At 39.2% G+C, this 112,297-nt stretch overlaps 3 protein-coding genes and 1 long non-coding RNA gene across 8 annotated transcripts; 2 read left to right on the top strand and 2 right to left on the bottom strand.

Moving 5' to 3' along the window:
• Positions 1-8,395: 8,395 nt before the first annotated feature.
• Positions 8,396-14,656, bottom strand: LOC131223060 (uncharacterized). The gene is made up of 4 exons (XM_058218348.1): positions 14,537-14,656; positions 11,620-14,081; positions 10,380-10,524; positions 8,396-9,490 (listed from the first exon to the last, which is right to left on the bottom strand). Exons 2-4 carry the CDS (start codon positions 14,077-14,079, stop codon positions 8,859-8,861), a joined length of 3,237 nt encoding a protein of 1,078 aa, XP_058074331.1. The 5' UTR covers positions 14,080-14,081; positions 14,537-14,656; the 3' UTR covers positions 8,396-8,858.
• Positions 14,657-42,193: 27,537 nt separating this feature from the next.
• Positions 42,194-65,493, top strand: LOC131223059 (transcription factor MYB3R-1-like). 4 transcript variants are annotated; one of them, XM_058218346.1, is made up of 13 exons: positions 42,194-42,322; positions 42,402-42,464; positions 43,851-43,997; positions 46,202-46,256; positions 48,557-48,614; positions 49,319-49,413; positions 49,564-49,667; positions 52,075-52,203; positions 52,942-54,961; positions 57,520-57,851; positions 59,454-59,571; positions 61,467-61,712; positions 64,750-65,493. In XM_058218346.1, exons 3-13 carry the CDS (start codon positions 43,894-43,896, stop codon positions 64,882-64,884), a joined length of 3,396 nt encoding a protein of 1,131 aa, XP_058074329.1. In that variant the 5' UTR covers positions 42,194-42,322; positions 42,402-42,464; positions 43,851-43,893; the 3' UTR covers positions 64,885-65,493. The 4 variants fall into 4 exon arrangements, with proteins under 4 accessions (XP_058074329.1, XP_058074328.1, XP_058074327.1 ...); XM_058218345.1 differs by having other exon boundaries at positions 42,195-42,322; positions 42,402-42,512; XM_058218344.1 differs by lacking the exon at positions 42,194-42,322 and having other exon boundaries at positions 42,344-42,512.
• Positions 65,494-70,557: 5,064 nt separating this feature from the next.
• LOC131224054 (rho guanine nucleotide exchange factor 8) lies at positions 70,558-76,314 on the top strand. The gene is made up of 6 exons (XM_058219629.1): positions 70,558-70,753; positions 71,333-71,487; positions 71,862-71,936; positions 72,069-72,329; positions 73,154-73,474; positions 75,115-76,314. Exons 1-6 carry the CDS (start codon positions 70,639-70,641, stop codon positions 75,550-75,552), a joined length of 1,365 nt encoding a protein of 454 aa, XP_058075612.1. The 5' UTR covers positions 70,558-70,638; the 3' UTR covers positions 75,553-76,314.
• Positions 76,315-88,134: 11,820 nt separating this feature from the next.
• On the bottom strand, positions 88,135-92,505 carry LOC131224053 (uncharacterized). 2 transcript variants are annotated; one of them, XR_009160810.1, is made up of 4 exons: positions 92,154-92,505; positions 90,935-91,017; positions 88,844-88,884; positions 88,135-88,520 (listed from the first exon to the last, which is right to left on the bottom strand). It is a non-coding gene; the product is annotated as an uncharacterized LOC131224053 (long non-coding RNA). The 2 variants fall into 2 exon arrangements; XR_009160811.1 differs by lacking the exons at positions 90,935-91,017; positions 92,154-92,505 and having other exon boundaries at positions 88,844-88,894.
• Positions 92,506-112,297: the final 19,792 nt, after the last annotated feature.

Below are 112,297 nucleotides of genomic sequence, written 5' to 3'. Positions count from 1 at the left end.
TTTTATATCCTAGGTAGTACTTCATTTCGGTGGAATTTTTTGGTTTTTGAATCATCTAAGCTTTGCCCACTATTTGAGTGGTTTAAATTGAGTTATCTAAATTCATATGTACAATTCTCGGTGCATGTCTATGAACCATCACACTCTGCCCGAGTGCCAAAAATTTCTCTTTAAAAGTTCAAATGCTGGCGGGTTTAATTAACATTGAACGTCAGTTTGTCCCGAGACACTTAAAAAGGAAGCAGATTCCGTGGGAAAGCCTTTAGCCGGAAGTTCCTGCGCAGGAATGCTGGGTGGGGCTTACCGGGATGTTTGTGATAAATCCACCTCGTTCATCCGTTTTTAGAAATCATTTGAGGACATATGACCAAAAATGATTTCTATCCAAGCTTAAATAGGTCACACGAGAGAAAACAGTGGGGATTTAGTGTGAATCATTGAAACATTCTTAAGGTCATTAATTTTTTTTTTTCAGGCAATTTTTTTGCGATTTTCATTTCATCTCAGTGGTAGTGACTTTATAAACGGTTTGGATGGCATATAAACATCAAGGTGGATCCCAAAAAGGTTTCAACGGTAGAAATTTCTTTCCCCAATTTTCCTTCTTGTGTGATCCACTTAAGTTTTATATCCACCTCATTTTTGGTATCATGTCTTTAAATGAACTCTCAAAACGTATGGATGGAGTGGATTTCTCACAACTTCATCTAGACCATCCGAATTCGGGAGGGGAACACGCTTACCATTAGAAATCATTCGTTGAATATGTGCAAGCTTTTTCCCACCGTACTCCTCACTTTTGAGCCACGTGCCTTACGAAGCCCCTCGAAGCTTATCTTCCAAGAATAATCCCTGCTGCAGGGACTCACTCTCAAAATACCCCTGCTTTATTACGTTGCATTCCCTTCACTCCCTCTCACTAAAAAAACGTCCTTAACTCAGCTCTATCAAAATATTCCCTTTTTTCACTCCTTTTCTTCATCAAATCTCCACTGAATATCCACCTTACACCTGCCATCTTCCATCCTAAATGTGGAATCTTGAAGACTTATCTCCTATTAAATCGTGTTTCACTTGAACGCACTCTTCTTCTTCTTCTTCCACACGGATTTCATTCATACGGTGGCTGTAGGAGGTAAGGTTGTTTAAAATATTCATTCTTTCCACCTAAAAATCTATTCAAGCCGACTGAGAAGTCGGCTAAATTTCATGCATTTATCCGTCAACTTCAAGAAGTTTCGCGGTCAATCTAACGAAGTTCCTGAAATTTCTAAGTGAATTTCATGCACTTTGTGGTCAATTTCATGCTATTGGTCATTTTCACTTAAAAATGATCAACTCATTGGTTAAGTTCACATTCTTATTGGCGAATTTCAATCACTTCCCAGTGAATTTCATTCACTTCGCGGTGAAATGCACTCACTTCGCAGTGAATTTCACTCACTTCGCAGTCAATTCCATTCACTTCATGGTGAATTTTCTTCACTTCGTGGTGAATTTCCTTCACTTCGCAGTCAAGTTCAATCACTTCGCAGTCAAGTTCATTCATTCCGTGGTTTATTCCAATCACTTCGCGGTGAATTCCAATCACTTCGCGGCGAATTTCAATCACCTCGCGGTCAAGTGCACTCACTTCGCGGTCAGTTGCACTCACTTCACGGTGAATTCGAATAACTTCGCGGTCAATTCTAATCACTTCGTGGTCAAGTTCACTCAGTTGGCAGTGAATTTCTCTCACTTCGAGATCAATTTCAATCACTTCGCTGTCAAGTTCACTCACCTCGCGGTCAAGTTCACTCAGTTGGAGGTGAATTTCTCTCACTTCGCGGTGATAAGTGATTGATCGCCAAGTGAGTGAACTTGACGGAGAAGCGAGAGAAATTGACTACGAACTAAGTGAAATTTATTGCTAACGTCGTGAAATTGACCACGGTGTGAGTGAATTTGACCGCAAAGTGAGTGAGCTTCATTGCGAAGTGAAGGGAATTCATCCCTTAGAAAATAAATCCCTGCAATTGATTGATTGAGAACTTAAGAAATTAGACCGATAAGTCGATCATATTTGACCTTGTACACAGGTGAATTTCCTACTATTTGAGCAATTCCACCTTATACATGTGAATAGTAAACAAGCGATATCTTATATGTCATTGTGTTTTTTTTCAGAAAATGGCTTTGAGAATCATCTTATACTCATATGGTGGGGAGTTAGTAAGCGCAAACAGTCGATACATGTACAAGGGTGGAAAGTCGAAAAGTACTGTTGTGGGCGTTGAGACTACATACGAGGAGCTTCTATCTAAAATGTATAAGCTTGTGAATTGTACACCGAAGGATTATGATATTAGGTTGAAGGCATTATACCCTTGCACAAACCAATCAATCCCTTCGATTGAAATTGAAGATGATGAAGATATGAAAATGTTCTTGGCAGCACAGTTGGAGAATCCATATAATTACATCCCTTTAATCATTGAGACAATGCAGCGCGTTAGTGAGGCAATACCTGAAGACCCTATGGCCTATAGTGGTGTCGAATATGACGCCCCAACAATTGGTAGTTTAGGTGAGGAACATGGTTTGAAATATGAATATATGGCCTCACCTTCATAGGTTCCTCCAAACAACACTCCACACATCAATCTGACCCAGACATCAAACTTCATGATTACTCAAGTGAGCTGTGCAGGTGATCTTAATCTTAAAAGTGAATATACAGCATCATCTTCATGTCCAAGAGTAGACCTGCCTTCATCATCCAATGCTAATTTTGTACGGGGAAGCGACATTCTACTATCTGAGTAGGCTCGAACATTAGACTTCATCATTGCATTCATATCCACTGGATGACCTGATTGATATAGCCTTTGGCCAAACGTTTAAGGACAAGAGCCGGTGTAAGTATGTTTTGAGTCAATTTGCAATTTGCAACAACTTTCAATAAAGGGTTTTGTATTCCACATCCAAGAAATTCATTGTGGCGTGTATGGAAGATAAGTGTGAATGGAAGTACATGCATCTAGGGTGAATGATGCACGGATATTCAAGATTAAGACTTACACGTCCATACATATATGTGGCATGTCATAGATGAAGAGTGATTATTGGCAAGCAAGCGGTAAGTTATAGGGGTGTACACAAGTCGGTTCGGTCCGGTTCTGGGGTGAAACTTGAACCGAACCGTTCCTAACGGTACTAGGATATTTGGAACCGGAACTGGACCGTTAGCACCCTAGAACCGAACCGGAACTGAACCGTTGAAACCGGTTCAGTTCCGGATCGGTTCCACTATTCTGGGCTTTTTATAATTTAGCCTAATTGCATGTTTTATTTTATTATCCAACCCATGTCCATTCATGTTGTGATCCATTTGATGATTGGTTTAGATATTATATAAGGTGTGCAAAAATATATTTATAGAAACAATCAAATGGTGCATTATAAATCATAAATCACTAGTCAAATATGGAAATAATCAAAGGGTTCCTATTTCGGTTCCAGGTTCAGTTCCATGGTTTAGTTCTACAGATCGGATCCACGGTTCGATTCTATGGATCGGTTCGGTTCTACACACCCCCAAACCGAGAACTGAACCGATGTAATCAGTTCCATGATTTTTGGAACCGGTGTACTCTAAAACTGGACCAAACCGGACCGTTTGGTCGGTTCTGGTCCGATTCCATGGTTCTACCGATTCGATGTGCACCCCTAGTTAGCTAGCCAGTAAACTAGTTGTCAATCGCATTGAGCAATGCCTGAGATTAAGGCTGAGGGATATTATATTCACAATGCAAGAGAAGTATAATATTCTTATTAGATATAAGAAGTCATGGCACACTAAAGAGATCGCAATCAATCGCGTAATGGGGTCTTACGAAGACTCTTACAACAAACTCCCATTATACTTGCATGAGCTGAGGAGGGTGAACCCGGGGATGGTAACTATTGTGCTTGCAGATCCACAGATGATGAGGTTCGAGAGATGTTTTGTCATGCTCAGACAGTGCGTTAAAGTTTTCAAATATCTCTGCGAAGGGTCTTGGCCTTGACGAGATGCATGTAAAAGGCAAGTACAAGGGTGTTCTGTTCGTTACTACAGCCTTAGATGATGACAATCATATCTTTCCTATTACTTTTGATAGTGGAGAATCAGAGAACAATAGCAGTTGGAACTGGTTCGTTACTCACCTCAACTGTACATTAGGGGATCTACCTGGTCTTGTGATCATATCAGACCGGCATAAAGGTCTAATGAAAGAAGTTCCCCAGGTCTTCCAAACAGTAATCAATGGCTACTGCAACTACCATATATACCGAAACTTAGTGGACACGTTTAAAGACAAGTCGTTAGAAATCTACTACTGGCAAGCTGTAAAGACTTGTAGGAGAGCTGAGTTTAAAAAGTTAATGCACAATATTGAACTTGCAAATCCCCCGGTACATGCATGGCTAAGAGAAATAGCATATGAAAAGTGGGCATCTTTGCACTTTCCAGGAAAAAGATTCAATTTGATCATTACAAACATAGCTAAGTACATTAATGTTCTATTCAGAGAAACACGAGAATATCCCGTAAGTATGCTGATAGAGATGGTAAGAATTAAAATTTAAGAGATGTAAGAGAAGAGAATCAGCACGATCATTTGTTGGACCGTCGACACCATGGGCTGAGAAACAATTAAAGGATCTAATACCGAAGGCGCGAGATGTTCGTTGCCATGCAATTTCTCGGGATGAATATTATGTTGTGGGAGACTACAATGATACTGTCAAGCTCAGTGAGCTTTCCTGTACATGCGAGTTCGAAGTAAAGAGGTTCCCTTGTTTTCATGTTCTTTTAGCCTGTATGAACTATAATATTCTTCACTATTCGTACTGCTCACCGTTGTACATTATAAGAAATTACCAAATCACGTATGAAGATTTCGTGTGCCCAGTACCTGACAAGAGCCAATGGGAACTTTCACATGAATTCAGGGAGTATTATACGAGTATCAAGCCCCTGTGACAGAGGAGGTCAGTTGTAAGACCGAAGAAGGCATGGATCCTTTCTCATATAGAGGAATGAAGAACAGTAAAATGTGGACATTGCAAACAAACAGAACATAATCATCGGAGATGCAAATTTTCAATACCTCCGGAATAATGTAATTTGTAATGCAGTTTTTAAAATACGACTGTAAATGTTATAAACCGAATACATTTGTTTCTTTCTTTGAAATTGCGAATTAGTTACTACTACGATTCGGACTTTGAATAAATAGTATATATTGTGAAATGAATATGTTCACTTCGCGGTGAATTTCAATCACTTCGCAGTGAATTTCATTCACTCCACGGTGAATTTCACTCACTTCGCGGCGAATTCCATTAACTTTATTCACTTCGCTATGAATTTCAGTCACTTCGTGGTTAATTTCTATCAGTCTGCGGTCAATTTCTATCAAATCACGGTGAATTTGATTCACTTCGCGATAAATTTTGCTAGCTTCGTTCACTTTGCATGTTCTTTATCAATTTGTTGCAATCAATTAATAACCATTTTATCATTTTTATCATTATGTGAATTGTGGGTGGCTTAATAAACCTCCAACTGGGGGAAGTTATGGCTGGCTTAGCAGTGTAAGTTAGATTTTGGTGAAATCCAAATCCTACAAGGATTTCAAGAACCTGCTTTTAGGCTTAAAATCTGAGTTTTGAAATTTAGATATGGGTAATCTGAACAGGATTACATTGAAATCAGGTCTAATAAATTTTGAATTCTTCAGAATCCTATAGAAAACAGATCGTCACAAACACAGCCAAGCATGTGTTTTCACATTCAACTGTAAAAACCCATCAACTATTCGGATAAGGTTTTCCAGCTAGAGAAAGTCCTGAATGTAAGCCGAGAGTACACAACTAGTGTTCAAGTAAACACAAGACTCATGTATTTTAGGTAACCCAAAAACTTCTTCACTAAGGCCAATTTCATTAAAAAATATATTCAATACATAAGTTGCACAAAAAAATGGAAAATGCAAGTTGCCTACGAAAGAAAATACTACATCCTAACTAATACATACAAACACAATAGAGGTTGTGAGTCAAATGGTAGGCCTAGAGTCCATGTCCATCACAACTCCCTTCCATTCGAAGTGAAGCCGGTGAGTGAGGGAGTCCATCTCCATCACAACTCCCTACTGTGAGACAATGTCCGGTGAGGGAGGGGGCTCTCCCTCCTTTTGTACACAACACAACACCGCCTTTATTGTGCACTATATACTCCGCATCTTGTGCTTCAGGTAGTGTTGATCCTTCCTAATCTCGGCCATACTAGCCTCGAGCGCCCCAAAACGCTCCTCCAGATCAAAACGTGCACCGGGCACCTCACCTGCGTCATCACCCTCTTCTTCTTCTTCAGCTTGATCCTCTTTGTCACCGTCTTCTTCTTCTTCATCTATCTCGTCCCTAATTTCTTCCAACTATTGTGCCTCTTGTTTAAGGCTACATTGCATGTGATTTAATGTGCCTTCGATTTTCACTCTTTCTGGTTGTGAGGGGCCGTTAGATGCCATGAACCCATTATCTCGGGCTATCATGCAAATCAGGCGACTAAATGGGAGAGAGGATTGTTTTCTTTTTTACCTCGCGGCCTTCACTATATGGTAAAGGATAATGGAGGGCAGACACACATCCTCCCCACACCCTATCTAATACATTATCTCTGCATGGTAGATAGAAATCTCCGTGCTGTTTCCCACTCTCGGATATACATTATGTGTGAAAATGTAATACAACAATCTGTAAATTGGAATCATTTATGTGCTTTTGAAACTACTATTTCTCCTCCACTCAATGAGTCGGCCGCACAAGCTCATGCTAAGCTCACTCCTATGCTGCGATGTGTTTAAGTCCTTAGTGTCAGCGGAGATATAGACTGTTCCTAGTGACACGCCAAGTATGTTCGCGATGTGAAGTATGCGGATGGGTCGTATCACGTCTTCGTATGAAATGTCAAATCCGAGTGGGGCTGAGACTTGTGTTAATGATTCGAGAGAAGAAAAACCTTATATCATGCTCATTGGCCCGAGATTTATCTTCAAAAGTAGGTCCCCAACCGCCGTGCAAGAGTCGATCTAGCACGTCGTTCTCAGCAAATAGTCGGTCCCCCACCATGACTTCGAAGACCACTTCTCGATTGCGATATCGGCCCACATCTAAAGGCCTAACATTTTGATCATGAGCCCTTTTCGTCCTCCTCTCACGATGCGGTGGTGAACAACTCACTGCATCAACATTGGCCCTCTTGACTAGTAATGATGGGCTCGCCTCATTCTCAACGGCCCACCTCGCCCTTCCTTCGGTGTACATGATTCCAAATTTCCAATTACATCGAGTGTATAGAAAACTAGATAGTGGTGGAGTGCTGTTAATTGTCTTGTAATCCTAATTCCTCATTACAAACAAAACCTTATTCCTGAAAGTAGAGAACTCTAGAGAGAGAGAGAGAGCTTGAACACCCCCTCCACTTCGGGCGTGAATTCGGAGAGAGAAGAAGGGAGATTTCATCCCCCAACTCTATCATCTATCTCCACCACAGGTGCAGTCGTGTGGAGTCTAGTTAGTGTGGCCGTGTGCTCCTTTGGCCTTACGCCAGCATTGACAGAAGAAGCTCTCCGATCTCCTTCCATATCGTATAGATCAGGGAAAGACTTCCTACCTTAGAAGATTGGCACCGACAAAAGGTTCTATTTTCTACATCGTGCATGCCTATTTGGTAAGATCTAAACATTAATCTCTCAAGCTTTAGATTTCTAGAAATATAAGATTATCAAAGACAAGGATTATGTAGTTAATTAAATCTTCTTATTTTTTTAGAACTTTAAATTCCAATGCGTTTTATAAAAATCCAACAGCGGACAAATGCATTCCATAGCTTAGCCCAACTTCCATCTAGACACTCAACGGTCTAGGCCTGAGATGGTTTGGTTCCAGAAAACTGATTGCCTGGGTTTGCGGGTCCTGCTCTGTTGAAATTTTTGCTTTTCCTCAGTCAGCCCTGGTCCATGGACAGCACTGGTTCTTGTAAATACTGATCAACAGGGCCATGTTTGAACGTGCAGTTGAATTGAATTGCAAAAATTCAGTTCAAACTTCAAACCAACAGAAGTCTGTGGCTTTTCTTTGTATTCATATTTCATTACAAGGAAGTAGCCTCAGATTGCAGCGATGTTTCTTTCAACTCCAACTTGAAAGACCCATCATTGCAATCTGGAACCCATGCCAATGACGCGAATGCTAAGGAAATTGCAATTTGGTCATTCACACTTCAGCAGACCAATTACTGCAATTCAAGTTGATAGCGCATCCAAACGTGCTCTAAGATAACATGATTCGACATCTATATCAAACCTACCATGTGACGTGCAGTTGCTGACTTCATTTTCTTATTCATGAAAATACCCTTTGCACAATATTCTTTACAACAGATCTCAGCTTGAGATACGTTGTTTGAAACAACCCAAATGCACCTAATATTCAGATTTACTAAAATACATACTTACAGCCAGTGTTCTATAGCTAATCAATATCAGTCATGCTTCCAAAGAGCATGTAGAAAGTAGCTATCCAATAGTGTCCTGATGTACCCAGTCAGTACGAGTGGGTCCCATGGTGTGGTGATCCAGAATGTTTATCTGATGAGGCCCACCTTGAATGGGGGTGCCCCAAAACAGAAGTCCCCTTAGAATGGATTTGGATCTCACATCTCAAAGATTTTCTAGGCACCCCAACCATCCAAGGCAGGGCCCACTTGCATGGACTGGACACATCAGGGTGCTATTCATCTCCCAATGAATCATAACTGTTTGATTTCTCTATGCTAAATTTATAACAATCTCCTCAATCAGCACATCCAAAACATGCTTCTCCACTTCACCTACGACCTGATCAGCATCTTCTACAGCAAACCCCTTCAGCCAACCCAAATCCCAAACCCCATTCCCCACCAGCCCCTTGCATCTAAGATCTCTCCCCAACATTGAATAAAGACCGTTTGTACCAACAGCCCTATCACCAACCTTACCACAACGCCTCAAGTTCTCAATCCCATCAACCAGTTCATCCACCAACGGATCCAAAGTGACATCAACTTTCGGGCCACACATGTGGACCCATGCCATTGGATGGCTCCAATGGGCCACTCGACGGCTCTTGTGTGTCATAAACTCATTCGCACAGTCCAACAGGGGCCTATCACTCTTCATTCCAACTCCTTCCACACCATTTGTTTGAAAGAACATGTTTGGGTTTATATGCAGATCAAAGAGCTCTTCTGCACTGTTGAGGAATGACCGGCTACTCAAAAGCAGCTGTTTTAGATCAGCTCTGCCAGTTTTGCTGATTGCATTTTTGTTATCGGCGATTTGGTCAGCTACCTTTGAAGAATCAATTCTTCCTCCACGTTGTATGGACCCATGTATGATCTTGCATTCGCTTCCAGTGTTATCTGCAAGCAATCAAGCATTCCCCCGTCATATGCAGATACAATTACATGCATATATAATACCAAAGGGTGCATGGATAATACAATAATGGATCCGTGAACATAGATATATGGATACATAGGTCCAGTTCCGATGAACAAATGGTCATACCCGTATAAGAGATGCATGCAAAAGTACATACATACATACAATGTAAACATGGGTCTAGATCTACGAATGCAAAGAAGATCAACCTATCCTAGGCAATTTGCTTCACCTACATTTACATGCCGTTAAGAGTACACAGCTCCATGTGTTCTTGATGAAATTTTAGAAGATTACCGGGCATGTCAGCCAAGGCTATAGAATCTTTGAATACATCAGTATAACTTCCATGTGGCCCAAAACATCTGAGGGCATCATAGACCTGTTATTGTCTCAAACTTCCATGGCCTAGGCAGCCATTGTCCCTCTAAGAAGCTGGTTGTGGAAGGTCACCTCTACATAACTAGTTAGCAGGCTGACGTGTTCTTCATGATTTGAACTTTCTCAAGAAATAAGAGGTACTTGGGGCTTAGATGATTCACTTTCTAGCCTTTTCCCGCACAATCTATATAGACATCCACATGCTTACGGATACAGTCATGGATGCGTTCATACGTGAAGACGCATGCATGCATACATGCCCAAGTCCGGAAAATTGAAAACATCAGTTTTTTATCACTATAATTTGAGTAGAGACACAAGTCGTCATTGTCAAGGCTGCATTTGGATGCACAGGTGAGTAGAATTGCAAACATTCAGTTTTAATCAAGAAGAGATGAAAAACCAAACTGATGGGCTGGCTCTCAAAGGGCCAACTTGCAGTTTGAATGAATAATGCATCCAAACGAGGCCTCTACAATGCATTACCTTTTATATGAATTTCAGAGTCCTCTTTCCCTGTCTGTATAGGAAGTTGATCAGCAGGCAAAGTTCTTGTCGTTGTGGAATCAAAATCAATTTCATGTGTCGGATCAGTTTCCTTGTCATCTTCTTTGCACCGCTTATTCTCAGTCTGCATGAAAGATAATGCAATTATATTTCTGATCTATCTATTGAAGGATTGCTTACCATGCTTAAAAATAAATAAATAAATAAGAAAAAAGAAGAAGAAGACTTATACAGACTTGTGTTGGAAGCACAGCCCATGGCTGCTGATATGAGGTGAAAATATGCCCAATCATTGGATATGGCACTACGATCCACACGAATGTTCACAGTCGCCGTACACAAGGTATGCACATACCTCAATTCAAACCATCCAGATCGTGGGCCCCGTTGTGGTTGAGGTATAAGCCAAATATTACACTAAACAGGTGATCCTGACTGCATGATTTCTGCCTACTGATGGAAATCACAAGGAGAAGTATTTGCAAATGTAAATTCAAAAGGCAAGTGTCTGCTAATCGGAGGTGATGATTATCCAATCGATCTCATGGGTATATGCCCCATCTTTATTGGGTCCCACAATTTGGATGGTGGCCATATCAATGTGCATGGATAGTCACATTCTGCCAGAGCGTTCAGGTACAAGGTGCTGTTTTTGTACTAACAACATTGATATATGAGGACATTTGAGCAATACTCTACTCCATCGAAATGATTAAAATGGATCACTTGGACATGCCATCTTGATCTTTCATGATGTCTAAGAATGAGAAATGTACACTTGAATGAAATCAAATGCATGTCGGACTCATGCTAAGATGTTCTGGCCCATTGATCTGATTGGCCCTCCATGGTTAGCCCCCTAGGTTCAATCACTTGACAATCCGAACCCTTTGACTGGTGGCCCACTAAGTTCAAGGAATGGTCCACATTCAACAGGAAAGGCCACAGATTGATTAGCTAGCATCTTCTGATCTAAGAGAATTTTTAGGGCATCCCCATCCTCTTTGTAGCCCATCAGTTGACAATATGGATCACAAAACCATGGGCCCGACATGCACGGAACTGAAAAAGTCCTCTTTTTCTTTTCTTTTTTTGTGAATCCTAGATCCAAAATAGCTACGATGCAGAAAGGTATACAGTTTCAAGAAATTGAAGTTTCATGTAATTTGCTATTAGGCCTGAATCAATAGAAGATAATAATAAATCAAGGAAAACTCACAGCTGAATTTGTGGATGTGGATTCTCTTACTGGTTTTGCTATCTTTGTCCTGCTTTTCGTCGTCTGATTGGAATTCTGCGATTTGGGTTTCGCCGAGCTTGTCGTTTTACAATTTTGAGATGCAGCCTTTTGGGCAGAAGTGTGATTCTTCACTGGAATCAATCTGTTTTCAGGCTGTCTTGGCTTTGTAGAGATTGTCTTCACCTGAGTTTTTGACTCTATCACAGATTTCGTGTTCTCCTTCACTGGTTTTCTTTGTTCTGACAATGCATTTCGCACCTCCTTAGCTTTCTTTGGTATCTTGATCACCTCCTTTTTCTTTTGGTTTGGAGAAACAGAAGCTTTGATCATTTTGGAAGGTTCATCTGTAGTTTTTATGTTCTTCTGATTTTCTTTACTGATCAATCTATCGGATTCCTTCGATAATTTTCTTCTATCCGACAATGGCTTCCGCATCTCAGTCTTGCCTGCTTTGATTTCATCTGTTTTCAGCTGCTTGTAATTCAGAGAAACGGATTCAATTTTCTTGGAATTTTGATCGGCGGACTCCTTAATCTTTGATTCCTTGGCTACCAATGTGTTTAGTGTCTGTTTGGGTTCTGAATTTTCCTCTTCCAAACATGAAAAACGGAGTGGTTTTATGATTACAATAGGCGGCAATTCATTGTCCAATGTTTCCATGTGGAAGTCTTTACTGTCATGTTTTTTCAGTTGAGAGGAAGTGCCTGTGAGTCGTGATGGAAGTTTAAGGTCTTCAATATGGTTACTCTTTAGCAGTCCTTTGAATTGCATGGCTTCAATGACTTCCTTCAGTGTTTTATGCTCTGGATCTAACATCTGATCTTTGAATTGTGGCTTTCTCGCCTTCGGCATATCGATATTGAAGATGGGCTGGCGCCCATACAAGGCCATTTTAGTATCCGGTTTTTTATTTGGAGGAGCTGTTTGTGATGAGAAGTCCTCAAGACCCATAAGCTTCGCAATTAAATTCGGTGTTTTCACTTCCTTCCGTGGTGATGATAAGGAAATTGAACCATTTGACCTTACCTTTTGATCGCTACATGAACTCTTGAATCCACTATTCGGAGAAACTGTCAGCAATCGGCTCGAACTTGCAGGCGGGCCATCTGAAAGCGAATCAAATTGCCACCGGCTCGAAGAAACCATCTGTTCATCGGAAGGGATTGACAGCAGGTTTTGCCTGTAGAGGCTGTCTCTAATCACTTTCCTGAGTTCCTCAATGCAAGACCCATCAACAGAATTACGCGGCTCGACGAAATTCCCTGAAGACCCAACAACAGAATTCCGCTGCTCGATGCAATTCCTTGAAGACCCATCAACAGAATGTCGTGGCTTGATGAAATTCCCTGAAGACCCAACAACAGAATTCCGCTGCTCGATGCAATTCCTTGAAGACCCATCAACAGAATGTCGTGGCTTGATGAAATTCCCTGAAGACCCAACAACAGAATTCCGCTGCTCAATGCAATTCCTTGAAGACCCATCAATGGAGTTCCGTGGATCAACATTATTCCTTGAAGAACCATCAAAAGAATTCCGCGGCTTGATGCAATTCCTTGAAGACCCATCAACGGAGTTCCATGGATCGACATAATTCCTTGAAGACTCATCAACAGAATTCCACAGATAGACATCATTCCTTGAAGACCCATCAACAGAATTCCGTGGCTTGATGCAATTCCTTGAAGACCCATCAACGGAATTCCACGGATACACATCATTCCTTGAAGATCCATCAACAGAATTACGAGGCTTGATGCAATTCCTTGAAGACCCATCAACAGAATTCCACGGATAGACATCATTCCTTGCAGACCCATCAACAGAATTCCATGGCTTGATGCAATTCCTTGAAGACTCATCAACGGAGTTCCATGGATTGACATAATTCGTTGAAGACCCATCAACAGAACTCCGTGGCTTCTCTAATAGCTTCTTGTGATTTTCATTTCGGAAACTATTCGAACCCATTTCTCTGACACCAGCCTCTTCTTCTTCTATGTTCACCTCCTGCTTTCTCTTCGCCTGGGCCACCATCTTTGAAGCTTCTTGCAGCTTTCCGAGCATGATCAGAGACTCTTGGAGATCCAAAGCACCCCTCAAAAGATCCCTTGCAATATGTCCAGACTGCCCGTCCAAATCGATCCCCCTTGACCACGAATCAATCATCATATTCAGCTTATCAGCTCCTTGTGAAACCTGCTTCAGCTGAAATGAAGGCATGGCCGTGGCCTTCTTCTCTTCCTTTGCTCTAAGAGACGGATGTGGCTCCTTCCTAATAATTCCCCTTTCAATGACCACGGGCCCCACCATCGTAGAAGTAGTCTTGGATTTTCTGTCTGTCCTGCATTGATCAGTCTCATTTGAATCTTCATTTACGACATGAACGCTCCTTTTCAATGAACTGTGGACAGCTGATCTTAGATTGTCTTGAGGCATTTCTACAACAGAAAAATCCATTGAAATGGTCAGATGCTACACGGAATATAAATCTCTACTGACGACGGAATTTTCCGAACACTTGTATATTTCTAACTTGCGTAAGATTGATTGCAAAAGTGCATAAAAGATTATAAAATACTCACATTCATTCAATCAAAGAAGAACAAAAGGAAGATGAAAAATCATTTGGCGCCAAAAAAAAAAAAAAACTAACTGTAGTAGATGTAGACAACAAACAGAAGATTGGTTTTTTTAATTGATTTTTCGAATTTGAGTTGATGGGTGTGTTTGGATTCTCTTCCTTAAGCAAAAATAATTTAGAAATTTCATTGTCAGATTGATTTCTGGCATTTCTAATCACAGGTCATCTGTAGCTGATCCTTTGCAATAGTTCCAACAAATAATAATAATAATAAACAAAAAAAAAAGGAAAAAAGAAAAGAAAATGGCCCACCTGAAAAATGAAGGATATCAGTTATGAAATTGGAAATTGAGTGGAGGAAATTGTAATCTGAGAAAAACCCACAAAGGGCCTTCCACGATGGGAGGTTTCTATGGAAAATAACTGATACATGATCCGTTGCATCCTATCTGGTGAGTGCTTGCACTGTGTTAAATTGTGGTGACTTGTCCCCCATTAATCTGAGATGCATGGACGTCGATCCTGACCGTCTGAATCATGGGACCGTTGAAAATGACTTGAAATTGAACTGATCATATAATTTTAGTCATCTGGTTGGTGTCTGTCAATGGGATTGTAGACTAGTATTTTTTCAGTGGTTCAGATTTTAGTAAGCATAATCGGATGGTGTAGGTTGATTGGTCGGTGAGGTTTTTGGGCCATGCTCTATCCACAATAGGGACCAGGTTCGCACGCTTGGGATCGATACAAATACGTGCCATGTGCATGTGGATCAGTCACCACCGTTTACCACGATCAAGCGAACGCACACAGAGCATGCGAGACTTAACCCGCGTATACTGAGCATATCATCTGCCCATTGTAATCCGAGAAGCACTTTGCTACTCTGGCAGACTGTGATGGATGATACGCATGCACTTAAAAATTACAAACTTGGAATACAATTAATTTAAAATAATCTGTCTAAGTTATGGGTCGTAGTCTACATGTGTCATGAGATTATTAGATTATCTGAATATCAGATTGGCGGACAACTATTGGACGGCTAAAATGAAAGTTTTTAACGAGAAACAGGTGTCCATCTATCAGAGGTTAGAATTTTTCAACGAAATTATTATAAGAGACTCAGTTACATTGATTTTGACAACTTGATAGGTTAGTTTTAGTTAGTTTACGTCACGTGTATAATTTCTGAGTGGCTGTGCATCAAGTGTCATACGCAGCCGGAGTATCAACTCCCCGAATTGAACTGTGTGTCTGTTTGAGAGAGATGTACACGCATGAACTACGAGTGTGTATACTCGTGGATGTATGTGTAACAATCCAGACCGCTTAAATTAGAGGCCCCATTGTAGGTGTAGCTCTAGAATCACACTGATCAGTTGATCTCAACCATCTAATCTTGAAAAATGAATTTAACTGTTCATTTGTGGCTGCCAGATGGATGGTTAGGACCATCCAGCGATTTTCAGCCCATGCTCCACTAAAAATCGGGCTAACGATTTTGGACGGTCTTGGTTGACGATGTCAATGGGTTGCACGAAGAATATCCTAGATCTCTGTACAACTCTACCATATGCACGATAAAAGAGTCACCACCACTTTAAAATGGTAGTGAACTATCATAGCCCTTTTTTTAAGTACCGTTGATATTTTCAATATAAGGGGCGGGTTCCTGTGAAAATGTAGTAGAGTAAGGTTATTCTAGAAGTGGTGTGTATGTGGAATCTAAACCGTCCACAAGGGTTGGCCTATGATGAAATTAGGATGCCTTGTATATCAGGCCGATCCAACCATTAGGTGAGCCACCAGGTGAATTTAGTGGTTTTTGGGGTTGTTGTTGTCCAATTTTTTCACATGGTGTGGCCCATAAGATGATTGGATGGGCCTGATTTTCGGCATTCCATCATCGTTACAGTGGGGCTCACTTGATGCGAGGATTGGATGGCATACACACAGCATGGTGGAATCAATACAGGCAGTTGAACGGTGTTTCGTTGGCACACTTATAGAGCCCAGGATCTTATACGCGTGTGAGATTTCACAGTAATGTATGGGCTTTATCCACACCATCCATTCATTTTCCATATCATTTTAGAATATAAGCCCAAAAATAGACAGTTATAGGACTCAAGTGGACCACACGGTGGGGATTAAACACTTACCGTTCATTATCTTTTTTGCTCAGTAGAGAAGTTTTGGATCAAGCTGATATTTGTGGTACGTGACCTTATGAAGAGGTTGGATGCCAATTAACCATCAGCAAAGGCCTTAGAAAGGTTTCAATGGTAGGTGTCATTATCTACCTTTCAATGGTAGGGGTCCTTTTGAACCTTGGATCTGCTTAATTTTGAGCATGTACCTTAAAGTGATAGGACAAAATGACAAAGGGTGTGAATAAATCCCATACATTACTGTAGACCTTATAGTTATTTTCATAATATTATAGCGTACTAAACAAATTTGATAGGACATGATGTATGTGTTTTATCCATGCTTTTTATTTTTTCCAATTATTCTGGCAAATCGAATCATGTCCAAAGCTCAAGTGTACCGTAACCTATGAAACAGTGGTATAATGTCTTTTGCGGATGAAACCTTCGTAGGTTTCAAGTCATGTTTATCTGTTATCCAACTTGTTTATAAGGTTAGGAATATATGGATTAATGAGTGTATATATATATATATATATATATATATATATATATATATATATATATATATATATATAAATTAATTAATTAATTTTTTAAATTTTTTTAAGGCCTTAAAAAAATTTCAACAGTATCCCATGATTTAAAATGGACTGATAAAACGGATGGACGGTGTGGATAAGACATATACATAACAGTGGCCCCCATCAAGTTTAGTAAGTATGCAGTTTATATGTACGGTGGGGTAGTACCCAATCCGTGTCCTCTTCAATGCTCCACCCCCTCTGTTTTTCAGTGAGGACGTGGATTGCGTCCTACCCCGCCCGTCTCTAGCCCCGAACAGGCGGTTCTGTGGGTGGGCCCACCGTGATGTATCTGTTTATCGACGCCGTTCATCTCTTTCTCAGGTTATTTTAAGTTATGCAGTAACAAAAGGTAGATATAAATTATAATGCTAAGTGAAACAAAGATGACTCTTGCATTTAATGCTTTGTGCATTAATTACAACCAAGTTTATTATTTGGTGTGGTCCACTTAAGCGTTGGATATCTCTTTTTTTTTTTAAATGCTTAAAATTATCTGGAAAAATATATGGACGGCATGGATAAACAGTTACATCACGGTGTGCCCTCCCACAGAACTGCCCGTTCGGGGCTAGATACGGGCAGGGGTGGTACGCAATCCGCGTCCATGCGTTGTCGCGTTTTTATAATTGAAGGGTACTTTGGTCATTTGACACCTAAAAGCGTAACCATATCCACACGTATGATATTCCTAAACTCATTCACAAGTCTCTTCGGTAAAAGCTGTCCGGAATTAACCTTTTAGGTGGCCGACGTCATCAATGAAACAGATGCCCGCTAGCCTCACCTTTACCTTTACACGTGGCACACGTGCAAGCTAGTATGTCCGTAGGCCATCTTAGCCGTGGATAAGGTGAGACCTGCCAGGAAGATGAAGTGGCATAAAAATGAGGCTTGTCCATTGATTAGTCAGGTCACGCCTGTGTGAAAACCGTGAACGGTGTGGCCCACCTGATCATTGGACAGACGTTATCAGACACTAAGTCGGGGCTAGTGGTTTGCATTTACAAGATCTGGACCGTCTATCTGCTGGGCCCTACTTTAGGTGAGCAAAATGGCAAAAATCACATTTATCTAACGAGCATAACTGCCCATTGGACGACTTTGGCCCATTGAACAATAGCCGTTGAGCTCTCTGACCACCCAACTGACATCCTCAAAACTCATCCATCAAATTGATATATATTTCGTTTGGGCCTTATTTAGATTAGGCCCACTAAATGAATGGTTCAGATGTCTGCATGTATGCTGCATGTAAGTTTTCTCTCCTTTTGACAGTTTTCTTCGACTCGTGAGGGATTTTATTTTTTTCACTTGTCAACAACACAGCCGGACGGTAGAATTAAATAAGGTGTAAATGGGCTAAAAGCCCAATGGGCCGGATAGGCCCGCCCGCTTTTGACCGGGTTTGAACAAATTAGCCCGGACCATTGCTGGGCTTGGGCTTTGAATGCTTCGCCCAGTAAATTATTCGGGTTTTGACGGGTTGAAGTCATCTTAGCCCGAATCACCCAACTCGGGTCCAGACCAACCCGACTATCACATGCCCACCGCACATCAGCCAACCCTACATACATATGCCATTCTAATGCTCCATCAGGCAACCATGCATCTTGAATGTAGACCGTTGGTTTATTTTTATTTCCATGTGCAGTTTGTAGACCTCTTGATTAACGGATGGATTACGAGCATTCAGATAAAAAATAGGGATTTTATAATTTTGACTGGGTCGAACCTATCTTTTCTAGGGTTGGGCTTGGACTTACTACACAAATCCAGACCAAGTTCAGAACCGGCTTGGGGGTTAGATATTAAATATTGGGCCGGAGCCAAGAGTAGCCCGGTGCAGCCCAAGCTGGGCCTGAGCCAGCGCTCGGCGCAACCCAAGAAGTAGACTGGGCTGTCATGCATGGATGATTTTGTTATTGAATTTGTGGACCAAAGAAAAAAAAAAAGAAAAAATAGAGTACAGACCCATACTATACACCACATGTGCACTCAATCCCATGATCTAGTGCTGAAATAAGGTACACATACCGTTGAGCGGTGGAGTAGGACCTTCACTTCTAGAGTGCTTGAATGTGGTCAATGGCGAATGTTGCAGAGTATTTGGAGATGGATGGTGGCACATGTGGTGATGGCCTTGCATAATGGACGTGGATTGTGTCCTACCCCCGTGTATCTCTTGCCAGGCAGTTCTATGTAGGGGTGTACACAAACCGGGCTAGCCCAGTTAACTCGCTCGACTCGGCCTGAAAAAACTCGACTCGGCCCGACCCGGAACTGAGTTCAGGTCAGGACGGGCTAGTTCTACAGCCTGAAACTGAGTTCGAGCTGAGTTCGGATACGTCCAAGTTCGGCCCAACTCGGTCCGAAATCCGACTCGACCCGTCCCGACTCGCCATATTATATATACCCCTTTTAAAAAAACCCTAGGTCGCTTTCCCCTTTCCCTTTTGAGAAAATGCCCGACCCCAGCTATCCCCACCAAACCCTCTCCCCTGCTCGCTCTCTCCCTGCCCGACCCCACCAAATCTCTCTCTCTCTCTCTCTCTCTCTCTCTCTCTCTCTCTCTCTCTCTCTCTCTTTCTCGGCTCTCCACCTCTCTAAGCTCTCTCTCTCTCTCTCTCTCTCTCTCTCTCTCTCTCTCTCTCGCCCGACCGGTAGAAGCCGTCCGCCTTTCTCTGATCGTCCGACCAGCAGGGTCGTCCGCCTCTCTGCTCGTCTGACCACCAGAAGCCGTCCGCCTCTTTTTGCGAGGCCGTCCGCCTCTCTCTGCTCATCCGACCACCAGAGGTCGTCCGCCTCTCTTAGTCTCTGCTTGTCCGACCACCAGAGGTCGTCCACCTCTCTCTGCTCGTCCGTCCGTCCAACCACCAGAGGACCTCCGCCTCTCTCTGCTCGTCCGTCCGTCCAACCGCCAGAGGACCTCCACCTCTCTACTCTTTTGCCGTCCGTCCAGCAGAGCTCGCTCGTCTTTCCGTTCAACCGCAACGAGTATGATTTCTCTCTCTCTCTCTCTCTCTGAATTCCAAATCTCTCTCTTTTTGGTGTTTATTTCATAATAATAGGAGATTCTGAATCCAAGACGCCAAACACAATTAAATAATTTAGAAACCATATATTCGAAATCAGACATTGCCCAACGAGTTGAAGTTACGGCTCACCAGATCATTGAGCTACTGAGTTGCCCAGATTGGATGGTGGGCCTCAGTGAGATTGAACGAACGTCATGCCAAACAGACGGCCGCAGCAAATGCGTTCTTAGTCGGCGGAAATTTCAACGAGAAATGACAAGATACAACAGTTGTATCTGAAGCTCTGATATAGCCATTTTTCTCCTGCCAACATGTCATATGTTTAGAGCATCCAATCCGTGAAAAAAGGTGGACCTCACACTATAGTTGTATTTTATGAAAATCAGACCGATCCAATTATAAAATCAGGAAATAACATCATCAAAAATCAACGGACAGCCAATTGTAGAACTCAGTGTAGTGGTGTAGTGCTGTCCACAGAATGAGTGAATCATATTGATTTTGAATATTATTAGATTTTCACAAGCATCATTCATTTTACAAGGATTGAATTTTACATACACGTGACATGCTAGCACAAAAACAATGGTTGTATCATAAACTCTACTGTAGCAACTGTTTTTTATTTGTAGCAGTCCCTCAACTGCCTTATCTGTCGCGAATCCTGTCACCGAAAGTCCCAGAACTGAAAAGGACGGAGCATGCCCCAACGCTGATCTATGTTGAAAGACTCAAACCACCAATACGGGATCTTGTTGAGTTGAATGTGAACCGTTATTGTATTTCTCTTCTTAACCATTTAAATGGTGGCCATAAATCAAAAGGTTAAGATTTTCCTATAGCACAGTCCATTCGCGGTGAGAAAACCATGTGCCCCACTTGTGATTGTCGAGAAACTAGCCTGAACTCATGTTCGAAACTCATGTTCGAGAAGTTGGTGATGTTGACCCGGTGACCAGGCCGGGTCGGGTTCGAGCATGGTGCGGCTGTTGAACGGGCTGAGGCTAGTTCAACTCGACCCGACCCGTGTACACCCCTAGTTCTATGGGTGGGATGTATCTGTTTATCCACAATGTCCATCCCTTCATTTAGCTTATTTTAAGGTATAAGTACAAAACTGAGGCATATCCAATGCTCAAGTGGACTACACTACAAATGACTTTTGCATTTAATGCTCTGTAAATTTAATGCAAACTAAGTTTATTATTTTGAGATATGTGGATAGAAATGAGGTAGATCCAACTCTCAAGTAATCCACACCAAATAATAAATTTAGTTTGCATTAAATTTACAAAACATTAAATGCCAGAGTAACATGTGGTATGGTTCACTCGAGCATTGGATCTACCTTAATTTTGTGCTCATGCCTTAAAATGATCTAATAAAAAGAATGGACAACATGGATAAACATATACTAGGACACAATTCACATCCTTGCATAATATCACACTAGCCTACGTGAGGCACTTGAACTCTCCAAGATGGTGGGTCAACAATGCATGCTCCCCTTGTTGACATTGACATGTGGGGCACTTGAAGGTAGACAATTTAAGAACTCTATTAGGTGGCTCCACATGATTATTGGACTGGCTCATACTATTGGATTATCATGATGAGCATAGTAGTAGGCTCCATTATGATTGTGATCTTTAAAAATGTGTGGTGTTTAAAAAAAGCATGTGGCATATGTAACACACTTAAGGTGCTTGAAGATGAGTGACATTACATGTAGAGCACTTGGAAAGATTGGTCGTTTCCTTTCCTCTCCTTTGAGAGATTGGCGATGATATCGACGTTTGGTTGTCTCATAAAGGTTGGAGCATTTAACATGATGAACTTCCGAAGATTATATTATAGATTGTGTGATAGAAATTAAAAGTGATTTTGATGTAGCCGCATGTGTGAAATTTGTAGTTATTTGATGTTCAAGTGCAAAGACAATGACTTTAGATAATTTATTATTAATACTTTATCGATTGGATAAATATGAAAAGATCATGTCCACACATGGCTCACATGGATATATTGAACGGTTATAATCAAGTGGAGCACACATGTGCATTGGCCCACTATTGATTGAGTGGACCACATATGATCGCATGAAATCTTAGTTATGATCAGGTGACCCGTGTGTACCACACATAGAATACAAATGTCTAAATTATGGGTCTCAATTTTAGATCTATCATGGCTAAAAAAAAATATGCTTATTCTATTATCTCATTATTAGATTAGTGGATTTTTATTGGATTATTAAAATTGAGAAATATCCAATGGTCCCATTTCAAGAACGTGTTAGAATCAAAGGTTAGGATAATTCAATTAATCTGATTTTTTATTTTTTATTTTACTTTGATTTAGAGATGGCGGGTTCCACAGTTTAGTAGGATTAATTTGAGTTATATGTGTCACATGTACAATTTCTAAGTGCCTGTGTATCAAGCTTCACACTCGAGTATCAAATAACTCTTTTCCAGTTGCATATGTGCAGATGGGGGAGATAAGATGGGCGGCTTTGGCCTGTCACAAGCTCCTATGTTGGACAGAACTGGGCCTAGCCCTGACCTGGCTTGTTGACGGCCCCACTTGCCATTGAAATGTTATCGGGCCCACCAAAGCTTTAGATCATGCTAATGTTTGGTTTTTTAAGTATTTAAGTGAGACTAGCATTAATGAAGGAGTTGGATGGTATGTAAACATCAAGGTCTTCTCTGGGGAAGCAGATTGCCAGCCACCCCCTAAGCCCTGGACCACACGAGGACTGCAGGAATGTCCTGCCCTCAGAAGTTAGGTGGGACCCACTGCTCTCAAAGTTTGGATGGGAAACGGATTGGCTACTACCCCAGCCACCAGCCAATGGCTGATGGTCGGTGATCTGTGGGCCCCACCATGATGTATGTGTTTCATCCATGCCGTCCATCTATTTTTATAGATCATTTTATGTTATGAGAGAAAAAAATAAGATATATATAAATTTAAAGTGGACCACATTACAGGAAACAGTGTTGAATGAACTTTGACCATTAAAAGCGTTTTGGGGCAATAAAAGATTTGGATCAAGCTGATATTTATTTTTTCCCTTCATCTGGGTCTTTTTAACCCAATCAACAGATTGGATGTCAAATTAACAGTACAGTGGGCCTTAGGAGGATTTTAATGATGGATATCCAATCATTATTGTTTTCCTGTGGTGTGGTCCATCTGAGATTTATATCCCTATCTTTTTTTTGTATAAATCCTAAAATGATCCGTAAAAATGGATGAAACAAATACATTATGGTGGGGTCCGCAGAGCACCGACCACCAGCCACGGGGCTGGTGTCAGGGAGAGTAACCCATCCGTCTCCGTTTGGATGGGGCATATATTTATGTTTTCCCATCATCCATGTCTGTGTGACATAATCCACCGGTTGGATGGAAAATAACCATTTCAATGGTCCCTAGGAAGTTTTTAATGGTGAGCATTAAATCGCCACTGTTTTCTTCTAATATGGTCCACATGAGATTTGGATTTGACACATCTTTAGTCTCATGCTGTAGAATAATATGAAAAATAAAATAAAATAGAGGACCAGCAAGTAGCCACCACAATAGGCAACCTGTGCATATGCATCAACTCATGTTAACCACAAATATAAATAATCAGCCCAATCCCAAACTTAAGTGGACCACACCGTAAAATCACTGCTAGAACCATAATTTCACATGGTTTGGGCTATTGACTTTTTGGATCCGGGAGCCATCACATGACGAACCGGTTGGTGGGACTCAGGAATGATTCTACCCTGGTCGCACCTCCGATGTTCCACGTGGCGTGCCCCCCACAGGAGTTTTCAATCTACCTGATTACTATGCTCAGGTTATTTCATGAAGTTTCAAATCTGACAGACGGAGTAGATTTCACGGGCTTTGTGTGGCCCACCCTGATGTCTGTATTTTATTTAGGCTGTCCATCCATTTGGACAGATCATTTTAAGGCATGATTAAAAAAGGAGGCAAATCTAGGCCCTGTTTGGATGATGGATTATTAAAATAATGTAGGGTAAAATTCACATTATAATTTTTTACTTTAATTGGATAATGCTTGTATCAAATCAAGATAATCTTTTGAAATCACTATGTAATATGGAGAGGCCGAACTGTGTTGACATTGCATACTTCTGTAGGCCCCATCATAATGTGCTGTATCCATACCATCCATCTCTCTTGTATGATCATTTAATTAAATGGGACAAAAAATGAAGCAGATCCAAATAAGACATGGACCGCACCTTAGCTAGCATGGGAAATGAATGCCTGCACCATCCATTTTTAGAGACACGTCTTAAAATGATTTTGCAAAGTCGATGGATGGTGTGGCATAACATATATCGACGGAATCATCTCCATGTGTATCTAGCTAGTGAAATTAATTTACTAATGAAAAGTGGAGATGTGAGACTAATATTACATATCATTACTACTTTATTTTCCATTAAAATAAAGTTGTAATGATAATTATTACTTGTTTACCATAAATTATGGCTCATTATTGTTGGAATCACTAAGGGTGTATTTGAATTACGTCAAATCACAATAATGTAACATAATGAGTAGTAACAAAGTAATAATTATCATAAGAAGAAAAACATAATATTGTTCTTATGCAATATTTCTCTTCCATTTTCACTGCAACATGTAAACTACTTTTATTGGTTAAATAGATTTAGATATAAATTTTCTTTTATATGTGTTATATTTATGCCATTTAACTATTTTAAACGTGGTTGTGGGTAATTGCATGTATCCGTAGGGATTAATCTCACTTCAAAAAAGAGGTTAAGGACACCCTGTGTATTCAAAAAAATTTAATAATTTAATACATGCCTTAAAAATGCAGAAGATTCAGTACTTTTGATGACCTTAAGAAGTTTTCAATGGCAAACATTCAATCCCTACTGCTAGCAATGTGGTCCATTTTGAATTTGTGTTTGCTTAGATGTTTATCTCATTCACCCATGTTGATATAAAACAAACACCATAGTGGGGCCATGAACCTATGACACGTCAACCTACATCTACCCATTCATGCTATGCCAAGATTTCAAAGGATTCCAGTGATTTGATGGTTGGCTACATCTGATCAAAGAAAAGCAGTAATTGCTACATTACTGTTGTGGGGAACATATTCTGACCTATCGTCAACAGGCCAAATCGAGTGTTCTAACGGCAATAGGTGTGACCCTACAGTCCAAGCACCCTTACCTCTCGTCCAACCAGGAGGAAGACCCCATCTCCCAGTATCGGGTCGAGCTTGACAGCCGAGCTAGACCTCAACGAATATGCCGGGCTCGACCTCCTCAGATTAGAGCCCAACCAAGAACAACTTGGCCTCTCGCCATCATGTCAACCTCGGCTCCAATGATAGATTGAGCCCGACCTAGTCGGCGTTGCTGTTCCTCCGCGATCCGCACCAAAGATCACAGAGACCATCTCAAATACGGTTCTTCTCACCGAAGATCTAGAAAGATCATCACCGCGTGTAAACTCAGAATCTTACTAGGATTCTGTCCCCGCCAAAGTAGGCACGACCGCACCCTACGCCACCGCCTCTTCCCATCTATAAATAAGAAATCCTCAGAAGGAGAATGTACACATAATCTCTAGCCCTATACCGACCCGGATTACTGACTTTGGCATTGGAGAGTTCCTGACATGAGCCCGAGTCCACTTTATTTGCTCTTTATGCATATTAAGGAGTCAAGGAGGGATGACCAAATTTATGCATTAATAATTACTACAGCATCCAGTAATCAAAACACGTTGTAAGATTTAAGTGAACCACCCTACAAGAAAATAATTAAGATAAAATATTTACCACTGAAAAATTAGAAAACTCACGAAAGTTTTTGATCAATCTTATATTTATGTTTCACTTCGTTAAGTTCATCTTAAAGGTTGGATGGCAGATGAACATCCAGGTGGGCACTAAGAAGGTTTCAATGGTGGGCCAATGTAAGAATTCAAACCGGCTCCTTTTTTAGGATCATACCCTAAAATAATCTATTAAACTGGATGGACGGCATTGATTAAATACAAACATAATGGTGGCCGCAAAGAGCCCCCACCAGGACCGTCCGTCTCTAGATAAGTACTGGTACGGTAGCACGCCATCCGCGCCCCAAGGGCCGTAGCTTGGGTGTTGCATTCTCTCTACAATCAATGTGGGTTCCCTAAAAGGGTGTGGATTAGTTGACCGTTGGCCCACCTTAATGTCTTTGTTGTATAACCACTCAGTCCATCAGTTTTTTTCAACTCATCGGAGGACATGGTCGTAAATGAAATAGATTCAAATTTAAAGTGGACCACACTGCACAAGATAGTAGTTATTTAAAAACTTCTCGTGGGCCATAGAAGTTTTGGATCAAGCTGATATCTATGTTTTCCCTTCATCCAAGTTTGTGTGACCTTATCAAAAAGTTGGGTGGCACGTAATGTTTACGATGGGCCCTAGGATTTTGTTCAATGGTGAGCATTTAATGGCGACAATTTTACGTGACTTTCATGTGCTGTGGTCCAATGGAGATACGAATATGCTTCGTATTTGGGACAATGGCTAAAATGAGCCATTAAAACTGATGAACGAATTGGATTATCCAACACATGCATCAAGGTGGGCCCCACGGTCAGGGACTCACCAACAAGTTGTTACCTCGGATTTACGTAATCCACTAACGTTGCCGGGGATTTGAAAAAGCTAGTGCTTTAGAAGCTTTCCTTTTAATTTTTTTTTCTTCTTCTTATTCGAAAGCTGAAAACTTATGTTATGAAAGTGGATTTTTAGGGTATGAAAAAAAGGTTTTGAACAAAAATATTCCTTACCTATAGGGTAAAGTAGTTAAAAAAAAAGTAAATATATTTTTATCTTTATTGGTCCATATATACAGATAGAGGTCTGGTTTGATAAGTTAGATTTTATTCGTGTTGAATAAAAAAATGTGAGTGCTAGGCGGATTAGCTACTTACAGGTTGAGTAGCCAAACTCACTACTGAAGTGAAGTCACCAGGTTCTATGGGCCCACCATGGGCCCACCATGATGTATGTTTTGTATCCAAGCCGTCAATCTATTCGAAGAGTTCATATTAGGGTATTAAAAATTTTCAGAGGGCCACAAAAGCTTTTGGTCAAGTCAATGTTTGCGCTCTCCCTTCTTTTATATAAATAACTTTTTGTCAAGCCAATGTTTGTGTTTTCCCTCCTTTTATATATGCTTTAACGCGTGAGCAAGTTAGATCTCAAATAAACATCATGGTGGACATTAGGAAGTTTTCAACTGTGGATGTCACTCTCCACATTGTTTTCTATGGTGGGGTCCACTCCAGCTTTGGACCTGCCTCGTTCTTAGATCATGTCTTAAAATGATATTTCCAAATGAATGGACGGTATGAATACAACGCACACATCATGGTGGCCCCACGTAACTTGGTGACGTCACTTCAGTAGCGAATTTGGCTATTCCGTTAGTAACTAAACCGCGTCCAAGAGGTGGAGGCGGAAAGTCTGCCACGTGTCCCTTGATTATCATCCTACCTATTCGGGTACGGAAGCAGGACCGACCATCACATGTGCCATGCTAGAATCATAAACACCAGAAAAAGTCACACGCACTTTAATTTGAAATGAAGATGGCAGCAACTCCCTCGTGACAATTCCAGATTTGTAGCCCTCGGGATATACACCAGACATACGGCATCTTTACAGATAATCGGATCCATTCAAGGCGTGGGTCCACCTTCAGATGGGCAACTTCCCAAAAACCACACCATCCAGATGATGCACAAGATCCGTTCGGCAGATCTTCATGGAAAGGGAAACTCGGAATCCGGTGGCGTCAGTTGAATTGTGGTCCATAGGCAATCATTGATTGGGCCTACTTTTCAACTAGATCCGAATTCCTAACGTTGTGCATAGGCCAGACGGACGGTGATGATCACGAGCAATTTGGAGAGGTCCCAAAGATAATTAATCCAGAATTTCAAATATAGCGGTCGCAGGTTCCTCCGCTTAAACCTAGGTGGGCCCACCATGATGTTTGTGACAAATCTACCCGTCCATCCGTTTTTGTGAGATCATTTTAGGACTTCACACAAAAAGTGAGCAGGATCGAAGACTTAAGTGGGCCTCATTTACACCCAGATCCATAGCTTAAGTGGTAGAACGAGTGAAAGATACCTCGTTTCAACACTCAGGTCTTGGCATCACTTCCTTAGAGGGGGTGGCTATCAGTGAAGTGTAAACTGACAATCAGTATACTAACAAGCTAACAAAAAAAAAAAAAAAAGATAGGGCCTCATTAAAGGAAAAGGTGGGCAGGAAAATACGTTGAAACCTCTCTGCTTCGTACTCATTCCTAATGGGATGAACCGAGAACACAAATATTACTCTGATTTAAAACTTCCGAAATTTTCAACTATGGACGTTCAATCCCCACATTTTAAGCTGGATACAGCTCATTCTACTCCCATATCCTAAAATGAGCTCATAAAATGGATGAGAGAAATGAATTTCTCTCCAACATCCCGGTGGGCCCCACCTATGTTCCCATGCCAGGACCTATGTTCCCATGCCAAGAACTTACTACGAAAGGTTTTCACAGGACCTATCCACGTCGGCCCATTTATATGTGTGGGTCCACCGTGACATGGTCCACTTGAGTTTTGGATCAATCTGATTTTTGGAATCACGGCCTGGTCTCAGCTGGTGCGAATGATGCAGGGTATAGATGTCGTACACACGCACACATCATACTGGGCCTCGCAGATTTTGTTTTACAACGGTCCAGTTTATTTCCTTCATTTGGGCTGGTCTCAATAGAGAATGCTGGCAAGCCTACGCCGAAAGCCTGGCCCATTATTGCCGGGCATGGGCCATTGGAAGTTGAGCAAAGGACGTTCCTACTTCATATGCCACGTGTGAAAACAAATGAGACGAGTTCAAATATGGGGCAGCGAATATTTCATTAACAAATAAAAGAAAAAAAAAAAAGAAAAAGAAAAAAGTTTCAAATATAGGAAAACTTTGATAATTTAACATGGGAGCTGATTATGGCCTACATTGATGCATTTATTGTATATCCACACTGTCCATCAGTTTTTGCAGCTCATTTTATGGCGTGAGATTAAAAATGAAGCAGATTAAAATCTGAGGTGGACTACACCACATGAAACAGTCGTGATTAACCATTAAAAATTTTTTGTGGGCCACAAAGTTTTGAATCAAGTTGATATTTGTTTTCTTTTCATTCATCAAGGTTTGTGTGCTCTTATCAACAGTTTGGATAGTAAAATAAACATTAATGGAGGTATTAAGTTGAACCCTAAGAAGTTTTTAATGGCGAGGTCCACCATACAAACATCACGGTTTTGACATTAAATGTTGTTGCTGAGGATGCCAAAATGCGGGGGAAGTGGATTGCCAGTGCACCCTGGCATAGAGATATCTGCGTCTGTTGTTGGAAGCGTGTGGGGCACACAGATGCCTGTGATAAATCCACTCCGTCCATCAGTTTTTCAAGACCACAATAGGATAGGAGCCCAAAAATCAGGCAGATTCCAAACTCCCATGTGGGCTACACCATACGAATTTTTGGGGATTGAATGCCCACCATTGGAAACTTCATGGGGGCCATAGAACATTCCAAACTACTTTGATTCCTGCTGTTTCCTGTAGGGTGGTCCGCTTGAGCATTAGATCTGACTCATTTTTGGGCTCTTGTCCTAAATTCAACCATCATAATGCATGGACCGTATGGATAAGCCACATTCCGAGGACACTGTGAATCATGAAATTAAAAATGAAGCAGATTAAAATCTGAGGTGGACTACACCATATGAAACAGTCGTGATTAACCATTAAAATTTTTTTGTGGGCAACAAAGTTTTGAAACAAGTTGATATTTGTTTTCTTTTAATTCATCAAGGTTTGTGTGCTCTTATCAACAATTTGGATAGTAAAATAAACATTAATGGAGGTATTAAGCTGAACCCTAAGAAGTTTTTAATGGCGAGGTCCACCATACAAACATCACGGTTTTGACATAAAATGTTGTTGTTTACACTGTTTTATTGGTGTGGCCCACTTAAGTTTTAGATTTACCTGATCTTTAGACTCTTTTTCTATTATGGTGTTTCAAAACATAGGGACAGAGTGGATTTGTCACGGACATCTCTATGGACCCACACAGCCCGTGGCACAGAGATATTGCTCGGTCACAGTCAATCCACTCCCCGTAGGTAGGTGGGCACTTAAAATTGTACACGTGTCATACAAGCAATTCAAATTGAACTGGCCAAATAGCTCTCAAAATAATATATATATATAGATATATATATATATATATATATATATATATATGTAACATATTAAACTTTGTTTATGTTCTTCGAGGACTATTGTCAAGACATGATATATCCACCGCCCACTTGGAAGGGCAGGTGTCCCCTGATTTTAAAAACCACCAATCCAAGCATCCTTTTCTCACCGTCCGTTCAAAAGCCGCCAACCGGATGCCCAGGAACATGCGTTCGTCTAACGTCTTAACCATGGATCATCCATGGCATAGTCTACTAGTTGTACGGTTCGGATCCATAGTTTTTGAAAGAAGTAATACTCTGCCAGCGTGATGGAAGATACAGTCCAACCGTTTGGTCCACCTAGTGCATAACTTCCAACCTTTTATGTATGTACACCATCCAATCCATCCAATAGGCTGGCCTTATCATGCAGATCACCTTTTGCAAAAAATCTTCTATATCCAATCATTGAGTGGACACCACTTATATTTTGGCTATTTATTAATGGCTATACATTATTTTCATGGTGTGGTGGGCTGGTTTTTGCAACAAGCGATCATTATACTTATGACGAGGCCTATCTATTTGAATGGTTGGGCTTTTATTTGTTAGGTGACTGTACCTTGTGGTCCAACCGGTTCAATTTGAAATTATATGTTTAGAAATTACTTATAAATTTGCATACTTGGCATACAAGTCAAATTAAATTGTCCAAATATATTTTTGGCACCTTAGATGCATTATGAACTAAAAATTACATTTATTAGATTATCTGGCTTTTATATTGGTGTACATTTTTATATTGGTGTCCATTTATGGATGGTTAGAAATGAAAAATATCCAATGATTGTATTTTCACAAAGATGTGTCCACAAATCAGGGGTTAGGATTGTTCGAACAATATAATGTTAGGATTGTGACTTAGATATGGTGATTTCCACAATTTGGTCACATTCCATGTGTACAATTTCTCCTCTTGCATGAGAACAATGGAGGCTTCGGATGGCATGAACAGGTGTGTGTGAGATCCGGGCCATTATTGAGGTAGGAGTAAGGTGAGCTTGCCCTGCAGGCAGACTGGGTCCATTTTGTAGTCAGATGGAATTCATCAGACCGTTGGATCTCTAATATTGTTTAAGGGAAAAGGTCCTAAAGAGAGTGAATTTGACATCTACTCTCACAATTGTAATTTGTGCCACTAATTCATTAGGAAGTGTTTGTTTTTTGAATTACGCATATAAATAGTAGTAAAGAGGTGTTATTAATTTTTGAATGGTATGTGCTTGAGAAGAAAATACAGACACAATTATGCCTCGAAGACAAGGTCTCAATGCATCAAATCTAACAGGGTTTTGGTAACGTCAAAATCTATGGGTCCCTTAGTGGTATATGTGTGTGATCCACACCGTTCATCTATTTTTCCATATCATTATAGGCCACAAACAAAAAACGAGCTAAATTGGAAGCTCAAGTGGACCACACCACAGGAAACAGGCGGTTAATGGCATCCACTGTTTAAAATTAAAATCTTGATAGGGCTCACAAGGATGCCATCTATCATTCAACTTCATAAGATCCCGCTACCATGTATGAAGAGTATATACAAATACCAACTTGATCCAAAACTTCCATGGGCCCTTAAAAGGTTTTAACATTGGCATTCAATTCTCATGATTTCCTATGGTGTGGTCCACTCTAGCTTCAGATTTGCATCATTTTTGGGCTATGCCTTAAAATGAGCTGGCAGAATGGATAAATGGCGTGAATAAGATACAAACATCATGGTGGCCCCCACAATTTTTATATGTAAATTGTACAAATTGAATTATTTGGAATGAGAAACCTTACCAACAAGCTAATCTCAGGACTGATGTTATAATTACATAGCTAAATAATCACTGCCCATGTACCAGTAATTACATGCGTAAATGAAAAAATAAACACCTCATAAGTTTCAAGGTTCAAAATATCAAGATGTATCATATCCCATATCCATCGGCAATGATAAATTCAAAATTTTAAGTTTTATGTCTAGTTTGAATTTTAAATTTGCTTAATTTTAGGCTTTAACATAAGTCAGTGCAATAGACATATAAATTAGATATCAAATAGTAACCATGATGATCCTCATGTAGCCTAATAGACAAAGAAGAGAAAACTTGGGAGCAACCTACTTTCCATGAATGAATTAAAATTACAAAAATACTCTTCAACGGCAGGCTACTCACATTATATCCGTTACATTCAAACATTGATGTGATACAGCAGGCAATATTTTGAACCTTGATGTTGACGTTCTTCCAAGCTCACATGCTAATAGTGCTGAAAAATGTGGAAGCATATCTAGAAGATACGTACCACCGTTATTCACTCCCAATTTTGAATTAAGTGCTATGAACTTACGATTCTTTTCCGTGATCTTGGGAATCTTCACGTCCGCACGTTCATGACCTAAAGCGGCCACCGAGCATATACAGTACTCTTTCTTCTGTGAGCTTGTGTCCAAGTGTAGGTTGGATAGTGCGGTCCATCACATCGACCATTTGGATCACTTAATTATAGCGGCCACTTGCTATTTGTACAAACTTGAAAGAACGGTAGTCTATGTGAGAGCATTATATAATTCATCGCTAGGAGAATACAATCACCAAGCACAAGTAGATCGCACCCACAGGCCAAACCAATCATAGCCATTAACAGGCCTTCGATTGGGTTCAGACTTTAATTCAATTAAAAACATTAAAAGATCTTTGCCAAGGCTAAGCATGTTTGTATGTCCTGCCTTAAAATCAAGTTCAAGCCTAGCCTGCAAAACTAATAATGTGACCCAACTCGGCTCATAGCAAGCCAAGCTTGGCTGGAACACCCTGATCCATACCTCCAGTGGTAGACTAAGTGAAAAATACTTCGTTTTAATACTGAGGTCTTGGTATCAATTACCTAATAAGGGTGGCTAACAGTGAAGTGTGAACCGACAATAGGTATACTAACAACCTAACAATAAAAAAAAGTCAAGCTGGGCTGGGGACGGTGAACCCACTTGGCTCATTAAACCTTGCAATAAAATGCCATATGAAAATATCCCATGCTTTCCGCAATGTAAATGCATTTTTTATGTATATACAAAGATAAGGATGATTTTGACCAGCTTGACCGGTGCCAGGAGCATGTTTGGTTGGATGTATTTGAAGTGATTTGTAGTGCATTTTACACTTTTTAAATATTAACAGGAATTTGTGATGGAAAGGATGTGTATAACATTGACAACAAAACCTTTTAGGTGCGGAAAATGAGATGGATTGTGTGGGTCCCACCATGATGCATGTGTTTTATCCAAGCCGTCCATTCAGTGGGCCAGATGATTCTAGGTATCCGTCAAAAATGAAACACATCCAAAACTCAAGTGGATCACACTGTGGGAATAATATTTAAATGGTTAGCATTCAATCTCCAGTATTTTATGTAGTGTGATCCACTTGATCTTTGAATCTGTCTCATTTATGCCTATGGCCTAAAATGATATGTACTAATGAATGGATGGAGTGGATATAATACATATTATGGTGGGGCCCACCAAGCTTTGACTTCAAATTATCATGAAATATGACCCGGGCAACTTTTCTTTCACTTTCAAGTGCATGTGGTGTTGTTTGGCATTTAGTGTGGATTTGAAAGAAATTACATAATTTCTTTTTATGTAATTACGTCAAACCAAACAGGCTCTAAAAGGTCATGTTATTGGTGCTTGAGATATCACGCCACACTGTCTGTGAGACAAACACAATGGCTTTCTAAATAGACTGGAAGTGGACCACGAAGCATGCACTGAAATGCCAATTCCTGAAGGACCATGAACGGAGTCAAAACAGGGTAGAGGCACTTGGGAGACAAGATCAATTACCACGGGTACAAGCAGTTGATTTCACTCCTTATATACGATTACTTAGATGATTGTCTAAAGGAGGATAATATTAAATATATGACCGAGAATTAAGTGGGAAAGAGTTTCTCTCGGCTTTCTCATTTTGCCCATGTTTGTGTTTTTTTTAAAATTTTTTTTAAAATTTTAAGAATAGAAAAGAAATGTGGACTGCATCCCGCAGGGCATTGAATGCACCGAGTGTAATGTTTGTAAAACAGCGTCACCTACGTGTGTACAAGCCCAATGCCTACAATAAAATTGAAATTGGAAAAATAATACCCCATTCGAGGATTTTTTTTTACTTTTTCACCATGGTCCCATATATGATACATCCACGTGGTGCTTTTTAATTAGCACTAGATGGAATGTCCAGACTCTGCTAGGTGCAATCCATGTCCATGGAGAGTCGAGGAAGTAAAAAGTGATTTTCTACTCAGAGGAAAAGGTGAGAGAAACTTTTTAAAAAGCCAAGTGTCTTCGCTTCTGTCCTAGTTGGGCCACTGAGGTACGGTTGCACAAGAGCTTCCCCCTTTCTACAGGTGTCACGTATTCCTTGTGGGGCCCACCTATATAGGGCCCACTTACATTTATCAAGGCTCAATATCTTGATGGCAGTAAGGGCCCGTTTGGATACCACCAAATAAGTTACTTTTTCTACCTACAACGGTAGATAAGTAACTTATTTCAGATAAATAAGTTTGGTTTGTGATTAGTTATAAGTAGGGCTGAAAGTCGTGCAGGTTTGGTTGAGTTGGTGCTCAACCCTAACTCAACCCAAGGTTCCTATACCTCAACCCTAACCCAATCCAACCCAACCTTGGGTTGGAAATTCTCAACCCAAGCCCAACCCAAGCGGGCTCAGCCGGATTGGTTGAGTAGATACATGCTAATATTTTCATTATTACATTATTACATTAGTCTATTATATTTCAATATATGTCGCTTTTTTTTTTTTACTTGTGATTTTATTAATTACATATGTAGTTATTTACCGCAAAGAACTTTATTTTTTCTAAACAAACAAGCTAAAATATAAGACAAGTACTCTCTTAAAAGTCATGTTATGTAGGATGCAATCTATTTGGGAGAGAGAAATCCAACATATGTTGTTAGCTTGAGTAATTGGAAATGGCATGGACAATTAGACCCGACAACACTGGAATTTCTTGTGCGTTCAACACAACTGATCCACTCTCAATTATAATTTATAAGTAAAACACACACACACACACACACACACACACACACACACACACACACATCGATTGGGTTCGGGTTGGGTTGGGCAAACCCGAGACCTTAATCCAAGCCTGGCCCAACTTTTATCGAGTTGGTGTTTATATAGTCCAAGCTTGAGATCGAACCTGATACATCTTGCCCGAGCCCAACCCAATGTCGGGTTGTTCATGGATCGGTCGGGTTGAACCCCCCCAACTTTCAGCCCTAGTTATAAATAACTTTTTTTACTTAAAAGTACATAATACTTCAATTAATTTTTTTTAGTTTTTACTTTTCATAAGTTGTTGAAGAGAGAAAAAAGAGAGGAGAAGCTGGCAAGCATATTGTTTACCAAACATACTTATCTTCTTAATAAGTAGAAACTAAGATAAGTTACTTGTGGAATAAGTAACTTATCTTAAGCAACTTCCGATGCAAACAAGCCCTAAATGGCATGAGAGGTACCCTATGTCCTGTAAAGATGTGCTCTTACTTAAATAACACATCATGTATTGGAATGATGCCTAACATCGTGAATGTATTTTGAAGTTGTTGATGAATGGTGATGGAATGCTAGGAGTTCACGCGGCCCACTTTATATGAAAACAATGCATTTTATTGTTTCATAATATTTTTTTTCTTACTAGTTCCAAAAAGTTGTACTAAAATATAAATCATGCACACAAGCTTTAGTTTATGTAATAAACTAAAGTAGATGGGTATAGTCATCATGCACTTTTCAGTCAAGGATTTTTTGTTTTCCTAATTTCACCGATAATATAAAAAGAAAAGTGTTATCATTACAGTTTTCCAAATACAAAAATCATTGGTCAAATGCATGTATTTAAGATCAAATGCATGTATTTGAAAGACATGTAAAGGAATTTGTAGCAATTACAATTTTTCATAACGTTAATGTAAAAATCTTAAATCCAAACAACAACATCAATACATTTTGGTAATGGGTTAACATTAAAGTAATGTAAAAAGATCATTGTTATGATTTTACTACTTTTAAACCAAATACATGAATCGATAGTCAGATACAAATGTTGTTTGTAATAATTGTATATTTTCTTTACATTACTATGGTGATTAGTGAAGCAAACATGCCCTTATATTATAAAAGCTTTACTTATAAATAGAGGAGCGAGGGGTCTTACTATCGTTCAACCCACCCTCTCAGTTTTCCTTCTTCTCATATTCTCTCTTCCTCCTCAATCTCACATTGTGGAAAAAATAAAAATAAAATTCATTGAGCACCTATGAATATTAGTATTATTTCTAAGAGAATTAAAAAACAAGCTAAAACAAAACTCTCATTTGAAAGGAATTAAAGATTAACAAATTCACAGAGCACTAAGATCTTAAAACTTCAATTCTCATGATTTCTGGCTCTACCCAATACTTTTACTAGTTGCTACAACACGATCTAATAGTAATTCTGTGATTCATTGGCTTGCTTGAATTCACACAAGCAAAATTGTTTTGATAGTTTGTAATTGACAATGGAAAGATAAATATAAAATAAGTCATGGTTCATCACCATACAATTGCGTTAATGAAAAATCATCATTAAATCATTTCATTAGCAAAATAAGGAAAATAAAAAGCTAAAATAGTAACTTAGTTTTCTACATGTATTGAGATTCAATGCATCGTGCACAAAAGAACTAAAATAAATTTTATTTTGAGCTTAGATCCATTGTAATTGATGTTATGGATGTTAAAGTCCATTCATATACACTAATACATTATTATTTAAAAAGCCCAAACTTTTAGAGAACGTGGTTATTTGACATGGTATTAGAGTAATATATTCTCTCATAGGTTAGTTCGAAAAATCAAGTACAGCCTGCTGATGGCGTGAGTATTCCTCTACCCTTGCCTAATTTATTTCCTTGAGTCTTTATTTTTTGTGATCCTCCTCTAACCTATCTTAAGGTAGACTTGTGATACATGTGATGTCACGCTCCGAAATTCGAGTACAGAGTGTGTACCCTCAGACTCGAGTTTTGAGTCGTAACTCATACACAAAGTGTACTAACTTAAATCTTTAATCAGTTTAATCAGAGGTGATAATTACATTCAGTCTAAGTTCCACCCCGACTCCAATCACACATACATAACACTTAGCAACAATCAACTAAACATATATAAATCTTGACGGCCCTTAAAATAATATAAATCTTAAAAATCATTCATTTATTATATCATCATAATATAAATATGTTTATTCCAGACTAACATTGTTTCAATGAGATAAATCTAAACAATTTCTTAAAATTTCAAAATCAATACCAATATGCATCATACACTAATCAAACTATTCTGGCAAATAAATCATATAATCATAAATGATCTAATACCGCTACTTTATCTTTAGATAAGTATGACTACGTTTTATATGGGTCGTGTTTAAGTGCGGTAGATCCTTCCAGTTTTTGCACTACATCATCTGCTAATGGCTCATTTGTACGGCTTTTCCATTAATAAAAAGGTAAGCTGACTAGACTTAGTGAAATAACTCAGCATGGTTCATAATCATAACAATTAAAATAATACAAAAAATGTATGTATAATGATATGGATGCAAATATTGTATAAATGCATTAGATGAGATGATTGTCCATCTGCTTGGGTTGGAGGTCGTCAACCTGTATTCACCCGTTGGGTACACTTCCACCTTTCGGTAGGCTTTGGTATAACCTGCATCTGATAACACTCTACCAAAATTGACATTTCTTACAGGGAGGGCCCCTAGGATTGACCATGCACTATGAAAGGGCGTGTTTGGATTCACGTTTGCGGTGTACATAATTGTATTCGGGTACTGTTCACGTATACGTTGAGTGATTTCCAGAATATATCCATCACAGACATACCTCAACTCAATATTTGGATAGGAGGTATTGTCTAAGCATGTATACAGAATCTTGTACAATACAATGTTTGGAAAGGACATATAAGGGCCATACATTGTATACACATTTAATGAATGGTAGTCTATGTAGTATTGTCATAATTTGTAATGTCTCATACATTCTATCCCAGGCGGGGCCCAATGTGGTTGTCGTGATTAATCCTAACTGTGTATCATGTTATCATACACCTAAATCACATGTTTCCGGCTTATCAGTTATTTTTTTCTTTCAACTTACAATTTTTTACTTGCTGCTGAACAAATTGATACATCAAAACTGTTAACATCACACTCACAAGATATTAAAAAAGTTACAAATAATACATAAATCACTTGCTTCTTTAATCAGCTAATGAAGATTTTAATAGAGAATTTTTTAAGCCCAGATAACAGCAGAAGTGCAACATGTAATGCAGAATTAAGTGCATAATCAACAACATAATTTTGTAATCCCTCAACCTTAGATTGATATATCAAACATGTAAAGGTCAGAAACAACAGATGTACAGGTCATCTTAGTTTGTTAATTAGTATCTCTTATGTACTTGATGCTGAACAAATTGATAGTTCATATATGTTCACACGACATTAAGAACATGTACAGCATGTAAAAGGAGTACATAATAAAACAGTTGGTTATTCAATATGTTATTCAACATTTTAAAGATAAATATTTTAATAACCCTGAAACGTCAGAAATAAAAGATATAACAGCAGAATTCACAACAAAATTACAAAAAGAGTTTTGTAAACCTTTAACCTAAGATTGATACATCAAACATGTGAAGAGCAGAATTAGAAAACATAGAGAGAGTTAAATGTAACAGAGAAAACACTTGTTTCTGCAATCAGTTGTTTTATTAGAAAGTCTCAAATTTTTACTTGCTGTTGAACAGTTTCATACATCATACCTGTTCACATGACATTAAGAATATTTCCAGAAGGAAAAAAGAAAAACAACTCAATAACCACTTGCTTCCTCAATCAGGTATTTCAGATTTTAGGAGAGAATTTGTTAATAGAGAAATACCTCTATTTGAAATCAACCCAAACTGTGTAGTCCCTTATGAGATAATGCTTACTCCTGAAAAATGAAAGGTTCGAAGACAACAAATGTTGTAAAGGAATGGTTTTGAAATCTTAGAGAAGAGTTTTATGTAATACAGAGCATATCTACCTGATCGAAAGATTTGTCGGTATAGACGCCATCTGTACATGCCCTTCTGCAAACAGATGAGTGTCATGCACCCATCCTTTATAGACTTCCAGTGTTCAGTGAAATCTTTTATCAAAACCGATATTGGATTCGACAAGAGAAGATTGCCCCACCATCGCCCATATACACATAAAGATGAGAAATAGGGTGTATGTGCTTGACCGTATACAGAGAGAATCCGATCTTGGTAAAGGTCGTTGGATGAATTCAAATCGATTTCCAGAGGAGGGACGATCATACCTGAAGCAAGTGCACTGCGCAGTTGGACTGAGAAGCACGGGCACCCAGTTTGCAAAGAGGAAGGTGGTAGCAAGGTACTCGAGTCACTGTATGATGAAGTCTGTCTAAGAGAGGGAATGATCTCAGTTCATCTTCGACATGCAGGGTAAGGGAGATGATCTACGGAGAAGGAGTATAACATCGCTCGTTCTCCCAACATCTACCTTGAAATGAAAAGCTTTCGACTATCTCTCTTTAATACAATACAACGATGAGACATGACCGGACGCTGCATAGTCGTCACCAAGTACTTTACAATCGATGAGGATAATTGGTTCCACGCAGTATTCGCGCGCGTGGAATGCGTCGACCGGCCATTCAAAAACAAACAAATGACATGTCCCATCAAAGTGATTAATACGATACTATACACTCGCAAACGTGAATCCAAACACATCCTAAATGTAATGAAAGGTGGATGACATATGAATGTATCATTTTCATAACTGCCATAGATATTTGTCTTGATTAGTAAATTCAACTTACAATTATTATCATTTATACAATTTGGCACAAATTAGCATACAAGTTTTTACATCATTCAATATTAAAACAAAATATTCAAATTAGTACATCAATCGTTTAAACTATCAAAAATAATTTATTTTAATTCCAATGAATCATGACGCATATTCGGTTACTCACATGAGTTTGATAGTATTGACTCCGCAAGGTAATTAAGTTGACTTGAATTCAGAAGTTCTATCAATTATATTAACGATATTATTATTCATCTAGTTTTATTACATGGTGGGCCCCACCTTTGATAAACATCCAAGGTGCCCGAATCCTAAATAATTAAATAATTAAATTTTCTATTTAGATTTTTATCTTTTATTTCATTTTTAAGATTATAAATTGAATGGAAATTGTTTGATCGGGGTGGCCCATTGGATGATTAGATCATTCAAATTCTTGAGGTCTTATCATGTTTTGCCTCTACACATTAGATGAATGGTGTGGATTTAACCACACATACACTGATAACCCATCTCGACCTTTTACGCTAAGTGATACCAACACTTGCGCAAAAATCTAAGATTCCTTTATTAAACACTTCTAGATCTGACTAATATGGCTTATTTGATGGTCAGATTGATCTGAAAATTAGGGCCCTTGCATATTTTGACCTTAGGGATCATATGATTCATACAGATCTAATTTGATTCGACCAGATGCACACCAATTACAATTATATAATTTTAGACTTCCCTCACTTTTACATCGTATTTACCAATAATTCAATGCAATAAACGTGTGGCCGATCCACACCGTTCATTGACATCGAATCAAATTACCTTAAATGTATAAAAATACTAAAAAAATGACGATATACATATTTGATTTAAGTTATCCAAAAATATCTTTTTCCCTTTCTCTACTGTCGCAGATAGTTTTTTTGTTAATATTTAATTTATATTAAAAAATTTTTTACTGTATACATTTGAGTGTTTGAATCTTGAGAGATGTGGGGAGGGTTATGTGTATATATAAGATAAACGTATTAACGATATATATAAATTATGAAATAAGATAAAGATAAAATAAATATAAAATAGAGATAAGATAAAAAATCTTTCATCATTATTATTATTATTATTAAAATTTTACGACCATTACATGTGATATCAATACTTATGAAAGTTTAAAAATTATCCTTATTTGTGTAGGTACATAACGGGTCAAATGGGACCACGACTTAAGTGGGCTCCATTGGTATGTTGTATCTCATAATTCAATGGCTCTTGATTGAATCTAGGCCTGAAGAACATGTGGGATCCACTTGTATGTAACATTTTTAAAGGCTCTCTTAATTGCATAATGAGGCATTTTCGCGAGACGTCTTAAAAGCTAGGGCCCACTTCGTGGGTGTAATTGGTGCGTCCTATTGTACAAGTCAGCACCCATTTCACACTAGAAAGGGTGGCAATGTGCCGGGTCCAAAACACTAAAGACTCCAAGGCCCGAGCATGGCGGGCCCTAGAATGAACCAGAAAAAAATTGGTTGGGTCGTGGCCTGACCCACCCCTATTTCCCACGTGAATGCTTGTGGTTCAACCGTTGATCAGGTGGGCCGCACATGCACAGAGAGGTATTTGGATAAATGAAACCGACGGTTTACGTGAATATGTGAAGCCCAGCCGGGTCCGGTCGGGTCTGGTCGGACCAAAATGACATGAGCCTAAGCCGGAGCTGAAAATTATCTGGGCTTGTGGTTGACCAACTAAATAGGTCTAGCTGGCCGGTCACCAACCGGGGACAAGCCCGAAGAAACTAGTTATTGCCCAGAAAGGCCACCGGCTGCAGCCGGTGGCTCGCCCGTTGGGTTTCGAAATATGAAAGCGGCCGTAAGTGGCCTCTAGATACAACCAAAACTCCTGATGCCTTTCATCCCAGCCGTCCGATCAATCACGTTCTGTTCGACATTTAAGCGTAGGGTTTGAATTGAACACTAGTCCGCCCCTTTCTCTTTCAAAATACTCTCCTATGCTCTCTCTCTCTCTTTTTGCAGATCTGTAATGCGCGTATCGCATCGTCAGAAGCAGATCTCTTCGATGCCACTGCTCTCGATCATGTGATTTCCTGCATCCTCTTTCTATCAAATTCCAATTACATTGATCAGGTTAGGGTTTGGGTTTTGGTTTTCATTCTCTCATTTTTCGTGAATTCTCTGAATGCTAGATTTTTTTTCTTCATTTTTGGCAGTTTAAATGTTTGATGAAAGTGACTGCATTTTAATCGGCTAATTTTCACCGTTTGCTAACGTCTTTTCTAAGGAATTGATTAAAAAAATTAATATTTTTTGGTCAGTGACAATCTTATTGGTCAATTGGAACCCTAGTTTTTAAGATTTGCAACTGTTCATGCACTACCTGATTGATTTGTTTACACTCGTTTTCGATTTTGGGAACTGAAATGATACAGAAGTGTACTGTCTCAATTTTCACGGTTTGCTAACCTCTTTTTCAACCTAAGTACGTCATAGGAGAATTGATTGAGTACTAGATTTTTTGTGCTTGGATGTCCCTATGAAGATGGGCCAGTGGGATGCATTTCTGCCTATTTAATATCTGGCTCAGACAACCTGGTATGCAAAAGGCTGAAAAACTGTATTCTGGATGATGCGGTACTGATTTTCTGTAGCGCTCAAATGTTTGGTGAAAGAAATGGTTATCTGTTACACTATAATGTTAGTTCCGCCAGCGATTCATTATGCACCCAAAGGCACCCTTACCCAGGTTTGCTTGTCTTTGCATTCAATGAAAATGGAGTAGTTTTCTTTTTTTGGTCTAGACTACACAATCAGTTCAGGCTGGACTGAGACCAGTAAATCAGCGGGACTCGAGCCTGGGTCCCCACTCTAGTGAAGGTTGAGGCATTTTAGTCGCTTGATATGTGCCGTTTTGAAGCCTAAATTTGTTTAGGAAATAGAGCTCATAGGAAATTTCAATGATTAGGTATTTCTTGATTATTTGGTAGCATTTGCACTGGACTAAACTGAAGGCCTTTTATTGGTTGATTTGCTGCTGCTGCTGCTGTTTTGAAATCTCGTAGATCTTCATCTCTAACTCTTAACCTTTTTCTGTAACTTGTTTTCAAAGATTTGGTTTTGCTAAGTTGCTTGTAAGTTCTTGTTGATGCTTTCATGCTGCTCTCATCGCCGCCTAGTCTTTTATATAGGAGTAGCATATTGTTTTTCTGACATTCTTTTTTTCCTCCCAAGTTTTTACCGTATTCTGAAGCATTTCTCCATTTATAAGCATTATAGTTGTTCCTATCTTTGTCTTTTTCTTTTTAAACACCAACAATGGCAATTTTTTGAAAGGGGGAAGGTGTTCCTGTTTATTTTATGTTTTAATTTTCAGTTCAATTTTGTTCCTCTTAAGAGGAAGCTCTTCTAGCTTTTTAGGGAGGTTGATGATGGTTTTGTGGGAATCTAATCTGGAGAAAGTTTGTGCAGAGAGTGGACTGACGCATGCACCTTCGCTTGCATTTGAGGAATAATGGCAAGTGAAAACACGAGATGCGCCAGGAGAAGTGAAGCTATTCCTACTGCACTCGTTCATGGCAGCAGCATGGGTTTTCAGAAGCCACAACCTTTGCATGGGTAATGTTCCAATAGTGACTTTACTGCGATCTGTTTCTCGTTCTTTCTATTTTTTTATTCTTAGTTTGGGTACCTGAGACCAAATTTCTCTTTTCCTATTTGTCTATTTGTTGGCAAGGAGACAGAGATAAACTTACCTATAAACTGCACCAAATCTGGAACTATAACTCTTTTTTGATTGGGTAGTACTTTCAATGTGGAACATCTAGATTGCTTTTATTAATGTTACCAGTTTGAAAGGACTTTCAGGGTTTGTTGGGACAGTAGAAAAATTGCAGTTTAATTGTGGTTCTGCAGTTTGCAATTTGCAAATTTAGGATTGGGAAAAGGGCTGCTTGGATGCAACATAGTTACAATTTAATTGCTGTTCTGTAATTTGACAATTTTCAGATTTATTATTAGGAAAGAGAGTTGTTTCGACATAAGGGTTAGAATTTCAAAATTTTGGAATTCCACCCAAAATCAAGAAAAGAACATAAGACGGTATTATTTCCTGATTTTGAAAATGCTGAAATAATGACTCCCTTATCTTCTTCTTCTTCTTCTTCTTCTTCTTCCTTTTTTTTTTGTTGTTGTTGTTGTTGTTGTTGTTGTCGTCGTCGTCGTCGTTGTCGTCTTTTGAGAAGATAACTAAAGAAAATTCATTAATAAAAAAAGGGAAATGGAATCCCTGAGCGAAGAACATGGCGGAAGGTCCCTTCCTTGGCCAACTTTGAAACCACAAAGATGTAAACTCTTGGATCCAGCTTGGTTAACGAAATATTTGCCTAGCTCCCAGAGAATTTATGTCTCGGAATAGTGCTGAGAGAAAATGAGGGGAACAAGCCTCCCTTGAAACCCAAAGCGGGAGCTTCTCGCTCGGACACTCAATCCTGATATCGGAAAACTTAATATCGATTACAATCGAATGAATGATTTCCTTAATGGCCTGTTTGTTTCACCAATTACCATGGTAATGTAATCAAAATGTGCAATGATTACAAATTGCTTTACCTGTTTCTTGAAAACATTTGCATTTGATCGCCGATTCTCGTGTCTTGTTTATCTGCAGTAAAATTGTAATGACGGCATTTTTAGATTAGTTTAATATTAAGTCATCACCAAAATACACTGATGTCGCTGTTTGGTTTCAAGATTTTTGCAGTAATGCCATGAAAAAATGCGCTGGTTACAAATTCTTTTACCTGTTTGCTGATTACATCTGCATTCGACTGACGATTCCCATGTTCGGTTTCGCGGTGCTAAAATCATAATGATGACATGTTCCTTTACATTACTGGGGTAATCGGTGAAATTACACTGGTCTCCTGAAAACATCTGCATTTGCATTTGATCGACAATTCCCATGTTTGGTTTAGCGGTGCTAAAATCATAATGATGACATGTTTCCTTTACATTACCGGGGTAATTGGTGAAACAAACAGGCCTTAAGAGCTAGCACCTCAGTCATGAGGGAAGAAGTGGCTATGATAAGGCCTGAAAAATGCAAACTTGACTTCACTGTTTCCATTTATAAGGATACCCCCAAATCCCAATGCTTGCCTTTTTCATCCGGTCCTCTAAGGAAACCGGCGATGATGAATCACCAGGCTTGCATCGATGCCCTAGAGGAACCAGGTGTGAACTTGCCCCCATATAATGGGTAGCCAATCTTTGAGAATATTCTCTACCGGGATTCCTTGACCTTGTGATTTTTGCCCATAGACACATGGGCTCAGGAGTTCTCTCGGCCACCTTTGACTTGGGAAGTTCCTTGCCCTTAAATATTCTCCTGTTGTGTTTGAGCCATAGTTCCCAACATAACGCTTGCTAGAGTGCAATGGTTCATACTTGTGCATTGAAAATTTGTACATGGACATAGATGAAACTGAAACTAAATCGTCTAAATTATGGGCCCAAATTGTTGAAGGAAACATCTGCCTCAAAATATGATACACATTATTAAGAAGAGATAATTTTCCAATATGAAAACTTATAGAAACTTTTCTTTCCAAACAGAGCCTTTAAGTTCTTCCAACTTTTTTCCCTATGAGACTTACCAGCTGGGAGGGGATGCTTGTGAATATTGAGAATATTTTGGAGAAATGGGATCACTGTCATGTCATTGTTTCCCTTTTTCTTCAATTGAATGCATGTTCAAGAAAATAGAAACTATTGCCATTGGTCCAAGGGGCTCAACTGGTATATTGTCGATACTTATGCAGGAGGACAAGTGGCCCTACAAGGCGCTCGACAAAGGGGCAGTGGACTGCTGAAGAGGTAAGTTTGTATTTATGTGAAAGTGCACTTATCTCTTTGTTGAGTCATGAAAATTAAGATGAGATGTAACCATGTGAGGAATTGTACTTGTTTAAGTGGTGAATGGTATCATGTATTCAATAATGGTAGCGGTGGTTGTAACAGCCACACTTATGGCGATCACAATACGGGCCGTAATGGCCATTTTTTAAAGTAAAAAATGTATCAGCGATTGGCCCATTGCGACCCCGTATCAGCCTGTCACAGGCCATTTTTTTAAAAATTGGGCATTACAATCCTGTATCACGTAACGGGCACCACTGTTACTGTTATGTAGTGGCCATTAACAGTTTTTGAATACCATGATGGTATCTCCCTTCCATGTTACTTTGAGTGGAATTTGAGTAATCACTTGTACAATGTTGGAAGAGTCAATATGCATCTTTTTCACTTCATTGTGCCATTTTCTTAAAGATAGTTTTTTCAGTGTACTGTGCCGTTTTCTTAAAATGTTCAGAAAATTTGGTTTATCCTGTTTGGATGCATGTGGACAATGCTGAGATTGGTGGCTATGCTATTGGAAGCATGGACTGCTAGTCCTATAGGGAATGCAAAGACAGATTGCTTTGAATATTTGTTTCTAGCATTGTTTTGAGCCATATGGAAGGAGGGAAATGATAGGATTTTCAATATAAAAGTGTGAAAATGTAGACCAGGTGGTCGATAAAGTGAGTAGCTATGTTACTTTTTGGGCGATGTACCACACGGAGTTTTCAGTTTATAGAAGAGAATTTCTTCGGGGGGATTGGGAAGTTTTCTTATGTAAAGTGGGTGGGTTGGGCTGTAGTTCGCTCTGAGGGTTGTTTTCTCTTGCCGGTTTATTAATAAAGTCTTTCTATAAATAAAAAACATATCTGGCGGTCAGTTTTCTACTAGGGCAAATCTAATAACTGTTATGGTTATAAGGGCTTGTTGGGTGTATTGGTTTGAGGAAGGTAACCATTGGTTGAACAGACAATTGAGCTCAAGTAAAAGAGCCGAATTAAGGTCAATCAACATTTCAAACTATTTTGACAGTCAAATTGAAGTGTGCATGCTCCCCAAGGCAGAAGTTATTGGGCCAGCAGCCATTTGCTGGCCCTCAAATGGACTAAGGTTCTTTAGTTCTCTCTGTTGTATCTTTTCTCAAGTCAGCTCAAGAAGGTGGCATAGGGGTTCAAAGTGGAATCTCGGATATATGGCACACAATACCATGCATTTTTCCTTTTTGGGACTTAAACACTCACCATTTTGCAAAAAATGTCATTATGAATTTTATTCGATTCTGTGCTTCTACTTCCATCCATCCATATTTCTTTAGATTGTTTAAAACACTGAAAGGAGAACTTTTTCTTTTTTATGTTAGTTCTCTATCATTAGCTTGGGGTATTCTTTTTCATCTTCAATTTTTATTTTCTTTTACTTTTGGAACTTCAACCATTCTTTCTTTGTTAGCATAAGAATTAAGAAAAATATCAACTTTCAAATTTTTTATCTTTACGTTACATGTATTTGTTTTTTTTTGTTTTGAAGACACAGGGTGTCCCCACCTCATTTTTGAAGTGAGACTAATCCCTGCGGATACACGCAATCACCCACAACCACGTTACATCCTATTTGTAACAGAACTGGAATCAATGCTAGAGTTTTTGTGCCTTCAAGACTAGTCCATTTACTTTATTGCATGTTCTTAATTTAGTGGTAAATGCATGTCTTCATGCTTGCTCTCCTAGGAATTGGTTCTCATGGGAACTTTGTGAGAACTTTTGACGCGTGATGTGGGCACAAAATCTGGACGGTCCACTATGAGTTTCCTCATGAAACCCCCTAGGCTAACTTTTTGGCCCCATCCAAAAATCTGGTGGGCCATAGCAAAGTGGAAACCCCTAGGCCCTTGATTTGTCTCTCACTTTGCTATGGCCTGCCAGATTTTTGGATCAGGCCAAAAAGCTAGTCCTGGGGGTTTATGAGGTGTCTCAACCAGTGGACCATCCGGATTTTGTGCCCACATCACGTGTCAAAACTTCTCATGAAGTTTCCTTGAGAACTAGTTCTCATGAGTGCATCTCTCTCTCTCTCTCTCTCTCTATATATATATATATATATATATATATATATATTCATGTAGATAGTTATATGTAATATATTGACTTTAACTTTCTAACCATTGCCTTGCCCCAAAATATTGGGCCAAGGCTATGAGGATGTTGATGACGACGACACTCACCATGTGGTTTTCTGTTAGCCATTGACTGCATGAATTAATTTGTTTTTGTTTGCAGGACACTATACTGTGCAGAGCTGTCCAACGCTATAAGGGAAGAAACTGGAAAAAAATAGGTATCTATATGTTTGCTACCATTTATGGAATTGACAGAATATTTTATTTTATTGCATTTAAATAAAAATAAAAAAATTCTGTTATGAGTTCATCATCCATTTTTTTCTTCTTCTCTGGGGATATCTCAATGTTTTAGGTTACAGGTTGTCAGTTCCATGTCCATTTTTTTTTTACCACATTTAAGATTAATTTTTTTGTGGCCGTTTTCTGACTGCTATTTCATCACCTCCAACACTTCGAAAACCCTTTCTTGACCAAGAGAGGCCCCAAGCATGGTGGCTTCGCTTCATGTGCTATCTTTTTTAACATTGATCTCTACTTACCAATATCTTTAAATAAGATAGCTTGAAGTATTGCTGCGAATGTTAATTATGTTTTAACCACTTTTTTCCTGGATCTGGAGTGCAGAAATCTGTCAATTTTGGTTTTGTTTAATTAAGAAATTACTGAAGGAATTGATTCACATAATGCTGACAGCACTGCTACCTTTTAGTACCCCTCATGGTTGCTTCTTATTCTACATATGGAGAAAGAAATTTCAGTAACTAATCACATCGCGAAGGCATTTATAACTTGTTTTCCACGATGTTTCTTGGTGTTTTGGTCGTGGCAACTCTATGTTAGACCAAGCATGTATCCAAGACATTGCCTATATACTTTCAATTGATTAGATGCTCATCATATATTGTTTTGCCTTTTGCAGCTGAATGTTTTAAGGACCGAACTGATGTTCAGTGCCTGCACAGGTGGCAGAAAGTTTTGAACCCTGAACTTGTTAAAGGACCATGGTCAAAAGAGGTAAGATATTCAGGATGTAATTTCTGTATTTATGGAACCCTTCCCTATCTTTTTATTTCCCTTTTTCTAATTTCTGTATTAGTTGGTGTTCCCTTCAAAATTTGCATTCAATGCATGTGTTGGTTAACTACAGCACAACATTTTCAACAGGAAGATGATAAAATAATTGAATTGGTCAGCAAATATGGAGCGAAGAAGTGGTCAACCATTGCACAGGAACTGCCTGGACGCATTGGAAAACAATGCCGAGAAAGGTGTGTTTGAAAGAAAATTTTTGGACTTAGTAGGACTAATCTTTTTTTCCCCCTATCAGGGCTTATGTTGTTCAGAAATAGTTTTGGAGGGAATATATTCTGTCCAGGAAAGGCAGGCATCATTTAGCTATACATTTTACCTTATCGTTTATCAAAACATTTTCTCTTGCTCCCATCAAAGGCGTTCTTGTAATAGCAGCAGTTTTGTGTGGAACTCAAAAGAAAAGGTTTAAATTTCCTTGCAAATGCGGAGATGGTATATCTATCATGCGTATGCGTTGTAGGACCTTTTTTAAAAATTTTTTATTTTCTTTCTTTCGGTCATAAACTTCCTTTCTGATTGATTTTACATGTGATTTTTGGTAGAAGGCTTATGCCTCAATGCTTGGCCTTGTAGCACCTTGCCTGCTCTTTTGTTGTTTGACTATATTGCTTGGAGTTCATCTCTTGTTTTTGTGCCTTCTTTCATCTATGTTTCTACATGTACTCCTTACTTGAACAGGATCTTTAAGAGGTTTCCTACTTTGGGAGTTCATTTCTTCCCTAACATAGTCTTTTTGGGTTCATCTTCTCCAATCCTATGGTTTTTGGGGAATCTTCCTGAATGATAAGGTTGTGGTCATCCAACTGGTTTCCTGAATGATAAGGTTGTGGTCATCTGACTGGTTTCCTGAATGATAAGGTTGTGGTCATCATACTGGTTTCCTGAATGCCATTGAATGTGTCCTGGTGCTTCAGCACAGGACCAACATTGTTGGGAAGGTTACTTAAGTGCTTTGAACACGATTCAAACGATTCAATTAGTTGAAGGGCTTAACTTGGTGATGTGTAATGTGTTTCTTTGTTGCACGTTGTTGGTTCTCTCTCTCTCTCTCTCTCTCTCTCTCTCTCTCTCTCTCTCTCCTGTTCTTATGGTAGAAATAGAGGATCTAGGGAACACAAGCTTTCCTGGGAACCACAAAATATTCTAACCACATTTCAAGCTACAACGTATTTCTTTCCAAACTTTCCAAATATTATTGATCTTTTCTTTATAGTAATAAGCTTTGAAGCTATCTGTTGCTTGCTGGGTCCTTTACAAGGGCGTAACGGGTCTGTTGTTAGCAGTTCAAGCAAGCTTTCCTCGGAACCACAAAATATCTCTAACCATATTTCAGGCTACAAAGTATTTATCTTTCCAAACTTAATAAATATTCTTTATCTTTTCTTATTATCTATCTTTTCGGCCTTGGTTTTAGCTCCATCCTGGCCTTTAGTGATTCGAGCCACCATTTAGTTTTTGATAAGCAATACCTAAGTGAAGTTTGGGTAAGATACATAAAATATTATGAATTAAATACCAAATGTAGAAGTATCTTTTGTTGTTAGGTCTCTTAAACCTGAGATCTTTTCCTCCCATTGCCACCATTTAGGTACCTATAACAAAATTTTACAAGTTAGCTCTTGCGATATCAAGATATCAATTGCTTATTGTGAACTAATGGAATCTAGAACTTTCTCATTAGTAATAAGCGAGAAATTATACGGTCCTGGTGTGCCTGGTCATATGAATGGGGCAGATGGTTCACTGATCTGGAGATTGAATGACTGACCTGATGAGCCTCACAGTCGGTGGAGGATGCCACAAAATCTTCCAGAATGGAAGATCCTAACCATCCAATTTCTGGCATTTATGCCGCCCCTTTGTTGTATATTCTCTTAACTGTCTATTTGTAGGCCACTGATCATATGGATGGGATCTTCTAACCTGGGAAACTTTTTGGGTCGTCACCAATTCATGATTGGGCCCATCAGACTAGCAGTCTAGTTCACTGAACCATGTGTTCTAAATTGCACAGACACTGGAAGATCATGGCACTGTTGATATCCTTGTGCAGTAATTATCTGAGTATGGTAAGTAACCAGCTTCGAGTTTGTGGCTGTCCTTATGGTTAATATAGTTTATGATGATTTGGTAGTCATGCTCCACTCGGGAATCCTAATCATTTGTATGCCTGATTGCCAAAGCTGCTGCCTGTAGCTTTGCTGATGTTTGGTCTTTCAGTCATTTCAATTTTCAAATATGTAGTTTCAGACATCTCGTGTCTTTGTTGAACACTGAAAACTGTATTCATTGATTTTCACAAATTGCTGAATAAGATAATGATTATAGTATTATACTCTACATAATTTAGATGATATCCTTTATTTTCCATATCAATAATGTTTAACTAATGCTACATGCCTATTCTGTGGTAACGTTTCCTTTAGGTGTGAGTTACCTTCTCATTTCTCTTTCTAAGTTGAGGATGTAGTGTGAAGCTATATCGCAGTTTGTAATAGAATGGCCATGTTGTTGTTTTTTTTTCTTCTATGATCTTGTGACCATGAGAGCATGCTATTTATGTGACGGAATATTTGTTTTCAGGTGGCACAATCACCTTAATCCTGCCATAAACAAAGAGGCATGGACTCAAGAAGAGGAATTGGCACTAATTCGAGCTCATCAAATTTATGGGAACAAGTGGGCAGAGTTAACAAAATTCTTACCAGGAAGGTAGTAATTAAAGTTTCCAATCCTTTCCTCTTAGTAAACATTCTATCGTTCTTTAAAGCTTGTTGAAAATAATAAGGCTTCCTGTATACTTTGGATCCACTTTTTTCTGTATTCTTGTTGCTCTGGACTTTCATCTTTTAGTGTTTGGATAATTGGGTGTGCTTTAAATTGTTGGTGGAACTGATGTTTCGTGGAGTGGATAACCATTTGTTCTGGAAAGTGTTTGGATCTTAGTTGCACAATGCTTCTAACTAGGTGCTGCACCCGCCTCGAATTGCGCTTCAGACTCATGCTCCCGCTCCTGCTTCCTAGCTGTTTATGCTTGCTAACATTTTGAAACAGAAGCTTCCCTACTCCTGCATCTGAGTCTGTTGCCACTTCGCTTCACACTTCCTGCAACTATAGGCTGGGTCAGTATGTAACTGAAATTGCATCTACGTCTGATATTTCTCTACCTTCTATAGCCAAACTATATGGCTGCATCTGAAATGCAGTGGGGATATTATCTTGTGGCAGAAAAGAGTTCAGCTCTCCCGTCTTCCTAGGGACATCTAAAGCAGTCTGTCTTCTTTGTTCTTCTTCTTTTAGAATTATTCTATTTGATTTGCTTATCAGAACTGATGCTTTTATATTCCGTTTATTCTTTGTAAGCTGAAATCAATCTTTCTTTTATCGTTCATTAGAAGATATGTTAATGAATGCGACTATTAAAGTATTGTTTTGCTATTTGGTAATCAGGACGGACAATGCTATAAAGAATCATTGGAATAGCTCCGTAAAAAAGAAATTGGCTTCATACTTGGCATCAGGTCTGACTGAGTATCAAGGTCCGCCTAATTCAGACCTCTCAAACCAATGCACTATATCATCCTCTGCAAGGAGACAACAGAACAGTGGAGATAGTGGTTTCAGAGATGGTGCAGAAGTTGAAGAATTATCAGAATGCAGTCAAGGTTCTGCTCCTGTTAGTTGTTCCCAACCTGATTCTGAGATGGGTAATTTAATTCCAGCTCAGGTTAGCGAAGAATTTAAGATAAGAGCAGAAGATGTTCAACAGAACGTGCAAAGTTCTCATTCATCACTGGGTTCTAAAGAATTTTATGCTCCCCTAGAAGAAGCCACATTTTCCGTGCCAGAAATGACATATGTTGTGTCCGTTCCTCTGAATTCCTCCAACCACAGTTTGTTACATGGCGTGGAAAGATCCAGCAGTAAAGCTTGTCTATCAGGCACACATGAATTGCCTAGTACCATGTCACCAGAGGTCTTGCAGGAATCACCAGGTTTACTAGAAACATCGAAACCGTACGCTTTGGGTGTTGGAGAAAACCATGAAACAGAATCTGTTCCAATACAAGGCTCTAGTGGATCCCAACTTCCTACTTCTGGGGGGAATATCCTTGGTGGCTGTGATAAACCATTGGACGAAGTATTAATATCTAACGGTGATTGTGGGAGAAAAAAACTTCCAGAGGCTGGGGTTCATAGAGGCCCTTCTTTGGGAAATCGTGTAGAAGCTTCAAATATCATTGACCTGGATGGCTGTGCAGGTTCTTTATTTTGCCAATCTGACGTACAGTGCTCTGAAATGGCTAGGAGTTTAGCTTCGTGTTCATTGATTTGTCAATCTGACATGCAAGGCTCTGAGACGCCCAAACACTCAACTTCATGTACATTGATTTGCGATAGCTCTGAAATGACCAGAACTTTGGCTTCATGTTCACATCCATATTACCCTATCAAATCATCTGATATGATGGAAGCATCACAGTATCAGAATTTGTTCACGGTAGTTTCCCCATCACTACTTTGTTCAGGTAATGGTAAACATATATCTAGAAGTGAGAATACTGAAGGTGGAAACATATCAACTGGAACTCAAAACATGGAGCTCGTTACCTACTCATATGAAGGCTTTGTCTATCCACATGGTTCTTTTAATTCTCCCTTCAGAGTGGATAGGTCTGAGGGCTGCATGGTTGCAGAGTGGGATCAAAAGATGGAACCTCCAAAACCCGTGCCAGTGGAAATGCTTTGTTCCATATCTGCAGATGCCAATGAAACCCTTATAAGCATGGATGGAAGCACAGCTGTGCCTATAGAGCATCAGGATTCAGGGGGTCTATTTTATGAGCCTCCCCGTTTTCCAAGCTTGGAAATTCCGTTTGTCAGCTGTGATCTCATATCATCTGGAAGCGAGGCATATAGTCCCCTTGGCATTCGGCAATTAATGATGTCTTCTATGAACTGCTCTACTCCTTACAGCTTATGGGATTCACCTTCTCATGATGGCAGTCCTGATGCTGTTTTGAAGAGTGCTGCTAAAAGCTTCATATGCACTCCTTCAATTTTAAAGAAACGGCAACGTGAGCTATTGTCGCCATTCCAAGAAAGGAAGAGTGACAAGAAGGATCTTAACCATGGGTTATTTTCTACATCTTCCGCCCTAAATATTAGCGACTATTCATGCCTGGATGTTAGATTTGATGAAAATAGATCTTGTAGAGCCTCTGTATCTGCTATGGATGGTGCACTCTTTTCTCCATTGCATTACCTGAAGAAGAAATCTGTAGCCTCCCCAAGGGAGAAGGAAAATTTGGATCATGCTTCTAGAGACCCAAAAGATGAAGCAGTGCTTCCAGATGCCAGGTCCTCAGACAAAGATTGTGATAAAAGTAATCCTGAGGACAGGATCAAGCAAGGAATTGATGGTTTGGATGCACATATGAAGGCTGATACAGATGTTACAATCCAAAGAGTGAGTTTCCATTATTTTCTCTGTCTTTTTTCTTTCTCCCCATCTTTTTATATCTTACAATTACAAGTACTGCTGTGAGGTAAAAATGATAATTGGATGTGGAGGTGTTTTTCGAAACTTCATTCATTGCAGCCAAATTGCTGTGGTGTACTTATTCTTACAATATTTGTTCTGCCACATAACAAGCCTTGAATTATATTTACATCTCAGCATTATTACACTACTGTAGCAGTCACTCTCTCCTGGCTTAAGCTTCATGGATGCTCTTTCAAGTGCCTGATAATTGTTATGTGATGTTTTGGCCTTAGAACTGTGTTATAACATCTATTCCCATGACATCTTAATCAGAGGAGACCTTTTTTTCTTTGTAGATGTCTGTGAATTTTTAAGTATTGTATAAATAATCTCTTATTCTTCTTTTACTCTTGAGTTTTCCCAGTTTGGACTTCTGTGAGAGTCTGTTAGTGTCCTGGTTTTGATGGTTGCTGTATCGGATTTGCAAGTATGACTTAAACCAACGGTACAAATGTCCCATGTAGCATTTGTCTGTGTAACTTTCATTGTTCTTTATCAGAGTTAGTTTTGTTTCTTGCTACTGTTTAATGCATATCTTGGTCATTTTTTGTTTTCTCACTAGCCAATATCTTTGTTCTGTTCACCATTCAAGAAAAGAAAAAGGAAGAAAAAAAAGGGGGGAAGACTTGGTTTTATTCATTTTGCTGCGAGGAAAATGTTTTTTCCATGTGCCTGTACTAGTTTGCTATCGCCATAGTTGTCAGTTCTGTTAGGTGGCTGTTTTGGTATTCTTGTGGACTGGAAAATGTGGTTGTTCCGTCATTTCCTTTTGTCAAACATACTAAATGAGTTGTATTTTTATTTTAAAATAACAAGGTAAAAATTAGTAAAGAATGCAATCATAATCATCTTAGCCTTTTCTCCTAGAAATTTGGCGTTAGCCTTTAAATTTGAAGATAGGATAAAAAAATTTATTCTCCGCTAGCTCACAAGTCATCAGTTTTACCTGGGCTCTTGGAACCAGCTTTGGCAGAGGTTCACATTGACACAATTATTGCACACATGCCAACATGGTCCCACCACCCAATATTGGTCCCAGCCCATCCACTGCACACATGCCCCACATGCATGACGGGTAATGATCGAGTAATTGGCTGCACAAAATAGCCAGGAACTCTACATGATCATGATAACACTACATGCCAGCACAGTCTTGTCCCATGCTGCATGCTAGCGCGACTATTGTATGCTACCTGCAAAGTGAAATTTGTAAACAGTTGATGCCTAGAGATGAATTCCCTCCTAGAGATGAATTCCCTCCTACCAGGTAATAAACACAGCCATCCAAGTGGCACCAACAAATGCACCGCCAGGACTGACTACAGGGAATGACTGAATAACAAGGAGTGGGGCTATCGACGGGTAGGAGTGGTTTCGATATACTGTTGAACCTGTATCTGGATCCGACTATGGGAATTGGTTCAGGTCATGTTGGGTTTTGATTTGGTGCCACATACAAGGTATCAAATCTGAATACGATTGGATTTGGTCATCCCATTGGGTCCTGTCAGGTCTAATTTCAAGCACAAATTAGGAGTGCAAGAGTGGAGTTTGATCCAGAATCGGATCTAAGATCAACTCAAGATTCAAGTTTGGATCCAGAACTGGATTCGAGTTTTTACCAAAGCAACCTTTTGTGTTTTGAACAATAAATATAGAATTAAAACTAAAAGAAGTATATTCGGTACCAGTCCGACCCAATTTCTATTCTTATCTGAGTCCATGGACCCAAACCTACCCAAATATTAATTGGGCCCAAAATATGGATCCCCAGCTCTGATTAAATCAGGTTTGATACATGGATTTGGCTATTCATTGACATCCCTGGCAGGGAGCCTGTCGATGCATCAAACACCCTCACGTGCCAATACAATTATGGCCCACACTACGTCCTAACTGTTGGCCCCATTATTGGAGAAGGAAAATTCACAAACAGTTTAGTTTATACAGTACTGACAAGCTTGCTAGCATAGAAATAATAACTCAAGTAAAAAATATAACACATTAACACATAACAAACATTCAAAAAACATTGCACAATGTGCATGATGTCACACATCCTCTACCATAAAGATATAAACCATATATCAATAGTTTATTTGTGTAGCAGAGATCAACTGGAAGAAAATTGTCTTCTTTTTTAGCTGAAAACCTTGTAGCCCACATTGCTGGAAAATAGCAGAAGAAAAGAAGAGGGATACCCCTGCGTTACGGGTTGGCACATAAGAGGAACAAAACTGGGATTTACACATTTTAAACCCCAAAAATTTGGAGAAGGTATTATAGGGGGGGAAGAAACCTCAAACCCCCCTTAAATTTCCAATGAAAACAGCAAGCCTGAAAACAGTCCAAAACTTCTCCTGGCAAACTAAACTAATATTTTGGCCAAATTGATAATAAGAGTGTTTAGGTTCTGGAAATGTTTTCTCTGCTCAAGAGGAATTATTCTATTTGAATTTAACGTCATTATTTTTCTTTCTCAGTTGCAGAATCCTACTGGAGTCCTTGCTGAACATGATTCAAATGACCTGCTTTTGTTTTCCCCTCCTGAAGATCGGAATCCTACAAATGGAACCTTGAATAGTGGTGCTAGGACTCTGAGAACTCAACTCTGCAGAAAACTGGATATTACGTCAAACCCTGATGACATAAATGGCCATTCTGAATCTTCATCAGGAGATCCATGTTTTTCCGGCCTTTTTTCTCCTAATCTTGGTGAAGGAAAGCATGACCGCCATTTGATCCCTCCATTACAGGTTACATATGAGAAGGCTGGGTCGTCTAACAATGATGACATTGAAAACATTAGCAGCATGTAAGCCTCATACATATTTCACCTTTGCCTCTTTTTATTTATTTATTTATTTAAATTATAAATAAGTTCTGTTTCCTTTTGTTGTATATAATGACTTCTTTGTTTTCCCAATTTAATCAAGGACCATATGGTACTATATTTTTGAACTTTCCATAGGGTCTGGATTTCATCTAGATTTGTATGCTTTGAATCATATTTCTTCTGTGTGAGATGACTTGTTTGGCAATCATTCAACTTGGAGAAGCTCAATCAAGTTATTGGCTGAGAGTCAGGTCATGATATGTGTGAAGTTATGGTGTGTACTGTCTTAGACAATACTTTCTCTGATTCAGCCAAGCTTCTTTAATGCGAAAAATAATGTTGGGTACTGATTTTGCAGGATAAACTGTTAATTGAAATGATATAGATGTTATAGTTGTGTACTTGGCAGACTATATAGATTATACGAGGAACTATATGGTGTTGATGCATCAGAATGTGAAGGGTCCTGATGTGCCAATTTGTATGTGAAGGCCATGTGTTGAGACTTCAGAGATTGCAACCCTTGATATGATGGAACCCACAAGAATGGCATGCCAAGAAAATCTTGCAAATCAGACATTCTAACCTCGGGATTAGTGGCCCACAAATAAATGATTAGGGAGATAACACAACAACTGTCTGAATTTACAGTAACAGATGGGATGGACAGAATCATCCAATCTGGAATAAGTTTTCGTGCATGCTTCATCCATGATGAGTTCCATCATCAACGGTCTGGATCACTGAAATACGGACCCCACTCATACAATAATGGATGCATTAGGCCCCACTATTCAGGTTTTGATGCATTGAAATATTATAGATATATAAATACGTCATGCTATGCTATTGTCTATATTAGCCCAAGAATCAGGTTGATCCACTGGTCAGGGGGGCCGCCAAAGTTTGCAAAATAAATGTGCGGCTTAAAAACTTGGCTAAGTTTTCCAACCCATCCACCTGTTTCCAATATTAGGGCCCACATGCTGAGTGCACTAGATCTATTTTTGGGAAAACATGTAGAAGGTCAGACCAACCTGAAGAATGGATTGGATCTCGCACCTATCTGCCATTCTAGCACATCCGTGGCATGTAAATGAGCTTATCGCACACGCGTGTGCACTTAAGCAAAGCCTACTATAGAATTATAATATGTGAGTTTTCGACCATTTGCATTTAGCTGATTCAGCATGTGCGACAGCTTACGCGACATTGCAAATGATTGTCATTTTTCCATTTATAGTGTAGTATATCTCACATTATCTACACTGGAAGCATTTTTCTCATCACCATCTTCAAAAGCCTTCTCCCAGCTATTTGGGGTCGGCTTTGTGGAATGAAAAATTTACCTTTTTATTTTTATTGAATGGAAACTTCACTTGACAAATGGCACTGTACTTCTGTAAACATTGAACTTTTCAACCGACATTTATGAGTGCCATTAATCTTGAGCCCAAAATTAAGGAATTTTGTTTCCATGTGTACGATGCATTATTTTGCATGTGTTTTCCATTACTAAAGATTGTCGAGTCCACAATAGTGCTTTTTACTTGTTTTGACATCTGTTTGTATTTGCAACAGCTTTGCTGACACCCCTAGCATCAAAAGAGGTATTGAGTCTCCTTCAGCTTGGAAGTCACCTTGGTTCATGAATTCTCTTCTACGAGGACAGAAATTTGACACAGACATATCATTCGAGGTACTAAACATGTAGTTTTGTTCTCTGCAATGTATAGAAATATGTGATGTACATGAAGTAATCCAGACGACTTAATGATAGGATAAGCAGTCTATTAAAAGTTATCAATGCATGCATGAAACAAAATACTCCAGGCTTTAAGAGTTATGATCCTACTATGTACATGTGGGAAGTGAACCTGCACATTGCATTGGAGTCAAAATCCATGGTTTGGAGTTGTCTTTGAGATTTCTATGAATTCCTTTAAGTTGGGAGACTCTGGTTGGCTGACATGGTGAATCAACCGGGGTCTTGCATGAGTTGGTTCACTTTTTTAAAACTCCACCGAGTCAAAATGGTGTAAAAGAAAGTCATGTAAGAGGAGAAAAAGAGAGAAGAAAACTGCTAGGCGGATCTTATGTGTGATGCATATGCTCGACGATCCTCACACCAGTGCAGGGTTTCTCAGAATTAAGGATCTAATGCTCTGATACCATGTCAAAAACGTTAGAATGAAGAAAGAATCCTATTCCATTCAAAAGCAAAAAGAGTAGTGTCACACTAAACCTAAATACAGTACAATTGTGCAAAAAGACAACTATCCCCTTACAATCAACCACAGCAGCGCTAGGGTCTCTCAGAGCTAATGATCTATTGCTCTGCTACTATGTAAAGAAACCATCAGAATGAAGAAAGAATCCAATTCCATTCAAAAAGCAAAAAGAATAGCATCACACTTAAGCTAAATTCAATACAAGCAAAAAGAAAACTATGCCCTTACAACCAACAAATAATGTGAAAAATCAAATGACTGATAGGCTTCAGACTAATCCTACTACACTGCATAAAACATAAAATCTATCACTTCATCCTAAACACTTATTCATCCTAAACTCTTATGCTTTTATAAAACATAAAAGCTGGAGAATGAAGATCTAGGGCTCCCAAGCTTGTCAACAAGATACTGAAAGCGAACTCTTCTAACTCCTTTCGGCTACCAGGCAAGACGTGATGGTTTTAAACACCTAAATGCCCCTAGTCCACCAAATTGGCTCAGGAATTGGGCGAGTTAACAATAAAATTTAAAAGGGGAAACAGGAAATTGATACTTTAGGGTCTCTCTCTCACCAGCTCATTCTCAGATGCACATATACCTCAACAAAGAAATGTTGCTTATGCACATAGTTGTCAAGGCCTTAGACTTTAAGAAGTTAATATGCTTACCAGAGCGTTTTTAGCTAATGAACTATCGTGTTGTAATTTTTTCTCAAGCATGCATGAGGACTAACTATCGTCCTAGAGCTACATTCATCATTTGTTTAGTTCCTCTCAACCATGTTTCATAGTCTGCATAAGTTTGTTCTCTGGGCTGGAAAGTTTAGTGGAAAGAAATGGTGTGGCTGTGCATGACCCACTTCAATTATCACATGGTTGATTTTGTGAGGAAAACTTTTGGAGTCGGCTGGATCTCTTATTTCACTGGTTACGTGAAAAGTGAACTAGTTAGGTGATTCCTGAGAGAGGCCCATATTGTGACATCCTCTAGTCTCCACTGCACGTGGAAACCATTCACTTGACAAGACTTGCTGAGCATGAGACACGTTTAACAACATGTATCGTAAGATCCTAATTGTATGTCATGTGGAGCAATTGGCCACTTCTATTTAACAGTTCATGTGCAGGCCAGATATTGGATAGCTAGGATATTTTGGTCAGTGCAACTTTCCACCGTTGCACTGCAGGGCCCTCTCAGTGAATGGTTCTGATTACAGAGGGTGGTGCTGTGCATGGTGGAGGTTGGAGCAGGTTACAATTTGGGTTTTTGTTGTACTCACTGGAATTATTTTTCTCCTTCGAGCACTTGTTGATGGGTTTTATCTTTTCTTTTCGTTTTCCCCTTATCTAATTTCTTGCAGGAGATAGGATACTTCTTCAGTCCTGGAGAAAGAACCTATGATGCGATTGGGCTGATGAGGCAGTTAAATGAACAGTCTGCTGCTGCATTGGCTGAGGCTCGGGAGGTTCTTGCAAGTGGAGATACTGGAGCAGCAGATTCACATGCAAATGAAAGATGCCATTCTGTTCAAAATCCATTGGAAGAGGATAATCAGTTCCTAGACAATGAGGTCGAAAATCTCATTTCTTTCCCACCTGGCGCCTTGGTATGATCTCCATATCCTTTTTTATACTTTTCTTGAAGAAATTATTTTATTTCCTCCTTGTTGTCAATACTCATATTGTCTAGCTTGGCTGCCCCTCTCAGCCCTCATATACACCTAGGCACCTGGAACTTGTGCTCAAGCCATTTCCATGGGGGCCGTTCTTAGTCCTGATGATTGCCCATGGTTAAAGGGATTGACTAGGCAATTGCCTAGTAACTTACCCAAGTTTTACATAGATCGTTAGTCACTCTGGTATGTAGTAAGGGAACCGGTATGCGGCATTCCACTCCCCCCCAGTACGTGTTGCGCTAGGGGTAGGGTCATGTTGGGTCCCTTGAATACATACACTAAGTAAATGCAAATATAGCTTTATATACAAATTGATGTTGTAATTTATATATGAAATGATGAATATTGTGATAGATCCGACATATGTAATATTATATTATATGCATGCCATTGTATACATCTAAGTATAAATATGTACATTTTAAGTATTAGTTTACATCACAATTTAATCAACAGTAAGAGCATAGAATCATAATTTTGGATTGGTAAAAATAATGATCCGGGTTGCAAATAACCCCGAATCCAGATCACAAGATTTGGAATAGAAAATGTTGGGGGATGGCAATTTAGGTAAAACATTGCATTTACCCCACCACCTAGTGGCCAATGCTCGTGGAAATGGAAATGAGTGTTCTTGTTTGTGTGTGGGTGTGCACATTTCCTTAATCCTCTTAACCCCAAAAACTTCCTCATCAATCTTTATGAAATCTAATTTTTTGGAATCCTGTCAATTGTGTTCTTAGGGTTTCTTTTTTAATTTTTAATTTTATTTTTAAAATCTTGTGTTAGGTTGTCCTTGAGTTTTTTGTTGGACCTTCTCTCAGCCCACGGCACCTCTCCATGCACATCACTAATTTGGTCACATATGCCAAACTTGTACGTATATGGGGCATTGGAGCATTGTATAAGTCAGTGTTTGAATTATCTCTGATATTATCTTTATCTCTAACTTAACGATACCGATAACACTGGTAGCGATACCGATAATACAGGTAGTATAAAAAATTTCAGGTATTAGCAGTGTATCTCTAAGTATCGCTAACGTATCAATATCGCTAAATGTAATCGTCAATATTTTCAACTATGTAAATTCTATGTGTCACTTGTATTGTCAATGCATCAATATCGCCTATGTATTACCAATATTTTCAACTATGTAAATTCTAGTTAATGTTTGTATCATAAGTGTTTTGACGATATTTCAATAATATCGCCAACGTATTGATATCATCAAAATTTTGTTTATTAGAAAAAATATATTTCAATTTTTTTCTTGGGCACATGGTTGTATGTAGTGTTCAATTTGTCATTGATAATATCTCAATATTATCGATATCGCAACATACGAGATATTGAGACCACAATCTTTCATTTCCTTTCCAATTGTTGATGATTTTTTGGTGAAATAACATGTGTTGTTGATATTTTGCAATATCGATGGATGTTTGGATGGTTAAATAGGCCGGAGGGGATGATTGGACTGATTTCTTACAACAACACATGCTTTTAAGGCCCCATTAAATGGAAACTTGTTATGTATGCATTCTTTTTGCAAATTTTTTAATTTTTAAATATGCAAATATGTACATTTTAACATTTCCTAAAGTTTCGCTGAAAATTCCACTGTTTTTCCTATGTTTCCCCGCATTTCCGGTTATCAGCAATATTATTGGCGATATCGATATTGTTTCTGTATCCCTGGCCAGCAAAACTTGTAGCGATGCTGATACCTCGAAATCTGGTATAAGTTGGGTCCCATGGTGCAGATGCTTCGCCATTCCTGCACCCAAATCTAATATGCTTCACTTCATGCTTTGTGCAACTATAGAAGTGCCTGACGATGATTTTTCAGCATTGTCATCTAACATGGCACACATGCACGACAACAACCCATGCCAAACTGGCAGGTGTGGAGCATGTAGAGGTCGCATGCAGGCTTAGAAGAGCTCTTTAATTCTAAATACTGGGTAGCATGTATTTACCATGTGAAGGTTATGACTGGCGATGGTTTTTGTATGATTTACAAGGCATTATATCTGATTGTTATGTTAGATATCTTGTTTATACCTACATTATGAGTTACTTCCATTTTTTTGTTTACTTCCATATCATCTATGCATGTATTTGCTACTCAGTTCCATATTGCTCTTTTTTTGTAGGATTTTATTTATTGTATTACTTTCCTGACATGAAATTATTCTCCTGTTTCTCTCTGTTTTTTTTTTTTTCTTGTGAAATTTCTACCTATTTGATGGGCAACAATAGTCTATATTTGGTGTTCTGACTACCTTGCATGCACACATACCTGCATGCATACATACATATATGTCTAAACCATTCGTTGATGTATGGGCTCATCCAAAGTAGAGTTGCTTGAATTTCAAGCTGATCAATCAGAATCAGAACATCAAAGTTAACACATAAGAGCAGTGGACTTTGGTTTGCTTTTCTGGGAAAATCCCAAAACCTGCATGCATGCATACATCTATGCCTGCACCATTCGTTGATGTGTGGGCTCATCCAGAGTAGAGTTGGTTGAATTCCAAGCAGATCAATCAGAATCTGGAAATCGAAGTTCACACATGCCAGTGGACTTTGGTATGCTTATCTTAGAAAATCCAAAATCCATCTTTCCACGGAAAAGTCATCATTTGCATAAATCAGGCAAACAAATCTGTGTTGTGTGGGTACATCTATGTGTGCTCACCATGCACCGATGCGTGTATGTGTGGGCTCAGCCAAAATAGAGTTGGCTGAACTCACTAGCCAATCAATCAGAATTTGAAATTAAATTTAATACATGCCAGTGGACTTTGGGTGCTAATCTTAGCAAATCCAAAAACCATCACACTGAAAAATCACCAGTGCACAAATCATGCAACCAAACTATATCTGCTCCATCTTCAAAAGAATAAAAATCTATATGTGCCCTAGTTTGGTGCCTTACTATTGTTATTCTTTTTTCCAGATAGAGCGACGTGTTCTTGATTTCAGTGGTTGTGAGACGCCGGGCAAAGGGGCAGAGGGCAGGAAACCAGATGGGTTAGGGACTTCAGTAAGCTTTTCAAGCCCATCGTCCTATCTGTTAAAAGGTTGCCGGTAGTAGGCTTTGGTCAACTACAGGAAGCTTTTCAAGGGCCCTCCAATCTATCATTTGAAAGGTTATGAACACTGGAAGGTTGTGCCATGCTGCAGCAAAACTTCTCAACCGACTCTTCCAATCCAATCAGGGGCCGCAGTCTGTAGATGATCATCATTACCCCACTGCAGCTTCTTGAATCCGTTCCATCTTTAAAGGGTTCTCGTTAGCTGGTTCTAATGTTAACCCCCTTTGTAACTTCTCACGGTCCCCGTTTGGGCCGTCGCTTTCTTCTGGGTAGTAGAGCCTTCATTTGCATTTCTTCTGGCAGGTGTGTTGTTCTTCAGTGCTCTGCATTGACCACAGCCATCGGCTTCTTCAAGCGACAATGCCTATCTGTTGAAGCAATGCTGCTAGCGTGACTTATGGTCAACCGACTACGGAGGGTGGCTGTTAGCAGGCTTTTATGGCTAACCTACTTCTGCTGCATATATCTATGTATTTTCTGTTTGCTGTCAAATTCATATGAAATCAATTCATAGCTTGTCTATTGCTTTTGTAGTCCCTTCTCAAATCAAAGACATAATGTATGATTATCTCTTGAAGATAAATGTGTATTTTACATTCCTTGCATTGGAGTCCCTTTCTCATGACTGGTTTCAATTTGATCCATCTTTTCTTAAAAATGAAGAAAAAATCAATGAAATTCCAGTAATGTAAGGGTTGAGAAAGAAAAAGTTTAAATTCCCCCTTTTTCTTTAATTTACTTCCAGATCCAATGATACTCGGGCTTCAACTGGAGGAGTTATTTGATACTCTGGCTCTGTATGCCACTAGATATGCTGGCAATTAGAAATTGTGCAAACTAGGTAAACCGACTAAATCGTAGAATCCACCGTAGCTTAGTTACACTCTAAAAATCAGATCGGTAGAACAATCCTAACCTCTGATTTGTGGACACCTTTTTTTTTTTCATGGAAATAAGATCATTTAACCGTCCAATAAATCCCTAGCAATCTGATAGTTGGATAACCAAATAAAAGTAATTTTTGGTTCATAATTCATCTAAACTGGTACCCATAGTTTGGACGGTTCATTTTATATGCCACCCGTGCAATTTCTCAGTAATTTCAAGCTGCCTGCGCATCATCCATCACACTCTGCCAGTGTATCAAAGTATTTATCTTCAATGAGAGGGTGTGATTTTATATACTGGTAGGGTATACTGATCTGTACGCATAGTCCAGTGTACATATGGCAGACATACAAGCGTTTAATGTATGTTAGTTTCTGCTGTCATACAATCCTCGTGCATGGCTTACATTAGATTCAGAGCATTCATTTGGTCGGTTTTGCCCACTGAATGTGGACCATCAGTCATTTTTCCCTCCGACCATCCATATGTAATCCTTCAGAGCTCCAATCAGGAGGTTGGGGATTAGGATCGTCTAAAACAAGGTAGGGCCCACCAGATGAATGGTCTGGATCTTGTACATGCGTATGGAATCGAATGCTAATAGGTAAATTAAAAAAAAGAAGAAGAAAGAAAAGGTCTTAACACCGGATCGTCTCCTATTCTCTGTACACCCACGTATTTCCCACCGTCCAAAGAATGTAGGCCCGAATCCAGGAGGCATTTTAAAATGGAATTTTTAAAATTCCCATTTTGAAACATGTGTTGGTCTACTGGCCCACCATGTTTAGCCGGTGGGAAGATGGAATCGGTACACCGCCTGCAGTCTTTTCCATCGTACAAAATATGCCGAGAAAAACTTCGATACTCTGGCAGAGTGTGATGGATGATAGGGAAGCACTAATAAATTACTCTGAAATTGCTTACGTCGGATGCATATAATTCAAATTAAACCGTCAATTTATGTACGAAAGTCCGGATGTATCAAAAAGCAATAATTACTCTTATTTGATGATTTTACTATCTGATTTGATGACATTTATTGGACGGTTAAAAATGAAAAATATCCACTGGTCTTATTTCAACAAACAAGTGCCTACATATTGGTGGCTAGGATTGTGCAACGGATCTAATTTTTTTGACTGTGTATCAAGCGCCTACGCTGCCGGAGTATCAAATAACTTCCAAGAATGACATGTTTTGCTGCTAATGATTTCTTATTAATTAAGACCAAGATTCAGTTATAACGGTCAAAGTTCATGCTATATTCCGGGGGTATTCTCGGAATTCAAGCTCATTTTAGCTCCTCACCTAGCGGTTGCAATTGATGGTTGAGAGGGCGTTTTTAACTGAAATCCAGTGACACGTGTCACTCTATCAGGGCAGTCTATTGATAGGCCAGTCTCCCTTCCAAATTCCAATTCCCCATTTCAAATTTTGACTGATAAAAAAAAAAAGAAAGTCAAAATCCCTAATTTTCGGACGCGGATTGGTTACTACCCCACCAGGCCCCAGATAGAGACGGACGGTACTGGTAGGGGATCTGTGGGGCCCACGTTGATGTATGTGTTTTATCCACGCCGTCCATCCGTTTTTGACAGATCATTTTAGGGCATGAGACCAGAAATGTGGCTGATCGAAGGCTTGAGTGGGCCACACAGGTAAAAGGTGGGAATTGAACGCTTATAGTTGAAAACGTCCTGGGGGCTACAGATGTTTTGGATCAAGCTAATATTTATGTTTTCCCTTCATCCAGGTCTGTGTGACCTTATGAAACAGGTTGGATGGAAAATAAAAATTACGGTGGGACCTAGGAAAGTTTCAACGGTGGGCGTCATTTTCACCACTCCTTTCTGTTGTGTAGCACATTCAACTTTAAATCTACCTTATTTTTGGGTTTATGCTATAAAATGATCTTTCAAAATGGATGGACGGTGTGGATAAAACACACATGAAGGTGGGCCCCACAGAGACCCTGCCAGGACCGTCCGTCTCTATCTAGATCCCGGTGGAGGTGGTTTCCAATTCTCTCTCCTAATTTTAATGATAGAGAAAGAAAAATATACCCATGGCTTTTGTTACAATGACAAACACGTCCCTATGCATTTCTCACAGAAGTGCCATTTATTAGACAGTGGAATTACAGGAGAGCCAATCGCTTCGGCTGGATTAGTGTGCGTTTGTCACCACTTATGAGTTATGCCAGGGTAGCAACTCCTCTGCCGTACACATGGCATACGTGTACATCACCGCTGGCCATCCACATCATGGGCCCCAACATTGCTGAAGAATAGCCCAACATCGAACCGATCAGACCATCCTAGCCATTTGATTTTACCAATTAAATTGGACCGTTGGCTGTACAAAGGACCTAATTGTGGACAAATCATAGCCCTTAAATCAATCTGATTAGACAATGATAGCAATCTTATCCATCCATCACTTAGCTCTTCAGATTGCTAAAATTTCTATGAAGGTATCATACAATACTGATCCCAAAAGGTTATACACCACAAGAGGGGCCCACGGTTTGGTGATCCAAACAGTTGATATTTTGGGCCCTGTATGAAGATGGCCCATGAAACAGAAAGGCCCCCATGTCTGAAAGAATCATGAACCTTCAATAGGAATCCAGAAAATGGACGGTTAAGATAGACAATACAGCAACAGTGCACATTCACCACAAGAAAAAGGCCAAACGTAATGCAGCTGGGATCTTCCAGTCTGGGGAATTTTTGGTGAACCACATACCAACGGTTTGGATCACTATAACCGTCGGCCCCACTTCTACAAAATGAAAACCCCAAAAGGCCCCAGCATTGTATCATACCTCATACCTATAAGTCTATAACCGAGGTCATTTTAGTCAATTTACAGGAGAGAGAGAGAGAGAGAGATTTCCCGGGTTTTTTGCCACCCTTGACTTTCAAAAAACAAACCACAGAATCCAATCCTCTCCACCCTTTAAAAAAAAAAAAAAAAAAACACCCCGCCCCCCCCCAAAAAAAACTACATTTTTTCTTCATCTCCTCAAACATGCACCCCACATCTCATTGATTCAAAAAAAAAATAAAAATAAAAATAAAAATTTAAAAAAGAAAAGAAAAAAACAACAAAAAATCTAGCTCTTTGGTGGAACTCAACCCACCAAAACAAAACCAACCTCCAAAATCCACACCATTTTTCTCTCATTCTCTCCAAGCCTCATTTGGAAAATGGGCTCCTCCTCTTTCTCCCCCCCTCTCTCTTGAATTCTCTCCAAACACCTCCAAAAGAAAAAGGAAAAAAAAAAAAAACAAATAAGGAAAAAGAGAATCCATCCTTTCCTACTACATGGGCCTACTATCTTCTTGCTAAATCTTTTAACTCGGGTGGCTGGATTCTAATAATGGTTCGAGCCCTGGAACGAGAACACGATATGCATTGCGAGCTTCCTGAGCGTCTGGCTCATAGCCTGATCATGGAGAGCAGAGGTGGGGACGCACCGGTGGACGACAAGCTATCGTCCAAGAGCATGGGGGCTAGGTCCGACATCTCGTTGGAGAGCCAACATATTGGGTCCGCTCTCAAACGGACAGACAAGGCCCCCAAGTCGCGCCTGAGCAAGGATGGTGGTGGACCGGGTGGCAAAGACCGGGGACCATCTGGCAAGTTGTGGCCTTGAACTAATATAATTTCTTCCTTTCAGAAATGCAGCATGCACACATGGGGCCCAGCCATCTATCAGGTGGCCCTGCTGCATATGTGCCATTGCAGGGAAATTGGGCCGGTCTCGTCATTATATGGACCACACATTTATGTTGAATGAGGATCATTGGTTAATCCATTTTATCTTCCATTTGTCTTGCACCTGCTTTGCCAACCTGATGACTGGACTAGTCTTATTTTCTACCCACGGCACATTCCGGGTCCCTCGTGATGAACAGCCCAGATCTCACATACAAATCGACACTGCAGGAAGAACAGGATTAGAAAGCCTTATCTTGCAATTAGCCTTGGCATTTCTGTCTAGAATTAGATGAAATTGGAATCATACATATGAATTGGGTAAGCTGTGATCTTCAATTGTCTTCTAGAATTTCGGATAGATCATATGGAGTTCGAAAACACATCAGACATCGTAACTTTCTGCATCAGAAGTTAAAATGAGATTCAGGTTAATTGAAATTATATGAAATTCAAATGCACCTTAGGTCAGTGCCGCATTGTATTATAAAGAATTCTGGTTTTTGCCTTAAGAGGATCAGCTCTCTCCATGGTTTAAAGACTCGGACTCAATTAGACCCAATCCAGTTCAATACCCGAGTCACCCCCGACTCAGATGAGTCAGGCCGATTCAGCCCTAACTCAGGCGAGTCACGGATCGACTCATGGCCGGGCAAATCGGGTCAAGTCACCGAGTCATTTAACCATGGTTCTCTCTATTGTCTAAACCTAGGAAGCAGGGTACAGCCTAAGATAGGTTTTTGCCTTCCAAGTAACTGCTAAAATGGTACATGGGAATGCCTTGAAGAATGCCTGCTTCTCATACAGATAACCTAATGTACAATGCGAGAAACCCATGCTTTGGGTGGTTATGGCTATTTGTATTTGCAATCCAAACAATTCAGTGTTTTTCGTACATTTGTCGTCTCCTCATGCATGGAAATTTCACATGGGCACATAAACACGCCCTCTCAGTGGGAACGAAATAGTTGAAAAGAATACTATTTCAATACCCAAAGTTGGAAATGCGTGTAATATACTATTTCAGTCTTGAAATTTTAAAATGGGTGTATGCAAATCAATCAGGGTGGGTGCACATAGCATCTCGAAAACTTGTAATTTTTATTTATGTATATCCTTGTTGTGGGTCTGACTCAGATATGGAGTTGATGAAGGAAAGGTTTTCAAAGTTGCTTTTGGGTGAAGATATGTCGGGCGGAGGGAAGGGTGTGTCATCCGCTTTGGCTTTGTCTAATGCCATCACCAACCTAGCAGGTATTATTGGTCTCTCTGTTTATCTACTCCATTATCATATTCCCACAAACTTCATTATACCACATTCATCTACATGCCATGAAATTAGTGATTCTTTTGCTGGCTATAGACTAATAGAGTGTTAGTTTTGGTTGCATTTGGATGCAGAATTGAATTGAATTGCGGTGATTTGTTTGATGAAAGCAAAAACGACCCAAGACTAGGCTCCAAATTGCAACTAGGTTTCTTTGAAGTTAGGTTTGAAAGGAAGTTAAATATAAATTTACAAATGTTTCTGTATCATAAATGAACCAAAAGTTGCAATAGAATTCAATAGTGAATCCAAACACAGCCTCAGATTTCCTTTTTCAATATACCACCTAGCTCATTTTCTAACTGGTAAACTCAAATATGTTGTTATATTACATTCTTTAGGGTGATCTTGGTTGTACCAAATATCATGAAATTTCTAATTTGGTATAACCAAACACAGCCTTATTTTACAGTTTTATACAGATCATTATTTCCTTTAATGGGTATGAGCCCAAATAGCGGAAATTTAATGGGTTGCTTTTGACGTTCTTTCCAAATTCTGTGCAGCTTCTGTGTTTGGTGAGCAATGGCGTCTGGAACCCATGTCCGCAGAGAGGAAGGCAAGGTGGAGAAAAGAGGTTGACTGGCTTCTATGCGTCACCGATCACATTGTCGAGTTCGTTCCTTCCCAACAGACAGCCAAGGATGGAACGAGCATGGAGGTGATGAAAGAAAACTTTCCTTTTTTGTAATAATTTATCTTTCCACGATTTCACCACCTCAATCATTCCAGAATTCATAAAGCTTCATAAGGGCTAGTTAGATATCCCATGATCTGCAGACTAGATGGCCGAGTGGCCAGCAAACTAACAATTTTGATCAGCAAGCTTGGGGTAGAACAGAACGCTACCATTTTATTCCTCTTGAGCACTCCATGCATCTTGAGTCATTTTCATTGTATGTTTTTGGCCCTTTTTGCCGCTGGAGCAGATCCCATCATCTGCATTTTGCATACGGGTAGAATGGTCCTACTAACCCAAAATGTGGATTTGTGTGAATTTGAAGTGCTCCATCTAAATGCTTTGTTATTTAACAGATTATGGTGACCCGCCAAAGGACTGATCTGCTCATGAACATCCCTGCTCTGCGTAAACTCGATGCAATGCTCATCGTAAGATACTGACTAGTCTCTATGTGATTGCCTGAAGATAGATGCCCACTGTTCCATGTGAACTTGAAAGATTTTTTTATTTTTTTATTTTTCTTTTTTTCCTCCCCCATTCTGTGGTTTTGCTAAAATCAGGAATACCTTGATAACTTCAAAGACCAGAATGATTTCTGGTATGTGTCAAAAGATGCCGATGAGGCTGAGAAGCGACAGGGTGATAAATGGTGGCTTCCCACTGCTAAAGTGCCACCTGAAGGGCTCTCCGATGTCTCGAGAAAATGGTTGCAGTTCCAAAAGGATTCCGTGAACCAAGTGCTGAAAGCAGCTATGGCTATAAATGCTCAGGTTCTCTCAGAAATGGAAATCCCTGAGAACTATCTTGAATCCCTTCCCAAGGTAAAAAAGAAAAAGGAAAAATAACAGGAAGGAGATCTTATTTACTAAGGTTTCTGTGTTGGGCCCATATTGATTATAAGCTCACTTCTCCAAATAGGTTTTCGTTCTCTAAATGAGGAAATTTTCCTTGAGTGAGCATTTGGTTGCTCCAAGTTTCATAAAATATCATGAAAATTGTCACCAAATTAGACATTAATCATGAAATTTCATGCTATCTGGTGCAACCAAGCACACTGTAAGGCTGTGTTTGGATGCACCATTGAGTAGAATTGCAACGATAGGTTCAATTGAGTGGAAACGTCAAAATTGGGATTACTGTCCTTACTATTTCATATCGAGTGATTAGGTAGACTAGTCTCCAAATCTCAACAATGTTACCTTCTAGTTGGATGTAAAAGTAATGTGACTGTGATCTGAGGGCTACTTCGTCATCGCGAATGTTGAGGTATTTACAATTGGTCATTTTCTCTCTATTGCACCAATCACAATTCAATCCGGTAGTGCATCCAAAGCAAGGATTGACAATTGATTTTGATGTACCCTATCTCGCACCACTGAAGCCAGGCCGTATTGCCCTATATCGGGCCGATACAGCCATATCGGTTATCAGGCCATAAATACTGCTTTTGGACAACATTTCAAATCTTGATCCAAAGACTGCCTAACAACTTAGACAAATAGAACATTTTCATTTTTACTAGTTTACAAGCATGATCGGTTTGTTCCCTTCATTGGTTTTGCACATATGTTATCTCTATATCAAAATCTTTACGCAATAATCAGAAGTATGCTCTTTTTCTTGTTGAATTTTCCTTCTTGGGTAGAATGGAAGAGCGAGCCTCGGGGATGCAATGTACCGGGGTATTACAGATGAATACTTCGACCCTGAGTTATTCCTCGGACAAGTGGATCTTTCGACGGAGCACAAGATCCTCGAGCTCAAGAATAAGATTGAGGCATCCATCATCATCTGGAAGAGGAAGATGAACAACAAAGATGGGAAATCTTCTTGGGGATCAGCAGTGAGCATGGAAAAGAGGGAGCTGTTTGAGGAAAGAGCAGAGACCATCTTGCTCCTTCTCAAGCACAGGTTCCCTGGCATTCCTCAATCTTGCCTCGACATTAGCAAGATCCAATACAACCGGGTAAGAAGAAAGATTTTTATTTATCATACTTTCCACTACAATGATGTGTAAAGATAGTCGTCACAAGCCTATGCCATTAACTTATGGCATATGTACCAAAATATCAGATGTGGGTCTGGCTTCCATGTCTAAGGTTGCATTTGGAAGTACGTTCAAACCACATATACAAAAAAATGTGAGAACTCTACATTGAAAAGAGGCCGTGTTTGAAAAGAAGTGGAAAGTGGATTTCCAATCAATGGGCTACTGTTTCCAATTGAGTTTATTTTTTTTCCTGGAAAAATTCTGTCCAATCGCTAATTCAAGACACCCAATTCAGCTTAGCTATTAGAGAATTTAATCAATTTGAGGGTTTTGATTTTATCAACTTGATTACAAGTAGATCAGGTATTTCCTCTCTTACCATAGGTACTTTGTGAATGCTAGGTTTTTTTTTTTTTGAAAAGGGTACGTTGGTGTTCACAATAAAGTCACAGATCGATTATATCTCTTACCATGGGTACTTTGTGAATGTTAGGTTTTTTTTTTTTTTTTCGAAGGGTATATCAAGTGTTCACAATAAAGTCACAGATTGATGATATATTATTATAGAGTGTTTGAGTGAAAATAGGAAACCATTTCAGCAGAGGAAGCAAAGTATCAACTTATAGAGTACAGAGTAAAAATTGTAAAGGATTGTTATTAGTTGAATTATATCTAAGCTAGTTAGCTTGTGGGACACTTTATGGATACGTCTTGTCATTGAAACTCTCCATTTTCATTTTTGAATACACGAAAAAAGTATAAAAACATGTTTTACAATTTTTTTTTTTTCTTCCTGTGATTCATATTTCTTGATTGGAACTTCTCTAATTGCGATTTTTATCCTGCATCAGTGTGCCATGGGCTATGATACTTGGTAGCGGTATTTAAAGGATGTGAATACAAATACGGGCACAGGACATGCATGGATACAACTAGATCTGTATCCTGCTTTTTTTGTAACTACTTAGAATAAAGCCCAGATCCACTCAGCATGTGGGTCCCAACACTGGGAACATGTGGATGGGTCAGAAAACTTCAGCCAAGTTTTTCAGAGCCTTATATTTGTTTTGCAAGCTGAGGCCCATCTGACCAGTAGACCAACCTGATTCTTGGGATTGGACATCAATATAATGGTTCTTTCCTAATGGATCTTGGACCAATCTCGGACCTATCATTGCCCACATTCGTGCACTTATAAAGCTCATAATTCAAGTATATTGTAAGGATATATGAATGAAATATGAAAATATAAAGAAATGAATATCATGTATCTTACCATGTTTGGACTGATTTTCACTCTTATTATTATTATTATTATTTTTAATTCTAATGGTCCCATCTTTAAATTATCATTAATAACAACCATGTTCCCATATGTTAGAAGTAAAATCTATACCCCTATCTACGTTTTCCTAAACTTGTGTCCATGTTCGTATCTTTGCACATATCCATATCGTCTTATCAAAGGCCATGGTATGTCACTGGTATGGCATTTTCACTACTATTGCATGTTGAAGTATTTGAGTAGGAAAGCTATTAAAAAAATAATAAAAAATCTTTCTCATATTTTTGAGCACTTATCTATCCTAAAGATTCGATTGATCTTGATTTTGCAGGACGTTGGACAAGCCGTTTTGGAGTGCTATTCGAGAGTACTAGAAAGCTTAGCTTACACTGTCACCTCTCGCATTGATGATGTGCTCTATGCCGACTCCCTCACTCAAAATCCATCACTGGCCGAATCAAAGAAACAAGTGTCATTTTCTGAAACCACTGAGCCAGTGAAGATGGCGAATCTTGGAGAAGAGGTGGCAGAGAAGCCGAATTCTACAGAATCTCCTTCTTCGATGACGCTCTCAGACTTCATGGGTTGGAATTTAGAACAAGAGCCAGAGGAGCAGAAGGAACCAGTAAGTAATTTGGAGGACATGTTGAGCTCAGACGATGGGAAGATCATGAGCAAGCCTCCAAACATTGTGACTAACAAGAAATTTACATATATGGAGAAGCTTGAGAACTTGGGAGGCTTGAGAAGCCCTGCAGCTCGCCACTAAGGAGTCGTCTTATACAGTAAAATGGGAGAGAAATAGAAGGAAAAAGAGCTTCAAAATTCCAAATGTAAATATGTCTGACCCATGAAAGTCTTGTTGTGTGCTGACTATCCATATTGTTTCTTCCCTCTTTTTGTCGACTGGGAAGCGTTGCTATTGAGTTTTGTTGCATTTGGATGCTCATTTCTTTTGTACTTTAAATGGATTTGTAGATCTGTAGCTACTAATATCTATTGATCTCATATGAGAGAGAACGAGAGCATGAAATCTTCTTGTGAAGAACTGGGACTGTTTGGGCTGAGCGATTTGCGAAATCCACGGATTTCAAATCTCCTCTGTTTGTTTTTCATTGGCAATTGCCAAGTCCGTGGATTTCCCAAATCGACGCCCACATAAAATCCATGGGTTTGGGCAAAGCCAAATCCCCAAGAAAACTAAAGACTTGCCAAATCTACAAGATAAAAACTTTGATACTTTGGCAGAGAGTGATGGATGATATGCAGGCACTTTGAAATTACTTGGAAATAGCACATGTGGATGTATCATGAAAAAGAAGAAGACTTATTTTATTACCTGACAACTGGATTGGTGGCATTTATTAGAATGTTAAAAATGAAAAATATCCAACAGTCCTATTTCCACAAACAAGTGTCCACAAATCAGAGGTAAGGATTGTTCAACCAATCCTATCTTGGGATTGCGACTTGGCAAAGTGGGCTGCACAATCTAATCAATTATATTTGAATTAATTTATTCAACTTCTACAATTTCTCATATGCAGTCTGAGTATTATGTAAACTCCTCAATCTATAAAATGAAAGACTTTCTCAAACGAATTAAAAGTTATTATCTTGCAAAAAATGCTCTGGCATTGCAATAAATGCTCCCCAAAAGCATGGATTTGTAGTATGATTCCAAAACTATAGACTTTGGATTTCCCAAATCCATGAATTTGGCAAGGTCATGACTTTACCAATTTCACATTTTCATTCCCTGATCCCAAACAAGGCCAATATGATCTTCAAACGATATGTGAAGTATATGGATTCCTCTCGTCTTAATGAGAGAGTTTAAGGAATTCTTTAATGTCATTGCATGTTCAGATAGAGAGAATCCAAAGCATGGACATAGAAGACCACGGTCGAATTCTCAGTGAGTGGAAAACTACATAATCTTGTTATTTGCTTCGGAGTGCAGTTTTCCATTGAAATATTAAAAGGTCAATGGTCCAAGGATGAGAGGAGTCTCTTGTAACTTTGGAAATTGACACTTCTATCTTCTCAGCTGGATTCGTGAATGGGTTCGTTCCCAATTTGAACATTCATACACACATCATCACCATAAAAGATGAATCATGATATGGGCCACACACCAATTATATCTTACCACGTTGCCCGAGCTTAGGGGGTAGTTGTGGGCCCTTCTTGATGGGTAGTATGTCAGCTGTGGCTGTGGAGCTGAGATAGGCAAGGGTGGACCCACCACCCAATATCAAGAACTTGAGCAACAAGCCTCTCCTGATGAATGGAGCTGCAAATGTCTCAAAGAACTTTCTCTGCATTTCCATGTCCACATCAATCGATGAAAATGCAATGCATGCATAAAGAGAAAACATACATACATCGGTATAAATGCATAGAAAGAATTGCAAGGAAGAGAAAGGTAATGCATGTCTAAGGTATTGATACCATTCTTGTAGTTGCTAAATCCCAAGTTTACATGTGCTTTCACTTCTTTTAGAAGTACCATCATACTTGCATAAGAGAGGAATTATATAGGTGGGGCCCCTTGGTTCAGTGATCCAAACCATTGGTCTGTTGAGCTAGTGTGGATGGTGCATGATCTGAGAATTTTCTCAATCAGATAATCCTAACCTTCCAATTTGTACCCTTCAAATAGATGGTCCACAACAGAAATAGCGCGGTGGTCTGCGTTCAACTGACGAACAAGTAACAACTGTACCACAATTCTTAAAAATGTTTCATTAAAGATTATATTCCTGATAAAGAAATAAATCCTAGTTGAGATTACACAATTGATGCATTCACCCCAATCTTGTGATTGCATGTCTACCAAGGTGTTGGCTCTTCCTATCAGCTATTTCATTCTTTGCATAAGTCAGATGCCTCTATATCTTATGCTTTTAACATAGTAATGGATTTTGTAATCCACTTTTATTTCAACCATTGCACGAAACTCCTTGAATTTTTTTAGCACTTTCTATGAGCATGATGTTGCCGCTTTCAAGGATCGAATGCATCAAACCATAGAAAAAGGGGGAACTGAAAACCATACTTGCAATGCATGCCGCTTTGCTGGAGAAAAGGATGACTGTAGTTTTTGGTCAAAAATAGTTAGTGTCTAATTTGGCCCAACCACCTTATTCTCCTAATTTTTCTAAGCCCTTTTCATGTTGGGCACAACTCCTAAAACTCAAAGGATCAAATGTTATGATCGAACTAAAACTTACTATTATTAGTAAAAACGAAAATAAAATGGACTTTTGACCGTCGATCTGATGGAATCTCTCAAATCCAGCATGGGTGACCCGCAGTGTAACGGGGTTGGTTGGCCAAAGTAGCTTCTCCTACCCAAAATCATATATGATACATCGAAAAACTCATCTCAGTTTGCGAGATACGACTGTTTTAAGGTTTTGATGGTCTGGATCATTTCTGCCTCCGATTGGGCCTTTTCTACTCCATATTTGCCATGAAACTGTCTGCAACCTGCTCTAAATCAATATGTGGCCCATCTTCTGGTCATGTCCTAACCATTTCTATTCTTTATTTTAAAAATACACCCATGGATACCTCAATAAGTCATAAAAAAAAAGTGAGGATATGATGAATCCCACCAACCTACACAGGTTTCCCTCTAACAAACATATATAAGTCAACAAATTCCAATAGTTCCTTCACTATATCCAACTTTTTCAAATTGTCACTCCACAAACACTGTATCAGTACAAATATCCATCCCGGGCAACCCTCTAACAAGACCATACTTTGCCATTCCAAGAACCTTGTGACAATGCACTAGTCTCGCATACCAAATATCTTTCTTACTTTGACTAGTTCGAACACAACACAGGCCATCTCTACACATATCAAATACATTGTATTCACCTTTTTGCTTTTCATCACAGCTATGTCCATCACATGTTATTCTTCAAATTCACATCCACTAGCTCAAACCACAAATAATGACCAACTACTGAGATTCTTCACTACACCAAGAGCCCATTTGGAAAGATGCATTGCATTATATGGAATTAACACCATTGTTACACAATGATCATATGTCTAGAAATACCATGGTATTTTGACCATCCAATCCCACGTTTAGGATTGAATTTTTCTTTTGGGGAAATACCATGTTACGTGAAACCAGTGTTTGGTGGATGTTGGAATTGTAATCAACTGACAAGATTTCACAACTGATGCCGGTCATCTATATCCATATGCAACTCGAATCTCACATATAAAGGGAGCATATGGATGGATGGTGTAGATAAAACACATGCATCAACATGTGGCCCACAGATGTAGTGGATTTCGAAATCGTGCCGTATCTCCTGCTAGGACTAGAAGGTCAAATACTTGAATAATCCAATCCTTTCCATTGATTCCAAACTCCAGATAGAATTTATAAACCACCAAATGAAATTCAACACCAAGTAATCTGCGTACCAAACACGGCCCAAGCAAATGATGACTCTACATAGTATGCGATTCTCTTCATGATATTAAAGTGACTTTGTGCATCACCCAATGCTTTATAGTCTAATTTGATTCAAACAACCAGAATCTACAATCCTGTTTTTTTATTTTATTTTATTTTATTCTAATGTAATAATCCATTAAACAATTTCCTTATCTCACATGACTTGGAAACCAGCTACATGATGAATTCAGCAAATCTTTTCACAACTGATATGTCATCTTTAGGTACTTATTCAACAGTAAAGGCATGAAAATTGTCACATTGCTTGACAATTGCACACATGACTCGAGCATCTAATAAGAATCTCACTCTCCCTTGCTTTCAAACTAATGAGACAAAAAATACTGTTGAGATTTTCAAAATCTTGTAATATTCCTCGAGAAATAAATTGACCAACATTATCGTGATAATATCGCAAAGTTTTAAAAAATACTAGCAGTTTAAATTTTTCATGATATTTTCACAAAATTATCCAAATTTAATGTCATAATTATTTAAAATATTACCTAACTCATTATATACTTCTATAGTAAACTTATTTATTAAATTTATAATAAATAATTTTTATATTTAGCAAGAATTTCCCAACAATATTCCACTTCTTGTCAAAATTTAAAAATCACCCTAGAAAATCTCAAGCCAAGAAATGATCAAGAATGAGATTTGTCATTATGCTTCAAACACCACAACGGAATTAGTAGGAACAAGTTTCACCTTGCATTTCATGGCTAAGTGTCGTCTTTTGTTGTCTTTGTCATCACCATCAAAATCCTCCTATCTTTTGAACCCATTCAGTAGAAGTGGAAGAGAAATGGTAGAGAGAGAAGGAGAGGAGAGAAAACAACTATGGTAACTTATTGTGTTGTGTATGTTGATCTCATGACTAACACACACGTGCATTAATCTTGAGAGAAACATACAATGCTCCACAAGAGTACAAAACACATACACACATAGAAGCAATTACATGTATTTCCACACTCCTCAAGTTAAATCATAGATATTGATCGTGCCTGGTTTGGAACACATACAGAGTAGATGATGATGATCAACATGGGCCATTGCTCTCCCTCAAACACAATATGGCAGAATACAAGATCTTCGATTGTTGCTTTTTTATAGAATGTAGCTTGAACTTTCTTTATTACTTTCTTCCTTCGTTGAATTTTTTTCTTCAAATAGAAGGCTATAACCAAACTCTATTCACATGTAAAATTCTCTTATAAACACATGCAATATTGTATAACAAATGAGTGAATTATACTCACAATACTTGAGAGGAGGCACATATATTGGCATATGAAGACTAGGGGTGCACATGGGTCGGTTTGGTCCGGTTCTAGGGTGAAACCGGAACCGAACCGTTCCCGACGGTTCTACAGTTTTTGGAACCGGAACCGGACCGTTAGCACCCTAGAACCAAACCGGAACTGGACCGTGAAAAACGGTTCGGCTCCAAATCGGTTCCACGGTTCTGGGCTACACCAATTTTCGTATATCTGTCAATCAATTGCCTTTCATGTTGCAAGTTCCTTCAAGAGCATTTCATCAAACAGCCATTGGGCATTCTATCTAACATATGCCCAAATGGGTGTAGAAATAGACAACGCACATGTTTCATAGGCATTTTATCAAACACCTGCAGGGCGAGGATTCGTATACCTAATACCCAGTTAAAACTCAAGCAAACCTGTCATGGTGAAAGCATCATTCTCAACACGGATCTTCAACAGTTGCCCATGAATCCATAGGTTAATTAATATACCCAACGGGTACCCTAATTTTAAACGGGTAAGAGGTGGTGTTTGCACCTGGGATTGATCGATAAATCCCCCTCCCTGTGTTTGCATCGAGTAATCTCCTCCGAGCATGTTCTTCCTCTCCTGCCCGTTTCTGCAACGACCCAAAAAAGAGAGAAAAAGAAACATTAGAGGTAGAGATGCAGATTGAGAGAGAGAGAGAGGGGTGCCACCGTGATGTACGTATTATATCCACACCGTCCATCCGGGATGGCAGAGGGACTGAGGGAGAGAGAGAGAGAGAGAGAGAGAGAGAGAGAGAGAGGGCAGAGGGACTTTAGGGTTTTTTACAGGGGCGAGAGCGGTGACAGGCAGGGCCATAGGGGGGCGCTAAAGAACCTTAGGGTTTTTTTAAAAAAAAAAACGAATGCACGGATCTACGGTTCATTGTACGGTTCGGATCAACGGTTCGGATCGGTTCTACAAGGCCATAAACCGGAACCGATCCGTAATCAACGGTTTTGGGAATTTCGGAACCGGAACCGGACCGTTAGCATCCTAGAACCGGACCAAACCGGACCGATCCAACGGTTTCGATCCGGTTACACGGATATAACGGTTCAATGTGCACCCCTAATGAAGACACATGTATGCAACATGTGCTATACCATGTGAGTGAATTATACCTACAACTAAGAATAAAGGCTTAATAAAGGAATAAATGATGAACGGAAAAAGAAAACTTCACTACTTGTAGAAATCCTCCATGTCAAGTTGGTCAAGCATTATGTTAAACAGTTTGTGTGCATAGTACCTTTAAGCATGTAATGAGAAAACTAACTACATAATCATCATTTTCAACATGATTCTACATCCCATTTCATGGCCTCACAGCTTCATAACATGAAAGCATAAAGAAATTCTAGCAAAAATCTAAAACTAAGGGCCGACAACACCCATCTCTTACAAAAAACATCATTGCATATCCAAATCTCGATGGAACTTCATGATTCTTATTTTTGGTGATTGCACATGATCAATCACACTTCCTCCATATGGAAAATATGTATAAAAACAACTCCTAGGAAAAGCACATCAAGAAAATTGAAATATGAACTTCTTTCGACTTTTTTCTATTTTTGCTAAAAAACAAAAAAAAAAAATTGCCAATATTCTTCTAAAATCATTCTTTCATATCTAACAATTTTATACTTCAAAGGATTGGCTGGTCATACTCTTCAAATGTCATCCATATGTAGAGATGATGTCAGCAATGGGCCCCACTATCGTAGGCCATGATAGTTCCCCACTATCATAGGCTTTGATACCAAGTATAAGAAGTGGAAGAGAAAGGGTAGAGAGATAAGAGGAGAGAAAATAGCTAGGGCAACTTCTTGTGTTGTGTACACATGCACATACAAGTGTGTGTGTGTGTGTGTGTGTGTGTGTGTGTATTAACATGTATTTCTACACTCAAGGTACAATTTGAAATTAAATCTTTGCCTTCTTTTGCTCCCTTGAAAATAAGTCGTCTTCATTGTCCTTAACTTTTCGATACTTTGTTCTTGTAAGAACCATATCATGGCTAATCAAGAAGTTTTCATCTCACTAAACTACTAGTTATGCCACCCACTCGACAATTGCTTCCATGTACATCTCTCATTGATGGAAAGTCTCCATAGCTTGGATTCCATAATCCGACTTTTTCATGTCCAACTTCTCCTGGAGCAATCTTTTCATGCAAAGGAAATACTCAGGTACTGAAGTCTTACCTTGTTCAGACTATCAATTTCCTTCTCCAACAAATATAACTAACTGGTGTTCTTCCATGAGAATAAGGCTAGCTAACTTATCTCATGCCTACTTTGTTGATCTTTCATTTGAGATGAGTAGTGTCATATCATCATTCACTAATAGCTTTTACGCAAACGATGATTTTCCAGATTACATAGAAAAGAGAATCAAACATACCCATATATCATTATGGTTTAAGAGTGTTTGTTTTTGAGTGTTTGTTGTATAAGTGTAGCTATGCATGGATATATGACCTATCAATCAAAGCTTGGATGGTGAGATAGATTGTAGAAATTTTCAGTAGTCTGTGGAGAGGGTCTTTGAATCTATGGAAGAAGAAGAAAGTGTCACACCCCAAACTCGGAAACCGGGCTCACAAAATTCCCGATCGCTGAATCCGGCGCCGACAGCCTCTGTAGTACCCCATTCTCGGCTCCCGGCACCCATATACCAGGTTCCGATCCTGGGATCCTACAAGGAGGATTTTCAACGTGAATTTATTTCGTAACAAGCATAATCATAAGCATAACCCACAAACAATAACCAAGACACTCACAAAATCCACTATGATCAAAAGCTTTAAGGTACAATGCACATAAAGGGAAATACAATATCGATAATCAAAAGCTCCAGAAGCTCTACGGCACGCTCTTGCTCCTGCTCAGCTACGGTCTAGCTTCACTTGCACGCATTAATCGTGCATAAGCTTATAGAAAGCTTAGAGGGTGGTGAAAGTATGTGCGCAATATAAGCGTGCTCAGAATGCAATATCAGAGTAATGCGGAATATGCTGGCGAATCCATGAATACTATCAGCCGTACCAAGGCTATGCGATGCAAGGCATGAATGCTATCGGCCATATCAAGGCCATGCGATGCAAGGCGTGAATGGTGCCAGCCATACCAAGGCCATGTGATGCGAGATGCAACTCAAGCATACCAGTCCTCATCCGAATCCACACATCAATGCAGCTCATCACAGAGCATCAAATATCAGTACAGTTCTCACACTAGACAATCACCGGGGTCTAATACACTTTACGCCTGCTTGTCGCCCTTATCCGAGAGCACGACTGGGTGAGTGGAAGAGACCTCACTATCCGCCTGCCAATATGGGGCTCTGCTCGTCGATAGCGGACCCATTTATGAGCTGGTCAAACTTAGCCTAGTTATGCCTCCTACCCTCTGGTGGATAAGGCCACGCCCCCTTTCAATCGACCATGACACTGTGGAAGACGCGGCCTACTGGTTTACGGTCCTCGTGCACTCATGTATCCACTCGGTTTCGACGTTGGAGTCATCCTCTGGTACCATCGGGTTTAGAGATTTTCACCCAGGGACATCTATGGCGCCCGATGCTAGTAACGGTATTTCCGGTATCCGATCCGGCTCTCCACAATGTGCTTGTGGAGGCCTCGGCCATGATGTTGCTAGGGTGTATAGTAATCATATCACATAATACAAAAGAGTCATACAATCCAATCATACATCAATCCTACGCGTACCGTGCGCTCATGAGGGACAATGCCGCCTATCAGGGAGTCCCATAAACAACTTGCCAGAAGGCATATGCAATGGTCAACCTCATCTCATCACAAGCATGCAGATGATGCTATGCTGTCAAATACTCATAATCGGCATCGATTATCGCATTGATAATTGGCCTATATACAAAGCGGGGTCCATAGATGAATAACCGATCTAAACCATAATATAAAGATCGGCCCTCAGCCGTGGATATATCAATTCCGGTAGCATGGAGCCATCCGTCTATGGCGAGGATGGACCATGCAACAACAATGGGGCCCAATAATTTGGGTTAACCCACTAAGAGAATGATGAGAATGGGCCTAACAAGTCCTAAGCGAAGGTCATAATGTGGACATTTAACCATCATTGCCCATCAATGTGGACATTTAACCAACATTGCTCCTAAGGAGTGGCCCACATAGAGCCACACGTATAGTGGGCCCACAACCTCACACAAGGGCCTAATATACATCGCAATGGGCCTCACTCAAGGGCCACATATACATCACATCGGGCCTCACCATATGGGCCTCATATATATCACGTCGGGTCTCAGACATGGGCCACATATATATCATATCAGGCCTCACTCGTGGGCCACGAATACATCACATTGGGCCTCAACGGATGGGCCGCAAGTACATCACATTGGGCCTCACGGATGGGCCACAAATACATCACATTGGACCTCACGGACGGGCCACAAATACATCACATTGGGCCTCACGGATGGGCCACAAATACATCACATTGGACCTCACGGATGGGCCACAAATACATCACATTGGGCCTCAACGGATGGGCCGCAAGTACATCACATTGGGCCTCACGGATGGGCCACAAATACATCACATTGGGCCTCATGGATGGGCCACAAATACATCAAGTGGGCCGCATCAATGGGCCGCACCATCTACACCATTCATCTATTTTAAAGATCATTTTAGAGCATTTCCTAAAAAAAGAATCATATCGACAGATCATCTGGACCATACCACAAATAACAGTAGAGACAATGATTTCCACCCTTAAAATTACCAGGGTCCACTATAACGTTCACTTTCCATCCAATCTATTCATACGGTCACAAAGACCTGAATCAAGAGGAAAAACAAATATCATATTGATCCAGAACTTCTGTGATCCCTAAAAGATTTCAATAGTAGGTGTTCAATTCTCCACTGTTTTCTACAGTGTGGTCCACCTGATAGATCTGCCTCATTTTTAGTCTCAGGCCTTAAGACGAGCTCATAGGTGGGTGGACAATTTGGATCTAACACAAACCTCATGGTCAGGCCGTTGTTGGCCCACCAGTAGATAGACAGTCTGGATATAAGACATATACATCAGTAGTGGGCCTCACCCCGCCCGTCCAGATGGACGGTGTGGATATAGAGTATATACATCAAGGTGGGTCCCACCGTCGGTGTGGATGTAACCCACAGAACTTGGACGTCAATACAACAACCATATAGCTGGTGTGAGACTCACCAGCCAATCCGTTCAACAAGTGGGTCCCACGTGGGGCCCACCACGTACATATACATACATACATACATACATACATACATACATACATACATATATATAAACTCCAACTGATTTATTGGACGGTGTGGATAAGCATCATGTGTGGGCCCCACACGGATGAATGGTTTGGGTATAAAACATACCTCGTGATTAGGGCCCAAAGAACTTGCTGGCATCATCAGCAACTGCTGCCCCTCGTGCGGCCTGCTGGCCCACTGTCCAGATGGACGGCTGGGATACAAAACATACGGCATGGTGGCCTCTGGATGAAACAGATGGACAATGTTGGTAAAACACATGCACTATGGTGGAGACCCACCGTCCAGCAGTTGTTGGACGGTGCAGAGATGGATGAAACACATGCACCATAGGTGGGTCCACACGTGTGGCCCACTTTAGCTCTAAATGAGCTGATATTTGTATTTTCCTTTCATCCAGGGCTGTTGGACGGTGCCAGCGCCACTTGTTGGGCATCGACAAGGTGGGCCCCACGGGTGGCTGGCATGGATATAGAATACATACTTCATGGTGGGGTGTATCAAGGTGGGCCACACACATATCATCATCAATCATAAGAAAGAGAGAGAGAGAGAGATCGGCGTAGTGGAGGGACCCCGCCATTATGGGCCCCTCTTAGATCACAACACATACATCAAAGTGGGTCCCATCATAAGTGGGCCCTTAAATGGAAATCAACGGTGGATATCCTAAAATCACCCACCTATTGCACTCTTTCTTGGTCACTTGGCTTCCTTAGCTCCTATGCTCAACCTTCGATGGTGGATGATGAAGTTTGGATGGTGGAGATAAAAGTTTTTGGGGTAGGGAAGTGGGCCACACCTAGCTTCTCTTTGGGAGGCTTAGACGATTGGTCTCTTGGTTGCTTGGGAGTGAAGAGAGAGAATGAGAGAGAGAGAAGTGATGGGATGAAATGGTGACGGAGTGATGGGTGGAGAGAGAGAGAGAGAGAGTTGACTTTGGGAATGGGAGAGAGATGGGTAGGGTATGGGTTGCTTGTACTTGTGATAGGATGTGTACTTGTGATTGATTAATTGATATGATGGATTGTAGAGATTCTCTTAGGATTTGCAATGAGCGGCGTTTTCTTCGAAATAAACGCGGGCCCACAACTCCTGGCTTGGGTATTGCATTGGTGCGCGAGACGCAGCGTTGGAACCGCGGCGACGGCGCAGTGCTAGGATACAAGTTTCGAGTTGAGTCGACATAGATATACAGGATGTGACTTAGGGTTGCGTGCAAACGCCGATCACAGGTCGCAGGTTGCCGAAATTCGACCGGGCGGACAGTGAGAGTTCACGGAACGGTACGGTCTACGATACGGGCCTTACAGAAAGGAAGAAAGAAGAGAATAGAGTAGAGAGAGAGAGAGAGAGAGAGAGAGAGAGAGAGAGAGAGAGCAACTATCTAAGAGCTAAGGATCCACTTACCTACTTAAATATTCCTACACACATCTATATAGGGAAAAGTCACCCTTACATGTGTTAGACATCCACACCATCAATCAAATGCACCCTTCCATGGTGAGCTATAAGCCTAAAAATCAGGCCAATTCAGCACTTACACGGGCCACGCAATAGTTGAGAGTGGATGCCTACTTGTTAAAACCTCATTGATTGTTTATAGGGCTATTGAGATGAGTTTTATACATCCAACGCATTTGTTGTGTGTATCCCACTTGGATGAGAGGTCATGCTAAATTTCAAGTCATTCAAATCTAAAGTGGGCCCCACCAATGCTTTACCTGTTTTAGGCATGGTTTCAAATGGCATGTCTCACTCGAGTTCTGAATGTAGCTGATTGACTTTTATACATCCCATAACCTTGAGGGAATTGAGGGAATTGATCTACGCCAAAATTGCAAATTTGCGACGGACCAAATCCGTCGCAAAACCAAATAAAAAATGGATTTCGTCAGTCGCTTGGTCCGTTGCTGTTTACTGGGTCACCTTTTTGAGACGGATAAAATCCGTCGCAAAAGTTAAAACTTGGTCACTGAAATTCGGAAAAAACCACCCGAATTATTCTTCATTAAAAATATTGGCGATGGATAAGGTCCGTCGCTAATATGAGGTGAGCGACAAACCTACGTGAAGCATTGCGAACTTTGTCGAGACATTAGCGACGGATTTGGTCCGTCGCTAAAATAGCTACAAATTAATAAAATTTTGGTAAATTTGTTTGTATTTTTTTTTAATCTTACACTGTTAATCATTCAAAATAATTCACACGATTGTTTAATAATATCATAATCAATCAATGATTAAACATGTGCATGCATGTTTCACCCATTTAACATTCATCAGGACAATAATCAGCACAATACCAATAAATAGTTAACGGTCTATTTAATGTTTTCAGACTACAAAATGCACATGAATGTCCATTTTCCATGCTACAAAGGTTTATAGCAATACAACTTTCCATGCAGCCACATAGCCTGATATAGCCAAACATGCAAAACCGTACATCAGTTGGGACTGAAAGTAGCAGCAACATTTCCTCAGCAAATCACAGCCATAAAACATAAGATGAGACCAGTTGGCGATAGGGCAGGCATGCTTTGATGCTCTTCGACATCTGAGAACCACACTAGAAGCCTCTGCTAATTCTTTAAACTTCAACATTCCAACAACTAGCGCCAACATCAAACATGCAACAACGAGGATACCATCCAAATACACATACATAGACCATACAGTAAATACAAGTGAAAAAAAAAAACACAGGATAAAAGTGACCATGCCAAATACACATATCCAACGTAGTCCCTGTCTAAAGCTCGATTTTTAACCATGCTAATGAAATGCCCACATCAACTATATTAAGCAATGCCCATGGCCACATATTAAACCGATTCCAATTAATAAGCATTGGCACATTTATGTATAGATGAGTACTCTTATCATAGAAATAGACTAAAGTCTGAGAAAATCCATGCTCGAAAATCATGCTTACTTGAACAAACTTAAATTTCAACCAATAGACATCAATAGCCTCTGTAGCCTCCGATGTTCGTATTGTCAGCGAAAAAATCGATATTATCGCCGATAATTTCGGTATCGCTGGACATGTGATACCAAAAACCCAAAAAATTGTTGAATCTAACGGAGCTACCTGCGTTGTAGTGGCCACTGCAAAGGGAATGGCTGTCACTTTTAGGGTTTTGAAAGAGAGGTCGAAGCTATTTGCTTTTAACTTTACTGTTCTAACTTTTTCTAAAGTATGTTTTTTCCACCATTTAAAACATATGTCACCACTATTTTGAATGGAAATCAAACTAATAGTTTTAAGTAACTTTTAAGTTACTTTTAGAGTGTGAGTTTCATATCATGTAATAAAAGTGATTCACCACCACTTTAAGAACAAAAAAAAATGCATTTTTAAAAAAACTAAAAATTTAAATAGAATGGGATATTTATGGCGGGTGAGGCCCTTACTATGGGGCCCACCATGATCTATGTATTCTATATCCACGTTGTCCATCCATTTTGCCAAAACGTTTTATGGCATGAGCCCAAAAATGAAGATCTAAATCTCGTAGACCATACAACAACGGTGATTGAATGTCATACCATTAAAAACTTCCTACAGCCCACCTTAATCTTTCCATAATGTTTATTTGTCATCTAACCAGATGCTAAGGTCACGTGAACATGGATAAAGGGAAAAAGGAAATATCAGCTTGATCCAAAACTTGTGGCCCATTTATGGTCAATCACCATTGTTCCTTATGATAAGGTCCACTTGAGAATTGGATCCACTTCATTTTTAGGTTCATGCCCTAAAAGGATCTTGTAAAATAGATGGATATAGAATACAATTCAAGGTGGGGGCCACCCTCTTAAGTGAGGCCGAGGCCACACATCATCCACTCTCGATGGTTAGATGGTTGGATGCATGGATGGAATGGGATGGTTGGATGGATGTTTGGATTGATAGATGGGATGGATGGATGGATGAATGTTTGGATGATTGGATGGGTCGGTTGGATGGATGTTTAGATGGATTGGATGGATGGATGGATGATTGGATGGGATGACTTGATGCGATGGGATGGGATGGATGGGTCGGTTGGATGAATGTTTAGATGGATAGATGGGTGGATGGGATGGATGGATAGATGGGGTGGATGTGTGGATGTTTGGATGATTTGATGGCATGGATGGATGGGATGGTTGGATTATTAGATAGATGGGATGGATGGATAAATGTTTGGATGATTGGATGATTTGATGGGATGGATGGATGGTTAGATGGATAAATGGGATGGTTGGGGGGTTGGATGGATGGATAATTGGATGGGATGATTTGATGTGATAGATGGATGGATGGAATGGGATGGATGAATGGATGTTTGGATGATTGGTTGGATCGATGTGTGGATTTTTGGATGATTTGATGGCATGGATGGTTGGATAGATGGGATGGATGGATAAATATTTGGATGATTTGATGGCATGGATGGTTGGATAGATGGGATGGATGGATAAATGTTTGGATGATTGGATGATTTGATGGGATGGATGGATGGTTAGATGGATAGATGGGATGGATGGATGGGATGGTTGGGATGGATAGATGGGATGGATGGATGGGATGGTTGGGGTGGTTGAATGGTTGGATGGATGGGATGGATGGTTGGGTGGTTGGATGGATGGGATGGATGGTTGGATCATCATGCATATGTATTTTGTTTAATTTATATGCTTACTTATATAGGGTTGTAAAATGTATGAATGCATTGTACTTGTTAATTAGTTTAGTGAGATTTGAGTGATTGTTATGCTACTATTGGACTATTTTTTATGATAGCACATGCTTTTAGGCCCTAATTAAATAGAAACTTAATATGTATGCATTCTTTTTATAATTATTTTTTTAATTCCTAAACACGTAAATATGTGTATTTAAGCCTCTAATAAAGTTTCATTGAAAAATTACATCGTTTTACCATGTTTTCCCCGCATTTCCGGTTATCGGCGATAACGATATTATATCTTTATCTCCAGCTAGCGAAACTTGTAGCGATACCGACAACTCGAACACTGGTAGCCTCTCACTCTAACCAATGGCTAAGAACACGCCCTGTAGCTCTACATCCTCAGTGAGGTCACCACTCGCCTTCAGCTCTACATCCATGATGAGGATATATAAACATTAGATTGAAAGCAATGATGATTGAACTCATCATTAAAAGAATCAGGTGTTTGGTCTATCAAAATGTTCTGTTTGAAAGCAAGTAAACATTAAAAACGCACCCATTTCCAATCTGCTACCTTTCATCAAAGCTAGAAACAAAATGGATGGCCTATACTATCCATTTTCATCAGGCCCATCCAAGCAAACAAGTCCTAAATGAATTTGGGGCTAGCCCAACTTCCCCTCACTTTGGAAGACGTAACTCCAAATTACACAAAAATCCTAACAAATTGATATGCAATTGAACTGAGCATCCAAACACGTCAAAAACTTAATAGCAAAATCCAAGCCCATATGCTCAAAACACCCAACACCAAAATTCCACCCATCCATTAATAACTAAACAACTCAACCCAAGTGATAGTGCCAATCCCATTATTACCATTTTGCACATCATCGCATAGGAAGTTTCCTTTTTTTTTTTGAAAGATGAAGGATTTCATTAAGGGAAAAGCAAAAACAAAAACAAAGAGAAGGGCTACTGAGAAGGCAAACCACAGCTACACGCCTAAAAAGAAAAAATCATGACCATAAAGATCCTTGACATTAGAGGCCCACTCTATCATGTAACGCTTAGCCCTAGTAGCTATAGTCCTAGCCATGGTAGTAGTATTCCTGAAACATCTGCTATTCCTTTCTCCCCAAACCGACCACCAGATTGCAAGAACAGACATCATATGATTGTCTTTTGATCGCATAGGAAGTTGTAGCAGCCCGTGGCTTGATAAGCATCACTCTGTCATTTTCATTAAAAAATGAAAAAAGAAAATGAGACAAAAACTTCAGCTACTTACTGTCTACTAATGTCTTCCCATGTATGGGATTCTTTATCCAGGCCATAGTAAAGGCATCTATCTCTCTCCCTTTCACCCAGGGTTGAACTGATAAGCTTGTTCACTTCATCCTGAAAATGAGAAGAAATTTGGTAATTTATAAGACTAACTACTAAATAAATAAACTGACTAAAAGGCAACTTGGCAGGTTAAGGAAGCATCAGGGCGTGCTAAGAAATTGCATGAGTAAAATGCAATGACTGTGATTAACAAAGATACATCAGTTGCAGTACCTGAGTCATGTACGATGAAATCCTGCCAAGAAACTTAATAAACTCTTGCTTTTTATAGTCAAAACTGCTTTTCGCAATGCTTAACAAGTCTTCTTCTTTTTTCATATCTTCATAAATTCTTTCCTTTTCCCATGTCATATGCTTGATCTGCTAATCTCTACAATGTCCACACATAGATCCGAATGTCATGTTTACTGGAAATCTCACATTGATATCTTTTTTGAAATCATATCGCAGCTCATGATTGGAAGATACAACCATGAAGAGAAACCCAAATAACTGAAATATTTAACTGGACTAAAATATCTTAAGCTTCAAAGGCTCCCACACTAAATTTCTCTAACTGAAAAAAAAAGGTCGGCTCACCTACAACAGTGATATTGCAATCTCAGACCTTAATAGCATGCTTCCTCTCCAGGAAGTACATTTCTCTCTTCTTCTCCCTCTCTGTCTTCAGTGATTCGACATTCCATTTTGCGCAGCCCATCACCAAAATCCCTCTTCTGCAAAGAGAGCTCGTTCTCGGTTTCTACCTCTGATGCTGAAGCATGCCCATTTTGGAAATTTATATTACCATCTAATTCATTCAAAGGAGTCTTCACACCAAGATGAACCTAGTATTATCTACTACATACTAGTAACATACAACCAATATTGGGGCACCATACCATAAGCTACAAAATTCCATGTCCCCCTAAACAAGGTATCCTCCATATATATATATATATATATATATATATTGTAAGTTCTTTATTTTTATTTACATTCGCAAATACATTCATCATCCATCCAACTATTAACAACATTTACAAAAAATAAAAGATATCCAACCAACTCTTAATAATAATTTGCAACTAAACCTACTAGGAACCGTCATGCACCATAATGTCTTACGGCAGAGCGGGTTCTGAGGAGTTACAAGTTGACCCTGCTGATAGCATATAAATGAAGCGATAAAGATATAAATGATTCAAGATTAATTTAAGGTTTCGAGAACTTACATCCACCTCACTCTTACTGCCATGTAGTCCTGATAAAAATGCATCCACGCTACAAGAAGGGAAAAATAAAATAAAATTTTGTGGCTGCACCGATACGGTCTAGTATGAACGGCTGCCTACGTACCCAATGTTTGGAAGATTGGGATCAAGCCACTACGTAGTTCTTAATATTTAAATCAGAACATTTTACGCATAAGCAGAGAAAAAATCAAAACAAATCATAATAGAAATATGTGTACCTTCTGTTATGCATAAGAAGATGAAAAGCTGAAACAAATCACTAGATTAGTCAAGCAAAACTACTAAATAATTCAAGATAAAGATTTAGTCAAATAATATCCAAAATAAGCTCGAACACAATCCACATGTCCTGACCAAATTTAAAAAGTATGTTCTTGACTTCAAAAAACTTTTAAGTAAACTCCTTTAATATCTATGTTTTCGTCAGCACTCTAGGCCAAACGAGAACATCACCCACGTTGCAATCAGCCAATGTCTTGTCCCCAACATCACCAAACACATCTGCACCGGGAACTTCAACAACATCAAATATAACTTTAATGCAATCTGGAGGGATGCCTGCATTATCTCTAAGCAGACACCCACATGCAACAACTCGACTACGAATATCTGTCAAACAACAGATTTGTTCCACCAGTGGAGGTGGAGGTGGAGCTAACTCATCACAACGGTAATTTTTATTATTTTCATGGATAAAATAGTAACTACAAATTATTCTTTAATTGTTAAAATACCTGAGAACCAACAGTGCCAGGAGAGCATTGCATTGGTTGAACTAGACTATTTATTTCATTCTGAAAATTAGCCATACGTTCTCCAATGCTGGATAACATGTTCTGGCACATGTTGATTTGCTCGTTCATCCTGTTTTCCATTTGCTGTTTGAATTCATTCAACGATGCTTTAACCTCAACAATTTTGCCCTTTCCTTCTCTAATTTCATTAATGCAAGGGGTTGAAGCAATAGTGGTAGTTTTTGAAATATGACCCAACCCCCTAACACGACCTTTTTTATCACAACCACAAACCTAAATGATAATCCGCTATTATTAGTAATGCATGTATATTAGTAACAGAAAAGGTTCAAAAAGCTAAGTATGTCAAAGTGAAGAGGATGAATGAAAAACCTGTGCAACGGGGTCGTGATTTAAATCGTTATGTATACTAGCCAGGTCGTTGGCAACTATTTCTTTTATTTTTTCTGTTGTGATGCTCAACTCCTGTGAAGGGAGAGACCCATCGTATCGATTACGAGTTGCTACAAACAATTCTGTTCTCGTGATAGGAGTATCTGGATTTATTTTTTTTGTTGTAATTTACAATGAGAAATCATGTTAGTTATTCTATATTCTTAAATTGGATTAAAAGAAATTAAAGTTATGTTAAAAACTTACCATCAACTTTGCCGTCCTAGCAGATCCCCGTCGACCAGTCGTGTGAGAGAACTCCATCTCTCTTCTGGATACCTTTCTCTTTCCACGACGAGACTTTGCCTCTTCTATAGATTCATAATCAACGAATTTGACCAAATCTTCTAGCTTCACACCTTAAGACAATTTTTTTGCCTGTCTGCATCATGATCATACTTATCCAAGACACTTACTCGCAATTTGTTCTTCCAGTCCTTCCATATATCATTAGCATTCTTAATTATACATTTTGTACATCTCTGATTATCATCGACATCATATTTGGCCTACGTATTTCATTACATATGGCAGTTAGTCAACAACAATTATATTATAAAAATTAGAAAGTAAAAATGTATTCCAATGCTCACCAAAACGGTTGACCAAACATGATCCTTAATGGTATTTGGTACAAGCCACCAGTCTTTGTATGAAATTGGACAGTGTGTCCTGACCACATTTTCCAAAAATGAGGAGAATTGATTTTTGTTTTCTCTAATAATCTCTCCATCTGAATTGATTAAAAGTTTTCTTTTTGTGGTGCTTCCTGGGGCAGAACTAGAAGAAGGCCCTACAAACGACATAATTCCTATAAAAAAATTTTAAGATTATTAGGCATTTAATATGTTGCTATACATTATAAAGAGATGACGCTATACACATGCACATGTTTTTGCTGAATTCGAAAAAAAAAAATTGAAAAGAAAAAAAATCTCATGTAGTAAATGTAATTTAATTTACTTCAACCTGATATGAAACTTGATCAGTTTCCTATCCGCTTCCGAAGACGTGGGTTACTTGATTCAATTTCTACATACGACCCTTCTTGTATATCTTCACTGGTTGGCTCATACAGATTGTCTATTAAGGAAGGGCTTGAGGAACCTGCAATCAACCTGGCCTCAAACACTAGTTGGGTCATATATAGAAATTGAATCAAGTAACCCACGTCTTCGGAAGCGGATAAGAAACTGATCAAGTTTCATATTAGGTTAAAGTAAATTTAATTACATTTACTATATGAGATTTTTTTCCTTTTCAATTTTTTTTTCGAATTCAGCAAAGCATATGCTAATGTATAGCGTCATCTTTTTATAATGTATAGCAACATATTAAATAACTAATAATCTTATTTTTTTTTTAAAGGAATTATGTCGTATGCAGAGCCTTCTTCTAGTTCTGCCCCAGGAAGTACCACAAAAAGAAACTTTTAATCAATTCAATTTGAGAGATTGTTGGAGAAAACAAAAATCAATTCTCATCATTTTTGAGAAATGTGGTCAGAACACACTGTCCAATTTCATACAAAGACCGACGGCTTGTACCAAATACCATTAAGGATCATGTTTGGTCAACCGTTTTGGTAAGCATTGGAATACATGAGTTTTACTTTCTAATGTTTATAATATAATTGTTGTTGACTAATTGCCTTATATAATAAAATACGTAGGCCAAATATGATATCAACGATAATCAAAGATGTAGAAAATGTATAATTAAGAATGCTAATGATATATGGAAGAACTGGAAGAACAAATTGCGAGTGTCTTGGATAAGTATGATCATGATGCACACAGGAAAAAAAAAATTGTCCTACTGGTGTAAGGTTAGAAGATCGTCTATATCTTCATTATTAACCTCATCCATACATGCATCTAACTCATCGAGTTGAAAACGATCGAAAGCATCATTCACCAAATCGACCATTCTGTGCAACACATGTTCGTTACGATTATCGACAAATGTACTCGCGCCTGTTTCGAGACGTTGTTCCCCATGGAGAAACCATGTCGTATACGTTTGATCTGTGCCATTACAAACCAAGTGTTTGGAAATGGTTTCTAATGTCATCTTCCCACGTGTATTACAACACTTGGCACAAGGACAGCTATGCCAGTCATCCCCATTTGAATTTTGTTTCACGAACTCTAGAAATGTTGCAACACCTTCCATGTATTCAATAGTTAACCTTCCTGCCCTCATCCAATTCTTGCATGGTGTCATGGAAGCCATCTCTAGTAACACGTACATGATGTGTTTAAGTTAGATTACAAATGAGTATGTCTATCTAACTGACTAAATCAGTCGCCCATCCAAGACCGGATAAATTGTAACGCTTTCATTTTCAAATTTAAATGCCTACACTGAAATTCCGGCAGCATCTCCCCATGTCTCTCCAGATATATTGATCTCGTATTTAATTCCCAAGTCAAGTATCGACACGGTGAGGATATTTGACAATGGAAATAAATGTAAGAAACATATCCAGAGAGAAAATGAGAGATGATGCATAGAAAAGGCAAGTGCATTTGAATTGCTAAAATGAAAGCATTACATTCTATCTAGTCTTGAACTGTCCAAACAGGGACAATTTAAGGATTTTTATGCACCAAGGAGCACACTGTATCTATGTCTAGCCACATAAAAACCCTCAAATGGGTAACTGATTGTCCTAATCTATATACAATCACATCAAAATTTGTAATCTAAATGAACATAATTCAAAATCTAACCATGTAGAATCAAAGCAATTAACCATGTAAAAGCATATGTTGATAACAAATTTCGAAATGGAACTCTACAAAATACATTACAGATACCATAAACAAGACATAGCAAAGAACTGGTAACCTGAGTTGTTTTCCTGCAACCAGTTTCACCGGATACTAGCACCGCATGTTCTCCATACATAAACAGATAAACAGAACTCAGAGCATGACATTGAATAACAAAAGAAGTCCATAAAACAAATATGAACTCAACATGTATGAAGTATACAGTACACGAGTGTATGTCTATAGAAACTAATAGGCATCTCAATGTGGAATACTCACAAATCCACCCACATTAGATGGTCATTTGACCTGGTGTCACTGTAACATGCACTCAAGAGTAGGATTGGCATATAGATATGGTCAAGGTCTAATTAGGAAATCCTGTTGTTTAATAGTTTGCTTTTGCAAGTAGATAAGTGGAGTCTTTTAGGCTCCCCAAAGGACTTGGACTTTCATTTTCTTTTCTTTTCTTTTTTTTCTTTTTTAATATGGCTGTGAAGGCTGTTGTATGTAGCATCGCAAATGCAAATGCAAGCATTGTAGAAAGAAGAAGAAAATTTATCCTACCTTGATCCAGATACAGGGAAGGAAACATACATGGAAGTGTTCCTCGGCTGTTGCCAAAAACATGGGTACTGGTATGAGTGTGGGTACCATTCAACACATGAGGATGCTATGTTCGTATTTTTTAGAAGATGAGATTAAGTTAAATAATTGTTACTTTCAGAAAATAAAAGAACCATGTAGAAAAATATTTCTATCTTTGGGTTGAGTATGGGTATCATTCAACACATGAGTATGGGTATCATTCAACACTTGCCGTTCCTTTAGCCTCCATCCATCTCCTTTGCAAATTAAGAGTAGACAAGCCTTTTTTCCTCATGAAATCAAGATTTTTGAGGATTTTTTTTTCTTAAAATTTCCAAGAAATAAAAAAACATTGATGACATGAGCAAGGGCACATTTCATATTGATCCAAACACCCCCATGGCCCTTGTTTTATCCAAGTATCCTATCGACAGTCCCATAAGTACATTTTTTTTTTCCAATCAACACAACTGGCCTAGTGTTCCCTAGAATATAAATAAAAAATCCTAATCCTCCAAGATTATAAGGGGTAAAATCCAACATCTTCTAAACTCTTTGTAATCTTACAATTTTAGTGCAACCAAAAACAAGAGGGAATCAAGCAAGGTGACTAAAACTCTATAAGCCTTTTCACGTGATAATGTTGCCATGTGTCATCTTTCTAGTCGTTGGATCTAATAATAATAAGTCAGGTGCTACAAATGATAGTTGATGAGAAATTTATTCATTTGGAAGAATGTTCAGTGCTGTTTTATACTATGAATAAGTGGCTAAAATCCTATGCAGCTTTTCCATATTGGAATGCCATCATGTGTCAGTTTTTTAGTTGTAGTATAAACACGTAAACAAATGCAAGTAATTAAAAAAACAAGAAAAAAAAAAAAAAGAATTTTTAGAGTATATATATTTAAGAGTATGAATGTTCGCCATTGGAATCTAATGCCTAATGGCAAATTTCCGCATTGTTCGACCCACATTTTATCATTGCGCACTTGTATACGACATAGCTTCAAAAGAAGAGTTATTTAATACTCTGCCAGATCATGATACGCATGCATTAGAACTTATTCTCTTTGGATATATTAGTCAATTTAACTGTCCAAGTTGGATAAATGTCTGCAAATACATTGCCATTCAAAAAACTATATTTTCTAAGCAATCCTAACCTTTGAATGGTAGAAATATTTTACATAGATTTAGATTGGTGGATGTTTTTCATTGAACCATGGATTAAGTGTCCACTAATAAACTATTAATGATAAACATAACTTAATTAATTAGAATAAAATCAGTATATTTTTTGGGATATATGTCTACCTAACTTATGCTATATGGTTTTGAGAATCTGGGAAACTAATTGCAGTGGAGTTTTTATTTTTCCAGCCTTCTCGGATGGCATAAAAAGAAGAAGAACAAAAATCAATATCGAATCTGCATCATTAGGACTCCACAAATTGCTAAATCCCCAATTCGGGGTCCACATTCAAATCTGTAAGCCCTAAAATCCCCAAATCCCTAAATGAGGGTCCACATCGAATCAGGAACCCACAAATTGCTAAATCCCCAAATCCCTAAATCGGTATTGAGAGTGAGAGAGATTGAGAGAGAGAGAGAGACCTCACGGTCGTGAATGAGCTAGCCTTCAACCGAGCTTCAGAGAGAGAGAGAGAGGGCGTGCGCTGTGTTGGAGAGATCAGAGAGAGGGATGAGAGGGTGCGAGAGAGAGGAGACGGCCCGCGGATTAGGGCAGTCCCTGGACGCGGTTGGATACTGACGTCACCAAGTTCTGTGGGCCCCATTATGATGTGTGTTATATCTACACCGTCCATCCATTTTTAGATATCATTTTAGGGTAAGAACCAAAGAATGAGGCAAAATAAAAATCTGTAGTGGACCCCACCAAAGAAAACAGTGGGGAGAGTGATTCCCACCGTTGAAACTATCCTAAGGCCCATCATAGTGTTTATTTTAAATCCAACCTGTTCAAAAGTTGAAAAAAGACATGGAATAAGGGAAAACACAAATGTCGGCTTGATCTCTTTTTCTTTTGTTTTAAATTATTATTACACACGCACACATACCACCACTCACTCACGCAGTAGTGGGATTTCACCACCTATGGGCACTCGGACCCTCAACGAGGTGTTTGAAACTCCTGGGAGTCTACCACCGGAGTGAGAGCAAGGACCCATATCAGCTTGATCTAAAACTTTTGTGGCCTTTGGAAGTTTTTAACGGTGGGTGTCACTGTCCCACTGTTTTCTTTGTTGGGGTCCACTGGAGCTTTGGATTTAACTCGTTCTTTGGATATTACCCTAAAATGATCTCTCAAAATGGATGAAAGGTGTGGATACAAAACATACAGCATGATGGGGCCCGTGGAACTTGCTGACGTCACTTCAGTAGGTAGTCTTGCTACTCCCCCTGACACCATCCCTGTGGCTGATGGTCGGTGCTCTGTGGGCCCCACCATAATGTATGTATTTCATCCATTACATTCGTCCATTTTTTAAGATCAATTTAAGGATTTATTCCAAAAATGAGAGGTATATAAATCTCAGGTGGACCACACCACATGAAAACAATACTGATTGGATATCCATCATTAAAATCCTCCTTAAGGCCCGATTTACTGTTTATTTGACATCTAATCGGTTTATTAGGTCATACAGGCCTAGATGAAGGGGAAAAACAAAAATCATCTTAATCCAAAACTTTTATGACCCCCAAAATGTTTTTAACGGTCAACGCTCATTTAACACTGATTCGTGTAACGTAGTCCATTTCAGATTGGGATATACCTCATTTTTGGTCTCATCCAATAAGATGATCTTTAAAAATAGATAGATGGCATGGATGAAACACATACATCATGGTGGGGCCCACAGAGCACCAACCACCAGCCAATGGCTGGTGTCAGGGGGAGTAGCCAATCCATTCCCCATCCCTGCCGGTATTTATGGTGTGGTCCATTTAATCTTTGGATATGATTATTTTTTGAATAATTCTCTAAAATGATCTCGAAAAATGGATGAATAGTGTGGGTTGATCTCAGATTTTCAGTAAATTCAAAATTCAAGTAGACCATGCCACACGAAACAGTGTGGAATAATGATTTCCACCGTTAATACCTTCCTTGGGCCACAGTAATGTTTATTTGCCATCCAACCTGTTCATAATATCAAAAAGATATGAATGAAGAGAAAACACAAACATCAGCTTGATCCAAAACTTCTATGGCCTCTAAGATTTTTTCAATGGTAGAGGTTCAATCACACTATTTCCTGTGGTGTGGTCCACTTGAGCTTTGGATATGCTCCCTTTTTGTTCTTTAGACCTCAAATTATCTGTTAACATGGATGAACGGAGTGGATAAAATAAATAAATAACAGTGGACCCCACAAAGTTGAGTAACTCACTTAAATATAGTGGAGTGGGGTTTCCTAAAAACATTTATAATCATATATTGGGCTTGCCTAAATGTGATTCACATATCCAACCCACTCATTATGTGTGTCCCACTTGGATGAGGGGTCAGACCAAGTTTCAGCCGCATTCAAAACTTATGTGGGCCGCACCAAGTGCTTTTATATTTTTTAGGATGTCTTCACATGGTTTTAGATGGTATGGCCCACTTGAGTTTCGTATACAGATGATTTTTGACATATCTCGTAACCTAAAGGAGACACATCAAAAGGACGGTGTTGATATTCGACACACATCATGATAGGGCCTACAAAACTTACTAAAATCAATTCTTAGGTTTTCATGAGGCCAATAAGTTGAGTCATAATTTTGACCAGAATATTTGGCCCATTTTACATGTCTGCTCCATTCGCTCTATTTTACTAATCAATACCCTCAATTTGACTAGTTACTCGCCCCGATCAGGCTACATATGAGAAAGATATTGGGCAAACAAGATTGATCAACAATTTGAGTGAAATTTGATTTAAACATTTGAAGTCATTTACTCTTCAATTTGGATTGATTAGATTGTCCAAAAACAGTTAAAGGTTCAGTTAGTGGATGTGCCTAATAGTTTAGTAAAAAAAAATATTTTTTTTCCATAGATTTCAATTTCCATTTAAAAATAACATTTTTTTCAAAATGTATATTTTTTTACTCTTAATTTTTTTTTCTTTGAAAACTTTTAACAAAATATCATTTTTATTATAAAATATTTCAAAACAAATTTAAAATACAAATTCTAAATTTTTTTTTCAAAATCTCAAAAAATTCTCAAATTTTATTTTTTTTTTCTCAAAAATTTCAAAATGCCATTTTTTTTTTCCTTCAAAAGCATCATTTTGTTTTCAACTTTTCAATTTACTTTTTTAAAATAATATATTTCTTTTTCAAAATATCAGTGTTTTTATAAATAACTTTTTCTTTTAATTTCAAATTTTGAACATTTTCAATTATTTTTCAAAATCACAAAATTTTTCAACTTTTTCATTTTTCATTTCAAAATGTTTATTTTTTGTTTAAGTATTGATTTTTTTAATATCGTTTTATTTTAAAATTTTCAATTCTTTCAAACTTCTCCTTTTTATTTTTTTGAAGCATTTTTTTCGAACTTATCAATTTTTATCGAACTTCTCAATTTTATTTTATTTTTCAAAATACAAACTTTCATTTTTCTTTTTCAAAATATTTTTATTTTTCAACATTGTCAAAATTTTCGCATTTTTTAAGATCTTTTTAATTTTCTTTTTTAGGATATTAATTTTTTCTCGAAATCAAATTCTTCTTTTCAAAATTATCAACTTTATTCAATTTTCTTTTTTATCCCCCCACAAAATAGATTTTTATTAAATCACGATTTTATTTTATCTTTTTCAAAATCTCAATTTTTCTCAAACATTGTTAAATTTTTTAAACTTCTCAATATTCTTTTGAGAAATTTGCGACTGTACGACCCATTTATGGCCCATTTAGGAAACTACGCCCACCTCATTTTCCTTTGCGAGAATACGCCCCAGCTGTACGGAAGGCTTGCCAAAGGTCGAAAATGCACTCCTTCAAGCGGATATGTGGTGCTCGAAGATGAGCGCTGACACTCCTTGAACTCTGAGTTGTACGAACGGTTCAAAAGATATCAGAGTTACATGGGCCCCACAGTTACGTATTTATTATATCCACAACGTTCATCCATAGTTCGAGATCATTTCGGAGCATTATCAAAAAAAAAAAAATCCTATCCAAAGATCAACTGGACCACACCACAAAGAGCAACAGGAAAATTGATTTTAACCGTTAAAAATTTTGTAGGGCCCACCATAACATTTATTTTCCATCCAATATATTCATAATGTCACAAAGACCTGGATGAAGACGAAAAACAAATTTTGTAATGATCCAAAACTTCTGGGACCCCTAAAAGGGTTTCAATGGTAGACGTTCATTCTTCCATTGCCTTTTACAGTGTGGTCCACTTGATAGCTAAATCTATCTTATTTTTCTTCCCAAGCGTTAGTACGAGTTCGCCAAATAGATGGACGGTTTGGATATAACACATACCTCATTAAAGGACCCACAAAGGCGGTGGGGTTACAAAAGGGAAAAAAAAGAGCTGGTATCTATGGCTACGGATTATAACCGTAGCGATAACCGCAGCCAATGCTTTTTCAATATGCCCTCTACTATACATCGAAGGTCTTTTGATATGTACTTCGATATATCGAATGTCTTTCGATTAATCGGAAAAGGTCCAAAACTGTCCAGCAACTTTGCATAAAAAATCCTGCAATTTTCGATTAATCGAAGTGTATTCGATATGTATCGAAGATATAGCTACAGATTATAGCTGTAGCCATAACTGTAGTCCGTAAAAGTCTATACAAATTTTTTTAATTTTTAATTTTTTATTTTTAGTTTTTATTTTTTACATGGAGAACTTTATTCTACCTACAATTTTCTCTAATACATATTTATATAAATATGTATATATAAGCATATAAAAAAAAAAAAAAATTCTCTCTTTTTTTCATTTATTTCTCTATTCATTCAACAAGAATATCTTACAAACCAAAATTAGTTACTTGATGTACCCTATATGATTTTGGGGTAGGAGAAGATACTTTAGCCAACTAACCTAGTTATTTTCCAAGATTCCATCAGGTCGATGGTTGAAAATCCATTTCATTCACTTTGCGGTCAATTTCAATCAATTCGTGGTCATTTCCATGCATTTCACCGTCAATTCCCTCCACTTCACGGACAATTCCATGCATTTCACGGTCATCCCAAACTATTTTGTGTTGATTCACGGTCGTTTCGAGGCATTTCGCGGTCAATTCCCTTCACTTCATGGTCATTTGCATGCATTTCGCGCTCAAATCGCTCAAACCATGATCGTTCTCATGCACTTCACGGTCATCCCAAACAATTTCGTGTTGATTCACGGTCGTTTCGAGGCATTTCGCGGTCAATTCCTTTCACTTCACGGTCAGTTTTGCATGGGAATGATCATGAATTGATGCGATTTGAGCGCGAAATGCATGCAAATGACCGTGAAGTGAAGGGAATTGACCGCAAAATGCCTCGAAACGACCGTGAATCAACACGAAATTGTTTGGGACGACCTTGAAATGCATGGGAATGATCATGGTTTTGAAGCGATTTGAGCGCGAAATGCATGCAACTGACCATGAAGTGAAGGGAATTGACCGCGAAATGCCTCAAAATGACCGTGAATCAACACGGAATTGTTTGGGACGACCGTGAAATGCATTGGAATGATTATGATTTGTGATCAGGGTCAAATATTGCATATCAGACCCCAGTAATTGCCTAAATTGACGTACATGATGAGGCTTAATGGAGTGTTTTACTCGTGTTTTTATTACAGGATGAAATCAGGAGTGTGTATTGAAAATTGATGTTAAAGGCATGGATTTCATGATCCAAAGTCTCCAGAGCACGGGATGGACTCCAGAGAACCAATAATGAAGATTTTACACACCTGGGATCTGAGGAAAGCAAGCCAAAGGGGCCCGAAAATGGTCCAGAATGCAAGATCACATGGTTCCCGCTATCCGATCAGTTCGAAACTTAATACATGGGATGAGGGCCGTAAATTAACCATACATATTAAATTTCAGCCATTGAAGATCTCGGGAAGTGGTCCAACGGACAGATCAGCCTATTAATCTCCAATTTGGGGCCCACCTGATATTTGGAACTGCCTCAACCTTGGTATTGACGGCTAAATTACCATGATAAAGAGGATGGACGGATTGGATTTCTCAAAATCATCACAGTGGACCCCATATGTATAATGTATGTACATAGTGCACATGTGCACTATCGGAGCACCGAACGAACTAAAGTCGGTCAGCGCCGCTGACCCGACTTTCCTTTTCAAAAACGGAAATTTTCGTTTCCAGCGTCTCCGCAAGCCGACCGCGGTCGTCGGTTGTGGGGCCCACCTAGTGTCCAAATGGACAATCCAAACCGTCCATCCGCTTCCTGGGGCAGTTATAACCATCGCCTAGATGTCCGTTTGGTTCCATGCATATGTATGGACATTGATCGCTGAAAAACGCAAAACGGACGGTGAGTTCAAAACTCTGTGGGCCACCGCAACTCTAACTCGAAATTGGGCATTCCTAGCCGTTTTTTCATCCTCCATGCAATGGACGGAGTGGATTATTGAAATAATTATCAAAATGGGTCCCACCATCACAACAGTAGCGGGTTTCGCGTCCGCGTAACGGACGATCGCTGTCTGTGGATTGTGGGCCCCGTACGTCACCCGTATGGCCGATCTGATCCGTCCATCTTGTAGAGTGGTTCGAGAGCTTCAAAACCATGCTGATATTCTTCTCTCATGCGTGCACACGTGCGTGATACAGAGGCCACAAACAGGCCGTCTTGTGACGTTCAAAACTGATCTTTTTGTATTTTCTTCTCTCGGCCGTGTCAATGGACATTCAAAACCACCCATTCTTGACTGAAATTTCGTCCTGAATCCAATGGATGGGTGGATTTTCCAGAAAACACCTCTGTGGGGCCCACCGATCACGGCTGTGAAAAATTGCACTTCGAGTCCTTCTACGACTCTGCCACCGACCCCAGCCATCCAGCAGCTATAAAAGGGGAGTTTTGGACTTGGGAAAGACATTCATAATCAGGGGATTCCAGATCTGGAGCAAGAGAGAGAAGAAAGAGAAGAAAGAGAAGAAAGAAGAGAGAGAGAGATTGTTTGGTTTGACGTTTTTTTTTATGAATTTTATTTAATATTTTTTTTTTATGGATTTTATGGGTCACTAATCTCTCAGCTAGGGTGGAGATGAAGCCCCTAATTTGATTAGCTCTTGTATTGGTTGATTTACTTTGAATTTCAATTAATTTGTTTCTTTCTTTAAGTGGGCTTTATGGGTTTAAATTCTATACTTCTCCATCTATGGACTTGACTAAAGTATATATATGGATGTTGTTTGGATGCTTATTATAGGTGCTTGTGTCTGATCAAGAACAGGTTTCCTATAGAGGAAGAAACAGGATGCTTTAATGAATTGTACATCCCTTATGCCTGACCAAGGATATGGGATATATCATTCATGGCATTGCTTAAAGGAATTAGACAGTCTATATGCCCAATTAAGGACACAGATTGTGCTTTCTCTATTTAAGTGGTATCAATCTAGATCAAGGTGAATCAATAGACAAAACAAGGGTTAGGATAATTAGGGGTGGATTCGAAAGTCCTAGTGCTCTCTTTCTGATTGAATTTTCTTCCCTGTCTTAATTGTTTTTTTTTTCCCTAAAATTGTGCTTAGTAGTTCATTCCATTATCTGTTGGATTAGTTAAGGAGAGTCATAGATTTGAATTGTGACGACCAGTCCTCGTGGCAACGATCTCGTAATACGTACCGTATCTGCATCTGATTTGTATACTTGCGAGTTTAAATATCATTTAAATCGTGTTGGTTTAAATACAACAACAGTTTGAAGCGAATTGACCGCGAAATGCATGCAACTGACCGTGAAGTGAAGCGAATTGACCGCGAAATGCCTCGAAACGACCGTGAATCAACACGGAATTGTTTGGGATAACAGTGAAATGCATGGGAACGATCATGGTTTGAAGTGAATTGACCGCGAAATGCATGCAATTGACCATGGAGTGAAGCGAATTGACCGCGAAATGCCTCGAAACGACCGTGAATCAACACGGAATTGTTTGGGATGACTGTGAAATGCATGAGAATGATCATGGTTTGAAGCGAATTGACCGCGAAATGCATGCAACTGACCGTGGAGTGAAGGGAATTGACCGCGAAATGCCTCGAAACGACCGTGAATCAACACAAAATTGTTTACCAGATGCAATATCACATCCTCCAGTCCATTATCATATCCTTCTTTGAGCACTTCGATCAATAGAGATTCTTTATCAGATGATGATGGACAATCATTCTCAATTGACCCATACAACAACATACCCTCGATTCCATCACCATCTCCTCCCCCTTCTTCTTTTAAATCGAGCTTCTCGATCAGCGAATGGTGGCCCATCTCCTCCACTTGAAACCCTTCCCCAGTCAATAAGATTCTGGTTGCTGGACCATTGAGGTACATTTTCGATATATCGATATTTACTCGATATATACTTACTTCGATATATCGAAATATCGGAGATATAATCGATAATTACACTTAAAAAGCAGTTCGACGCTAGACATTTTCTGACAATTTTCGATATATTGAAATCTAGTCGATATATCGATACCTCGATATATCGACATCTACTCGATTATATCGATAATACAATTTAAAAAGTATTTTGTCGCTGGACAGTGTGTGACTATTTTCGATCAATCGAATAATAGTCGATATATCGGTCGGTTGTAAGGATGACTTACTAATATTATATCGACTAGATTTCGATATAATCGACAACTTACTCTACCATTAATCGATTAGGTTTCGATTATATCGAAGAGTTTCGATATATCGTGTTCTATTCGATATATCGAAGTGTAATTTTTCTATTTTTTTTCTAATGTGTTTTTTTATTTTTTTATATAATTTTTTTGTTTTACTTTTTTAGGTTAGCTTGTTAGTACACACCCATGTCGGTACACACTCCATGTTTTTCAAGTTGTGTTCATAGTGTGCTTCTTCTAGTCTCTTAAGTTGCCCGGTCATTTGCATGCATTTTGCGGTCAAATCGCTTCAAACCATGATCATTCCATGCATTTCACAGTTATCCCAAACAATTCCATGTTGATTCACGGTCTTTTCGTGGAATTTCGCGGTCAATACCCTTCACTTCACGGTCATTTGCATGCATTTCGTGGTCAATTCGCTTCAAACCATGATTATTTCCATGCATTTCACAGTCATCCCAAACAATTCTGTGTTGATTCACGGTCGTTTCGAGGTATTTCGCGGTCAATTCGCTTCACTCCACGGTCAATTGCATGCATTTTGTGGTCAATTCACTTCAAACCATGATCATTCCCATGCATTTCACTGTCATCCCAAACAATTCCGTGTTGATTCACGGTCGTTTCGAGGCATTTCGCGGTCAATTCGCTTCACTTCACGGTCAGTTGCATGCATTTCGCGGTCAATTCACTTCAAACCATGATCATTCCCATGCACTTCACGGTCATCCCAAACAATTCTGTGTTGATTCACGGTCGTTTCAAGGCATTTCGCGGTCAATTCGCTTCACTTCACGGTCATTTGCATGCATTTCGCGGTCAATTCGCTTCAAACCATGATCATTCCCATGCATTTCACGGTCATTCCAAACAATTCCGTGTTGATTCACGGTCGTTTCGAGGTATTTCGCGGTCAATTCCCTTCACTCCACGGTCAGTTGCATGCATTTCGCGGTCAATTCGTTTCAAACCATGATCATTCCTATGCTTTTCGCGGTCATCCCAAACAATTTCGTGTTGATTCACGGTCGTTTCGAGGCATTTCGCGGTCAATTCCCTTCACTATACGGTCAGTTGCATGCATTTCGCGGTCAATTCGTTTCAAACCATGATCATTCCTATGCTTTTCGCGGTCATCCCAAACAATTCCGTGTTGATTCACGGTCATTTCGAGGCATTTCGCGGTCAATTTCCTTCACTTCACGGTCATTTGTATGCATTTCGCGGTCAATTCGCTTCAAACCATGATCATTCCTATGCTTTTCGCGGTTATCTCAAACAATTCTGTGTTGATTCACGGTCGTTTCGAGGCATTTCGCGGTCAATTCGCTTCACTCCACGGTCAATTGCATGCATTTCGCGGTCAATTCACTTCAAACCATGATCATTCCCATGCATTTCACGGTCATTCCAAACAATTCCGTGTTGATTCACGGTCGTTTCGAGGCATTTCGCGGTCAATTCCCTTCACTCTACGGTCAGTTGCATGCATTTCGCGGTCAATTCGCTTCAAACCATGATCATTCCTATGCTTTTCGCGGTCATCCCAAACAATTCCGTGTTGATTCACGGTCGTTTCGAGGCATTTCGCGGTCAATTCCCTTCACTTCACGGTCATTTGCATGCATTTCGCGGTCAATTCGCTTCAAACCATGATCATTCCCATGCATTTCACGGTCATTCCAAACAATTCCCTGTTGATTCACGGTCGTTTTGAGGCATTTCACGGTCAATTCCCTTCACTCCACGGTCAGTTGCATGCATTTCGCAGTCAATTCGCTTCAAACCATGATCATTCCTATGCTTGTCGCTGTCATCCCAAACAATTCTGTGTTGATTCACGATCGTTTCGAGGCATTTCGCGGTCAATTCCCTTCACTTCACGGTCATTTACATGCATTTCGTGGTCAATTCCCTTCACTTCAGGGTCATTTACATGCATTTCGCGGTCAATTCCCTTCACTTCACGGTCATTTACATGCATTTCGCGGTCAATTCGCTTCAAACCATGATCATTCCCATGCATTTCACGGTCATTCCAAACAATTTCGTGTTGATTCACGGTCGTTTCGAGGCATTTCGCGGTCAATTCCCTTCACTCCACGGTCAGTTGCATGCATTTCGCGGTCAATTCGCTTCAAACCATGATCATTCCCATGCATTTCACGGTCATCCCAAACAATTCTGTGTTGATTCACGGTCGTTTCGAGGCATTTCGCGGTCAATTCGCTTCACTCCACGGTCAGTTGCATGCATTTCGCGGTCAATTCACTTCAAACCATGATCATTCCCATGCATTTCACTGTCATCCCAAACAATTCCGTGTTGATTCACGGTCGTTTCGAGGTATTTCGCGGTCAATTCGCTTCACTTCACGATCAGTTACATGCATTTCGTGGTCAATTCGCTTCAAACCATGTCATTCCCATGCACTTCACGGTCGTCCCAAACAATTCCGTGTTGATTCACGATCATTTCGAGGCATTTCGCGGTCAATTCCCTTCACTTCACGGTCATTTGCATGCATTTCACGATTAATTCGCTTCAAACCATGATCATTCCCATGCATTTCACGGTCATTCCAAACAATTCCGTGTTGATTCACGATCGTTTCGAGGCATTTCGCGGTCAATTCCCTTCATTTCACGGTCAGTTGCATGCATTTCGCAGTCAAATCGCTTCAAACCATGATCATTCCCATGCATTTTGCGGTCATCCCAAACAATTCCCTGTTGATTCATGGTCGTTTCGAGGCATTTCACGGTCAATTCCCTTCACTGCACGGTCAGTTGCATGCATTTTGCGGTCAAATCGCTTCAAACCATGATCATTCTCATGCATTTCACGGTCGTCCCAAACAATTCCGTGTTGATTCACGGTCGTTTCGAGGCATTTCGCGGTCAATTCGCTTCACTTCACGGTCATTTGCATGCATTTCGCGGTCAATTCGCTTCACTTCACGGTCATTTGCATGCATTTCGCGGTCAATTCGCTTCAAACCATGATCATTCCCATGCATTTCACGGTCGTCCTAAACAATTCCGTGTTGATTCACAGTCGTTTCAAGGCATTTCGCGGTCAATTCCCTTCACTTGACGATCATTTGCATGCATTTTACGGTCAAATCACTTCAAACCATGATCATTCCCATGCATTTCACGGTCGTCCCAAACAATTCCGTGTTGATTCACGGTCATTTCGAGGCATTTCGCGGTCAATTCCCTTCACTTCACGGTCAGTTGCATGCATTTCGCGCTCAAATCGCTTCAAACCATGATCATTCCCATGCATTTCACGGTCGTCCCAAACAATTTCGTGTTGATTCACGGTCGTTTCGAGGCATTTCGCGGTCAATTCCCTTCACTTCACAGTCATTTGCATGCATTTCGCGCTCAAATCGCATCAATTCATGATCATTCCCATGCACTTCACGGTCATCCCAAACAATTCCGTGTTGATTCACGGTCGTTTCGAGGCATTTCGCGGTCAATTCCCTTCACTTCATGATCATTCCCATGCAAAACTGACCGTGAAGTGAAGGGAATTGACCGCGAAATGCCTCGAAACGACCGTGAATCAACACGGAATTGTTTGGGATGACCGTGAAGTGCATAAGAATGATCATGGTTTGAAGCGATTTGAGAGCAAAATGCATGCAAATGACCGTGAAGTGAAGGGAATTGACCGCGAAATGCCTCGAAACGACTGTGAATCAACACGAAATAGTTTGGGATGACCGTGAAATGCATGGAATTGTTCGTGAAGTGGAGGGAATTGACGGTGAAATGCATGGAAATGACCACGAACTGATTGAAATTGACCGCAAAGTGAATGAAATGGATTTTCGACCATCGACCTGATGGAATCTTGGAAAATAACTAGGTTAGTTGGCTAAAGTATCTTCTCCTACCCCAAAATCATATAGGGTACATCAAGTAACTAATTTTGGTTTATAAGATATTCTTGTTGAATGAATAGAGAAATAAATGAAAAAAAGAGAGAATTTTTTTTTATATGCTTATATATACATATTTATATAAATATGTATTAGAGAAAATTGTAGGTAGAATAAAGTTCTTCATGTGAAAAATAAAAAATAAAAAAAAATAAAAAAAAATTTACAAAGACTTTTACGGACTACAGTTATGGCTACAGCTATAATCTGTAGCTATATCTTCGATACATATCGAATACACTTTGATTAATCGAAAATTGCAGGATTTTTTATGCAAAGTTGCTGGACAGTTTTGGACCTTTTCCGATTAATCGAAAGACATTCGATATATCGAAGTACATATCGAAAGACCTTCGATGTATAGTAGAGGACATATTGAAAAAGCATTGGCTGCGGTTATCGCTACGGTTATAATCCGTAGCCATAGATACCAGCTCTTTTTTTTCCCTTTTGTAATCCCCACCGCCTTTGTGGGTCCTTTTATGAGGTATGTGTTATATCCAAACCGTCCATCTATTTGGCGAACTCGTACTAACGCTTGGGAAGAAAAATAAGATAGATTTAGCTATCAAGTGGACCACACTGTAAAAGGCAGTGGAAGATTGAACGTCTACCATTGAAACCCTTTTAGGGTCCCAGAAGTTTTGGATCATTACAAAATTTGTTTTTCCTCTTCATCCAGGTCTTTGTGACATTATGAATATATTGGATGGAAA

The sequence above is a fragment of the Magnolia sinica genome, chromosome 13, assembly GCF_029962835.1.
Source record: "Magnolia sinica isolate HGM2019 chromosome 13, MsV1, whole genome shotgun sequence".
NCBI lineage: Eukaryota > Viridiplantae > Streptophyta > Magnoliopsida > Magnoliales > Magnoliaceae > Magnolia > Magnolia sinica.
This window is presented reverse-complemented; position numbering and strand designations above follow the sequence as displayed.

Bases quoted from the DNA above. Each gene is read 5' to 3' on its own strand.
- LOC131223060 (XM_058218348.1), bottom strand. From the start codon at position 14,079: ATGCCTCAAGACAATCTAAGATCAGCTGTCCACAGTTCATTGAAAAGG. The intron at 10,525-11,619 runs GTGAGTTTTCCT...TCTTTCATGCAG, and splicing joins CCACATCCACAAATTCAGCT to ACTGAGAATAAGCGGTGCAA. The intron at 9,491-10,379 runs GTAATGCATTGT...GATTGCTTGCAG, and splicing joins CTCTGAAATTCATATAAAAG to ATAACACTGGAAGCGAATGC.
- LOC131223059 (XM_058218346.1), top strand. From the start codon at position 43,894: ATGGCAAGTGAAAACACGAGATGCGCCAGGAGAAGTGAAGCTATTCCT. The intron at 49,414-49,563 runs GTAAGATATTCA...CATTTTCAACAG, and splicing joins AAGGACCATGGTCAAAAGAG to GAAGATGATAAAATAATTGA. The intron at 61,713-64,749 runs GTATGATCTCCA...TCTTTTTTCCAG, and splicing joins CTTTCCCACCTGGCGCCTTG to ATAGAGCGACGTGTTCTTGA.
- LOC131224054 (XM_058219629.1), top strand. From the start codon at position 70,639: ATGGAGTTGATGAAGGAAAGGTTTTCAAAGTTGCTTTTGGGTGAAGAT. The intron at 71,937-72,068 runs GTAAGATACTGA...TGCTAAAATCAG, and splicing joins AACTCGATGCAATGCTCATC to GAATACCTTGATAACTTCAA. The intron at 73,475-75,114 runs GTAAGAAGAAAG...TTGATTTTGCAG, and splicing joins GCAAGATCCAATACAACCGG to GACGTTGGACAAGCCGTTTT.